Source organism: Mirounga leonina, unplaced genomic scaffold, assembly GCF_011800145.1.
Source record: "Mirounga leonina isolate KUSES-001 unplaced genomic scaffold, KU_Mleo_1.0 Mir_53, whole genome shotgun sequence".
NCBI classification, from domain to species: domain Eukaryota; kingdom Metazoa; phylum Chordata; class Mammalia; order Carnivora; family Phocidae; genus Mirounga; species Mirounga leonina.
The window spans coordinates 39,246,872-39,391,050 of NW_023270807.1; the positions used below are offsets into that span (position 1 = coordinate 39,246,872).

At 37.3% G+C, this 144,179-nt stretch overlaps 3 protein-coding genes and 1 pseudogene across 6 annotated transcripts; 3 read left to right on the forward strand and 1 right to left on the reverse strand.

The window, feature by feature from the left end:
• Positions 1-5,917: 5,917 nt before the first annotated feature.
• On the reverse strand, positions 5,918-37,480 carry ELOVL4 (ELOVL fatty acid elongase 4). Of its 2 annotated transcripts, XM_034990607.1 has the most exons (6): positions 37,060-37,159; positions 14,055-14,242; positions 12,774-12,854; positions 11,275-11,446; positions 9,563-9,690; positions 5,918-7,133 (listed from the first exon to the last, which is right to left on the reverse strand). In XM_034990607.1, the coding sequence occupies exons 1-6, from the start codon at positions 37,157-37,159 to the stop codon at positions 6,864-6,866; spliced, it is 939 nt and encodes a 312-aa protein (XP_034846498.1). In that variant the 3' UTR covers positions 5,918-6,863. The 2 variants fall into 2 exon arrangements, with proteins under 2 accessions (XP_034846498.1, XP_034846499.1); XM_034990608.1 differs by lacking the exon at positions 12,774-12,854 and having other exon boundaries at positions 37,060-37,480.
• On the forward strand, positions 20,174-20,904 carry LOC118000750 (enhancer of rudimentary homolog). Its single transcript, XM_034990609.1, has one exon. It carries the CDS (start codon positions 20,194-20,196, stop codon positions 20,506-20,508), a length of 315 nt encoding a protein of 104 aa, XP_034846500.1. The 5' UTR covers positions 20,174-20,193; the 3' UTR covers positions 20,509-20,904.
• A 290-nt stretch (positions 37,481-37,770) lies between the features above and the next one.
• On the forward strand, positions 37,771-115,755 carry TTK (TTK protein kinase). Of its 3 annotated transcripts, none has more exons than XM_034990603.1 (22): positions 37,771-37,842; positions 71,977-72,117; positions 76,208-76,430; positions 76,779-76,885; positions 79,101-79,244; positions 80,115-80,220; positions 80,382-80,454; positions 80,549-80,640; positions 82,056-82,143; positions 83,342-83,462; positions 87,428-87,576; positions 97,447-97,583; positions 98,939-99,065; positions 103,532-103,624; positions 107,873-108,030; positions 108,154-108,305; positions 109,316-109,440; positions 111,252-111,332; positions 112,869-113,045; positions 113,403-113,487; positions 113,804-113,901; positions 115,352-115,755. In XM_034990603.1, exons 2-22 carry the CDS (start codon positions 71,979-71,981, stop codon positions 115,421-115,423), a joined length of 2,547 nt encoding a protein of 848 aa, XP_034846494.1. In that variant the 5' UTR covers positions 37,771-37,842; positions 71,977-71,978; the 3' UTR covers positions 115,424-115,755. The 3 variants fall into 3 exon arrangements, with proteins under 3 accessions (XP_034846494.1, XP_034846495.1, XP_034846496.1); XM_034990604.1 differs by lacking the exon at positions 37,771-37,842 and adding an exon at positions 70,756-70,825; XM_034990605.1 differs by lacking the exon at positions 37,771-37,842 and adding an exon at positions 70,872-70,977.
• Positions 115,756-126,955: 11,200 nt separating this feature from the next.
• LOC118001038 lies at positions 126,956-128,217 on the forward strand (annotated as a pseudogene).
• The last annotated feature ends 15,962 nt before the right edge of the window (positions 128,218-144,179 follow it).

The following is a 144,179-nucleotide window of genomic DNA, read 5'->3' on the forward strand; positions in this document are numbered from 1 at the left end:
AAAGCTTTTGCAAAGCAAAGGAAACAGTCAACAAAACCAAAAGACAACCGAGAGAATGGGAGAAGATATTTGCAAATGACGTATCAGATAAAGGGCTAGTATCCAAAATCTATAAAGAACTCATCAAACTCAACACCCAAAGAACAAAGAATCCAATCAAGAAATGGGCAGAAGACATGAACAGACATTTTTCCAAAGAAGACATCCAAATGGCCAACAGACACATGAAAAAGTGCTCAATATCGCTCGGCATCAGGGAAATCCAAATCAAAACTTCAATGAGATACCACCTCACACCAGTCAGAATGGCTAAAATTAACAAGTCAGGAAACGACAGATGTTGGCGGGAATGCGGAGAAAGGGGAACCCTCCTACACTGTTGGTGGGAATGCAAGCTGGTGCAGCCACTCTGGAAAACAGTATGGAGGTTCCTCAAAAAGTTGAAAATAGAGCTACCATATGATCCAGCAATTGCACTACTGGGTATTTACCCCAAAGATACAAAAGTAGGGATCCGAAAGGGTATGTGCACCTGATGTTTATAGCAGCAATGTCCACAATAGTCAAACTGTGGCAAGAGCCAAGATGTCCATTGACAGATGAATGGATAAAGAAGAAGTGGTATATATATACAATGGAATATTATGCAGCCATCAAAAGGAATGAGATCTTGACATTTGCAACGACGTGGCTGGAACTGGAGGGTATTATGTTAAGCGAAATAAGTCAAATAGAGAAAGACATGTATCATATGATCTCACTGATATGAGGAATTCTTAATCGCAGGAAACAAACTGAGGGTTGCTGGAGTGGGGGCTGGGGTGGGAGGGATGGGGTAACTGGGTGATAGACACTGGGGAGGGTATGTGCTCTGGTAAGTGCTGTGAATTGTGCAAGACTGTTGAATCTCAGATCTGTACCTCTGAAACAAATAATGCAATATATGTTAAGAAAAAAAAAAAGAGAAGAAGAAGGTAGCAGGAGGTGAAGAATGAAGGGGGGGAAATCGGAGGGGTAGACGAACCATGAGAGACGATGGACTCTGAAAAACAAACTGAGGGTTCTAGAGGGGAGGGGGATGGGAGGATGGGTTAGCCTGGTGATGGGTATTAAAGAGGGCACGTTCTGCATGGAGCACTGGGTGTTATGCACAAACAATGAATCATGGAACACTACATCTAAAACTAATGATGTAATGTAGGGGATTAACATAAGAATAAAAAAAAAGATAGTGGATCATGTAATTCATCTGCTGCCAACACTTATGTCTGTAAGGAGCCCATTTATATAATTGAGTTACTACAGAAGGATGGCATCCACCTCCCTTATGCCTTCCAAAAATTTCACAAGTGCCTCATGTTGACAAAACCTAAATTTGTGAGGGAATCTGAGAAATGTAATTTTTAGTTCTTTAGACTCTGTAACACCGGTGGAGGGAAGAAGGGAGACATATTGAGGAGATAGAGATGGATTCATAGAACCAATAAACATCTAGCACGTTAATCTAAAGTTTGTGCTGGCTTTCTGAAGCAGTTAATATTTAGGGTAGACTCTAGTATGTAGACTCCAAATCTCAACTCTAATTATAAATTAGAAATGTGTTCCCCAAAGTCATCTGTCTATTCTTTTTGTCTCACAGGCTCCCATACTCCTTTTCTTTCTGGAAAAAACGACCAGACCCCCCTTTTACATGGGTCACCAGTAATAATTCAAGCATAATGAAAACACTTAAATGTTGGTGAATGAACACAGCTTTTAAGAGCAGCTATTCATTCTTTTGTGACCATGTAACATCTGTATTAAATTTTCACTATGAGGTCTGAACTAAAAAAATATTTAAAATCCAACTGTACGTGTACAGCTGATAAGCCGTAACTATATAATATGCTTATAAAAATGTAAATGTTGTATTTGATTTCCAGATTTATTAACAAAATTAGAACACAAGCCACTTTCAAAGGTGAGGTGTGAGTGTCACTAACATAATGCTACCTCCTGTGTGAGACGCATAATCTACCACCCTCTCATTACCAAATAGCTAGGTAATCAGTATTCTTGAAAGACTGGTTCTTAGGACAGCTTCCTCACAGGGAGGAGAAACTCAGTTTAAATATGATGCATCAGGGATGACAAGGAAGGAATTTCAACTGGGTGCTTTCCTCTTTCCCAAAGGCAAATTCAAAGAAAAATTTTAAAACTGAGGAAAAGAGCAACCTAACTAGCTTCTCTCAAATTGCAGAAAAAGGATCCAGGGATTCCTGGAGACTGACAGAGTATATGGAATATGCATGTGGACTGACAAATTCTCTTTACAACTCTCAGTCTTATATTTAAATTGGGAAATAACCCAATAATTTCCACACTCTTTAGAAATGGCTGTATTACTTAAACCTTCCAAGATTTTTTAGTGTTAGAATGGCTTTTAATTTGGACATATTCTTTGTGTAGATGTTCAATTACAATGTGACCTTCTGATAGCTGCATTAGATTATTATAATTAGGTAGATAGATATCAAGTGATGTGTTTCAGCATGTATTTATTCTCAAAGGAGATACTACTTTTAAGGACACAAGCCCTGGGAGAGCCTCACCTATGAGAGTAAGAAAAGGGGGCACCTGGGTGGCTCAGTTGTTAAGTGTCTGCCTTCGGCTCAGGTCATGATCCCAGGGTCCTGGGATCGAGTCCCACATCGGGCTCCCTGCTCCACGGGAAACCTGCTTCTCCCTCTCCCACTCCCCCTGCTTGTGTTCCTGCTCTCACTATGTCTCTCTCTCAAATAAATAAATAAAATCTTTAAAAAAAAAAAAAAAGAAAGAAAGAAAAAGAAAAGGAGAAAAAATTCTGTTGAATTTCTATTTAAGACAGGATGGATCTCCAAGGAATGAAAGTATGAAGGAAATCTGTTCACATGTGGACATGTAAACATGCCTTCTTGTGGTAAAATGAAAAATACAAAGAGAAAAGGAGACCTAAGTTCTAGGTCTTTTTTTCTTAACAGGTAGAAAAAAGTTTAGGGATGCCTGGGTGGCTCAGTAGGTTAAGCGTCAGCCTTGGGCTCAGGTCATGATCCTAGGGTCCTGGAATCGAGTCCTGCATCGGGCTCCCTGCCCAGCAGGGAGCCTGCTTCTCCCTCTGCCTGCTGCTCCCCTGCCTGTCCCTCCCCCTGCTTGTGCATACGCACTCTCTCTCTTGCAAATAAATAAATAAAATCTTTAAAAAAAAGGAAAGAAAAAGGTTTAATTTCTCAAAGGATACAGCAAAACCTAGAGCTATAAGTCTAAAAGAACACCAAGGTGTATCTCAGATCATCCCTTACAAACTTAAAATTCCTACTAATTAATCATCATCTAAAGACAGCTACTGACCACCTTCTTCGTAATTCACATGCTCTTTTAACAACATATTCTAGAATCTCAGTCTTCATCTGAGTGGCTCTATATGTCAATTATAATTCTTAACTTATACATCTGAATCCCCTTCAGGAATGTAGTCATGTTACATCCTCCTATTTTTAAAACTTGAAAAAAAAAATGTATGCCTTTCAATTCACAGCTGTGCCTTCCTTCCATAATTTAGGACGGAAATTAGGAAGTTCGGGAGAGAATTAGGAAAACCAACTTCTAATACTTACATGATTTTTTTGTGTTTTGAAACAATGAATCTGTTTATATTTCTCTGCCTCTTCATAACTGTTTTTCGGGTTCAGATGGCATCTGCCTAAAATACCTAAGATTAAGCATGGATTCTAGAATATACTATTAAGGACTTGCTTTCCAAGGTGACTTGTCAAAATTGCTTGCATGCTGAGAGGGCAAGTGACCAGTATCAGGAAGCAGGTGTTATGTTCCTGTGTGTGTAGCTCAGCACCTCAGCCCCGCAGCCCTACCATCCAGCAGGATTCCAAATCTACCTCAGTCAGGTCTGTACTTAGCACTCACTCCACTTGAGCTCCTACATAATCTGTGGCCATCTTTTTCTCAATAAGGACAGTGTCAGGAATTCAGCTGGCTGAGCTTTAGGCTAAGACAAGACATGAGCTGAGAGAGCAGGGCAGCTCAGCATGATGTCACATTCTCACAAAGGTCCCAATCATCAGTATGTATGTAATGCCTGGACTGTTGTATTATCAGATGGATAGGGCAGGAAAAATCACTTCCACCTCACTTCTCTTTCTTACTTAAAGGATAACTGACTTGCATATATGGAACAAATCTGTAAATTAAAACATTCCTAATAAACTACAAAACACTAGATTCTAGGTTCTAGAATGTGAATATAAAAATCCATATGAAAATATTTTTGAATACCCAAGAAGTGTGAGGAAAGAGAGAAAAAGAGAATGACTAAATTAATAATGCTAAAACTGAAACCAGTCATTAGTCAGTGTCCATCAGCGAAACAAAGTCAAGAGTAACACAGAAAAAAAAGAAGAGATACAGTCATTGATGATTCTACTGGAAAATGCACTGTACATGCCTAAGGTATTTCTAGCCATTGCAAATATTTAATAAATTCCTTGTTTTCTGTGTAAGAAAACATTTCTTTAGTTACTGACAAAGTTTTACCAAAAAAAGGATGCAGTCCTCCTTTTTAGGTATGAGGTATGCAACTTAGTGTGATGACTGAGAAATTATGAAAGCTACCAGAACAGGCTGCATATCACAGCTTAGAGTCATCTTAGATAAAGAACCTTAAAAATTGTAATAAGAGCTGAATGATCTAATGTAAGAACATAAGGGCTCCTCCACTTTATTTTTGGAACCAAAAAAACCCACAGCATTAAAAAATGTTAAAGCTTACATTTGAAATGACAAATGCAAGAGTAGTTTAGAAGAAAATTATATGTTTTATGTCTGGATCCAAAAGCTCTTCCAAAGGCAACTAATTTTTAAAGTAAAAATATGCCACCATAAAAAAAAAATAAGCTTTTCTCCAGGAATATTCTAGTTTCACTTTTTCTCTACAGTAGAAATTGGCAGCAGAAAAGAATTTTGAATATTAACAACTGAATCAAATAAACATCTAGCAGATAATTTACATAATAAATTGATTAACAAAAAAAATCATTTTTTCCCACAGCAGTTGTATATTTATTGTGCTGAAATCAGGTAGCAGGGAATGAATAGGTCTGGGGAAACAGTACAGAATGTTCACAAAGATTTACAAATCTCTAGTCATTACACACCGAGCAGCAAAGACAAAGGTGTTGAATCCTTTCAGGTCAAACCATTGTTAAGTGTTGCAAATAGTCTGTATATCTCATGACTGCATGCCTTCTGGGGGAAAAAGTGTGTAATTTTGATGCACAATAAATATTTTATAGTTTACAAAATATTCTAAAATAGTTTGTCTGCACAAACAGCATACATCCTGCACATGCAGTTTTGACATGTTGAGATACTTAGAAATATTCATGCTTTTTTTTTTTTTTTGGTCATATTTTCTCTTTCTGTAATGATCCCTGGTCAACATCCCTTAACAATTCAACCTATGCAATAAGACAATGTACAAGTTCTCTTTGCTAGTGTATTTCCAGTTGTTCATTTATATTACATGAAACACTTCACTTGTAAATAGTAAACTTCATTTTCTGGTTCTGACTACTCTTACTTTTATTCATTTTGTGTCTTAACAATGAACACCATGTAACAATCACACACTAAATTTAATGATCTTTAGCACCAAGGAGTCAAGAATATTGCACCAAAATGGGTTTACACTTCATATCTAGTTAATAAATAAGATCTTGCAACTTTGTCATAAGGAAAATATCACTCCAAAACTAAACATATTGAAAGAGAAGGATAGTTTCACAGAATAGTTGGGTGTATGCTATTTGTAAAAAAAAAAAAAAAAAAAGCAAAAAAATACTAGCCGATTCGAAAGTTAATATTAAAATTTACATTAGAGGACTCCTTGATTTTTTAATTAAAATTTATTTAATTTTAAATGTTCTTTCCAACAGAGGTAGGTATATTTCCACATATGAAAAATCGGTAACAGCCACAAATCAAAACAAGGAAAGCCTGATAAAAATCAACATACTCTCTTCTAACAGCACATAAATGTAGCTCTTTTATGATGTTACTAATAAAGACAAGTTGTTTCATGTTCCAATCAGACAATAATCTTAATTTTCATAATATATTTCTGATAGGAGTATTGAAAGGCTGCCTTTTCATCACAAAAATTGTTTCCCACAGTGATTTGTGCCGCAAGTCATGGTGACCTTTGGGTCGCTAAACAGGATTTTACTGTAATTCTTTCTTATTTTCACCAACACCATCATCATCAAGCCTCTAAGAGTCTACAGAGATCATTAGATTTTTTAAATTTAATTACAACCAAAAGGGTATATTCAAGACTAGAGGTGGAGAGATTCGACCATTCCAGTCAGCAAATGAATTCAAATGTGCAAATTTTAAAGTATCTACAGTTCCAGCTTTGGACCAGAAAATGTAAGGTAACTGATTGTAATCAGTAGGTAATACTAATTTAGCCAAAAAATTCATACTGTCTTTCTGTGATCATCTGACTGAAGAATGTATATAAGATACATGAAAAATCTCATGCTTTAGACAAATGGATGTGAACAGAGGGAGAGCCTCCAAAGTCACATAATGATTGCTTTGGTCTGGACAACATCAAGGCTAATAAAAAAAAATGTTTAAAATAAAACTTCATAAATAAAACATCCGGGCATTGTATTTAACACTTTACTCTATCTAAAGGTTACTAAGACATAGAGCACATTTGCCTTTTTCTCTCCACCTCCAAACCCTCATTTGCTTCTGTTTTCCCTGAAATTTTATATGAAATGGGAACTTCCTCACTGTCAACAACAGTTAAGGCCCAGTTCAATTTACTCTCCTTTTGCTTTTCCATTTTTCTGCTTTTTTCCATTTTCTAATTGTTTCTCTGATTTGCTCACACCATTTGCTGAAATACCATTCACAGCTGTTTTTCCAGTTTTTGCTTTCTTAGGCTCTTTGTATGTCCGAACATAGAAGTTAAGAAAGAGAAATATGAAGCTGATCGCATAGGCAATGAGGGCCCAGTGCATCCATTTTGGGAAGGGACAATCTGTGTAAAGAGACAGTGCTGTGTGTCCAATGGTCACATGGAACTGAACCTGAAAAACAAAACAACAATGTAGGAATCATAAGTAACTTCTGACAACATCAGAATCTTCTTTCTAGCTAAGATAGGCCCGAATCTTGCCACACTGTCCAAAGTTCAACAGACTCCAGCTCCCTCTCACCCATCAGGTGGCAGCTCAGATGTCATCCCCTCAGCAAGGGCTTTCTGCCAGCTAGGACAAAGGAACTCCATCCAGCTGGTGTTCTCAATCCCATTAATGAGGGCTTTTGTTTGGTGTGGGCTTTTTTCTTTATAACAAAACTATCTGGACTTCTTAACTTCTTGATTGTCCATCTTCCCACTAGTATATAACTTCAGAGGGTATGGCTCTGTGTTGCTCCATGAGGAGTCCTTGACAGAGGGTCTGGATTCAATGCGTATTTGTTGGATAATGTTGAATGATGTTATTAATGAGAGGGAATATCCATGGCCTAAGAGAATAAACTAATAGTACCATACACTCTTTTTGATATTTGTTTTCCTCCCACATTTTAGACTGACTTTTTTCCACAAAACTTATCAGCAGAATGGTACATATACTTTTAAAAATGAACCTATTGGAAGGGTTCATTATTTATTTCTTACAAAATAGCACACAGGTAATACTGTATTTGAATTAACACTATCCTTGGGGCACCTGGGAGGCTCAGTCAGTTAAGCATCCAACTCTTGATTTCAGCTCAGGTCATGATCTCATGGGTCATGGGACTGAGCCCTGTGAAGGGCTCCATGATCAGCGTAGAGTCTGCTTGAGATTCTCTCCCTCTCCTACCCTCCCACCCACCCCCTGACCCCATGTGCTCGCTCTCTCTCCCTCTCTAAATGAATTAACACTATCCTTTACAAATTAAGATTTTTTGTAAAATTCAGTAGATATCTGAGAACAAGTGCAAAAAGACTTTCAACTTTAAAAGTTTTTAAAAGAAGAAAAGCCAAAATTAAGATGCTTTGTAATTCAGATAAGGCAAATCAGTTGAAATTCCAATATATCAATAAATGAGTGGTTCTCAATATAAGGATTATGAATTCCACAGTGTTAACAAGGGTTAACTTTTTACAAGATTAACTTACATGATTAACTGTTGTGAGAACTTCTGGCTTAGAAATATTCAACTCTTCACGAAACTAACATCCTATTTGGAATGGGCAATTGTGTTTTTTCTTTTAAGCATAGCATTATCAATATTATTTATTATATTAAATATGATTAAATTCATTTATTCCATGTAAGCCCCAAATTTAGATCAGACTAAAAAACTTTAAATTTTCCATGGCAAAATCCAGATTTTAAGAACTTTTGATTTGACAATGGTTCTTAGAACCTAAGTCACCAAAAGGGTTATGTATGTATGTGTGATTAAGTATGGCATCACTCAAGGAGGCTCAAGTGAGGACTAGATATAAAGAGTTCAGATGACTTTTGTCATCTCTTCATTTTCTTGTGCCCATTTTCTAATTATGGAGAGAAATGAATTAACACCAACTATGTAAACAGCTTGCACAAAAACTGGAGGAAGTTTCCTGTAGCATTTTAGTTACAAATGAATCTTTCCCACCCAGCATTCCCCAAAAGTTGTGTTTCCTGTTCAGCCAGCCAGCTGTTTAGCAACTTAAAGCAGAGATGAATAGCATTTCCAAATGTGATCCCACTGATAAATTGTGCACATGCTATCATTACAGCAAATTATAATAAATTCCAAGGCTTGAAGAACAGCGACCAGGTTGGTGTGGATTTCCACTTTGATGACTGGGCTAGCACCTTGCTTGAATGTTTCACTGAGGTACCCAGATGCTACAAGAAGTCCCACGAGGGGTATGTGCTGAAAATTGTCTGCTCTAAAGGCTAGGATTTGAGAATACCTAGCTCTGTTCTCTAGGGCTGTGTGTTAGTTCTCTTGTCTTTCTTCCCTTCCTTTATCCCACCCTTTCCTTGGTTGTGTGCCTTCTCTTCAACTTTTATAACCTAAATGTATGGGATCTGTTAACAAGGCCTGAAAAATAGAATAGAAAACAAAATTCAAGCAAGAGCAGGATGAAGAGAGGTAATAATAACATTTTAAGTTAAAAAAAAAACCACCCGACAGAGAATTTACATTATTTTTTCTGGTCATATATGAGTCTATGTACTTTACGGTGTGCTTAGCTCTTGACTCATCCATTTTACAGATATTTTTAAAGAACATTTCTCTTAGACAAGAGTTGTGTTTAGTCTCTTAAGAACATTAAAAAAATTAGTGGCAGTGACAACTAGGTCAATGAACACGAAGCTCAGAGCCAAGCAAACTCGACTCCCACGGCTGGAGCACAGAGAGAGTCAACTTTGTAACAGGAAACTGTCGAGGTTAACTTAGCCCTTAAAATTAGTAAATTCAAATATTTGCGGTGTTTCGCCGGAAGCAACTTTAGAAGCATTTAACTCACCAGCTGCAACATGGTCAAGTACCGTTTCCACCAAAGATACTTCTGAATCCACGGGCCAAACGCCGCTAACCCGTAGTATGAGTACATGATCACATGGATGAAGGAATTCAGCTGTGCTCCAAAAAACGCTTCAGAGAAACAGAATTGTAAGGTCAGAAAACTTCAGTAGGCAGTAGCCATCTGGACATAAAGTAAATGAACCCACATTATTCTCTAACATTTAATCTTGAGCACAGATTGGGAATAAAAATTGTAAAGTAGTAATAATGGAAAAGACTTCTCTTCGGATCACACTAGGTATTTTTAAAACCTAGACTCAGGCTTTTGGCGTATAAACAAAAATGAGTGTTCTTCAAATGCAAGGGGCTTTCACAGTGGCAAGTTTCCAAATGGAGCACCCCAGGGACTTAAGTATGCCAAAACATAGAAACTATTGCCTGTATTATTTTCCATGCTATTATTCCTGGGGGAAAAGTCATGGTACATATAATTGTTTAAATAGATTTTTAACGGGGCACCTGGCTGGCTGAGTTGGAAGAGCATGGGACTCTTGATCTTGGTGGGAGTCGTAAGTTCAAGCCCCACGTCGGGTATAGAGATTACTTAAAAAAATAGTAATAAGGGGCGCCTGGGTGGCTCAGTCGGTTAAGCATCTACCTTCGGTTCAGGTCATGATCCTGGGGTCCTGGGATCGAGCCCTGCATTGGGCTCCCTGCTCAGTGGGGAGCCTGCTTCTCCCTCTGACCCTCCCCCCCTCACACTCTGTCTCTCTCTCTCTCTCTCCCAAATAAATAAAATCTTTAAAAAATAATAAAATAAAAAGGACCTTTTAAAAAATAGATTTTTAAAGCCTCATTATTGCCTTCAGATGGCATACCAACATATCAACATAAACATATCAACATACACATATCAACAACAAAATAGTACTTATTTCTTAGGTTTCTAAACAGTTTTAAATGAAAGTAGAAGGCAAACTGTACTACTATAATGACCTGTACCCTGGGTCCCCAACAGAGAAATAGTCTGTTTCCAGCTCAGTGATGTAAATAATCTTCAATTTACAGGCATCTGAAAAGCTGAAGACATATCTTGACCGTTTGTGAATTCAGATCCTCTTTAACAAGGCTATTTACAATTTCCTTTGAGTAAGAACCAACAGGTTCATTTAAGGCCCATTTTAGAGCAAGAGTGGGCTCTGGGCTTGGACTGGCGATGGAGGCTTCAAACTGAGAAGTTAAAGCTTAGTATCCTTTGTCTCTCTCTCTCTTTTTTTTTTTTTTTAAGTAGGCTCCACACCCAGTGTGGAACCCAATGCAGGGCTTGAACTCACGACCCTGAGATCAAGACCTGAGCTGAAATCAAGAGTCAGATGCTTAACTGAGTCACCCACCTGCCCCTAACTCAGTATCCTTTGAGTCAGAACCACTATAACTGTTCCCCATCAAAAATTATTTGCTACATTTAAGATTAGTTTATGCTTATCTCTGAGGCAAATCTTTAGGTATTTAAGAAGCCACAGATAAAAAGCCAAAACTTTGCTTTCTTCAAATTTCTTTTTTTTCTTCATATTTCTTTAAAATGAAATTAACACAGAAATAATTAACTATGCAAGCAAGTTAAAGACCAAGTCAAATTTCCGCTTCTCATTACTTTTCCACCCAACATATATACATAATTTAATATATGCAGATATGTCTCAAAATACTCACCTTGTCCCCCTGCGACCCATTTAATTCCAATCCACCACAATGTAAACATTGTACAGTGATGATACACATGAAGGAAAGAGACTTGGTTGTTTTTCTTCCTCAGGATAAAAAACACTGTGTCCAAATACTCAACCCCTTTAGATACAAAGTACCACCACAGAGCAGCAGCTATCTATAAAAAGAAAGGAAAAGCATGTTATAAATACCAGAGTGACACTATCATATGGTTTTCTATTTATTGTTAAGTTAGTCCTAAACAACCTTTATTGCACAAAATGTACAAGGCATGGAATCATTTTTGCCTAAGTAGGTACGAAACCTAGGCATCTATCCATGGGGAAAAAATGGGAAAGAAAGAGTCCAAATCTATATTTACCCAGTGGCAATGATTTAGAGAAAATTTTTAGTCTTTTACATAGATAGATGTCATGAAGTACCAAACTGCTGAACACAGAGCTATAAATACCTTCACACTGCTATATTTTTCAGTGTGGCAGAAAAATCGAGATATTTACTTTGTAAAGGTATTTCAGTTGTTCATGCTTAGCCTATACTATACCTCAGATATTCTTGCAAGTATGTTCGTGTAGCAACTGGTCTCTGTTAGCTTTGGTCTCTCACTTTAACATGTGCAACAAAATAAATACCTAACCACAGTACTTTGTATTAGGCAGTAAAATCTTTAAAGTGGTAAATTAAAACACACAAACAAAAATAACAAATATTTCCTAGGTCATAAATATAATCCTACTTACATGAATAAGTCCTTTCTTTTCCTAGGCTCTAATTAAGACACCAGATGGTACAGAAAGATTACGTTACATGCTGAGATTAAGGATCCAAGGATCCAGTGAGAGGTGACCTCTGTAAATGTTTTAAAATATTTTACAAGAACCCTACTATAAGAGTAACTTAAACTCAACATTTTTTATGTTACCTACTTTCTATGATGTGTGTCCTATGTACAAACAACAAAGATAGTATATAACTGAAATCTGTTTATAAATCTTTGTATGTCAAGGGTGACTAGAAAGTAAAATATAACATTATATTACCAATGGTTTATTTTTCTGCAAATATAATAAAAACTGAGTTTATACCTATACAAATTGTGCTATGCTTAACTAACTAAACATTACATAGTTTATCCAACATTTGTTTTTCCTCAGACTCTTAACAAATGAATTAGACTCTATGAGTTTCTATTCTTGACCCAAAACACAAAAATCCAAAATATCATCTTTACACTAAACATGGAAATTTTTTGTTCTTAAGTACTGCATTCTAGTAATCCAACACATATTCACTCTCACACAATCAAATAGGACACTATAGCTATGAAAACATTTTCAATTATGTACTTTTAAAGAAAAGCATAGCTTTACTGACTCAACACAATCCTATACACTTTTACCACTCTATGAAAGTATGTTTTTCAGAGTGGGGATTATAAAATTAAACCCACTTCTACTGATGAACGGTATTTTGAATGTACTTACCCTAACTTCATTAACATTATCAGAATAATCCACACTCTGGCAAATATAGCTGTATCCTGCATTATATGATCCCATGAATAACTGGAAAAAAGGGGAGTAATATTTAAAATAAAGTTTTAGTAGATATGGAATTTAAAAACACTAAATACAACATGCAACCTTTCAAATTATTTTAAAGAGCAATTTTATATAAAAAAATGAAATTCATTAAACATTTAATGTGTTGGGAGTTTCTAAAATTTGCTGTGTGTCAATTTATTCTAAAATTGAAATCTAAATTAAAAATCACATGTAACTCTTGGCTGAGACTTCAACTCTTATCTACTTTATTATATCAAGAGAAATTTTGATTAACCATGACTCAGATCCAACAGGTGCATTGATTTCTATTCTTGATCCAATGTGGTTTATAGCTAACAAATGAGGTCAAAGTATCCAAATAAATTAAAGTTTTTATGAAGTTGAGATTCTATAGACTAAGTTGTCAATTACAGATTTTTTTAAAGGAGAGTAGTGTTTATTTTCCTAGCATCACCAGCCCAGTTCTCTGGGTTCATACAGAATTTTAATGAGGAATCTCTTGGGAAACAAATTCCTTCCACTTGGGAAAAAAATTCCCTCCACTCCTACAACTTAAAAAAATGCCTATGTCAATCTAACCTTTAGGATTTCTTTTCAGAACGTCATGGAGAATTTGCTGGAGTCCAGAAAAGTACAAGATGATTAGCAGCAACAGTGTGTAACAGTTAACTCATTTTTGTTCCAACCCAAAATACAATGATATTATGTAATAGGATTTAACTTGAAATCAGTATTTTACATCTGCATATTTTGATCAAAATATGACCAAACCTAAAACTGCTGAGTAAGAATTATAAATAAAGAGCTACAACTATTTACTGACTACTTAATATGTGCCAAACACTATGAAAAAATTATTTCACTTATCTATGATCTAGAATGCAGGTGTTTATCCCCAGTTTACAGATGGGGAAAATAAGTCTCAGAAAAGTTAAATAACTTCTACTGTCAGTTAATAACGGTTATTTTGGAATCTAGTGTGTCTGCTTCAACATTCCATTTTAAACAACTGTCCTATACTTTCCACATGTTTCATATTTTTGTTATCCAAACATAAAAAATGTCAATAAAGTAAAATTTACTTTTAGAGTAGACAACAGTTATCTTGGGATACGATATACAATGATGGTTTTTACATATTCTAATTTCTTAATTTTCAATAACCCTGGGGAATAATAAGGTGACTTTAGTTAAACCTACCTCTCTGAAGATAAAAAGGTTAAGCAAAACCATTCCAAAATTATAGATAATGAGCACTAAACGCATCTGGAAAGGTTCTCGGTCCTTCATCCATTTTGGACCCAGCCACACGAACAGGAGATAAAGCGTACTTATACAAAGTGTAGGCCATGGAGACTGCATCAGAGGCCAATTCTCCACACGTTTATCTAGAGAGAACAAAATAACATTAAATTCGTTAAACAATAAATCTGTTTGGAATGAACGTGTTAGGAATTATAATATTTCAACTTAGCTTTTTTCCTAATTTGACCAAATGCAGGTCAGTTTTCTTTGAGTCATGACAAAAATACATGGCATTAAAACCAAAGATATGAGACCAATTCTTGTGAGTAGCTTTTGAAAATAATGTTTCATCACATACAGCACACATTAAGTTTTATAGAGACCTAAAGAACAAAGACCAGAAATAAACCTTGCTATAAATATAGGACAAGCTGGGCACGAAAAGTTGATGAAAGACTACATAGACAGAAAATAAATATTTTAAGGAGAAACTTGTCTTTCATATTAAACATGTGAAATATATCAGTACAGTTTGGAAGCTGTGCCCTCCTCGCCTAAAGCAGGAGAAGAATAGTAAACTGAAGAGGTAGAGCAATGGAAGCCATTCCCTGGAATATTTTTGGATACTGAGGACAAGAGTACAGTTATATTTGGGGTAAAAATTAGGGGGATTACAGTTCTATGATTTCTTTAAATGGAAATCATCACATTCAGGACATTTTTCTTTTTCTTTGATAGCAAGAGCCTATTAAGCCATGAATATAACCAACTTATGTGCTTTTCCCTAAAGCTATAAGCATTTACCTCATATGTGTGTAAATATTTCATTTAAAATGAGTCAACTGTCCTTAATATTCAAATATGCAACCTTGAATCAATTTTGTAATAAGAGTTCCACCACAAGTAACATTTCTAAGAGAAGAATGATAATGAAATATATATATAGGGTTAAAAAAAATTTTGTTTTCTAATACATTATAAAAAGGTACTGAAATTTATATTTCTGAAACTTAAACAGCATTTTATAGGTTATGAATCTAATGTCTAGTTTATGCTTGGTAATGCAAAAACACTTCTATGTTCTATGCTGAGGAAAAGAATGTATTTTTAAAACAGCAACAACAACAAAAAATCCTACCTTTCAGTCAGTTCCTAAGACCTAGCCTAAGTGAATTTAACTTAATTTCTCATTACAGTGTCCCACCATTTAAACTGTCAGCTTTACTAAAACTATATATGCAGAATAGCTCTGGATTAGATAATTCGGTTTCAAAATATCTTACTTAAAATTAGTCTGTTTCTATACACTATTGATAGAAAATAAGATAAAAGGAAGGAAACAGAAATGGAACAATGTTTAATCACACAGTCTCCAAAGTCAGGAAGTGACATTAACTATGTTTCTATAAAATAAGAGTTGTTAGAAAGATGTGCTAGTGACTTGGAAGAAAAACAAAAGCTGGTTTTATTTCAGAGTTTACAGGAGAGGCTTACTATCTATCTACTCATGGAAATTATGGTTCTGTCACTCAAATCAAAACATATTCCAGAGTTAAAAATAAACTAAAACACTTACATGACAAGAGAGAATAATCTTCTTATGAGAGGGTGTGGCTTAAAAGATGAGTGGCTGACTTTTGTTGAAGGCATTGTACCACTATGGTCCTATCACTGATTGTTTGCTGTTCTTTATTATTGTCATATTATCCTGCTATGTATCTATGACAGAGTCCACCTTAAAACATGGGGTATTTATCTACTTAGATATTTATTTTCTATAGGAAAAAAACTTAAGACAAACTCCTAAATCCTGAAGCCCTGCTCTACTCACTTCAGGAACTAGAGGAGTAGCTGCAGCTTCCTCTTCCTATCCAGAAACTAGAGGGTAGACAGTTTTTTCCATGCGTTTGATACAAAGAGCAAAAGGATTCTGTTATAAAATAATCCCATGTAACAAAGAAAGGAATATAAATTCATCAGTAAGGAGATTCTAATTTCTAATATCACAGATTATAACACACTCATTTTTTAAAAAAGATTCATCTAGAGAGAAAGGAGAGAGCCCGTGCGAGTGGGGGAGGGGCAGAGGGAGAGGCAGAGAGAGAATCCTCAAGCAGACTCCCCACTGAGCACGGAGCCCAATGTGGGGCTCGATCCCAGGACCCTGGGATCACGACCTGAGCCAAAATCAAGAGTCGGATGCTCAATCAACTGAGCCGCCCAGGCGCCCCAATTCTATCACTCTTAATCACACACAGAATTCCTGCTGACTTCAAAGTAAGTTCTGAGCAACAAGTTGAAAAAAATGAGAGAAACAGGTAAAAAATTATCCCAAAATCAAGAATAAATAAAAATGCTCATCCTTTTTGATGTATAGTGTGATTAGCCCATGCCATTCTCTCCTTCAACAGAGAAGTTTAAAGACAGAACTAAGAAAGACAGTGAGAGGAAGAGACAGGAGTAAGAAGCTGAAGATCTGACAATATGCAACACTAACAGAGGCCAACGGAAGAGTAAAAAGGTAGAGGGGAGTAGATAAGAAATAACAGAGATATTAGAAAAGACATTCTAGACTCTATCAGTAAACAGATGGGCTGAGTTTTAATATCAGCTCTGCTACTGTGCAGAGGACTTAAAGGGCACAATATGTCTTCATCCCTTCATCTATAAAACCTGCTGGAAAGAAGGGGAATGAGTTAGTGCTTCTCCAACTTGAATGAGAAAAAGAATCACAGGGGAGAGGGGCATAGTTAAAAGGTAGGTTCTGACTCAGTAGGTCTGGGGTGCAGCCCATTTTTAGGAAGATTCTGCATTTTCTAGGAAGCTCCACCTAATGCTATGTCAATATTCCATGGACCACCCTCTGAGTAGCAAGAAACTAGATAATCCTTTAGGTTTTTTTTTTTTAACTTCTGAAAATTGTTACTTTTAAAAATGATAATTAGGAGGAAGAATGGAATTGAAGGTGAGGAAAACTGGATCCAAAAAATGGGCAATTTTCATTGGTCAGGGGACCCACTGTGCATGCAAGTTCCTGCACATTTCTAAACCACTACAGCACTCATCACGCTGTCCTGTGACTTTCCTTGAAAATGTAATCTCCCTGAAGGCAGGGTCTGGGTTTCTCATTCGTGTACTGCAAGGCTTATCAGGGTGCTTAAACAACACTTATTTAATGAATAAATGATGAGTGGGTAATTTTTTTCATATTAGTCCTTTATTCTCTAACCCTTCAAATAAAATCCAACAGTACATTTACTGATATTCCAAGTTTCTTCGTAAAGCAACCTTTTCCTACAGCTCTTCCCAGATCCTCCTTTATGCTGGCATACAACTTGAACCTGATGTCAACACTTCAATCCAGTATTCAGGGGGTACATGTGTGCTCTCTCTATAAGGCGCGCAGTGTCTTTACTTCATTGCTTTCTCCAGGGAAAAAAGGCAGTGCCCCCATTTCTTTATCCAACAGTGCAAGTCATGCATTCAATCAGCATCTACTTAACAAAACCCTGTCTTCAGCCTATAAAAGGCCACAGTTCACACACCATCTCTTTCTCAAATTAGCACTTCAGCTCACCAGGGTCAGAACGCTCTTAAAAATTCTGCCTCCAATGAGCATTATGGAAGCTGTAGTAACTGTCAGCTACCTGAAGCACAGCATCACAATGCCATCCTATGATGATATTCACATGATATTTCTCCATGTCTTTGCAGTTATTTGTGTCTTTCTAAATTTGCATAAATTTTTCTTTAGAACTTCTGATAAGATTCAAATATCCATGCTTTTTACTTGTTCCCTTTTCCACGTAAAGGGAATGAGTGAGTCACAATAGTGTCATACAATGATATGAAAATTTACCGTTAATAACAGGTCCCCCCGCAAATCTTGACCCCAAAAAAAAGAAAAAAGAAAAAAGATGTGGAATTGTGGAATTAGAACAGTAAAGGAAAATCATGAATACTGAAGCTTTATATATTTTATATAAACTTAAAATAATGTATTATCCAGCCTTTCATGAACTCAAATGTTTCAATAACATATTTTTATATGTTGCCTTTCTTCAAGAAAGATGTGTGTATTTGCTTAGACTCCCCTCCCCCGTTTTATTGAGACATAATTGACAAAGTTCACTGTTTAAGTGTAAGGCATACAGCTTGCTGGTCTGATTTACACATAATGTGAATGAGTTCCACAATAGGTTCAGCTAACATCTATCTTCTTCATATAGATAAAACAGAAAGAAAAGAAAGAAGAAAAGAATAAAGGGAAAAAAATGTTTTCCTTGTAATGAGAACTCTTAGGATTTACTCTTAACAATGTTCCTGTGTATCATACAGCAGTGTTCTAGTCATCATGTTGTTCAGTATATCCCTAGTGCTCATTTAGTTTACAACTGGAAGACTGTACCTTTTGACCACCTTCCTCCAACACTCCCCACTCCCTTCCACCTCTAGTAAGGACAAATCTGATCTCTCTTTCTATGGGTTTTGTTTGTTTCAAATAACATATTTCAGGGGTAAATTAAATCTTCTTAATTTACTTAAATTTGAGTTAAACTGAATCCAAATATAGATTATGCACATTAGAGTAAAAAGAAGACATATTTCCAGTATACTGTCAGTATCTGAATTCTACACAGTTATTTTTTTAAAGATTATTTATTTATTTATTTTTGAGAGAGAGAGCATACAAGCAGTGGGGAGGGCAGAGGGAGAAGGAGACTCCCCACTGAGCAGGGAGCCTGACACGGGACTGGATCCCAGGACCGTGGGATCATGACCTGAGCCGAAGGTGGATGCTTAACCGACTGAGCCACCCAGGCGCCCTCTACACAGTTACGAATAGGATTCCATATCATGAATTTATTAGGGGAAAAAAGAGAGAGAGAAAACAGTTAATTGAAACCCTATGCTTCCTGCCACCACTGAAGTCTGTCATCAAGGAATACCAAAATTCAAATGGGTTTTATATAACATTCTTAGGAATTCTCTATTTGCAACGCTTTGGGGTGGGGGAGGGATCAATATGGCACAAATATAAATTAACTCTAGTTGATTTATTTGTCAAATTGTCCTATATTTTGTAACTATTACTATGTTTATTAACATATTTATGCCTTCATGTGTTAGTGATTTTGAGCTTATTAACAATTTTAAGCCATTACATGGAAACCTTTCCCTAAACTAGGGCTGTAGAATTTTAGATTTAGATTTAGATATGATCTCTTTATCTTTTTTTTTAAGATTTTATTTATTCATTTGAGACACAGAGATATATATAGAGACAGAGCATGAGCAGTGGGAGGAGCAGAGGGAGAGGGAGAAGCAGACTCCCCGCTGAGCCAGGAGCCCGATGTGGGGCTCGATCCAAGGACCCTGGGATCACGACCTGAGCCAAAAGCAGACGCCCAACCATCTGAGCCACCCAGGTGCCCCATGATCTCTTTAACTTAACAGTGAGATTCAGAGAGGTCAAGAGCCTCAGGTATCCCAGCAGCTATTCCAGTATCACTCAGTCTTCACATCCATTAATTTTAAGGGAGACAATTTCCATCAATTCCTTCCTCAATTATTGGTATAAGTGATATTTTAAGATAGAACTGTGACTATCAATCATGTCTCTTCAAGGAAAAGAAAATAAAAGAGACCTACAAAATTTCCCTTAGTAGAAAAAAGGACAAGAGATACACCAAGTCTCACACTTTCTTAGGTGCTGCATCTGACAGAGCTGGTCTAGGATCATGAATGCTTTGGAGGCCATGCCACAAAGAAAGGTGGGAAAAAACTAAGGATGTCTAGCCTGGAGAAAAGAAAGAGGCCTCATCAGTTGCTAAAAGACCTAAAGAGAGCTCAGATTTATTCTCTATTTCTAGAGTGTAGAATTAGAACCAATGAGAAGAAGTTTTAGGAAGCTGAATTACACCTAAATTCAGAAAATTTCTAAGCAGTTGGTCTTTCCATAAGTAGAAAGAGCTGTCTTCTTTGGCAATGAATTCCTTATCCTCCTTTTAAATTAAATTTAAGCAAACCTACAGCTAAGTATTATAGAAAATAAGTTCAGGAGCAAGAGGCTGCAGCGAGAGAGTTTGGCGCGATGTCTCACACCATTTTGCTGGTACAGCCTACCAAGAGGCCGGAAGGCAGAACTTATGCTGACTATATATCTGTGAATGAATGCATGGAAGGTGTTTGTAAAATGTATGAAGAACATCTGAAGAGAATGAATCCCAACAGCCCCTATATCACATATGATATCAGTCAGTTGTTTGATTTTATTGACGATCTGGCAGACCTCAGCTGCCTTGTTTACCGAGCTGATACCCAGACATACCAGCCCTATAACAAAGACTGGATTAAAGAGAAGATCTACGTGCTCCTTCATCGGCAGGCCCAACAGGCCGGGAAATAGTTGAGTTAGAAGCAGTAGGGGGATGGGGGTGGGCTTGGAACATAGGTGTGTACAGCGTGCTGTAGTGGAAGTTCTGTATTATAGTAATCCTGTTTCCATTTTGGTATACTCTAGCCAGGACTGAATGTATTAGATGAAATATGAGGATCTTGTTCAATCTGAAACCCCCATTGCCCCCTTCCCCTCCCTTTTTTTTTTTACTTAAAACATTTTTATGATAATTTAGATCGAAGTTGTTTGTCAGTTAATCTTGGTTCCAGTCCTTCAAACTGTTCATATCTGCTTTATAACATTCACTGTACTAACCCTTCTTCAGGTTGGAGTGGGGGGGTAGAGACAGTTTAGTTACATGCTCAAGATAAAGTCAGTGAAAAATGAATAAATGTTCTTTAGTTATAAAAAAAAAAGACTATATTTTAATAATAAGAATTACTAAGACACATTACCTTAACCCTTCTGGACCCTTAAGGGGTAACTTTTTCTCAAGAAATCGTTTCCATTTAGAACATTTTGATTATTTCATAATGCTCATGCCAAGTAGGATTGATTTATTTACAAACATTAGTTAGTTCACTAATCATACAAGTTTATCTGTATGATAAAGATCATGTAATAGTTACACAACTGTATGTGTTTGTCATATAATGGTTACACAACTGTATGTAATGGTCATGTAATTGTTGCATGGTTACATGGTTACAATACAGTTGTGTTTGTCAAAACTCACAACTGTTAACTAAAAAGAGTTAGTTTTATTATGTGTAAGTTATACCTTTATACAAGTGGGAGGAAAAATGGTATATCTGAAGTGCGGCTTCCTTCAAATACCCTCCACCAACAGGTTTTTATTTTTAACCTGATCTGTATCTTACAATCACACAGCATGATAGATAGATAGAACAGACTTTCAGGTCAGACTCTCCACCCCTTCTGAGCTAAGTGATTTGGGGGAGGTTATTTGGTTCTTGCTTCTCAAAACTCATTTACTAGAAAAAGGAGACAGACATAAAAAATCTATTGCTTTGCAGGATGATAAGTGTAAGTCTTAAGGACAAGGGGACAGTCTTAAGAACAGTGGTAGGGCAGGTGAGAGGGGACGAGATGGACTTCAAGAACAGACATTTGAATTGTTTCTTGAAGAAAAGGAAGAGGAATTTGCCAAACAGAGAGGAGGAAGGCCTTCTTGCAGAGAGAACCATATGTATAAATAGCCCCAAAGCAAGAAGTAACATATTTATTCTGGAAACTAAGCAGGCTTGAGGTAGCAGATACTTACAAAGAACGATGACTGGAGCCTTATGGGTCAGAGCAGACCTGGGAGAGCCTTACAAACTATGCCGAAGAGGCTAGAATCTGCCTGGTAGATAATGGGGAGATGCTTAATTGGTTAAAAATAGGGGATCACATTTAGCTTTTAAAAGATAATGGCAGAAACGATGGGAGATGGACTGAAGGGGAAGAGGAGACCTCAAGAGGCAGAGAAACCAGTTGGATCAGTGGTTCTCAAACATCTCTATATTGCTGGGCCACCCACATAAGAACAATCTGCTTGTTGAAAGTGTAGATTCGGGCGCCTGGGTGGCTCAGTTGGTTAAGCCACTGCCTTCGGCTCAGGTCATGATCCTGGAGTCCTGGGATCGAGTCCTGCATCAGATTCCCTGCTCAGCAGGGAGTCTGCTTCTCCCTCTGACCCTCCCCCTTCTCATGCTCTCTCTCTCTCTCATTCTCTCTCTCAAATAAATAAATAAATAATCTAAAAAAAAAAAAAAGAAAAGAAAGAAAGTGTAGATATCTTAGGCCCCACCCCAGATCTACTGAATCAAAATCTCTGTGGATAGGGCCCAGGACTGTGATCTCAAAGTTCCTCTGGTGATTCTGATGGGCAGCCAGCTTGGACACCACTATAATGCAGAAGTTATGGAAACCTGAATTTAGAGGGCTGCACTGGTGATGGTCAAGATAGGCAGATATGAAAGTAAAATCTACAGACTTGGTGACTGATATGGATGCAAGAGTTAAGAGTGAAAGAAGAGTTCAGGATTAGTCCTAGATTCTGGCATGGCTGGTGGCAGATGGTGAAGTCAGGATCCAGGACAGAGCCTAAAGGAAGAGGAACAGATCTGGAGAGATGACTGGGTGAAATTTTAAACATCCTGTGTCTGAAGTAGTTGTGGACACCTGCTGGGTGGAGGTATCCAGTAGGCTCTACTAGCACTGCAGACACATGGAGGAGTCACTGGTAATGAAAATCACATCAGAGTTTGAGGTCACAAGGGAAAGAGCACGTGGAAAATGAACAAGGATTGAACCCCGGGGGAACACTTAAGGGAAGAGTGGGAGAAATGGCAGCGAAGCAAGCAGAGAAAAAGAGAAAATAACATTGTGGGGAGCAAGAGAGTACAATGTCTTCAAAATGATGGGGTAAATGGAGAATCACCTGTTCTTTTCTTTTCAATGAGGAAATAACTACTTCACAGGGTTGATGTGTGATGATTAAATGTAAAAGTTGTAGCAGACAAGAATGCCACAAAGTTGTTCCTTCGCTGTACCCTATTCCATCCATGCCACATTTTCACACAGGTGTGTCTTATGTCAGGAATAATCTGAGCCCCTCCCATTAAAAGTCAAGTCCTTTGATGTCTTCTAGGCCTTTTCTTCCTGATCTAGAGAAGTTATCTAGGTTCCAAATATTGACTCTCCAGTCAGTCTACCAACATTAGAATCCTAGCTTTCTCATTTACTAGGTAAATACACTGAGTGAATTACATAAGTCTCTGGCTTTATGGATGATAACAGGGTTGCTGGGAGGAATAAGATATTGCTAAATGTAGGATGCCTGACACAGAATAAGAGCTCAATAAATGTTGGCACTGTCATTATCATTGATAATAATCAAACCATTAAATCCTCTTTTCCAAGAGTTTAACCAAATTAAAGGGAAAATACCATCCACAATTATAAGAGTTTAAACTGAGAAAACAGAACATTTTATAACATATACTGAGAAAAGAGCACATTCTATAATGTATTGCTCATACATAACAAGCCTAAATCTGAATTTTGAATTACTTAGAGAGGTGTTTAAAAAAAAAAAAAAAAAAAACAACACTCTTTTTTAAGAAAGTATAAACCAGATTTTAATAAACAATACTTGTAATCCAATAGTTTTGAAGTAATCCAAGTCCTTTAGAAACCTCTACTTATATACCAAAAGTTTAATTAATTCTTACAGCAAATTATCCCTATGTATATTAAAAGAACTTCCTTAAAAATCTCTAATAGGTTGGGGCACCTCAGTGGCTTGGTCGGTTGAGCACCCGACTCTTGATTTCAGCTCAGGTCATGATCTTGGGGTCCTGGGATCGAGCCCTGCGTCGGGCTCCATGCTCAATGGAGAGTCTGCTTGAGGTTTCTCTCTCCCTCTTCCTCTGTCCCCCCCCCCCCACTCACGCTTTCTTTCTCTGTCTCAAATTAAAAAAAAAAAAAAAACAAAACTCTCTAACAGACCTGTTTTTTGTTTTGGAAAGGCTGATTTTTCTTAAAGCTTTTTAAAATTCAGGGTGTTTGCCAGTCAGAACGAACTTTATCCCCTAAGTAGTCTAAGGTAGTTATCATCTCCCAAAAGAAAAATCAGTAAAATTTTTAATTTTTAGGACATCCAAATTCCTAGAATTAACAAGAGTAAGCACAAGACTAGGAAATAATCCTAGCCAGGTAATGACTTAAGAAGACACATGGAACGGAGGGAGTGTGGTAGAGGGGCAAGAGGCAGGAAGTGAATTAAGACCAACCAGATTCCAGGCCTCTCCGTCATGTGCTAGCCCCACGGCTTGGACCTGAAACTCCTGGAGCCACAATTCCTCCTGTGTAAAATGTGGGTAATAAGATTACCCAAAACACAGAGTTGCTTTGCGGTTTAAATTGCTAGCCCTCTGTAAGAAGCCCCTCCAACATTAACTCTGTTTTGCACTTAAACGTATTGAATATGTATTTCTTTTGAAACCTTCAAAGCACACTATGATTACCTCTATCATATCATGCAACTGTCCTTTTAGTCTGTTTAAGTGTGTCCCACACAGACTGGGCAGGGGCAGTGTTATTATTTCTATAGCCACAAAGGCTTGCAAGAGTAGATGTATCCAGCAAATGGCTGAGGATTAACAAACTGAATGAAGGCCACAAAGTATCTAGAAAATAAATATTATTATGGCAACTACTACTGTGAAAATAGATATTGAAGACATTTCTCAACTGCCCTTTTGATTCAGGTAAAATGAGCAAGAGTTATTGATCAATATTTTTCTAAAAGATATAGAAAATCTCTGTTGGGATAAAAAACAACTAAATGTTCTATAGAAATGCATGCCATTGTTTGGTTTTCTTAAATATATTTTTAAACCAATAGCTTAAGAACATTTTTAATTCTTCTTTTTCCATATTATACATAGTAGGAGATTATCAAAGAAATTAAGAATCCTTCATTCCCTTGCTATTCAAAATGCTGTACTCCAGCAGAAAAGTATCTCCCGGAAGCTTGCTAGAAATAAAGAATCTCAGGCCTCAATCCAGACTACTAAACCAGAATCTGTGTTTTAATAAGATTCCCAGGTGATTTACACATTAAAATCGCTTTTTTTTTCTTTTAACAATATCTACATCTATTTAACCTGCTATAAACAAAAGAAAAACACACGCCTAACAACCAACTAGAGATACTGAGTAGCTTCAGGAGTATATTCAAGACATGAAGAAGTATGTACTATATATTATTCTCCAAAATTATTCATCCTTCTTTGCTATGTTGGAACCAAAAGCTGCAAATCAACACCATGTTTTTATATCTCTCTACTAACCACTAATATACAAGTGATATTGTTAAAAATCCATTTCCATTTACTGACTACACAAAAATAACAGTCAATGTCACCTTGTACACTAGAGATTCCCCCAAAGGGAAACTGCAGTGTTTTTCTTAAGGAGGTATTCAATGCCTTCCTCCATTTATTATAAAGGTCATGAGGGCCAGAGCCACAGTCCTTATTCCTCAATGTATCTGTAACAATGTCTAGTATACAAGTACCCTCAAACATTGTTAGGAGAAATTTTTAATGAAAAATGTAGGTAACTGTTGTCAAGAAGAGTTTGAGAAGGATTTTATCTCTATAATAGGGATAAACCAAATGACACTATAAGGCCTCTTCTAGGTTCTAGTCTAAAATGTGATGTATAATGTATTTTCCACCCCAGGTAAGATCTTGGGTATCAGTGAGGTGAAAAAGGCAGAAGTAGAGGAGAAAGGGTCTTCACACAACTGGATACGATGGACAGGTAACGATCCGAGATATACTCTAGAACTGAAGCACAGATTCTGAAGGTGGTGGATGATTAAGAGTCCAGTCAGTTCCTACTGAGTCAGGGTGATGAGCAGGGAAAATTTCTGCTTTAACCTCCCCTACGTCCTCAGGAAAGAGGATGATGGTTTCAGCTGGAAAGACTGCCTGGATGAATGAAAGGAAAGGGCAGCCCTTACAGGGGGTGGACCAGTCAGAGGCTAGGCCAAAAAATGGCCAAGAGGTCAGTGAGTGATGGGCAGACAGGACAGAATGGAGGTCCTTTCCAGCAAGGCAAGGGTAAGCTGCAGCATCTGAGGGAATGAGGGGGGAAATGGCCTGAAAGCAGAACAAGAGGGCAAAAATGTTTTATGTAACTCAGTAGTAGTACAGTCACCTAAGAGCCTGAAAGAATGGATGGAGGAGTTCAAAAACAGAAAAAAGGAAAGAAACATTTTGGTTCCAAGTTTGCCTGAACAGAGATCATGATAAAGGCAGAAAGTGAGAGAAATGATAAAATTTCCCACAAAGAGCAGATAAATAGGGATGGACTCGGAAGTTGCAAAGGGGAAAAGACAGTAACACAGATGAGCTGAGTGAATCAATAAGTGTTACAAACTGAAGAGTGATTACTCTGAGTTTAATATGGGAGGGTTAGTACTAGATGGAGAAGATCCAAGAAAGTCAGTTCACTCACTTGGAAAAAGGGAATAATAGTATGCAGCCCAAAGGAGTATGAGGATCAAATGTGGTAATACATGCGAAGCATTAGATATAGTCCCTGGCACTTAGTAAGCATCCAATAAATGTTTGCTATTATTACTGGACAGTAAAACAGTATCCGTTGTATGAACAGGGAACCCGTCCTGCATTAGGAAAAGGTCACTGATGTGGGAAGGTGAAAGATCTGGATTAGGTCCCAGCTTCATTACTTTCCAGCTGTGTAGTTTTTAGTCTGTTTCTGCATCATGGAATGATTAAATAATACCTACTTTATGGGGATGCTATGAACATTAAATAAGGTGTATAAAATGCACACTACAGGATGTCATAGTCCATAAGGGTCCTGCACTAGAAGCTCAATAAATAACAGTGAGTTTCACCATGTGCAGATTATATCTAAATCCATCATTAAAAAAATATAAGGGATATATATATACATATTTTGGACCTTGAACAACATGGGTTTAAAATGCAGGGGGCCACTTAAATTCCTAAATTTTTTTCAATAAATACAATACTATAAATGTATTTTCCTTATGATTTTCTTAATAATATTTCTTTTCTCTAGCTTTATCATTAAGAATATAGTATATAATACTATAAGAAAGTATGTTAATTGACTATATGTTATGGTAAGGTTTCTGGTCAAAAGTAGGCTATTAGCAGTTAAATTTTGAGGGAGTCAAAGGTTATATGTGGATTTTTGACCATGCAGGGGATCAGCATTCCTTAATCCCTGCATTATTCAAGAGTCAGTTGTGTATTTTTCTCCCAGACCTTTTATTGCCCCAAATCCCCCCACCTTTTGGCATTTTTTTCCTTTTCCCTATGAACGGGATTTTATGATTATGTCATCATATAAATGTGTTTTTTTTTTTTTTAAGAAATACATTTTTTTTTAAAGATTTTATTTTTATTTGAGAGAGAGAGAATGAGAGAGAGCGAGTACATGAGAGGGGGGAGGGTCAGAGGGAGAAGCAGACTCCCTGCCGAGCAGGGAGCCCGATGCGGGACTCGATCCAGGGACTCCAGGATCATGACCTGAGCTGAAGGCAGTCGCTTAACCGACTGAGCCACACAGGCGCCCTAAATGTGTTTTTGATATAAAAGAATGATGCCTCACATCCTGGAAGCCAAGATAAAATGCAGATAAGTGGTTTCCTTCTCACCCCATTTTCACATTTTGTTTGACTTCTCAGAAAAAGCAGTCATAAAACTTCCTCCCTGTACTAATCTGGGAGTTCAAAGTCCAAACATCCCCCTTAGTGCCACTAATGATCTTAAGGATTTAAGAAAATTGAAATGGTGTTTCCTTTTAGCAAAAAAAAAAAAAAAAAAAGATTGCAGATACCATTGGAGCGTGTACATGTGTTTTTTTTTTTTTTTAAAGATTTTATTTATTTATTTGACAGACAGAGACATAGCAAGAGAGGGAACACAAGCGGGGGGGGGAGGTGGGAGAGGGAGAAGCAGGCTCTCCGCTGAGCAGGGAGCCCGATGCGGTGCTCTATCCCAGGACCCTGGGATCATGACCTGAGCCCAAGGCAGACGCTTAACGACTGAGCCACCCAGGTGCCCCAAGTGTGTATGTGTTTTAATGGGAACTGTGGCCATAATCTTCTTATGCTAACAGTTCCGTAAGCTGGAATATCCAATGGGTAAAATACTATTGGTCCTGAATTTATTCCTTTTCACCAATTACCAATAGTTTCAGATTCTTACACTGTGAAATTTGGCAAACATTTCCATAATTCTCTTTGAATATACTTTCTTTGTCCTAGCCACTCCATGATATAGAAGTCAACTTCATCTTCTCAGGCTAAATACCATTTCTTATACCTTACATATGTATATTCATATATATGATTTAAACATATAAATTTATATAAATAAATATCACTTTTTAGTTTAATCTCATACAACAGCCCTTACAGTACCTTTGAGTATTTCAGATGTTTTTCTTTAGATTACCTCTGGTGGTATTATGACTTTGTTCAGATTTAATATTCAAAAGTACTGATACTATATAGATAAGATAGCAGTATAAGATAAGATAAAGTCAGAGAAAATATATAGGTCAGAGAATTGATTATTGCTTTCCTGCTTGGCTAGTGTGATGGGGAGACAAGAGCACTGGGCTAAGAGACAAAACAACCTGTTAAGCCCATTTCCACTACAGTGTTCATCCACAAGTGACTTAATTTCTATGACTCTCAGAAACTTCTAAAGATCTGAAAATAACAATGCCTGCCAGGCCTATCTTCCAGGTTGTGAAGTTTTTGGTAAAATTGTAAAGCAAAAAACAAAGGCAAGTTTGTCTTCCTTGTTATTTGCTACTTTCTAGCCATTAGGTACTTTTTTAGGCAACAGCTATGCATTCTCCTTATAAAGCCATTTACTGTAAGCTGAAAAAACAATAAAAGAATTGTCAACAAAAATAAACTAGCCAGTTAGTTTACCAGCAAAATGAGTTTATGGGAGGATAGCAGAGGAACTGCAATTTTGGACATGCAAACCACGGTGAACTATAGGCAAGTCCTGAGAACAAATGAGGAAAGCATCCTTTTAATAGAGGGAAAAACAAGCTGGCAGGGGTTATTTAGAATGATCCACTGGAAGAGGGTGACAGTTCTGGGTTGTGGCAACTTTTAATTAGCTGGGTTGCTGCTGGGCCAGGAGAAAATCCTCCTCCTGCTGGGTGGGGTGTTAAGGTAAGCCTCTTCCTGAGGGTTGGAGTGTGTAAATAGGCTGTGACAAGTGGCACATGCCTGAGAGTTGCCCCTTCAGAACTTCCCAACTCCATTTTTTAAAATTTTATTTTTTTTTATTTTTAGTAATCTCTACACCCAATGTGGGGCTCGAACTTAAAATCCCGAGATCAAGAGTTGCATGCTTTTCTGCCTGAGCCAGCCAGGTGCCCCCCCCAAATCCATTCTCAATGAGCTTTTCCTTTACTCATTTTCACAGAATCAACTGTTTTACCAATGAACGAAAGATCATGTCTAGAGGTACTATATTAATTTTGTATGAAATGTTTAAAAAATTATGGTAAAAAGACATAACGTAAAATGTACTTAATCATTTCTAAGTGTACAGTTCAATGATGTTAAGTATATTCACATTGTTGTACAACCAATCTCCAGAACTTTCTCATCTTGCAAAACTGAAACTCTATACCAACTAAACAACTCGCCACAGACCCTGGCAATCAACACTCTACTTTCTGTTTCTATGAATTACACTACTTTAGAGTCCTTATATAAGTGGAGTCATCAAGGCTCATTCATGTTTTGGCATGTGTCAGAATTTCCTTCCTTTTTAAGGCTAAATAACATTCCATTGTATGTATACATGACATTTTGTTTATCCATTCATTCACCAATGGACATTTTCCACCTCTTGGCTCTTGTTAATAATGCTTCTATGAACATGGGTGTGTAAAACTATATGAAACTCTTTAACAATATATATCTGTGCTTAAGTTTTCATTTGATAAATAAAAATAAAAACAAAGCTTACTCCTTTGACTACTCCAGTTCAAAATTACAAATGCCTTTCTGTGATTGCACCTAACAGGGAGTAACTGATTCCTTCAGTGGATTAATACATTTGCCTTTCAAATTCCAAGACTTATATTCTAAGTAAAATGCAATCACAAAATATATTTAGAGGTATTTAAGAATGACTATATTCCATAAAGAAAGACACATGACAAAAACAAGATATTTTAAATTAACATCTGGTTAAGGAACATACTTATACCAAAATTATTTAATTTCTTTTGTTTTCCCCATAGTCTAAGACCTATATATTTGTAGCAATTTTATAAGAATTTTAAGCCATACTTCCAAATTTTAGAAATGCTCATAAAGTGCCTATAATTGAAAATCTTTTCTAAGTACATATGATAAAATTTTGCATTTTCTGTAGAAAAAAAATATAAAGTAAGATTAAGTTTAGACTATTTAAGCCACCACTTTAGGAGACATTATGAGGACTCAATAAAGTGGCCATAAGAGATGACAGAGTTTCAACTATCTCAGGGTACAGGTAGCAATATGAAACCCAAAGGATCATGAACAACTTGCCCCAAACCACATAACAAGCCATCCTCAGAAGCTGTATGTTACATAATAAATGTAATGTATAATTACGTATATTACATACATAATATATAATAATTTAAAGTTATTGCTATTATTTTTGACAAAATAGATAACTCTTGGTTATTCAAGAAATACCTAATTAAACAGGTACAGTATTATGGCAACAAACACAGTGCTATGTCAAAGTAGGTCCTTAAATATCTATATCCCTTTGTTTTTCTATTCCTTTACCTATTTCTATGGAGCAGATAAGAAAGTAAAAATGATTAAATGTGAATCTGTTATTTGCTCTATTTTAGCAACACTAATAATGGGTTTGTTGGAAAAGATTGGAATTATTGCAGAGTGAGGTTTTTAAATTACTGACCAATGTATGTTTATTTGAAGTTGCTTGACCTACTTAAAGAATTTTTTAAAATTTCATGTATATCCAGAATTTAACAGTCCAGTGAGACCTTACAGATTACCTAATTCAACTCTCTTAATTTACAGATGAAAAAAGTTTGGAAAAACAAAGGGACCTGTCCAAACTCTCAAAGCTAATTAGTGAAACTAAAGCCTAGGACTGAAGCCTAGGTCATCTAAATCCCAGTCTAGTGTTCCTTCCTTTCTTTATTTCAGGCTGCCCTCCTCACTTCCACACTCACCACAATACTTCTGCATTGACAGGGAAGAGAGAATTATATCTCATTTTATAACTCTTGAAAATAACTCTTTTGTGCTAATAAATGATTTAATGGTTTGATTCCTTCATTAAATAGAGTCAACATCAGTTGAATTTATTGCTAACTTATGATAAATATCATTAAAAAAAACTTCCTATAATTTGGTGTGGCACCAAACTTTATTAGTGTTTAGCAACCAGAATATATCACTATTTGAAATTATGCTTGATTAAGGGGGTTATCTCTTGATACATATCAAATCAACAAATCCAAGAGCACTCCCTAGTGTTGGGGATAAAAATACAAAGAGTAAAGGGGTAAATAATAAAAAAGGTTAAATAGGTCAAGACAATGGAGTTACAGAAGGAATGGCACAAGGAAGTGCACGAGCAATTGCTAAAGGGAATGGGATCAGATGAAGGAATGAACTGCTCCAGGGTACATGGCCAAGAAAAGCTTTGTGAAGGAGGGCTCCTGGAGAGATAGAGAGGAGAAAGGGCAGTGAAGGCACAGGGAACAGTGTGACAAGAAAAACAAAGATAGACATGTGCATGTTTTACTCAAGAGGGAGTTATCCAGCTGGCTGGAGCTAGAGGTCTATGGACAAGGATATACCAGAGGACCAGGTTAAAAAGGAAATTTGGAAACTTGGTTTTGAAAGGCCATGTGTTTCCTCCCTTCTCTTTTCTAAAAATCAAAACCCTGATGAGTTTTAAAAATGCATTTGAATTCATTCTCATTCCAAGGGAAAATAAAACAGTAACACCTTGGTTTTTAAAAGAAGAAACGTCCCGATCATGAAAAGGAAAAAAAGAGCCATCTACAGTGAGAAAAGACAGATTCTGTCACACAACACTTCTCTATGTTCTTAAATGTCTAATTTGAAATAATAAATGACTCGATAAATCCTAAAATAATACTTAGGTTACTAATATTAAATCACTCACTAATGACATTTATCATGTGACTTGAGAAAAAAACTAACAACTTCAATTTTAAAAAGATGACTACTTCTTTGCAGCTCACAAAGGTACAGTCTGATATAATCACCTACGTAATTCTTAAAACCTGTCCCCCTAAGCCAAAAAATCTAACTGTATAAAAGTGTCCTGGCACCAGTTTTAGAATTTGCATTGTTTTACCCTCCTGTAATTTCATCTGTGATTGGATGTTCTGTGATGAGGCTGCTGGGGAATAGACAAGAGTATCAGATGTTAAAGTCCAAGAGTCTGCCATCAAAAATAAGAACCAGACAAAAAAACAAAAAAACCCTAAAACGGTATGGACCTCCTAGAGGTTTCAGGGAGGTTATGAGACAGAAGGATAACTCTAGGACCTCACTGAAAACACTAGCTAAGGGAGATCCCATGTTAGGAGCTGATGTTCCACATATTTGTCTTTAATTAGCTGCCTAGAATTTAGTGTCTTTTCTCAAAGAAACATTAAAAATGATAATTAGGTTTCCAGGCTAGGCTAAATAAAAAAAAAATATTTTAGACAATAACAAAGATTAAAGACTATACATTGATTGTGACAAATAATAATACTAATGTAAATATACTGTAAGACACATGCTCCTCTGGGACCTAGAACTCCCTGGGACAGACCTTTTACCCCAGATTATTTGAGCTGAGTTAAATGTCCCTTCCCACAAGCCTCCAGTTTCAGCAAGCCAGGATGACTCACGGACTTATCTTAAAAACATTCCCAGTTTCCATGAATTTTTAGTCTTTGATGCCCTTTTTAGTCTACCTATCCAAATACTCTCTGAAAATATACACATCAACTCCACATGGTGACAGCCAAAATATTCTAAAAATAGAATCTTACAACTCAAGACTGTGGTGCAGGTAAAAGAAGTGAAGATAAGAATAGGAAGAAGGGCTTTTCTGACTTCCCTATGTGCCAGCTAGGCCTGATTCTGACAGATCACAGATCATGCCTTCAGACCATGATACCAAGCAAAGCGGCAGTGACCAAGTGCACTCATTCTCTCCCCAGAGCCCAGAACTATTCCTACACATAGTAAGCGATGAGAAAAGAATAAATGATTATATAAGCCTTGCTTCCAAATTTCATCATCATCTTACAGCGTCCTCCTTCTTCGTATACTACTCATCCCCTTTTCCCTTCTGCCCTCCAAAGTGAATTTAAGGCCAGCTAAGCTGGCCTTCTATGCTCTAAGTTCAAATCCCAAGAGAGCAATGCCAACCACCACCCCATACACACACACACACACACACACGCACATGTGTGTACATACTTCATGAACAATGGCTGTTTAAAAACATGTGGTCAAAAAGAAATAAGGCGGTATCAGGCCTTATTGTAGGCATGCTGGCTATTAACTTTGTAGGATGCTTCTATACTAATTTCAGTTAACACAAAAGGCTACTAATAAGGATTTATTAAAATAAATACAACAGATAATGTAGATAATTTGGGTATTTATAAATTGGAGAATATTAAGATTCATCAGTTTTTAAAAATTTACATACAACTTTGATTATATATATAATTTGAGCCTAGGATCCCAGTCCTAATAATTTTAATGTACTCATAAAGTAAAAGAATAGAAGAATAAAATACAATGACATCAGAGTTCCTACTCCCATGCCACCAACTAGTATAAAGTTCTACACCAGTCTATACTTTCCTATTAATATAAACTGAGATTAACTTACTTGTTCAAAATATCTAAAAATATAATATAGGGAAGTAGAAAATTATTTTTGTTCTTTTTCTAAAAGTACAGCTTTTTCAGTTTTAGTACCAATGTATAAAGTATTAACAATTACAGTAAAAGTAACATTTTCTGTGTTAATACTCTATGGGTCGTAGTCTGTATTTGCTAAGTATGTGCCTTTGAAAAGCCCAGTTTTTATACATTGCCTTGAACATTGCTTTATGTTTTATTAAATAGCACCATTTGATATGATAGCACAAAATGGTCTTTTCCTAGAAACTGTTTGCCCTGGGGCAGAAATCTCTTGAATCACCAAATATACTCTACAAATCTGTAACTATTCTTATTATGACAGTCCAAAGTAGATATACTCATTTATACTTAGGTAGAAATTTCAGTGGAGAGAAACAGTTAATGAACTAATAAAACAAAGGCAGAAGCATAGAACTACAGTCTAGGGATGAAAGCACTCAAGGGCACAGACCCTAGTTCACATCTTGCTCTCTCTGAATAATCTGTATCCTTTTTTTTTTTTTTTAAAGATTTTATTTATTTATTCATGAGAGAGAGAGAGAGAGAGGCAGAGGGAGAAGCAGACTTCCCACAGAGCGGGGAGCCCGATGCGGGACTCGATCCCAGGACTCCGGGACCATGACCTGAGCCGAAGGCAGACGCTTAATCATCTGAGCCACTCAGGCGCCCTAATCTGTATCCTTTTGCCACACTCACTAAGATTTCTCAAGACCATCTTTCTCTCCATCCACTTTATTTCCCCCTCTTTCCAAACATCTGACTCATCAACTTTTTATTCAACCTCATGTAATAAGCTACTCTTCTATTTCAAAACTCATTCACTCAGATTTTTGTGAAATTATAGCAACAGGAGATACTCGTGGAATCAGAGCAATGTGAATGAGTCAAAGAAAGGAAACATGGAGAGCTTGGGCTAAGGATGAAAGGAAATGGGAAACCATAGGGTTCAGGTCTATTCTGCCTGAATCTAAAAAATACTCCTCCTCACAGCAGCAAGGCAGAACAAAGTATATCCCACTAAGCCTCTAAGTTGGTTTAAGAAATGCCATCTACCTACACCAGGTAGCTCATTACAGAAAGCAAGGAAGCAGTCTCAAGTTTCGTAAGTGGATAGCCAGAGCATGGGTGAATACGTCCTTCCTTCTGACTTGCTAGTGAGAGGTCACTTGTGTTCCAGTGGCTACTCTCACTTCTCAGGCTTAGCCTACAATATTATTTTATATGCCCTTCACAGGGTAGTAGCAAGCTTTCACATGAAGCAACTGCATAAAATTTCCTATTTCATTCATGGTATTTTTTACACGAGCACCATTAGGAAGGAATGAACCAAGACAGAAAGGTCTATTCTACCTTTGTGCTCGGTTTGTCTTTCTGAGACTCAAGAGGCAGGGAAGCTCTGAGATGGGAAGGGAATGATAGACAGGAAGAAGAACTTCTGGGTGTGGCTCTGGCTGTATGGAGACTGGAGAACCTTGACAATGTCTGAACTCTGAAGTATGCAAAGTGCAATTATCTGCCAAAGCTGATGTTTAGCTCTGCACAATTGTGTAATGGGAAACCCTGATGCAATGTCTAAATAACCAAAGTCACAGAGATGAAGGGAAGGGTATATCCTTCCCAGTTTTTGTAGGTACAGCATAACCTCAGTGTAACAGCACATAGAAGAAAGACTTAAGGAAAAACTCCCTTAAAAGCTGCCTTTTAACCATTTTCAATCACAATGGCTTATTAAACAGCTTATTTCTCAGTGCCAAACTTGAGATTCCTACTAAAGAAGTTAAAGCCGCATCAATGTCAAAGAATCATTTTGTCACACACAGAAATAATTCCAGCACACATTTTCTCCACAAAACGTATCCCACGTATTGTAATCATGCTGTAACCACTGTCCCATTTACACTAACAACAAATATAAAACTACAGGAATATATTTTCATTTCTAGGTAAGGAAGGCAGAGAGTCACAACATGTAACGTTAGTCTCTTCCACTGCTGGGATTGCGGTGCAATACTGCAAAGGACTAGTTAATTTTAAATCGTAAGATCATTTCTAAAATCCTGTTGGGCTAATTTTTTTATTTCAAAAACCTTTAAATGCTTTAAAACTAAAAGCAAATGAAGCAAATTAAGAAAATAAATGGTAAAGTGTAAAAATAACATAATAATAGCACAACTACTTCCACTAGAGGAATCAACCAACTGAAGATCCCTGTCAAATACTCCAACCGCTAAAGGGAAAAGTTTGCTAATTTAAGAAAACCGTATATATGTAGGCTGCTGGGACAACCTCTAGGTGCTGCTGTAGAGACCCCTTTCCTAAAGACTTATTTCTTTCCCGGTATTTTAGTCTCCCCCTCCCCCTAACTGCACTGCACTGCGCAAAACACAATCACTTCAAACATATCTGCTGTTGAAAAAGCCTCAGAAACGGACCTTCTTCACGGTTCAAGAAGCCAAACAATGGCTTTTTACTTTTTATTCCAAATTACACTGTAGATGGATGAGCTAGACAAAATACTAGCAGGTTAGCAGGTTGTGTCAAAGCAATCAGGAGGCCGAAGAAGCAAAAACACAGCGACCACTGGAGCCCTCCTCCTTCCCCCAAGCCATCTCGCCAAATGGACTATTACTAAATGTTAAAATCAATCCTGTGCCTAAGCTAAAACGGTCAGATGAGATTGGGAGATGCGGGTGTAGGGTGGAGTGGTTCCTGCGTCGAGCCCTTAGCAGCACAGACTCCATCTGATTTGTCAGCTCCAGCATCCGAGAAGCTGAAGAGAGATGGAGGCTCAGAGGAAAACCGTGCGAGCGTCGGGGGCGGGGGGGGAGTGCGGAGGGAGAGGCCTTAACGTTCGGATCAGATTAACCAGTGCCCGACCGCGGTCCCCGCGCCCCGGCATCTCCTCGGATCCGCAGCATCCCAACAGCCACAGGGAGCAAGGGACTGCAGGGCCGAGGGCTGGTGTCTCCCGCAGGGCCGGGCGAAGACCGAGAAGCCAGCCGCTTTACCTGTGATGGACCAGGTCCAGCGGTAGAACTCCACGGTGTCGTTCAGCGCCGTGGACACCACGCTGAGGACACTGCCCGGCTCCGAGTCCAGGAGCCCCATCTCGGCGATAAGCGGGCGCCGGCGGCAGCGGGAGGAGAAAGCGGAGACACCGTGGGAGGGTTGACCTCCGAGGCGACGGCCGACGGAGCGAGCGGCAGCCGGGGACCCCTCCAACGGCGGCGGCCCAGCTGCGTTTTCTCCTTCTCCTCGGGGCGCCGCGGCGACAGGGATGCGGCGGCCGCGTCGACTAGCCGGGCGGAGTAAAGGTACCGTCCAGGCTCCTAGGAGAAAGAGGAGGAGGAGGAGATCTCCCGTAAGCGCCAGGCGCTTGCAGCAGTCTGCCGCCTCGCGCGGCCGCCGCTCCAATCTCCTCGTCCCGAGTCACGTGGCCGCGCGCGAGGCGGAGGGGCCGACGCCCCTCCTCCCGCCCGCGCGCTGGGACTCTTGCGCAGGGATGAGGCTGTCGTGGGACCGCGAGAGTCAGGTCCGCGCAGGCGCGCGCCGTCCCACACCTCTAGTGTCTCACACTTTTTCAGGTCGCGCGGGAGCAAGGCACCTGGGCGCCTCTTGACTACCTACCCCCGCGAGTCTCCCCACGCCTCCTCCGTCTCCGTCCTCAGGAGGAGGGTACGCCGCCCCTGCGGAGGAGCATGTCGCCTTCCCACGGGTGACCTCGCATCCATCCCTGATACATCTTAGGAAACAGGACGGGGAAGAATGGGCGTTTTGTGGGCAAGGATGAGGTAGGCGAGACCTTTGGTCCTTACCTGTCATTCACTTCTATTTACTTTGGCTTCCTTTTTTTTTTCACCCCCACCAGCACATGCCTGTCATGACAAGAGAAATGCACAAGTTATCCCAAGTTAGTCAAGTGATATTTGTCTTCCACGCTGCAGTGGTGGAGAATGGACTGTGGGGTCTACTGATTAACCAGTTGACAAATAATTTGAATGAATGCTTGCATGTGTTTTGTAAACTTTTTAATATACATGGAATAATCAAAGCAATATAGTTGTATTAAATAGGGTCGTTAGAGCTTCAGAGAAGGAGGAGGACCGAGAGGGAACTTACAGTTAGAGAACTCCTCTTGGACCTGAAGGAGTTGAGAGGAACATAAAAGGATCATTGCTCAGGAAACACAGGACAATCTAGGTGAAAGAAGAAAAGTATTTATTTTTAAAAAATGTTTAGATAATAAAGTGGGAGGCAACAGGATAATCTACCCCTGAAAAGTGAACCACCTGAAAAGTAGCAAATATCCACTACATACAGTTCTTAATTTGATAGTTTCTGACATCAAACAAGATCTTTGAGAATAGTTCGGTAAACTTCTCACCTACTTGTTACCTAAAGGCATGACCTACTCTTTGTTTAACCCTCTCTCCAATTGTTGGTTTAGGAAGTTCCATTTAGAGGCCACAGTCAGGTGTGTGATTGCGTCTGCTCTTTAACACTGTTAAAATAATGTGAATACTGTTTTTCATCATGTTTATTTGATTTATTTGTTTTCCAGTTGATTTGGCTGTATATTCTTTGACTTTATTTTATATTGGAAACATCATAGAGGATAAGAATTATTTTCGGTTCTTCACTGAAGACCTAACCCAGTGCTATAAATAATAATTAATATTTATGATGATGTCAAAATTATAATACTTATTTCAGAACTTGAAGACTATTATAAGTTACAGGAGCTTTACGATGAGAAAAGATATTTAAATGTAATTGATTTATTGCATCAAGCAACCACAGTCTTCTTTAATGTTCTGTTCCTGAAATTAACCAAAAAATGTAATTTATCAAATATATTTACCAGATTAAATTTTCTGGATTGAATTATGGTTTCTCAAGTCTCAACCCCAAGTTATGTGTATCATACTGATTCTAGTAGATATATATAGGTATAGATATAGAGGTATGTAAATATATCTCTATATGTATATACATACATTTTTTTTTAAAATCCGGTCAAGTTGTAATACCTGGAGAGTAGATAAAGATCAGTGCTCTACTCATGTACTTTGATGACCTAAGTTGATGAACCAAAGTTCAGATTAGTTTGGCCTTCATCTCGAAAATTGATTACTACTTTTATATTGTGAAATCCTGGATGCTTTTTAAGGAGAACAGATCCCCACCCTCACCTGCATTCACACATACAAAACATTAGCATCTTTTTTCCCCAAGTTTTTATTTAAATTCTAATAGTTAACATATATGATAAAATTGGTTTCAGGTGTAAAGAATTTAGTGATTCATCACTTACATATAACACCCAGTGATCATCAGGAGTGCACCCTCTATTCTCTATAGTTAAGAGTCTATTATGGTTTGCTTCCCTCTCTCTTTTACTTGTTTAATACAGTGTGAACTTGTTAAAACAGCTTCAGATATTTTTCTAGCCTCTTTGAATAGAGGCCAGTTTAAGTCCCTTTATTCACTAGGGGGCGCCTATCACATATAAGAAAATCCCAGACAAGTAATGACAAATCTAAGGGGTAACAGTTTCCTCCACACTCCCTGGAAGAGTAGTATGTTTATTTGCATTTATGAGCTGTCTAAATATACACTAAGAACAAGAACTCTAGAACTTACTCACTCAGGAACTCCATTACCCAGCATAGAGACTAACAGTCCAGTACATTCTCAATTCACAAGTGGTTTAGTGGTTTACAAATACTAGTGGCTGACTAAATCAAAGCCTACCTAATCTATGCAAAGGGAAGGAGACCTGCATATTTACTCACCTAGAGTGGCAGCCATCTAACCAAGATCTTGGTGGCATCATGACAGAACAAAATCAAATATAAGCATCCATAGTATCTGCAAAATTTTTTGGACTAGAGTTCTTTGTTATGGGTTAAATACAAGTAAGATAAAGTTATCTAAAAAACTGAGAGAGGATATGATTATAATAAAAATTGATTTTATCTAAAATAGCAAAATATTTTAACATTTCTTACAGCCCATACAGAGTTAACAACATAAATTAAGCTATCCATTGTTTCCCTAGTGTTTCTGCCTTTCCACATTGTCAATAGCATCAGCAACCTGTGCTTTCAAAAAAAAGTGAACCTAAAAATCTGTTGAATCAGAAGTGAAAGCAAGTAGCTTGATGAAGAATTATAGAAAGATCTTAAATCTTACAGGAGTAAATTGTAGATAATACAGAAAAGGGAGAAAATCATTGGTAATGTAGTTGACCCTTGAACAACACAGGTTTGAACTGTATGGGTCCACTTATACATGGATTTTTTCCGAATAAATATATTGAAAAATTTTTTTGGAGATTTACAACAATTTGAAAAAATTCACAGATGAACCACATAGTCTAGAAATATAAAAAAAAATAAAAAGTATGTCATGAATGCATAAAATATATATAGATACTAATCTATTTTATCATTTGCTACCATAAAATATATGCAGATCTATTACAAAAAATTAAAACTTACCAAAACTTACCCACACAAACATTTACAGATCATACATGGCACCATTAACAGTTGAGAGAAATGTAAACAAAGGTAAAGATAGAATATTAAGTCATAACTGCATGAAATTAACTAGTACATACTGTACCACTATAATAATTTCATAGCCCCTTCCTGTTGCTACTGTGGTGAGCTCAAGTGTTGCCAGTATCCGCTTAAAGCACTGTGTGATACTAATCATCTTTGTGTGAGTAGTTTGTCTCTCTAGTAAATTGCAAATCACAGTAAAAAGTGATCTCTCATCGTTCTCACATATTTTTCATCACAGTTAGTGCAATACTGTAAACCGTGAATAACAAGGTTATAACATGGGACCTATACAAAGTGTCGCTAGTGATGCTGGAAGTGCTCCCAAGAAGCAGAGAAAAGCATGACATTACGATAAAAAGGCGAATTGCTTGATATGTAGCATAGATTGAGGTCTGCAGGTGCAGTTGCCTGCTATATCAAGATGAATGAATCCAGTGTAAGGACCGTTGCTTTAAAAAAAAAAAGAAAGAAAGAAAAGAGAAGTCATGAAGCTGTTACTGCAGCTCTGCCAGCAGATGCATAAACCTTGCACTTTTTGCAAAATCCCTTTTATCTCATAATGAAAATGCAGCTTTTATGTGGTTTCAGGATTGCTATAAGAAGAGCATAGCTATAGACTCTAACATGATTTGAAAAAAAAGCAGTTACTGTATGAAAACTTAAAACAAAAGGAAGCTGAAGTATGTGATGTTGGAAAATTTAATGCCAGCAAAGGATGGTTTGATAATTTTAAAAAGAAGTTTGACTTTAAAAATGTCAAGGTAACAGGAAAAGCAGCTTCTGCCAACCAAGAAGCAGTAGATGAGTTCCCAGACACCATTAAGAAATTGAGGAGATAAAAAGAAAGAAAGAGAGAAATCATTAAGGAGAAAGGATATCTGCCTAAACAGGTTTATAATGCAGACAGAAGTGCCCTATTCTGGAATAAAATGCCACAAAAGACATTTATTAGTAAGGAAGGGAAGTGAGTACCAGGATTTAAGGCAAGAAGGGATAGGCTAACTGTACTGTTTTATGCAAATGCAGTCAGGTTTATGATCAGGACTGCTCTTATCTACAAAGCTGCTAACTCCTAAGCCTTGAAGGGAAAAGATAACACCAGCTGCCAGTCTTTTGGTTGTACAACAAGGCCTGGACAACAATAACCCTTTTTCTGGATTGGTCCCATTAATGCTTTGTCCCTGAAGTCAGAAAAGACCTTGTCCATAGGGGGTTGCCTTTTCTTTCTTTCTTTTTTTTTTTTTAAGATTTATTTATTTATTTGAGAGAGAGAGAGAGAGAGAGAGTGAGCAAGCAGGGGCAGGGGCAGAGGGAGATAGAGAATCCTAAAGCAGACTCCCCACTGAGCACAGAGCCTGACACAGGGCTCGATCCCAGGACCCTGAGATCATGACCTGAGCCGGCCACTTAACCAACTGAGCCACCCAGGCACCGCAGGGATTGCCTTTTAACGTTCTTTTGATGTTGGACAATACCTCTGGCCACCCAGAATCCTACGAGTTCAACAGCAAAGTTGTTGAAGTGGTCTATTTGCCCCCACACACAGTATCTCTAATTCAGCCTCTAGATCAGGGAGTCATAAGGACCTTTAAGGCTCATTACACATGGTACTCTGTGGAAAGGATTGTTAAACTATGGAAAAGAACGCTGATAGGGAGAACATCATAAAAGTAAGGAAGGATTACACCAATGAAGATACCATCACTATTATAGAAAAAGCTGTGGAAAAATATCAAGCCCAAAGCAATAAGTTCCTGCTGGAGAAAACTGTGTCCAGATTTTGTGCATGACTTCTTAGGATTTATGACAGAGCCAATCAAGGAAATCATGAGAGAGACTGTGGATATGGCAAAAAAAAAAAAGTGAGGGGTGAAGGGTTTCAAGATATGGATCTTAGAGAAATTCGAGAGCTAACAGACACCACATGACAAGAATTAACAGAAGACGACTTGATGGAGATGAGTGCTTTTGAACCAGTGCCAGATGATGAGGAAGAAGACATGGAAGAAGCAGCGCCAGAAAACAAATTGACATTAGACAATCTGACAGAAGTGTTCCGATTATTCAAGACTTCTTTTGACTTCTTTTATGACAGACCCTTCTATGATACATTTGCTTTATAATTAACAGTGGAAGAAAGATTTACCATATCAAAACATTTTAGAGAAAAAAAAAAAGCAAAAAAGTCAGATAGGAATTCCAGTGCATTTCTGTAAAGTTACAGAGACACCTAGTGTGTTTGCCTCTCCTGACTCCCCTTCCATGTCCTCCACCTCTTCTGCCTCCTGAGACAGCAAGACCAACTGTTCCTCTTTCTCCTCCTCAGCCTACTCAATGTGAAAATGTGGAGGATGAAGACCTTTGTGATAATCCACTTCCACTTAATGAATAATAATCATCATGACATACAGTTAACAAACTTATCTGTGTGTATGTGTGTGTGTCTTTGTGTGAAAATCTCATAACTGCAGCAAGAACTGTGAGTTGTTTTGTGTCATCATCATCATTGCTTAAGTATTCATTGTGTAAAACATGGTGTGTGGGGCTTGTACAGAGTTAAGAGAGCCTATCCTTACATAGGCATAAGGTGAGTAATATTTAATAATATCCTTGTATAACACTTTTGTTAACATGTCTAATTATTTTCTTAGCATAACTTTTTACAAGGAAAATTTCTGAGTCAGGGAGCTTTATTTATTTATTTGTTTATTTTTAGGGAGCTTTAATTTAAAAATTGTGGTACATGATTATCCTCCAGAAATGTTATATCAATTCACAGTGCCACCAAGATCTATGAAAGTGTGCTCATATCCCCACACCCCATTCTCCTCACTGAATTTAATATTAAATAATTAATTTAATTATGTTTTGTAATCATTACCAATCTGATAGGCAAATATTATTTCATTGTTACTTAGTGGTTTATTGTATTTATTGCCATTCTAGCTTCTTTCTTTTGAGAACTGCCTATCTACATTCTTTGCACACTATTAGTTGTGTCTATTTTTCTTATGGATTATAAGAGATTTTATGTAATAAATTTAACAAGTTTGCTATATATGTTGCAAGTGTATTTTCCCAGTTTATTTGTCTTTTACTGGATTTGTTATACTTTTCAACTGGGCATATTGGAGCCTGGAAATAAGTTAGACTCACCCACCGCCACCTCCAAAAGAATTATATATCAGAATGTCTTGTGATCATTTTCAAACTGTATAACCCTTGGAAGTTTTAATTCACACTTCTAGGAGCATATGCTACTCCCTTTCCAAGAATCTTTTTTTTTTTTTTTTCCAAGCTTTCCAAGTATCTTAACTGCAAATAGCTTACATTGGATAATCATCATTTTGGGGTCATCCACTATGTACACCCAGTCTATAGTCTTTCTCTTTTATGGTCATTGCCACTGGTCCAGTCTTCCTTCACATAGCCATCCTTTAAGGCCATGTAGCCACACTTCAAGTCATGCATTCCAGAACAGAGTGATAAATCTGCCAAACCATGGTATGTCTGCCAGCTCTTCCTGGCTTGGTTACATCAAGAAAAGTTCTGTCACTCTCAATTGAATATTTTCTGGGTTTCCAGTCCCTTCATTTACTACATCCGGTAACATATTCATCTTTACCAGTGATATAAACCTTGACCAAGAAATCTGATAATAAATGGAAAGTGTTAAGGAGAAGCCTCTTCACCCTGCTCTTGTCTTCCCATTACTAAAGTGAGTCTGGTTTCATTGTAGGAAAAGATAGACGGGCTCCTGAGGGGAAATTAATTCATCATCATAGAGGAAATAAATTGGCTATATTTCAAGGACTTAGTATAAAAATCTGATTCTTGGTTCCAGGCCAGTGTTTAGCTAATTCCAGAAGCCATCTTTCATGAACCATCCTGATACTCTGGGAATGCCTTAAGGAAAATTACTGTATGTGAATGAATTTAAAGAAATATCCTAGTAATTAGCTGCAATGTTTTGGGCCCAGCAACTGTGCAGTGGGACATACACACAAGATGAATAACTATACAAAAACGAATAATGTCCTCCAGACCTTGGAGAAACAACCTTTATTCCGAAGAATCCATACACAAAACTAGAAGACATCAATAGAGGGAAAGTATTGACTTTTATACCATCACTTATATATCTGGTCCCTTTTTCTTGTTTCTCACCAACTCCTCCTCTTCTTTCTGACCTTTGAATGTTAGAGTTCTTTCTGGTTGCTTTATAGTCTTCTCTTTTGTTTATAATTATACTTCCTGCCTAAATTATTTGATCCATTCTCATGGCATTAGTAGCCACCTGTTTATAACTCCAAAAAATGTGTATCTCCAGCTTAGAGCCTTCTTTCAAGCTCATATCTTATGCAATACTTTCTCTTTGATGTGACTTAAGCATCTGAAATTCAGTGTACTAGAACCTATTCCCCCCTACATCTGTTCTTTCATATTTCTCTATTTCCACACATGCCAAAAGTCATTACTGGCAGTTTATGCTCTCTTACCACTGACATCCAATCCATGACCAACTATCAGTTCTACATGCAAAATTTATCTTTGACTTCTTCCACTTACCTCAGCTCTACTACATATACTTAAACCTAAGCCTCCGTCATCTCCTGCATCTTAATCACCTCAGTCACCTCTTAACTGAAATCCCTGCATCCATTTCTTGCCTGCGACAATTTATTCTCACAACGGTTTAAGTACTTTTTAAAAATTGCACACCAGATCATGGTGCTTTTTGACTTAAAACTTCTTAATGCTCCCACTGCTCTCAGGAAGCTTCCAAGCTTCCACATATGCCACTGCCACTTCTGCCTTCATTCATTCTACAGTGAAGCTATTCTTAACTTCTTTCAGTTTCTTCAAAGAGCCAAGCTCCTCCTTGCGTCAAGGTTTGTGCACACAAATTTTCCCTTTTTTTTGGAATGCTCTTTTCATAACCTCCTCTATTAAAGCTAACTTCCACTTTACTATTAATATATCACTTCCATCAAGAAGCTCTTCCTGGGGCGCTTGGGTGGTTCAGTCCATTAAGCATCTGCCTTCGGCTCAGGTCATGATCTCAGGGTCCTGGGATCAAGGAGCCCCACATCGGGCTCCCTGCTCAGGGAGCCTGCTTCTCCCTCTCCCTCTGCTCCTCCCTGAAGCTTGTGCTCTCTATCTCAAATAAATAAATAAAATCTTAAAAAAAAAAAAAAAAAGAAGCTCTTCCTGATTTCCATGACTAGGTTCTGTATGCCTTCATTCTATCTTGTACTTTTCTATCATACTATTTATATCATTTAATATTATGTATGTATGTATTATAGAATAACTGCAAATAAGAGTGCTTAAAACATGACAGAATTTTTTCTTTTTATGACTTACCTGAAGTTTCTTTTTATGACTGAGGCTGACCAAGGCTAGTAGAGAGAAAAAGGTCAGTAAAAAGTAAGCATCTTTTAACAACTTCAAAATACATAAAATGATTTTTAGACTAAGGTAAAAACTAGACAAGTTCAAAATCATTGTCAGGGACTTTAATACCCATCTCTTACATTTGAATAAATGGACAAAAATATAAATTTGTATTACAAAGTAAATCACTTGACCTTACTGAGGCTTATGGGATCTTAAATCCAATTACGGCAGAATACACATTCTTTTTGGTACACACAGAACATTCACAAAGATCTAGGATTTTCTGGGTCCTCAAATAATTCTCAATAAGTTTCAAAGTATTGAAATAATATACCTATGTTCTCTAACCAGAAAGGAATTAAATTAGAAATTAGTAACAATAAAATACTAATAAAATTGCTAGCTATATATTAAGCAACATGATCTTTAATAACACATGGGGTAAAAAAGAATTCAAGATAGAAATTAGAAAATACCCCAAACTGAATAATAATTAAAACACAACATACTGAAATGTGAGGGATGTAGCTAAAGCAACTGTGAGAAGAAAAGAAATAAAACACTTTTATTAGACAAGAAAGATTTACAATCAATGCTCTAAGCTTCTAACTTAAAGAGCTGGGGGAAAAAGTAAAATCAAAGTAAAATCAAAACTAAGTAAAAGAAATAATAAAGAGAAGAAATAAAAGGAAATAGAAAATAGCCAGTTGAGAAAATCAGCAGAGCCAACAACAGTGTGAAAGCCAACCTTTGAAAATGTTAAGAAAATTGATAAACCCTGAGTTAAGATGGAAAAGAGAATGAAAGGGGAAGGATATTATCACAGAACCTGCAGGCATAAAAAGGATAATAAGGTAATATTATGAACAACTTTGTGCTAGAAGATTTGTTAAATTGGATAAAATGGGCTAGTTCCTCAGAAAATGTAACTTACAAAACCAAAACAAGAAGAAATGTGAAATCTGAATAGCCATAAACTATGAAATAAGTTTGTAATTTAAAAATATCCCAACAAAAAGTTCCAGACCTAGGTCGCATCATTGCAAATTCTATGAAACATTTAAGGAAGAAATAATGCCAATCTTACACATTTTTTTTAGAATATAGAGGAGAAGGTAACTCTTCCCAACTTATTTTATGATGTCAACATAATTCATATCAAATTCTAACAAGGATTTGTCAAGAAATGTAAAGTACAGTCTAACATTCTTCATGAGCATAGATGTAAAAATCCTTTTAAAATTTATCAAAGCAAATTCAACAGAATATAAAGAGGACAATACAGCTTTAATGTGTATGCACCAAATAACAGCATGTCAAGATACATAAGGCAAAAACTAATAGAACTGCAAGGAAAAGTTGAAAGCTCCATTATTATAATTGGAGACTTCAACACCCCTTTTTGAGTAATCGATGGGTGAAGCAGACAGAAAATCAGAAGGATATAATTGGCCTAAACAATACTATCAATCAACCTGATCTGATGTAAAATACTCTTAACAATAGTAACATATGCCTTCTTCTCAAGCTTATATGGAACATTTACCAAGGTAGGCTATATTCTAGGCCATAAACACACCTTAACAAATTGAAAAGAATAGAAGTCATATGAAGTATGTCCTCAGATCATAATACAATCAAACTAAAAATCAGTAACAGAAAAATAACTTGAAAAACCTCAAATATTTGGAGATTAAACAACATGTTTCTAAATAACACATGGGTCAAAGAAGAAATTTCAAGAAAAATTTTAAAACATTCTGAATTAAATTAAAATGAAAATATAACATTAAAACGTGTGTGATGCGGCAAAAGCAGTGCTTAGAAATTTTTTTACAGCAATTAAATGAATATATTAGAAAAAGAGATCTAAAATCATTAAGCTTTTACCTTAGGAAGTTAGAAAAAGAAGAGCAAGGTAAATTTAAAGCAAGCAGAAGAAAAGAAAATTAGAAGAGAAATTAATGAAATTGAAAACAAGAAAACAACAGGGAAAAATCAACAAAACCAAAAGCTACATCTTTGAAAACAATAAAATTGATAAAGGTCTAGTGAAGCCAAATAAGGTTTAAAATCAATAAGCCTCTAGCCAAACCATCCTTAGTAAAAAGGAAAGAAGACACAAACTATTAACAGAAATGAAAGAGTGGTCATCACTACTGGTTCCATGGACACTAAAAGGATAATAAATGAAGACTGAGCAAATCTATGTCCCACAAATTTGATAACTTAGATGAAACAGACCAAGTTCTTTAAAGACACAAACTACCAAATGCATAAAAGGAGAAATAGAAAATGTAAATGGAACTATATCTATTTTTTAAATGTAATTAATAATTCATAACCTTCCAAAAAAGAAAGTATGCAGGCCCAGATGGTTTCACTGGTAAATTCCACCAAACATTTAAGGAGAAAATGATACCAAATTCTCTACAATCTCTTCCAGAAAATAGAACCAGAGGGAACACTTTCTAACTCATTCTGTGAGGCCACGATTACCCCAATACCAAAACCAGATAAAGACGTTACAATAAAGGAAAAACTAGAGACCAAGATCTCTCATAAACATAGATGTAAAAATCCTCAAGAAAATATTACCAAATTAAATTTAACAGTGTATAAAAATAAGTAGACACCAAGATCAAGTGGGACTTATTCTAGTTATGTAAGGCTGGTTCAATGTTCAAAAATCAATGTAACCCATCATGTCAACAAGCTAAAGGAGAAATTCTTATTGGTCTTATCAACTAATACAGAAAAGGCATTTGATAAAATCCAGCATCTGTTCACAATAAAAACTCTCAGCAAACAAGAAATAAAAGGAATTTCCTCAACTTGGTAAAGAATCTCTACAAACAACCTACAGCTAACATCATATTTAAAATGAGAAAATGGGGACGCCTGAGTGGCTCAGTCGGTTAAGCGTCTGCCTTTGGCTCAGGTCATGATCCCAGGGTCCTGGGATTGAGTCCCACATCAGGCTCCTTGCTCAGTGACGAGCCTGCTTCTCCCTCTGCCTGCCTCTGTCTCTGTCTCTGATAAATGGATAAAATCTTAAATATATATATATTAAAAAAAATTTAAAAAAATAAAATAAAATGAGAAAATGGATACTTTCTCTTTAAAGTAGTGAAGAAGATGGGACACCTGGGTGGCTCAGTCGGTTAAGTGTCTGCCTTTGGCTCAACGCGTGATCCCAGGGTCCTGGGGTCAAGTCCCACATCAGGCTCCTTGCTAAGCAGGGAGCCTGCTTCTCCCTCTGCTTGCCACTCCCCCTGCTTGTGCTCTCTCTCTCTCTGACAAATAAATAAATAAAATCTTTAAAATAGTGAACAAGACAAGGATATCCTCTCTCACTACTCCTATTCAACATTGTACTGGAAGTCATAGCCAGTGCAATAAGAAAAGAAAAGTAAGTTTATACAGATTGGAAAACAAGATATAACACTGATTATCTATGTGGAAAATCCTAAAGAATCAACCACAACAAAAAATTTTTGGCACTAATAAGTAAATATAGGAAGTTCATAGGATGCAGAGATAATATACAGCAATCAATTGCTTTACCAGTAATGAACAGTTGGAATTTGAAATTTAAAAATAGTATCACTTATAATGGCATCTATGAAAATTAAATATTTAGGTATAAATCTAATTTAGGTATATATTTTAATTATATACAAGCTCTCTATATAGAAACTACAAAACCCTAGTGAAATAAATAAAAATATATATAAGTAAATGGAGAGAAATGATATTCCATGTTCACTGACTAGAAGACTAAGTGTTGTTCAGATGTCGGTTTTTCCCAATCTGATCTACACATTCAAGGCAATACCAATCAAAATCCCAGAAAACTGTTTTGTAACTATTAACATACTTACTGTAAAGTTTTTATGGAATGCAAAAGAATAGCAAACACAATACTGAAGAACAGAATCGGAGAACTTAACACTACTTGTTTTCAAGACTTGCTGTCAAGCCACAGTAACCAAGATAGTGTGGCATTGAATGAATGGACATATAGAATAATGGAAGAAACATGAAGTCCAGAAATAGACCCACACATATATAGTCAGCTGATCTTTGACAAAGGAACAAAGCCAATTAAATGGAAAAAAGATAGTGTTTTCAACAAATGGTGCTGGAAAAATTGTATATCCATATGCAAAACAAAAGAAAACACAAAAAAATTATAGACCATCTATCTTTTATGAAAATTAACTAAAATTGGTCACAGACCTAAATGTAAAATGTAAAATAATAAAACTTCCAGATGAAAAGATAGGATAAAGTCTAGGTGACTTTGGTTTTGGGGATGAGTTTTTAGATACAGCATAAAAACGTAATCCATGAAAAAAATTGATAAGGCATTAAAATAGAAACTCCTGCTCTGTGAAAGATGGTTTAGAGAATGAAAAAACAAGCCATAGATTTGGAGAAAATATTTGCAGAACGCTTATGTGACAAAGGACTTGTATTCCAAATATACAAAGTGTTCTTAAAACTCAACAGTAATAGGGGCACCTGGGTGGCTCAGTCGTTAAGCGTCTGCCTTCGGCTCAGGTCATGATCCTGAGGTCCTGGGATCGAGCCCCACATCGGGAGAAGCCTGCTTCTCCCTCTCCCACTCCCCCTGCTTGTGTTCCCTCTCTTGCTGTCTCTTTCTGTCAAATAAATAAAATCTTAAAAAAAAAACAAACTCAACAGTAATAAAACAACTCGATTTTTTTAAAAAAGCAAGAGATCTGGACACCTCACCAAAGAAAATATACAGATGGAGAATAAACAGGTGAGATGCTCATTTTGCTATTAGAGAACTGCAAGTTAGAACAACAATGATATACTACATGCCTATTAGAATGGCTAAGTTCCAAAGAAGCCTAACAAATGCCAATTGCTGGTAAAGTTACAGAGCAACAGGAACTCTCTATTCACTGATAGCAGAAATGCAAAAGAAAAAAAATGGTATAGCCATTTTTAAAGACAGTTTGGCAGTTTCTAAATATAATCTTACCATATAATCCAGAAATTGTGCTCCTGGGTATTTGCCCAAATAATTTGAAAACTTATGTCCAACAAAAAGTCGTACATTGATGTGTATAATAGCTTTATTTATAATCAGTAAAAACTGAAAGCAACCAAGCTGCTCTTTAATAGATGAATGGATACACAAATTGTGGTAGATTCATACAGTGAAATATTATTCATCAATAAAAGTAAATAAGCTATCAAGCCCTGGGAGACATAGATGAAACCTACATGTATATTGCTAGTTGAAAGAAACCAGTCTGAAAAGGCTATAGACTGTATGATTCCAATTGTTTGACATTTCTGAAAAGGCAAAACTATAGAAACAATAAAAAGACCTGTGGATTCCATGGGCTCAGGGAGATAGAAGGAAGTTGAATATGTCTAGTACAGGACATTTTGTAGGGCAGTGGAACTATTCTATATGATACTGTAATGGTAGATAAATAACACTGTGCATTTCTCACAACCCATAGAACTTTGCAGCAGAGAATGAGCCTTACCATATGAAAATTTTTCTTAATCATTTAGGAGGTTGGGGAATCCCAAGATGGAATACAGACTGTGACAAAAGAATCTAATTACATTACAAAATGTATAGTATGACCTCACTGAAAGGGGTCAGGGTAAAATTTGCAGATGTAAGTAAATTTGGACATGAGTAGAGTCTGTAAGACTAAAGGCAAAAGGAACTGCAGATAGTCAATGTACTCTAATTGATAAAGTGGGTTTCCCACAGGAGTACAGGTCAACAATTCTGATATTGCTATATGTGTACACTAGAATTGAACAATTAAGTAAATGCATGGCAAATGATGTGAGTCGAGTTTCTCACTGTTGGAAATGGAAGTTAATAGGTAAGCTAAGAGAGGAGGCTAAAATGGTCCATGTAGTAATAGATCAGAGTTGGAGACATCAATGTGTAAACTCATGTTTAGCTTGGTATGGATGCAGACGGTTACATATAGATGTATTTATCGATATGTGTATATACACAGGTTAGTATATGCATGTATTGTTTTTGCTTTATCAGCTGAGAGGGCTTAGAAGTGTTGATACCCTACTAGCAGTAAGCACACTTAGTACCCAGATTTTGGTTTGTAATACTATTCTCCAGTCAAAATAACCAGTGATCCTTGGAAAAATGACTGATTCTAAGACTAGGGCAGGAAATGTATATGATGATCTCAGAACATCTTTTAGTACTAGAAATTAAAAGAAATTAAAGGGGAAAAGTAGTTGGTGTAAGTGTGGCAAAAGAACACCAGAGACAACTGAAAGAGCTCCCATTGTCCAAAGCCTTGAGCAACAAAATAAAGTAGTATTGTATTATAGCCCAAAGTGTAAAATTAATATTTATGAGTATGTACCGATATAAACAAATGACTGGATAAATGGGGAGGAAGAGAGAAATATCTCTTGCAGAAGAATCCCAGATAATTACATAGATACTCCACCTTCAAGAAGGTGGAGCATAGGGACGCCTGGGTGGCTAAGTTGGTTAAGCGTCTGCTTTCAGCTTAGGTCATTTCCAGGGTCCTGGAATGGAATCCCACATCAGGCTCCTTGCTCAGTGGAGAGCCTGCTTCTCCTCAGCTCCTGCTGCTTGTACTTTCTCTCACTCTCTCTCTGTCAAATAAATAAATAAAATCTTTAAAAAAAGGAGGTGGAGCATAACACCCCATTCCTTAAGTAAGGGCTGCACATAGTGACTTCTTTCCAAAGAGTACAATATGGAAAGGGAAGAAAAAGAGCAACTTTATAGTGGATAAATCTGACAAACACTACCTCAGCCAGGTGATCAGGGTCAACATCAACAATAAGAAACATTGATAGTATATACCCTTGCTCTGATGTAATGAAAATGGTGCTTTACCTGTGTGGTCTTTATACCCCAAACCCATAACCCAAGTAGAATCATGTGGAAAACAAATAAATTCCAATTAAGGGACATTACATAAAATAACTAGTACTCCTTAAAAACTGTCAAGGTCATCAAAAGCAAAGAAAGTTTGAGAAACTGTCATCGCCAAGAGGAGCCTAAGGAGACGTGAAAACTAAAAGTAATGTATTATCCTGGATGAGATCCTGGAATAGAAAAATAACATTAGGTAAAAACTAAGGAAATCTGAGTAAAGTACTAACTCCGCATTAGTTCAATAATTGAGACAAATGTACCATACTAATGTAAGATGTTATTAATAAGGGAAACTGAATGTAGGGTATATGGGACTCTTTTTCAGTTTTTATTTAAACCTAAACTGCCTAAAAATTAAAGACTTTTTAAAATCATAAATAAAACATGAAAAAATAGTTTTAACCTTTTGCAGTAATTTCAGTTCTAGGAATGTATCTTAAAGAAATAACTACTATGTATCTTGTGGTAAAGTAGGTTTTACAGTAGTACCTGGAGCATAAGCATGTTGTGAAACTTAAATGAGGTCAGCCATACACAGTTGTATGAGCGCTCAATAAATATTGGTTGCTACTGTTTTTGTTATTATTCAAAGCTGACTCTGACTCAGGCACAGACCTCAAAGAACTGACAGCATAATAGAAAGATAAATAAATGAGCTTATCTATTGCCATGGCTTCCGGCACTCAATAAATATAGTAGTAATAATGGCATTAACCTTAACATTAATGAAAAATTTAAGACAGAAGTATGATGGAGTGCAATGGAAACAGGAGGATCTCCTAACTTAGACTGGAGATGTCAGTGGCTTTCTAGAAACGATAAATAGCTAAGACATGAGTCATGAATAAATGTTAACTAATTCATGTGTTTATTCAATGAACATTCACTGAATTACTACTATGTATATCAGGCACTATTCCATTGTTGTGAGAAATCAAATGTGATTTCCCCATGACATTGCTGCCTTCTATAAGTTGTACTTCTTCTTTAAAATAGTTGAAATCAGCCAGTATCATATCTGGGGCCAATGGGCATTCTTTGGAGAAAAATTTCTCTGTAAATTGGAAAGTGTTATCCTGGCTAGGGCATATGTAGAATTAAATTGCATGGGTTTGTCAGTGAATAGGACCTAAGTGATCAAAAAATTCTCCCCATTTATAAAGTCAAAATGGAAAGTGAAAAAAAAAAAACTATGCTTTCATGCTCTACTGAGATCATTAAACCAAGAAACTAAATTAAGTCTGTAAGTAATATGGTTTATCTGGTAGAGCTAACTTAACTGATCAGCAAAATCACAAATTATAATTGCCATAGACAAATTAGATTGAGCAACATTTCTTATATTACTGGTCAGATTTTGGTCTAGAATAATACAAAAGATTAGCAAGTAAAGGATGACATGTGAATTAGTGTTGGCCACAAAATTAACACAATTGTAAAATAATTAGTCTCTTGTAAATTTCTGGTAGTATGCATTCATTCTTTTCTGATCTAGGGTAGATAAGGATAAGACTGAAGAAAAGCAACACATTTTGAGCACATTTTATTAGAGTCACTAGCAGGTTCCTTATTTCCTTTGGCACTTTGTTTGCAACAGATAGTAGATATTAAGAGCAACTAGGAAGATAGTGTGTTATAATGGAAAGCATCCTGGATCAGGAATCAGGGAGACCTCAGTTCTGTTTTTATCTCTGGCTCTAAGGTGTGTGGGCATTGGGCAAGTCACATGTGTCATGAATAAATGTTAACTAATTCATGTGTCACTTTATGTTTCTCCTTATCTGATAAATAAAGATAATGTATTCTCTATCTACTTCATATAATTGTTGTATGGGTCAAATGAGATAATGAATATGAAAGTATATTTAAAACATTGCATTTTTACTACTGAAATTGTTACTAATAAACCTACTTAAAGAGAATAAGTTCTTCATGGGAAATTGAAAAGATTTTTTAAAAGATATTGTGATATATCTCTCTTCATTAGTAATTGAATTAAGTAACCATATATAATGTTGTAAAATTTACTTTGTACAAAAAGGAAATAAGCATCGATAACTATTTCTTTCCATGGGAAAAAAGTATAGCCCTTTAGGTATTCCATTATATTTTCTCATGTTGAAAAAACCTCCCCCAGTACCTTTAAAAGGATTATACAGATTTGGCCACCACAAATGTAATTTAGATAAGTTGGAATTGGGGTTTTTTTTTAAAGATTTTTTTATTTATTTGAGAGAGAGATGGCGAGAGAGAGAGAGCATGAGCAGGAGGTGGGCAGGGAGAGGGAGAAGCAGGCTCCCCGCTGAGCAAGGAGCCCGATGTGGCTCTCCATCCCAGGACCCCAGGATCATGACCTGAGCCAAATGCAGATGCTTTTGTACCTGAGCCACCCTGGTGCCCTAACTTGGAATTGTTCATTGTTTTTATTGTTCTTAAAAAGAATAACATGAGCTATATTCTCTAATCTTTGGTTAGGTATTATTTTCTCTCTCATAGTTATTGATGGATATATTGGAAAAGGAGAACTTAAGTATTCTTTAGAATTTTTATCTGTCCTCTCATGACAAATGCTTCTATCCCTTCTCCCTGCACAGTGATTTTTAGCTTCCTAGAAGCAGATGTGGATAACAGTCCTTAAAAGTAGCCTTGATCTGCACTAGCATTGAGGAGGGTAACAGCAGGTACCCACATTTTGGAGGAAATAACTGAGAAAAAAAAGAGAGAAGGTCTTAGAGGTGGATTGATTCCTGTACAGTAATGGAAGTTATTTAAGAGTAGGGACTGTGTCCTGTTCATCTCTATATCTGTGATGCTATGAACAGTGCAGCACCATGAATAGACGTGTAATATAGATGGCAAATGTTGAATGTGTGGAGGGATGGATGGATGATGGATGGATAAGTAGATATAATAGACTTATCTAGAAAATATAGACTTAAGGAATGTATCAAAATCTCTTTCAGTCCTGTTAACTAGGCAGGATTGAAGGTAGGGGTGGGAATAACAGCCAGGAACCTATGCATGCACACACCAGGCATTCTATCTCCTTGTCTAATTACTGGAGCCAGTCTCCACTCTCCTAATTATCATTTGGCAAAAATAAATAAGACCAAAGTACCATGAAGATTGTTATTTACAATGCAGTGAGCTTTACTAATTTGCTAGCTAGGAAATAGTAGATTATAGTGTGTGATGAATATTTATAAAAATCTCTATTCACTATAATTGATATTTAAGAATTTTATTCAAAATTTTGGAGCATTACAAATGTAAATGAGCAGACATTTCTTCTGAGTAAGAAGGGGCAAAAGAGTAAAGCTCAATAAAAAGAAAGTCAAAAAGAATAAGAAGGCAAAGAAACCCAAAACATTGTGACAACGAAACAGCTAGAACTAAGCAATGATTTCTTGTAATGTACACATTCTAAAATGTCCTTTCTATGCCCAGACTGAATATGAATTTACAGCATCTGTTCTCTTTGATATCATGCAGCAAAAATGGCATGTATCCTATAACACTGCTGGTGAGTGGTAAGAAAAGAAGAAGCTAAGGCCACCATATTCACTATTTTGGTATTTCCAACAAAGTACTTCCTATTCCATAGGCTTTTGATTAAATTATTAATAAATAAGATATGAATGGAAGTAGCTTATATCAGAGGTAGCAAAGTAAAATTCCTACAATTTCCATAAAACTAATATAAATGAGTGATATCTTTGTATCTTTTGACACAAATACTCACCAATAAATACAGAAGGAATGATAAAAAGTAGAAAAGTCTTGATTTTCCAACAGCTATAGTAATAGTTGATTCTGGCTAGAACTATTAATAGATGCTAAAATTACTGATTGGGGGATTGTTAAGGAACAGGATAATCACAAATTCTGAAACATCACTTCACACAGATCACATTAATTACAAAGGGGAGAAGAAAGTCTTACAATGAAAAATTGGCAGATAGTACCTTAACGAAATGATCAAGTTAATATGAGCAGTAATGGAAACTGATGTCATGTGTCTTCTGAGGTGAGGCCCTGCAAAGACTACCATGTATGTAATACTACATGATACCATTTTTCTAAAAGGGCAAGCAGAAAGCTCCTATGAAGCTCCTCTTCACAAGGCTTTCAGGGAAATTGTTAGGTTCAGTTATAAAATGAAACACAGGTGAGAGTTTTGGGAGTCAGTTTCAGCAAAATGTATTGGCAGCAAGTATTTCTGGGAGATTCTGTGTCCTCTCATGTATTTTCCCATATATATCTTTAAAAACGAAGTCATAAAAGCAATACAATATAATACTTCCCCCCTGGAGTTGCACATATTTGTGTGTGTATATGGTAAGGGATGTATCTGTGTGTTTGAGAGATGGGAGGTTGGTGAGGGAGGTTGGATCAGTCATTATTTGTTATGCACCTCTCAAAAGGTATCTCTCTCTCTTCCATCCTTGCTTTTTTCAAATTTAACCCTGATGTTGGAGCCAATGCATCAAAAAATACAGCAGAGGGGAAAATACATACCAGTGAACATCCTTATGCTGAACATTTCAGTAACTCAACACAGAGAAACTCATGTCGTCGTGGATTCACAGTCCCTGTCTAGCACAGGCCTCGGAGGCCTGGACTGTCTCCATCCCTTCCTATTCTGCGGTATCCCCAGGAAGCCCAGCTAGCTCTAGGCGTGCCATGACCCAGTACCTACCTCATACCAGGGCAAGAGCCCCTCACCTGAGCCCCAATTTTCACATGCACACCAACAAATACTTTTATTAACAAACACTGTTCAATCTTCATTACTCATCTAGTGCTCAGCATTACACAGTGTGATTTGTAACCCTAAACATCCACTCTTGTTCCTAACCCCATTCAAGCCCCAAGGAAATGCTTCTCCAAACCTTTTATCCTAGGGCCTCTAAAGCAAAAGGCACCTGCAGCCATGAAGGTTTGTGGGTTGTACCACTGCCAACAGTGGAGATGGACACTGCTTCAGAGCAGTTAGTGGTAGAAGTGCTTAGATAATAGAAAGACTAATTAACTTGTCAAGTTCTTCCTCTTAACGACATTCCCAGTAGTGTGGAACATCCATTTGCTTGCTTTTCTTTGTGTTTCAATGTATGGATCTGAAGGCCTTTACCAATTAATATGGTATTTGTAACAGTTTATGTGGCTGTCCAATATGGTAGCCTTAACGACATGTGGTTGTTGGGGCAACTGAAATGTAGCTAGTCTGATGGAGAAGTGCTGTAAGTGTAACATAGACATCAAATTTTTCACACTCAGTGTGAAAAAAAAGAATGTGAAAGACCTCATTAATTATTGTTATATAGATTACATGTTGGAACAATATTTTAATACTTTGCATTAAATAAAATATATTATTAAAATTAATTTCAATTATTTTAAATGTTTACTTTTTTTTTTTAAGACTTTATTTATTTGACAGAGAGAGACACAGCAAGAGAGGGAACACAAGCAGGGGGAGTGGGAGAGGGAGAAGCAGGCCTCCCGCAGAGCAGGGACCCCCGATGCGGGGCTTGACCCCAGGACCCCGGGACCACGACCTGAGCCGAAGGCAGACGCCCAGCCATCTGAGCCACCCAGGCACCCCCCCCTTAAATGTTTACTTTTTAATTCTAATGTAGAAAAGCTTTTAATGTAAAAAATTAAAAGTTATGCATGTGGCTTGTACTATATTTCTGTTGAACAGTGCCAATCTAGACATAATATTTATAAAATGTGATACTGATTCTTTATTAACAATTAAATGGACATGCAATTCTAGAATTGTGAACAGTTTTTTTTTAATTGAGATATAACTGACATATATTACTTTCAGGTGAACAACATAAGGATGTAATATTTGTATGTATTATGAAATGATCACCAGAATGTCTAGTTAACATCTGTCACCATACATAGTTACACTCTTTTCTCCTTATGATGAGAACTTTTAAGATCTACTCTTTTAGCAACTTTTAAGTATACAATACAGTATTATTAACTGGAGTCACTATGATGTACATGGCATCCCTAGGACTTATTTATTTTTTAATTGAAAGTTTTTACCTTTTGACCACCTTTACCTATTTTTTCCACCCCTCATCCCCCACCTCTGGCAACCACCAATCTGTTCTCTGTATCTGTGAGTTTGTTTGGGGTTTTTGTTTTGTTCTGTTTTAACATTTCACATATAAGTGAGATCATACAGCATTTATTTTTGTCTGTCTGACCTTTTTCATTTATCATGATGCCCTTAAGGTCCATGGGTGGATAGTTTTATTTTTATAAAAATGTCTACTAAGAATTAATTAAATGTTTAAAAATGATTTAGAAAATAAACTTTATTTAATAACTTTGATTAAGATTTTTCATATGCGGGCACCTGAGTGCCTCAATCGCTTAAGCATTGCCTTCAGCTCAGGGCATGATCCGAGGGTCCTGGGACTGAGTCCCACATTGGGCTCCCTGCTTCTCCCTCTCCCTCTGCCTGCCGCTCCCCCTGCTTATACTATCTCTCTCTCTCTCTGTCTGTCAAATAAATAAATAAAATCTTAAAAAAAATTTTTTTCATATGCATTGATTAGAATTTGTATTTTGACTTAATTTTAATATACATATAATTTGAAATTTTAGAAGAAAATGATTTCTGGAAAAATATATGTAAAATATCTTAATTTTTATGTTTTAATTTTTGCGGAAAATACATTCAAATTTTGTACTCTTAATATAGTTGCAATTATTTTTTAATCTTTTAGCTCTTTACTGTCAATAGAACACAAATAATGTAAAAATCTTAATTAGAATAATGTAATGAGTGATCTTTTTCTAATGAAAGTAAGAAAAATAAATTCATGGAATGAGTCAAATTATAAATAATTTATAAATTATAAAGTTTTATGTTATTATTAATATAAACATCTCTGGCCCATCAACAAAAAAATCCCTAAAACATAGAGTAATAATTAAATTAAAATGTCTTCTATGTTTTGCCAACTATCAGTAATAGCCAGCCACAGCTTTAAACACGTATTTTATTTTTGTTATTATGAATATACTGGTGTTTCAGTAGGAGAGAACACGTACTTCATCTTACAGCTTGTTAGCCTGACCTATAACATTTAAATATTTAGATATATGGTATGTGGACCTCTATTTGTACTCTTGCCATGGAGCTCACAAATGTTAGGAATGGACCTTTTCTGATCATAAAGGAGACCCAGGGTAACCCAAAATTTCTAAGTGAAATGGGATATCCTCCATGGAACCACATCATGTGGAGCTTCCATAGTTTCTGGGGAGCCTTCAGAGCTGACAACATTTGGGGCACCTGAAATGTATGGCCCTCTCGAGGTCTTTGTGACCCAACTAAAGTGTCCAGCCCCACTCATCTGCACATTTACACCTTGGTCTGGATGGAAAGGGGTGGATCTAAGAAATTGGTGGGGCAAGAGAATGAACCTAACAATCTGAAATAGCCTGGTTGGCAATTGCTAAGACAGGTTTAAAGCCAGCTCAGAATTTCTGAACTGAATGCAATATCATGGCTGTGGTGCCAGCTTTTAGTAGAAACTGGGTCAAAGGGTGGAGTGGGTAAGAAGTGATGCTCTTCCAATTGTACACTCAGCCATCTGCGAACTAAGCTGATTGAGGAGTCAGGCTCTTGAAGAACCCAAGGGAAAGTTGTGAGCGACTTGTTTATTAAGTTGATTCACATATTATTTAAACAGTCCATGAGACTGTTTACTCCATTCTGAAAATCAATGGCTATTTTCACTGACAAAAACTATAGAATTATGAAGGATCCTTATGGCAGAAATAAAAATGGACTTGGAAGCAAAAGTCCAGAATTCTCATCCTAGTTTTGCTATTTTCCAGACACATAACCCAGGGCAAGTCAGTAAACTGGTCTAGTCTTCAATCTCCTACCTGCAAAATGATAAAAAAAAAAATGTTATGCCTATTTCATAAACTAATAGGATCAAAATAAAGCACTTTGAAAATTATAAGGTTACTTACAAATAGAAAACATTACCATTTTCTGTTGTGCTCTTGATATTTCCTTCAGGAACTTATGACCAATTTCATATAATTGCTATTACCATAACATATTGATATGGGTTTATTTGATGTGATTATATTGTAAGATATATTTCTTTCCCAAATGACTACAATTCAGAACTCTAAATCAACAATTATTAAATATCCAAACCTTATTAAAGTACTATTGCAGAGAAATTTACTTTTTGTAAACCTCAGTTTCACTCACTAAGAGTGCTATATTTTCCCCCTGAATTCCTATTTCTCTTTCCCTCTCCTTTCATTTTTAAAACTCAGATGACTTATCTTCTATAAGATACTTATGTTGTCAAAAAAATTATCATTTGCCAATGTCTGCTTTTCTTCTGTCTCTCCTCCCTGCACTCATCTACAGTCGATAGGGAAGGTGCCTCTTAGTTTCCTCATCTGGACTGTTTTTACAGAAAGGGACTCTTGTTGCTCCCTTCTTCAACTCCAGAGCCATCTGTGGGTTCCAGTCCGACAGGAGGCTGTTGGACACTCCCTGTGCAACCTTGCCCTATCAGATAAATCAGGGAGTGAGCCTCTGACAGGTACTGCTGTCACTATCCTGGATGTCCATGGCGCAAGTGGCACTCTAATCAGACTGTGTGTACACATGGTTGTGCAAAAGGCTATGGGTGGATGACTTTTTCCCCGCCCCAGGTAAATGCCTTGCCCATCTGTGTGCTTAGAGTCAGTGAAATCCTTTCTTAAGATTTGAAATAAAAGAGAATAATATGAAAATATTAAGGCATTGCTCCCATTACTAAAAGTTGCACATTTAATTATGTAAGAAGAAAACTTCAGGTGCCTAAATATTAGGATAAAATAATGTATTAAATTCTTTTCCTAACTAACCGAGGAAAGGCATTGAGTTACTTTATGTATTGAGATAATAAGTTAATTCAGGCCCCTCCCAGGCAACACATTTAGAAGATAATTCTAAATAGGATAAATAAATAAATAGGAAAAGACTTTAACCACTCTGTGCCCTATATTTAATCTGCAGCTGTGTGTTACAAAGGTAATTGTATGTGTAATTGTATGTGTAAATTTAATCTTCACAGCTGTGTGTTACAAAGGTAATTGTATGTGTTTTAGTTGTTACAAATGTTCTCTAGGGATTCATGTTGATGGCTTTTTTGGAATTATCCATTCCAAACAGGTGACCAGTCCCTTAGTATTTCCTTGCCTCACAGGCAACAGGTGGCAAGACTCCTAGAGGAGCTTGCTTCTTTCTGGGGACACTCAGAACATTGTACCTTCAGTACAGATACTATCAGGCTTGCTGATGATTCCAGGACCCTAAATGTGGACCAAAGCAGCAGATTCCCTGGAAATGTCCCAACAGTTCTTCAGTAATCACTGTGAGCAAATGATTGATGACTGGAGCCCCCCAGAGTCTTAGTCAAACACAAGACCCAGGTACAGCCCTGGGTGGGTGGAGCTCCAATTATTACTGAATCTCCCACCAGCCTATAAGAATGGGGCATGGAGTTGGCTTTCAAGTGATTTATAGATTATAAACAAATAAATAAACTTTTGAATTTGTGAATTTGAATTATATTATGGCTTTCAATGTACACATTCACAAACTGGACAAGGGATTAGAGAGAATAAATTATTAATTCTTGGTTTGAACAAGAGGTTATTGTTGAGCTGATGATCTTAGAATAATAGTTAGGCTCACAGATATCTAACAGTAATCTTCACTTACTCCTTGGCCCTTTAATTGTGAAAACAGAGTAACAAAGTATAAAAACTAAAATTATTTTGAAAAAGCACCACAATTCCATCATCCAAATAAAGAAACTATTTTAATGCTGCATATATTTTTCCAGTCAATATATATTAACAAGTAATCTGTGTCTCCAATATGAGGAGTATCATGGAGGATTTCCAGCAGAATTATTGAAAGCCCAAATTCCTTCCAGTCCTTGATAGAATATCCTTTGGTGTGATTGTCTTCTGTGTTCCCTTTGGTGGCCTTTAAATTGCTCGTGCTGCCACCTCATGGCTTCTGTTGCTGCTGCCTGCTTTCTTACCAAGGGTGTGGGATGGCTTTATGTGATTTGAAAGCTTGTCACTGCTGAGTTCATTTGAAGATTTTCTTGTGCATCAGGATAACAAACCTGAGGTGCAGCTCCTGTAGGCTCATACCTGTCCAAACATGTCTGGGAAGTTTGTGACCAGCCTGTTTTCCTGGGGCCTAAAGAGCCTCTGGAAAAAGCCTGAGTTTTGTCTCCTGCTGGACTACTGGGCATTTGGTGTAAATTGTGAGATATTCTAATAGAAGTCAAATTGAGAGGGGGCTATTGAGAGTCTCCTGGAAAAGAATTCATCCTACGGGTAGAAGGAGGAAAACCTAATGAACTTCCCAGTATCAAACCCCTAGTCATCAGAGGAGAAAAGAGATTCTGAGTATACCTTTGTGACTGTCTGTTCTAAGCCCATACATTCTTGTCTGGGTCCTAGGTCAAATGAGGACGATAAGTAAAAATTGGAAGAACATTCACTGAACACTTCATGGAACATGAAGGCATACACACAGATATATTGCATTGTTTTTGACCCCTCAGATGGAATGTTACAAATTGGAGACAGATAACCCCAATTTGCCACAGATCACCAAGTTTTGGCTCTGTGAACTTTTGAGAACTGCAGCATGTGGTGACATCCTTTGGCCTCAGTGGAGTAGCAATAGGGTGAAGAATGAGATGCTTGGGGGAATAGGATCTGGGAAAGCTGTGGTGACTGTTGGGGGAGAAATGTGGTATCTAGTAAGGTATCTGTGTTTCTGATCACAAGTAAGACATCCCCTATGACTCTCAGAAATGCTAAAGGGACCATCTTTGGAGTTGAGGACCAGCTTTATGCAACTAAGGGTAATAAGATCTGAGTCATCTTCAAGTGACCCTGAATGCATCTACAGGCTGGTGAAGTCCCTTCAGAGCTAGATGCAGGCTCACAATAACCACAGATGGAAGATGCAGCTACGTTTAACTACTATCTGGTTAAAATGGCTTAGCCTCTTAGGTTTTTAATAGTTCCCTTTGACTTATTACTTCTCTTTCATTTCTTTCAGCACATAAGTACATCCTTTGTGCAGGGGGATAGAGTACATAGTGTGCAAACATATTTTAATCAATTCCTTAGAGACCTCGTAGCCTGGTGGGCAACACATATTCATTTATTTATTCATTCAACAATGTTATTAACTACCTACACTATGCTACATATCATTCAATGTTTTTGGCATAATAACGAACACGTAAGCAAGAAAGGATTTTAACTTCAAAATGCTTACTCGGTAGGAGTAGATAATAAACACAAGGATAATAAACACAAGGATCAATATAAGATAAATAACTACAGATAGGGTTAAGTACAGGGAAGGGAATAAGCATAGTGATATAATGACAAACAACTGAAAGGCCTCACTGAAGAGATAATATTTGAACAGGAACCTAAAAGATGGAAAAGAGCCAAACACCGGAGATCTGCAGATGAGTGTTCTAGGTAAAAGCAACAATAAAAGGCAGGGCCCTTAGGTGAGAAAAAATTCAGTGTGTTCAGGAACTGAGAGGAAGCCAGGGAGCTAGACCTTAGTGAGAGAGAAGAAAGTGTGATGAGATGAGCTTAGAGAATCAGGAAGGGCCAAATAATATAGGGCCTTAGACTTTGGCCAGGGAGCGTGGCTTCTTGCTTCAGTTACTAGGGAGACTATGGATGTTATAAGCAAGGGACAGTCATAGTTTTAGAAATTACAGTAACAGGTGCTGAGATTTTTCATTTCCATTTTCTAACAGTACTCTCCCTCAAGTCTCAAAAAACTTAAATTCTTAAGAGCTGGTCCTGAGAAAATGTCAACTGGCACTATTCAGTGACTTACCACCAAGCTTATTCTTCACACTAACGTGTGGTGTCTCTACATTGACTCAAATAGCTGAACTCCTGCTTACTCCCTTTGGGGGCCGTAAAATGGAACACTCCCTGAGACACCAGGGTGGCTTTGGTTTCCTCCTCTTCGCTGGAGGATTTCCATACCAAGACTAACTATCTAGCGACTGCCCCTCCCAGGAGATTCATGGCGGTGAAACTTTTATAGGCCTACCTTTCACATTAGAACAGCCCTATTTTGGGGGTACATCAGTGGCTCAGTCAGTTAAGTATCTGACTCTTGATATCAGCTTAGGTCTTGATCTCAGGGTTGTGAGTTCAAGCCCCAGCGTGGAGCCCACAAAAAAATTAAAACCAAACAAAAACAAAAACAAAACCAACACACACACACACAAACATCCCTATGTTGACGAATTAGGCAACATACACATAAAACTTATGATCTAAAAGTCTCAATAGGGGCGCCTGGGTGGCTCAGGCGTTAAGCGTCTGCCTTCGGCTCAGGTCATGATCCCGGGCTCCTGGAATTGAGCCCCGCATCGGGCTCCCTGCTCAGTGGGAAGCCTGCTTTTCCCTCTCCCACTCCTCCCGCTTGTGTTCCCTCTCTCTCTCTGTGTCTCTCTCTGTCAAATAAATATATAAAATCTTTAAAAAAAAAAAAAAAAGATTGTCAGTTTGAATGCTATTATCCATGATGGAGAAAAAAGAAAAATAGGAATCTTACTTATCTTCTGTCATTTGTTGACATGATCTGTTGCCTGAATAACTAAATAATACCTGGTATCCAAGTAGTAGTCCCAAACCATCACTGCTCTTTTCCTTGGTCAGAACATAATCTCAACTCTCATTGCCATTTCTCTTCATAATCCTGCAGTACTCTGTTGGCTGCCCTTGCAACCCCTCCCCTTTTTTTTCTTTTGGAAGAGGCTTTGTCCATTCTGTGGTATGTAGTTTTCCTGTTATTATTTTTACAGGCTCTCACCATTCTTATAGGTTCACACCATTCCTATATGCACCCAAATCAGGTATACTAATAAGTTTTTAATCCTAGAATAAATCACTGTGACTACGTTCTGTAAAAACCTATCATCCAAATATGGGAAACAGTTTCTGCAACCAAAGTTTGGGATTTAGTGAACTCATATAACAATGACTTCAATAATTGATTTTTTTTTTTTAAAAAAAGCAACCATACTAAAAGAAAATCATCAGATTAGCAAAAAAAGTGACATGATGATAATGGCAAAGTTACACGGTCCAAACTTTTGTGTAAAAAAATTTGAAGCTTTCCATCTTGAAGTCATAAACTCTTGGTTAATTATATTGTTTTGTGGAAAGCTTGACTGAAAGTAAACAAGTTTATTTACTGTCAGATGAAGTTGGTTTTAAGACAAACTAGTAATTGTGGTATATTATCTTCACTGGAACAACTTCATTTCCTTACTCATCTCTGGAGGTGGCTTCTCATTGGTCTATGATTCCAATGGCCTGAATGAACAACAATTAAAGATCAAAATCTATTTGGATAGGTGAGTCAGAAGCATTGATTCTGGGTAAAATAGGAGAGCCTTGGACACCCTCATATGTAGATGTCTAAACACTGCAGTGGAACTATTCATCCCAATATGGCACATTGTTACATATCTCCCATGAAAACAATCAATAAAGCATTTAGCCAAGAATGGTACCTACTTTTGTTTCTGAATAGCTTGTAATGATAACCTGTCAATAAATAGTTGCTGAGAATTGTGTAGAACACAGTAAAAAGGTTCTTCAAGCACTTATAGGAAGCTTACATGGTTAGTTTCCTGTCCTCAAGAAGTCTACAAATCTGTTAGAGGAAATAGGATTCTGAAATACTCCAATGGTTGCAAATGTTAGTAATTAGCTAACATTCACTGAGTGTCTACAAAGTACCAGATACCATTCTAAGCACTCAGGACACTGTAATGAACAAGTAGACAAAAATTCCTGTACTGGGGCACCTGGGTGGCTCAGTCGTTAAGCGTCTGCCTTCAGCTCAGGTCATGATCCCAAGGTCCTGGGATCGAGCCCTGCATTGGGCTCCCTGCTCCGTGGGGAAGCCTGCTTCTCCCTCTCCTACTCCCCCTGCTTGTGTTCCCTCTCTTGCTGTGTCTCTGTCAAATAAATAAATTAATTTAAAAAAATCTTAAAAAAAAATTCCTGTACTTATGGAGCTTACATTCTAGTGGGGGAGTGGGTAGAAAGTCAGAAAATAAATAAGATAAATAAGTAGGTCAGATAAGTAAAACTATAGGATTGTACCAAATCAAAACCTCAATGAGATACTACCTCATACCAGTCAGAATGGCTAAAATTAACAAGTCAGGAAATGACAGATGTTGGCAAGGATGCAGAGAAAGGGGAACCCTCCTACATTGTTGGTGGGAATGCAAGCTGGTGCAGCCACTCTGGAAAACAGTATGGAGGTTCCTCAGAAAGTTGAAAATAGAGCTACCCTACAACCCAGCAATTGCACTACTGAGTATTTACCCCAAAGATACAAATGTAGTGATCTGAAGGGAGAAGTGCACCCCAATGTTTATAGCAGCAATGTCCACAACAGCCAAACTATGGAAAGAGCCAAGATGTCCGTCAACAGATGAGTGGATAAAGAAGATGTGGTATACATATACAATGGAATATTATGCAGCCATCAAAAAAACCCCCAAATTTTGCCATTTGCAATGACGTGGATGGAACTAGAGGGTATTATGCTAAGCGAAATAAGTCAATCAGAGAAAGACATGTATTATATGATCTCACTGATAGGAGGAACTCTTAATCTCAGGAAACAAACTGAGGGTTCTGTTCATTTATTAATCACAAAGCATTATGCTAAGTGAAATAAGTCAAGCAGAGAAAGTCAATTATATGGTTTCACTTATTTGTGGAATGTAAGGAATAGCATGGAGGATATTAGGAGAAGGAAGGGAAAAATGAAGGGGGGGAAATCGGAGGGGGAGTTGAACCATGAGAGACTATAGACTCTGAGAAACAAACTGAGGGTTCTAGAGGGGAGGGGGTTGAGGGATGGGTTAGCCTGGTGATGGGTATTAAGGAGGGCACGTATTGAATGGAGCATTGGGTGTTATACGCAAACAATGAATCATGGAACACATCAAAAACTAATGATGTAATGTATGGTGATTAAAATAATAAAATTTAAAAGAAAAACCAAAAATCTATAGGATTTTATAGACACTGCTAGAAATACAATGCAAACCACATATGTAATTGTCAATTTTCCATTAGCCATATTAAAAAGTAAGAAGAAATAGGTGAAATTAAATCTCATTAAATTTTTTATTTTGGAATAATTCTTGGTTTACACAAAGGTTGCAAATGTAGTACAGAAAATTGGTGTATACTCTTCACTCAATTTCCCTATTTTTAAGGTCTTATATAACTGTCAAAATTAAGACACCAACACTGGTACATTACTATTAACTAAATCACATTTATTATTTGGATTTCATCATTTTGCCCATTAATGTCCACTTTCTGTTCCAGGATCCAATCCATGATACCATATTGCATTTAGTTGTCATGTCTCCTTAGTCTCCTCTGGTCTGTGACAGGGGATATTAATTTTAATAATATATCTTATTTAATACACTATATAAAAAATATTTCAAACTGTGATCAATATTTACATTATCCATAATATATTTTACATTATTTTTTCATACTAAGTCTTCAAAATCCAGTGTGTATTTATACTTAAAACATATAAGCACTTTCACAGAAAGTACTTAATCTGCATTTAGATCTCACAAGATTTACATTTGAAAAAGTAGATTCACATACTCAGGTTCTAAACATACTTAAAAGTTCCAATAATTGCCCAGAATGTCAGGTTTTAATGAACTTAATTAATTTAAAAATTCAGTTCTTCAAATGCACTAGCCACATTTCAAGTGCTCAATAGTCTACGTAGCTAATAATTACCATATTGAACAGTACAGCTCTAGACCATTCTAAGGACTTTTGGCTTTTATTCTGGGTGAGACAGGGAGCTCTGAAGGGTTTTGAGCAAAGGTGTGATGTGATGTGATTGATTTAAGAATACTCTGCTGTGCTGGAGAATAAGTTGAAGTGAGGCAAAGGCAGACACAAGGAGACCAGCCAGGAGGCTACTGCACTAATCTAAGCGAGTGATGAAGGACTAGGCTGGTACCAGTGAAAGTTGGGAAGTGATAGGATTCCAGGAATACTTTGCTGGACCTAACACAATCTGCTTATAGATTGTATGTGGTGTCATGGATGACACCAAAGGTTTTGGCCTAAAAATTAGAACGAGATTGTCTTTTACAGAAGTTTTTGTAAGAAGCAGGTTTGGGGGATAAGGGAGAAGAAGATCGGAGGCTGTTTTAGACATTTTCAATTTTTAGGTACCTATGAGACAGTTAAGTGGAGATGTTAAGTAGGCAGTGTATATATGATTCTGGAGTTCAGGGGGGAGAGCTCAGCTGGAAAAATAAATTTGGGGGTCATTAGCATATAGTTGATGTTTAAAAATTAAGACTGGAGATTACCAAAGGAATGAATATATAGAAAGAAGTGTTAGGGTGAGGTTATTCAGCAGCTGTATTTTTAGGAAGATTCAAGTTTTGAAATCAGGCCCCAAGAGATCAACAGAATTGGTGGAATAATAATTCCTTCCAAGTAAAAGCAGCGTTAGACGCAACGGTGTAAAGGTGGCGATCACCCAACCATAGTCTACGGCAGATGATTCTCTTCTGCTGAGGTAAAAATAATTAGCCAGTAGATATAGAAAGATGCAGTAAGTGAGGAAGGGCTTTCTTGCTGGCTAAGTAGCTAGCCAGAGCTGGGAATGCGAGGGTTCTAAGGACAGTTTTGGAGTTAACAAGTGACAGCTGTAATCCGTTTCCTACACATACAACCAGCCTGTTCTACCATACAGCATTATGTCCTAATGCTGGTACAACAAAGACATCTCTTCGATTGGCAGAGAAGAGAAAGTGTTGCCTTGAATCACAAAGCCACTTTAACAGCAGAGCTCAGCAAGGGTAGATTACTAGGGAGGTGCCCTTTCCCTGAGGGCACCTGGGCTCCTGAATGGGACAGATTCGGAGGGAGGGCGCTGATCAGGCGGGTTCGGGCCGCTGCAATCCAGACGGGCTTGTGAATTCTGCACAGAAGTCTGACAAAGGGGAGGGCCTTAGCTTGAAGACGAAGCGCGGAGTTATTTATTCTAGGAGAGCGGAAAGGCACAAATGGAAAGCTCAAGGACAAAAAACACTGAGATTCTTGCGCAGGCCGCAGAGTTGAAGGTAGCTCTGCGAACGAACCGTTCTTGCCATATCCTCCCTAAGCCGGGCAGTGGGGAGGGCGAAGGACAGACTCCGGGGGCAGTGCGGCGGGAAGGGCCGACTCAGAGGGCATCTTTTAGGTCCTGATGCTCGGGGCAACGGTCCCCATCACTATTTTCCTCTCACCAGGTAGCTCCGCCCAGAGGTGACTCCCTCCCCGGCAAAAAATTTGGCCTGGTCAAACGAGAAAGTGCAGTAAAACTGGCCTATTGACAGTCCGGGAACGCCCACCAAATACGAGCGCCTAGGTACCGCCGGTGGAGTCAGAGCGCACCAACCCCCTAAGGCGGAACTGGCGGATCGCAGGGAGCCGGGCGGTGCTGACGCACGCAAGCCAATTACGGCAGACGCTTCCACGTGACTAGAACTGACCAATAGGCAGTCGCGACGATAGCGGCGGGGAAATTCAAACGTGTTTGAGGAGAGGGGCCTGGATTCCATCTTTTCTTCCCTACTCCGCTTTCTGGCGGTGAGTTCTCCCTCGCGGGCACACCGAGGAACGGCGGCGGCCCGTGTGTGGGCTCTTTAGCCACAAGGGTCGGTGAGTGGTTAGGGCGCGGCGGGGAGGACTCAGAGCCTGGTAGAAGACGTAGGGCGCGGCTAAACGAACTGAAGGGGGAGAGGAGGTCTCGCTGCTTCCGGCAATCCAGCGGGTGGTGAGGGAGATTTTGTTGAGGACCCAGGAAACAAGAGGTGGGTGTGTACCTCGCTGAAGAGGGCCTGGAGGGCACCTGGGGAGAGTTTTGGGGCCATGAAATCGTCTCCCAAAAGACACGCCCTCTTGTCTGGTGTTTTAGAACAGGGAGAGGAGACAGTGACCCCGTTCTGACAGTTACCTTTTGAACCTGACTTCAAATAGTGGTTTCTAGCTGCCCACTTTATCGCCCCTTTTCATTGTCAAACTCGAGGTCAGGGGCGGCATTAATATCAGTTACCCTGGGCTACTGGGTTAATGTCTGAGAATCACAAACCTGAGATTGACAGGAAGAACGACTGCAGACACTTTGTAACATCACCACCGTGCAGATGAGCAAGTGCTGGTGCTATAAGAATGCAGTAGATTTTTGGTTTTAGAATGATTAAGATAGCAAATCATAATTCTGCCAGATAGGCATAAGAACAAGCCTTCTGATACCACTTTATCAATAAAAGGCAATAATGTGTATATATTCTGCTTTGAACGCACTTGCAATGTGCAGGCTTACTCGCATACAGCAGGTGAATAAAGGAATGGTTTTCATTATCAAAAATATTCATTATGTCTATATGTCACTACCAGAATCCAAGTAAACACTCCCTCACATTTTAAAAAATGACTAAATTTGCAGATGGCCCAGAGGAAATAATTCTGGAAAAAGAGTGAAAGGAAAGTGTGGGAGAAAAATGGAAAGTTTGAAAGCAAGGAGGGGCAGCAATTTCTGTGTTGTGCAATGACTTCACTGAAGTTCTGTTGTGAAGAAAAGGTGTATCTGGCCTATTGGAAACCTTGCTGGACAAATTACAAGGATGTGCTGTTGTTTTTATGCGCATAGTTTCACAAATACTACTCTGATAATACATGTGTTTAGATGTGTTCGTATAACTAATGCTTTCGTCTTCTGGGTTCTAAAAGGCTAGCTGAGACATATTTTCTTTAATGCTAGTAAAAAGGAATGATGACCAGTTCAAAATTTTTTTTTTTTTTTGCCTTAGAAATGGAGGCTGAGGAGTTAAGTGGCAGAGAATTGACAATTGATTCTATAATGAACAAAGTGAGAGATATTAAAAATAAATTTAAAAATGAAGACCTTACTGATGAGCTAAGCTTGAATAAAGTCTCTGCTGATACTACAGGTGAGTTCCTTTTCTTTGAGTGCCTGCTAAGGTAAAGGAATGAAGTGTTAACCACTTGTATTTCATAAATGTAATTTTCTCAGTAATTGTTACTTGCCAGTTAGTCTACAAACACTTTATATTTTAAACCTTCTGTGTGGAAATGTTCCACAATTTTCTGCTTAAAAACAGAAACTTATTACAGTATGCTCTTAACTCTTCCATTACTGTCAGCTGTTATTTCTGTTGATACGCCTGCCATCAGTAGATATGCCATCTTTTTCCATTCTTTTTTTGCTGCAAACAGAAAAACATCATGAATCTTAATGAAATTATGGTATAAACTTAAAGTCAAAACTCCATTTTTGATAGGGGAGAATCTTCCTATTACTCCCCCTTTAATTCTCTTCTCCTTTGCTTATTACTCTGTTCCAGCGACAGTGGCTTCCCTGCTATCTCCTATATTCTAGACCAGCTTATATCCCAATCCCTTTGTTCTTGCTCTCCGCCTTGAACACCACTCCCAAGATAATCTGCCAACTCTTAGCTTTTCCAGGTCTGTTCACAGGTCATCTCGGTAAGGCCTTTCCTAGCTCACTTAAAATAGCAACCTACTGGTATGAGCATGTGTATCCTTTCCCTGTATTATTTTTCTCCATAGCATTAATCACCTTATATCTAATTTACTCATGAATTTGTTTGTCTGTCTCCTCCACTAGAACATGAGCTCCATGAAGGCATGATTTTTATCTGTTTTGTTATATCTACAGGGCTTAGAATGTTGCCTGACATGTAGTGGATACTTACATTTTTATTGGATGATGAATCAGTAAAAGTGCCCAAAGTTTAATACCCTAGCTTTATGAACAGTTAGCTCAGAAGCCTAATTCTCTATTTCAGATTATTGAGGTTGTTTTGAAAAGTGACCTTTAGATAAATTTGTTATGTCTATACTGACCATTAAATGGATGAGGGATTAAGTGGAAGAACCTGAAATCTAGTCATGATGGTAGATCATATTCAATTGAAACAACCTAGAAAATGATCATTTTGGTGTTAAGCAAAATCTAAGTAGAATATTACCATACTTTATTATGTGTACTTAAATAATGTTAAACCTTGCACACCAAGATGAGTCCTTATTTAAAATTCTTAGCTCGGGGCACCTGGGTGGCTCAGTCAGTTTAGCGTCTGCCTTGGGCTCAGGTCATGATCCCAGCGTCCTGGGGTCAAGTCCCATATTGGGCTCCCTGCTTGTCAGGGAGCCTGCTTCTCCCTCCTCTGCCGCCCCACCCCCCTGCTTGTGCTCTCTCTTGCACTCTCCCTCTTTCAAATAAATAAATAAAATCTTAAATAAAATAAAATTCTTAGCTCACTCAAAACTGTGAATACTTAACATATATTGATAACTGGGATATAAGACATTATCATAAGTATTGAGGGAAATCCAAAGATTAAAACCATGGTTTCTAGGTGACAAAAATTTATGTAATCACTACACTGCACTGTGAAATATGTTTGGCATCAAATAAATACTAACACAATAAGGCACAATTTAAGTTCTGAGTAGAGGGAGAATGGAGTACTCAGAGACCTGAGGAGTTCATTTGCAAACACTGTTTTTGTTTTGTAAATTTTATTTAAATTAAATTAATTAACATATAATGTATTATTAGTTTCAGAGGTAAAGGTCAGTGATGCATCAGTCTTCTGTAACACCCAGTGCTCAGTACTTCACGTGCCCTCCTTAATGTCCATCACCCAGTTACCCCATCTCCCCACCCCCTTCTCCAGCAACCCTCAGTTTGTTTCCTATGATTAAGAGTCTCTTATGGTTTGTCTCCCTGAGTTGTCTTGTTTTATTTTTTCCTCTCTTCCCCTATGATCCCGTTTTTTTCCTTAAATTCCACCTATGAGTGAGATTGTATGATAATTGTCTTTCTCTGATTGACTTATTTTGCTTAGCATAATACCCTCTAGTTCCATCAGGTCATTGCAAATGGCAAGATTTCATTTTTTTGATGGCTGAGTAGTATTCCATTGTATATATATACACCACATCTTCTTTATCCATTCGTCTGTTGATGGACATCTGGGCTCTTTCCATAGTTAGGCTATTGTGGACATTGCTGCTATAAACATTGGGGTGCAGGTGCCCCTTCAGATCACTACATTTGTATCTCTGGGGTAATTACCAGTAGTGCAATTGCTGGGTCTTAGGGTAGCTCTATTTTCAACTTTTTGAGGAACCTCCATACTGTTTTCCAGAGTAGCTGCACCAGCTTGCATTCCCACCAACAGTGTAAGAGGGTTCCCCTTTCTCTACATCCTCACCAACATCTGTCATTTCCTGACTTGTTAATTTTAGCCATTCTGACTGGTGTGAGGTGGTATCTCATTGAGGTTTTGATTTGTATTTCCCAGATGCCCAGTGATGTGGAGCATTTTTTCATGTGTCTGTTGGCCATTTGGGTGTCTTCTTTGGAGAAATGTCTGTTCATGTCTTCTGCCCATTCCTTGATTGGATTATTTGTTCTTTGGGTGTTGAGTTGGATAAGTTCTTTATAGATACTGGATACTAGCCCTTTATCTGATATTTGCAAATATCTATGCTCATTCTGTCAGTTGTCTTTTAGTTTTGTTGACTGTTTCCTTTGCTGTGCAAAAGCTTTTTATCTTGATGAAGTCCCAGTAGTTCATTTTTGCCTTTGTTTCCCTTGCCTTCTAGCAAGAAGTTGCTGTGGCCAAGATCATAGAAGTTGGCTGCTTGTGTTCTCTTGGATTTTGATGGATTCATGTCTCACATTTAGGTCTTTCATCCACTTTGAGTCTATTTTTGTGTATGGTGTAAGGAAATGGTCCCCTTTCATTCTTCTGCATGTAGCTGTCCAATTTTCCCCAACATCATTTGTTGAAGAGACTGTCTTTTTTCCACTGGATATTCGTTCCTGCTTTGTCAAAGATTAGTTGACCATAGAGTTGAGGGTCCATTTCTGGGCTCTCTATTCTGTTCCATTGATCTATGTGTCTTTTTGTGCCAGTACCATACTGTCTTGATGATTACAGTTATGTAATAGAGCTTGAAGTCCGGAATTGTGATGCCACCAGCTTTGGTTTTCTTTTTCAATATTCCTTTGGCTATTCGGCATCTTTTCTCATTCCAACACAGTGGTTTTAGACCTCTTGCAGACTAAGTTCTTAGGAGCTCAATGGAAGGGAGGTAAAAAAATGGAAAATGAAATTAATATCAGGCCAGATTAAATTTAAAATAAAAAAGCAGAGTAATGAATATGTTATGTTTTAGTAAAAAGCAGAAACAGTAATTTTGTTTGTTAAAGCAAAGATTTGCCCTTTTTGAAGGCAACTGAAACTGATAGAAGGAATGATAGTTTCTTTGGGAAATCTGAATTTAATAATTTATTGTTTAGTAATGACTAAAATATCCTGAACAGGAGACTGACATTAATTCAATTTGTCCTTTTAAAACAATTGACAGTAAAGAAAGTAAAAAAAAATAAGTTACAACATGAAAATTATGGAGAAATATGGGTAACTTGCAGGGAGAAGAAAATAACCATACCAGTTACTTATCTTTTATAAATTGTTTTTAATTGGGTTAAAGGTAAGTTTGAGATATATGGAGATAATGTTGCATGGGTGAGGTTGTAAAGAAGGTTATGTTAGGAATGGGGCAATAAGTTTTAAAATTTTTAATGAATAAGTCATTGATGAGGAATTTTCTAACAGTTGTTACAAGTGGTGGTGGGAGAGACTTAGGTTTTCTTTGGATAGTTAGGGGGCTGAAATAGAATTATGTTGCTAGAGCATAAAATTTTCTTAGACTACATATGGCCTTTTAAAAGCTACTTATAAAAGAGCTTATTTCCAAAGTTTTTCTTTCCTTCAAAATATGTAACTTTAGGAATAAAATAAACTCTTATAAAGGCATACATGCAGTAAATAAGTTGCTCATATTTATAGGAATTGTTAAAGTTTTATAGTGTTTTAAGGAGCTTATGAACATTTATACTGAGAATATAAATTATTAACTAATTTGAAAGGAAAGTGCAATTTGGCATTTGTTTTGGTATATTTTGTTCCTCTTATTCAGATAACTCGGGAACTGTTAACCAAATTATGATGATGGCAAACAACCCAGAGGACTGGTTGAATTTGTTGCTCAAACTAGAGAAAAACAGTGTCCCCCTAAATGAAGCTCTTTTAAATAAATTGATTGGTCGTTACAGTCAAGCAATTGAAGCCCTTCCTCCAGATAAATATGGCCAAAATGAGAGTTTTGCTCAAATTCAAGTGAGATTTGCTGAATTAAAAGCGTAAGTATTCACTTATTAACTACATTAACTACATCACATTGCACATAACTACATTATAAAAGAAACATGTCAGGATTAATTATAAGAAAATTAATATTTTTTAACCAAATCCTTTTGTTTATAATTAACAAGTGAGTATTGTAAACTCTGTTTACTATGTACATATTTCTACAAAAGTTACATATTCTGGACTCTGCCTAAAAAGATTTTAAAAACTAACTGATTAGTATTTAATTTTACAAACAGAGAAAAACATGCCATGTCCCTTGGAAAATTGAATGAGGAGTTATCAAACTTAAGTAGCTATGTCCTTCTTCTTAAAATTTGACTCTATAATCTTTATTACAGTATTCAGGAGCCGGACGATGCCCGTGACTACTTTCAGATGGCCAGAGCAAACTGCAAGAAATTTGCTTTTGTGCATGTATCTTTTGCACAGTTTGAACTATCACAAGGTAATTTGAAAATGTCAAGTCCAAATTTTAAGTAATAGATAACTTCCTGCTGTAACTCAGACTGTAATGTTAAATCATACATATGAAGTAGAAATTTGAGGTGAAAGGCATGGAAGTTGATAAGATGAGAATATGGGGGAAGAATGCCACCAAAGTGTAAATGCAGAGAATATCTGTTATACTAGCTTTTCTACTTGTAAGGCATAATCCAGGGAAATAAGCATGAACATCGTATTTGTGCTATTAATTAGATTCAGGAAATGCCTAAGGAAAGTGGCTTTTTCACTGCATACTTGTGCAGTAGAAGGATATCAGATACTTAAGTTAGCACTTAGATAAACTTTCCTTATGCTGTGGTTTCATACTACAAAAATATATATCAAAATATAATTATAGCATTAATTGGTACTTCCCCCTTTTTAATTAAAAAGAAAAGCAAACTGCTGTAGAAGCTTTTATTTCTTGTTTTTTTTGATTCTTGAATAGTCTGGACTTTTTGGACTTTTGGATAGAACCATGGCAATCTCTTCCTCAGACATTTTTAGTCTACCTATTCTGTCTTTTCTTTTTCTCATTTTCTGGGACTTTTGGATCCATGCTCAGTCTGCCCTCTAGCCACATTCCTAATTTTCCCTCTGCTCCAGCCCTGATCCCATTTACTACCAGTGATACACATAACACTAACTGGTTTGGCTCAGCCAGAATCCCCATCATCGTGCCCATAGCAGGGCTCAGTCACTGGAGTTTATTTCCCAGGACTGAGGTTGGAGAAAAGCATTGTGAAAACTCAGGAAATGGTTTGAAAACCCTGGACTTTTACTTATTTATAATATTTCTGAGTCCTAGTTATCTGAATCATCTCTAATCTATCCTGTGTACTGTCAGGTGACTTAAAAAAAAATTCATTCCTTTTTTGCCTAGGAAAATTGATTACTCCTTGCTTATTAGAGTAAGTTTGGCCAGACCTTTAATACCCTCTCTCCATTTTACTTAAAACATTTGTTGAAGTATTATGGCCTATCAACAGCAACTATAAATTTTATATCTTTAGAACATATAAATATTGAAAATCTCAAATTTTGTTATCTGTAAAAAAGAAATAACCTTTATCACTGCGATGTAGTAGTGGCCTCAAGGTCAAAATTGTGATTATTTTGAACAAGGTTATGAATAGGCTCTCAGGAAATATACACATCTCTGAAATCCTATGTGTAGTTTGGTGTGTATGTATATTTTTGTAGTGTTGGAAGACAGTCCATAGTTTTTATCAGACTCTCGAAGGGGTCTGTGACCTTATTAAGCTCCCTAATACTAGTTCTTATCTAAGCCTGCCTTTCTTTTGCTGCCCTAAAATGCTCAAATCCTGAAATACCAGTACTCTGAATAAATGTATACTTAGCCACTATCAGATAGATTTATATTCTTAAAATTTGTAAACTGTCAGAAACCAGAGGCCGTCTCTTAATCATTTTTAAATCCGAAGTGCCAAGTGTGTAGCATAGCTGAGTGGCTCCCATAAATGCTAATAACACATTCCATATGATCCATGATGTATACATTTGATATTTAGCAATCAAATTCTAGACAAAATATATTAAGTTTGCATTTGAAAGGAAATTTGATGATTTATTTGTAGTCAGATAATTTTAGTAGTCTCAATTATTTTGCATTTTTGGGATAGTATAGCTAAGTCTGGTAGCTAAAGACTAATCTTTGTCATTACTTTTTAAAATATGAGTCCTTTTGAGAGAGAATTCCCTTTAGCAAAAGATGTCGACCTTAATAACTAAATGTTGTCATGAATGATAATTATTATACTGCACTGTAATAGATTGGTGTTCTTGGGACTATAGTAACATCTAGGGCTTAGTTTTCCCTTTTACTAAGTTCCTTAAGTTTCTGTTTTATTTGGTTTTTGCTACCCCCACTTTATACTGCTTTGTTATATTTCTTTTACTTTTGAAAATGGACAATGATGATAAAGCTAATGCATAATTATGTTAATTACATATTAAATAAGTAAACTATTTGACAGGAATTATTACCAAAAGAGAAACTGCTTTTATTTGCTTATGAAATAAGGTACATGAATCTTGGATCTTGGAATAAATATTTTTGCCTAAGCCTTTTAAATTTTTCCCTAGGTCCTGATGAATAAGTATCTGGGGAATGAAGATTACTGCATTAAAATGACATTTATTTTTTACTTTGTTAGGTAATTTCAAAAAAAGTAAACAACTTCTTCATAAAGCTGTAGAATGTGGAGCAGTACCACTGGAAATGCTGGAAATTGCCATTCGGAATTTGAACCTTCAAAAGAAGCAGCTGCTTTCAGAGGAGGAAAAGAAGAGTTTATTAGGTAAATGTATTAATGTGTGCTACTACTTTTCTGTGGTAGATTGTCTGTAAAAAAGAATACAGGGTAGTATTTTATTTATTTTTAGAGATTTTTTATTTATTTGAGAGAAAACATATGCACAAGTGAGGTGTGGAGGGAAGGGGGGAGCAGAGGGAGAGGGAGAAAACCCTGGACTTTTACTTATTTATAATATTTCTGAGTCCTAGTTATCTGAATCATCTCTAATCTATCCTGTGTACTGTCAGGTGACTTAAAAAAAAAATTCATTCCTTTTTTGCCTAGGAAAATTGATTACTCCTTGCTTATTAGAGTAAGTTTGGCCAGACCTTTAATACCCTCTCTCCATTTTACTTAAAACATTTGTTGAAGTATTATGGCCTATCAACAGCAGGGCTCCATCCCAGAACCCCAGGATCATGACCTGAGCTGAAGGCAGACGATTCACCAACTAAGCCACCCAAGTGTCCCCAGGATAATATTTTAAAGAAAATACCATCTTTGTAGAATGATCAAAATCTAAATTTTAGATGTAAAGGAGGTAGGACTTTTAGAAGTAACAAAATATTTATTAACCCTTTTGGAATTTTTTTTTCCCCTAATCAAACTCATTAGTAACACATTAAAAACAATCTAAGCAAGAGATTAGGGGTGCCTTTATTCTGGGGAAACAGGTATGTCATGAATCAGTTGTGAAGTATAGTTAGAGGATTATCTTCATAACATCTTCATGTCTGCATATCTTATTTGAGGACAAGTGTTTACCATAAATTATCTTTTTAAATATTCTTATTTCTGAGATTACTTTTTTTGTGTATTCCTTATATCTTTATGAATTTAATTACAATTTAAAAATGTTTACAACATCTACAGTATTGACTGCTCAAGAATCATTCCCCAGTTCACTTGGACACTTACAGAATAGGAACATCAGTTGTGATTCCAGAGGACAAACTACGAAAGCCAGGTTTTTGTATGGGTAAGGAAACTAAATCTGTTTTTTAAATGTTCATCATGTATTTACATTATTTATACACCTGCATATGTATTTTAATGTTATGGTAATAACATTAGCAATTAATAGAAATACATATGTTAATATTATTCTTTTAAAAATTGGGGTATTTTCTTTCTGTATAGAGAGAACATGCCCCCTCAAGATGCAGAGATAGGTCATCGAAATCCCTTGAAACAAACAAACAAAGCTAAACGAGTAAGTTATTTTTAATCTACCTTGATTAAAGTGATAGCAGTGAGGTATATGTTTATTTCCTAGTTGGTTACTTAATCTTTCAAAACATTTTTAGTCATGCCCATTTGGAAGAGTCCCAGTTAACCTTCTAAGTAGCCCGGATTATGGGAAGACAGATGGTTCAGTTGTACCAAGTTTTACAAAAAGGTATGTTTGAATTTTAATTTTTTGTTTTCAATACTTAAAGATTGGTGACAGAATGGTCACAAAGTCTTTTATTGCCTAATAGTAATTTTGATTAAATTTTTATTTAGTATTAAAGGTTACCGAGTCTCTAAATGCTATTAGGAAGAAAGGAATGACTTTATTTTACTTTTTCACTCATTAAAAATTAAAGGAATGGGAGTGCCTGGCTGGCTCAGTTGCTGGAACATGTGACTCTTGATCTTAGGGTTGTGAGTATGAGCCCCATGTTGGGTGTAGAGATTACTTAAAAATAAAATCTTAAAAAAAGAAATTGAATGATTAACAAATTAGGAAACACAGCAGAAAAAATACTAGGTCAATATTAAAAGTTTATGCAGATGTTCCTGGGGTAAAAACTCCTGTTTGGACATTTCTTGCTTATGGATAGCCTCTCTGGTAATAATCTCTTCCTCATGTGTATGAATGTCTTCATAGCAGGGGCAGGAACAATTTCTTTGCTAGCAGGTTCAAGGAAAAGAGCTGCTATCAATGGGAAAGATGATGAATTCACTCATTTGCTTCAGAGCCCAGGGTATCAAGAGGTGGAGAAGGGCAGGTAGAGATAAAATATTGTTCATCACATCCAGTGTGTTCTCCTTCCTTCAAGTTGAGTGTTTATCCCCTTAAAGGAAGTGGGAATCTAGTAATCCAGCTTAGCTAAGGAAATTTTTCTGTTCTGTTCTTATCTCTAATCATTCTTGATTTCTTATTTCTATTAGAAAAGGCTCCTTGGATTCCAGAGAATCGTTTTGCAAATAAACTTCAGAAGTACAACTGCTTGTTCTTAGTTGACATCCTCTTTAATTAAAATCCTGTCATGCTTAGGGCTTGACTAAAGATAGATATTAAGAGAGCATTTTGGTTGTCCAAAATCTTATGAGATGACTTGTCTTCTCCATTTCAAATACCTAGCTGAAGAATAAAGGAGACTTTCTCCCACTATAAAAAAATAAGAACAAAAACAAACCAGCCATTTTCTCGGTGCTTGTTATGTTAGACTATATGCTAACCACTGTGGAGGCCCATGGGAAGGCTTATACTCGAGTTCTTAAGCTGTTTGCAATCTGAAGTGTAGTTTCACCTACATACTGCTGTCCCATTCTCCTTTACTACAGTTATACTTAGCTGCAACTCTTACTTAATACATAATGAAGTACTACTTACCTCTATCCCTTTTGTCATTTCCCAGCTCCTAATTTAGTTATATTTGTACTATAATCATGCTATTTTTAAAAAAAAATTTTTTTTTCAAGTGATCTTTCCAATTAAGTGTACATCTTGCTAAAAAGTCAACTTTAAAATGGAAAAAAAAAAACCACACTGAAAAGATTAATTTCAAGGTAAGCATTAAAACTATTTTGTTTTGTGGGTAATAGACAGACCTCTGGATCAGAACGCCGAGATGTGATTGTGCCTGGATCTAAATCAACTGGAAATGATTCCAGTGAATTGAGACATTTAAAGGTATTTTAATTTTTAAATCTCTACATGGAGCAAGGGTTCCTGATCCAGGATTCATGAAGTTTTTTCTGGGAAAGGGGTCCAGTGGTGTTCCTGCAGTCCCGAGAGATACAGGACTACTAATGGAAAGTGATACAGAAGTCCTAAACTGTTCCTCCAAAACTGAGGTGGTAGCAAAATGATCAATGATCTCCTGGGATAACTTTGAAGTAACAATTATTATGCATATGTTTAAGCAGATTAGTTGGCCTGGATTTGGGAATAGGTTAGGGAGCCATTCCCCCCAATTTTTGTTTCTTGGTGTGTTTAATCATAGGATCTGACAAGGCATCTTATACAGCAAATGAGGGTAAATGTGATGTGTCTTTGTAAATTCAAAAGATACAATTTTATTAGTCTCTGATGCACTGATTTTTAGGGGTTATACTATTCTTATTGTACTTGAGTTCAACCACTGAACTCACAATGTGGGTCTTTTCAGTTTGTATTTTTTGTGATTCCTCTCTTTCATGGTCTATGCTTATTTTAACTAATCACAGCTATCTTAGAGTATAGAAGCATAATTATATCAAAAGTTTACTTTTTGGATTTAGAATAATTACTGTTTTAGACTTACACAAATCTTAATTTTCACTAATGTTATTTTTGGGATAAAATATAATCACAGTAACAAAATAATGAGGCATGTCTTATGTTGGATTCAAAATTTCAATCTCTCTTGGGGCGCCTGGGTGGCTCAGTCATTAAGCATCTGCCTTCCGCTCAGGTCATGATCCCAGGTTCGTGGAATCAAGCCCCGCATCGGGCTCTCTGCTCGGCAGGAAGCCTGCTTCTCCCTCTCTCACTCCCCCTGCTTGTGTTCCCTCTCGCTGCGTCTTTCTCTGTCAAAAAATAAATAAAATCTTAAAAAAAAAAAAAAAATTTCAATCTCTCTTTTTAATTGAATATATTTTAGCAGTTGATTATGTCCATTGAAAGCACATTGCCCAAATATATGGTTATATGGACATTCCCGATGCTCTAGTCAATAATTCAAGAAATTAATCTGTTCTCAGTTTGTGAGTCTACATCTGATAATAGTAGGTAATTTAGTTAGCAATCTTTTCACGTAGATGAGACTTCAGTATTTCGAACACTAAGACAAATTAGTGTTGTTGTTTATGAGACTTTATTTTTTTGATACCTTATTCTTTTTATGTAGTCTATTCAAAATATCCATTCCAAGGAACCTCTGATGTTAGATGAGAAGAGTTCTGAACTTATTACTGATTCAGTAACCTTGAAGAATAAAACGGAATCAGGTCTTCTAACAAAATTAGAAGGTAAGAGAAACAAGATAAGCTTCCTTAATTAAGAATACCACTTTAGGGACGCCTGGGTGGCTCAGTCGGTTAAGCGCCTGCCTTTGGCTCAGATCATGATCCCAGGGTCCTGGGATTGAGTCCTGCATGGGCTTCCTGCTCTGCAGGGAGCCTGCTTCTCCCTCCCCTTGCTTGTGCGTACTCTCTCTCTCTCTCTCTCAGATAAATAAATAAATAAAATCCTAAAAAAAGAAAGAACACCACTTTGTTGCTTGTGGAAGTTGACCAGACATCTAAGAATTACAATGTAAGACTGTATCTATATCCCTTTATCTTGGTGTCAGTTGAATTAAATAGAATGTATGAAAAAATATTGAATTCTGTAGCAACAGAAGTTTATTTGCCTACAAGGTGCCTAGAAAGAAGAGTGGAGGGAAAGTACAATGGGGCTGAGTTAGATTTCTCAGTTGGCTTGACAAATATTTCTGGAAAAAACAGAAGCTGTATTGCCTATAGGACAGTTCTCTTTTCTCTTTTATCAAACATTTGATTTTCCACCATATGAGTACTATGATAAATTTTCTAAGGGTATATAAATGAATGAGACAGGGTCCCAAGGAGATTGCCATCCAGCATGGAAGAGAGACTGATAAATATAATGCTGTGTAGAGTTTAGAGAGTGTTATGAGAACCACATAAATAAAATACTAAGAATTCAGAGGCGGGAGAAACCTGAAGAACCAATTGGTTTAGGATAAATAAGAAAATGTTTTGGGGAGGCAAAGAAACATGAAGAACTGTTTGGGTTTAAATAGGAAGAAATAGCAGTGATAGAGTATTTCAGATGGAGAGAATAGCAAAAGCAAAAGAATAAAACATTTTGGAACCAAAGACAGTCTAGTTACGTGAAAAAACTATAACAGGTCATGTAAAAGTGGGAGATAAGACTAGGTAGACTAAACACCAGGCTTAAAATTTTTTTTGTAAACATCAGAGTACCAATAACGATTTTTGAGCAAGATCACGAATTGGATGATTCTTGCCCAAACAGGTTGACAGATTGACTGTATTTTTTTCATTAACTGGACTGAGGAGGAAAACTGGGACAAACTAGGCTTGCCGAGACTCTTTGGTTTCCAAACTGAGACTTTCCTGGTGTTAGCCCTGGAAGTTCCATAAATCATCTTACCCTCAGTCCCTAACAAACTGGGACTGTTAATTGTCCTAGAATAGTCTTCTTTTGCCATTATTTTGACTCAGAATAGATTCCTATTTCTAGTATTTGGAGGAGATTTTCATGGCATCTGTTATAAATTGGTATTGTTGAAAAATCATTTTTACCAAATATGCTTGTTAATAGTACTAATCTGACACCTAATTTAATGTTTTTCAATAAAAGCCTGTTGAGTACCTACCTACACAGTGCCAGTAATACTTTATTATATAGTAAAACTTCCAGTCACAAAACTGCCCAAATCATAAGAGTATATAACCCAGTGAAATAGCATTTCAGGAGCACCTGGCTGGCTCAGTCGGTTAAGTGTCTGCCTTTGGCTCAGGTCATGATCCTGGGGTCCTCGGATCAAGTCACATGTTGGCTCCTTGCTCAGTGGGGAGCCTGCTTCTCCCTCTGCCTGCCGCTCCCCCTGCTTGTGCTCGTTCTCTCTCAAATAAATAAAATCTTAAAAAAAAAAAAAATAGCATTGTAGTCATACACATTTCTTCTGAGTGTATTCGAAGAGTGGGGTTGTAGGATCACAGGATGTGCATATGTTCAACTGTGGCGGATAGTGCCAAACAGTTTTCTAGAATGGTTGTACTTTTGACCAGCAGTAGTTTGCTCTTGCTCCATATTAGTCCCAATTGTTTTATTGTTGGTTTTTAATTTTAGACATTTGGATGCTGCTAAGTGATAGATAGCTCATTGTGGTTTTAATTTGTGCTTCTCTGATAGCTTACGATGTTGAACATCTTTTTCTATGTTTATTGGCCATTTGGATATCCTCTTGTGAAGTTCTTGTTTGAATCTCTGGCCAATTTTTCTATTGGGGTTTTCTTTTTTTTTCTCATTGATTCCTAGGAGATATTTATATCATCTAGATACATATCCTTTGTTGGATAGATGTGTTACAAGTAACTTTTCCCATTATGTAGTGAAGACTTTTTAGGAAAAGAATTCTTAAATATTGTGCATTTTAATTTATCAGTCTTTTCCTATGTGGTGTTTCCTGTCTTTAAACAAATCTGTTCCTATAATGATATTTCCATATATTTTAAATGATTTATCATCTTGCCTTTCACATTTAGATTTATATTCTATCTGAAATTAATATTTATGTATATGTAAGATGAAGTATCAAGATTCTGTTGGTTTTTTTCCCCATGTAGATATCCAGTCGGTCCAGCATCATTTATTGAAAAGACCCTCTTTTCCCTCAGAAAATTATAAATTAGATGATCCTATGTGTGATGTTTGGTTTTGGATTCTTTGTTTCATAGTTCTTTTTATCTGTCTTTGTGCCTGGGTTCTTAATTACTGCAATAAGTATATCTGTCAGTTGTAAAATCTTCCAACTTCATTCATCTTTGAGGCTATATCAGCTATTTAGGGCTTTAGGGTTTCTGTATAAATGTTAGAATCTATTTTGTAAAAAATGGGATTTTGACTGAGATCCTAACAGGACAGGTTGACATCTTAACAGGTAAGTTTTCTCCTCCACTAACCTGGCATATCCCTTCATTCATTTAAGTAGTATTTAAAATGTTATTGAGAATCATTTTCTGTGTTGAGACTTTTCTTATCTTTTGCTATAGTTATTCCTAGATATCTGACATATTTTTGATGCTGTGATGAATAGGATCTTTTTTTTTAAATTTTTTAAATTTTTTATCGTCTACTTCTTGTTGTTGGTATATAAAAATATAACTGGTTTTAGTTATTGATCTTAAATACAGTGATGTTTGCTAAATTTACAGAATAATTCTAATATTTTTCTATGGATTCTTTCATGCTGTTTGAAAATAACATTTTTTTCCTTCTAATTCTTTTAACCTTTTTTTTTTCTTGCTGTATTGCACTTAACACCATGATGAATAGAATGGATGATGAATAGATGAATAGAAAGGATGATAGGTGCCGATCTTAACTCATTCCCTGTTGTAGAGGGAAGCTTTCAATATTTTACCCTTTTATGATAATTGCTGTAGATTTTTGTGGCTATTGTTTATCAAATATCAGAACAGTGAATTTTACTTTATACTCAGAGTACTGTTAGGTTTTTTTTTTTGTGACTGAGTGTTGAATTTTATCAAATGCTTTTTCTGCATTTGAGTTGATCATATATTTTTCTTCTCTGTTGTGTTATGGCAAATTAAATTGATTTTAAAAGTTAATCAAACTTTGTATTTAGGAATAAACAACTTGGTCATCATTATCCCTTTTGTATATCAGTTACAAATATTTGTTTAGGATTTTTGCATTTATTATGGTAGGAATGAATATTGATAATCATAGGAGAGTAAATATATTGTTGAGGCTCTTTTGTTCAGAGACCATTAAGAAAATAAGATACAGTCAGTCTAGTTTAAGGTAAAATTTTTGGTAAAAAACTAGAGGTCTATGAAAAGTAGTGGATTAGCTTTTCTCTATTAGCAAGACCTTATGAGGTATATATATTTTTAAATTTTTACTTATTTGTTCGGTGTTTGCTGGTGAAGACCAGAAGTACTTAAATTCAGAATGGCTTCTGATAAAGCTCTAGGTAGCAACTTAGGAAGATGGCTGTGGCACCTAAGTAAAATTGATTTGCTAAAAACAAATTGTCAGCAGCTGGCTTAAAGTTTTTAGTTTCCTTTTTTTGTTTTGTTTTGTTTTTTAAGAGCAAAGTGCTAATACAGTTTGTAACATGTTCTGTAGTTCAGATTTAATCTTGTTATTATCAAATATTCTCTCCTTTTATTGATAATAACCACAAATGCAATTTCAGAAACTAAGGAACATCAAGAACCAAAGGTTCCAGAGAGTAACCAGAAACAGTGGCAGTCTATGAGAAAGCCAGAATGTGTAAACCAGAATCCTGCTGCATCTTCAAATCAGTGGCAGATTCCAGAGATATCCCGAAAAGTTGATACAGAGGTAACTTTCTTTTCCTCTCAAGTATAGCATTGCCATTGTTTGTAATGTGGATGATCATGTTAAATGTTTTCTTCTTTTATTTAATCCTTATGTACCATAGTTAGTGGAATAGTTTAAAGGTTTTTTTTATTATTATTATTCACAAAACAGTGATTACTAATAGTCACAGATTCAGTAGAAGTGTATGTTAAGCGGAAGTCTTTTATTTTCAGTGGTGTTTCTAGATTTCTGGTAAACTGGTGCAAGGGGTCAGCAAACTACAGCCTATGGGTCAAATCTAGTTCCCAGCCTGTCTGTAAAAAACGTTTTATTGGAACACAGCCATGCCCATTCATTACTGTCTATGGCTGCTTTTGAACTGTAAAAGCAGAGTTGAGTAGTTGAAATAGAAGCCACCTGTCTTAAAAAGCCTCAAATGATTACTTTCTTGCCCTTTACAGAACACGATATGCTGATTCCTGAACTAGTGCAATGCTGTACCAAAGCATTTGACAATTTCCTTTTGACATCCCCATGGATAAAATAGGATAATATAGACTAGACAATATATATGAATTTATAACAGGTTGAATGATCATTCCTAGTGGCCAGAGGTCATTTTAGAAGGAATAATCTGGTAGGCTACTAGAGAGCCATACCTATATAGTCCATGGCTATACTTTCCTCACTGTTTCTTTTCAGTTATATTCTAACCGAGTGGTTCACACATATTTTGGTCTCGGGGTCCTTCTTATACTCTTAATTATCAAGGCCCCTAAAGAGCTTTTATTTATGTAGGTTATATTTATCTGTATTTACTATATTAGAAAATAGAACTGAGACATTTTGACCCCCTTCACCCATTTCTTCTGCCAACCCATCCCCACCTCTGGCAACCATTAATTTGCTCTCCATATCTATGAGGTTGTTTTAGATTTCACATATAAATGATACTATGCAGTATTTGTCCATCTCTGTCTGGCTTATTTCACTTAACATAACGCCATCACTGTCCATCCATGTTGTCACAAATGGCAAGATTTCATTTTCTTTTATGGCTAATAATATTCTGTGTGTGTGTGTGTGTGTGTGTGCTTGACATTTTCTTTATCAATTCATTCATCCACTGAATTGACACTTAGGTTGTTACCATATCATGGCTATAGTAAATAATGCTGCAGTGAACATAGGGATGGGTGCATGTATCTTTTCAAGTTAGTGTTCTCATTTTCTTTGAATAAATACCTAGAAGAGGAATTGCTGGATCATATGATAGTTCTATTTTTAATTTTTTGAGGAACCTCCATACTGTTTTCAATCCGTGGCTGCACTGATTTGCATTCCCACCAGCAGTGCACAAGAATTCTCTTTTCTCTACATCCTTGCCAACACTTGTTATTTCTTGTCTTTCTGATAACAGTCATTGTAACAGGTGTGAGGTGGTTTTGATTTGTATTTCCCTGATGATTAGTGGTGTTGAACATCTTTTTATGTACCAATGGCCATCTATATGTCTTTGGAAAAATAGGTCTATTTACATCTTTGGCCCCTTTTCTGGTTGTATTGTTCGCTTTTACTGTTGAATTATAGGGGTTCATTATATATCTTGGATATTAACCCCTTATCAGGTATATGATTTGCATATAGTTTCTCCCATTCAGAGGGTTGTCTTTCATTTTGTTAATGATTTCCGTTGCTATGCAGAAGCTTATTAGTTCGATATTGTCCCACTTACTTATTTTTGCTTTTTTGGCCTTTGCTTTTGGTGTTAGATCCAAAGAAAATCCTTGCCAAGATGGACATCAGGGACCTTACTGCCTGTATTTTCTTCTGGAAGTTTTGTGGTTTCAGGTTTTACATACAAGCGTTCAATCCATTTTTTTTTTATTTTATTTTATTATGTTAATCACCATACATTACATCATTGGTTATTGATGTAGTGTTCCATGATTCATTGTTTGCGTATAACACCCAGTGTTCCATTCAATATGTGCCCTTTTTAATACCCATCACTAGGCTAAACCATCCCTCCAACCCCCTCCCCTCTAGAACCCTGAGTTTGTTTCTTAGAGTCCATAGTCTCTCATGGTTCGTCTCCTTCATTTTTCCCTTCCTACTATCTTCTCTCTCTCTCTTTTTTTTTTTTTTAAATATAAAGTATTATTTGTTTCAGAGGTACGGGTCTGTGATTCATCAATCTTACACAATTCACAACGCTCACCATAACACATACCCTCCACAATGTCTATCACCCAGCCACCCTATCCCTCTCACCCCTCACCACCCAGCAACCCTCAGTTTGTTTCCTGAGATTAAGAGTTCCTCATATCAGTGAGATCATATGATATATGTCTTTCTCTGATTGATTTATTTCGCTTGGCATAATACCCTCTAGTTCCATCCACGTCGCTGCAAATGGCAAGATTTCATTTTTTTTTTTGATGGCTGCATAATCCATGGTGTGTGTGTGTGTGTGTATATATATATATATATATATATATATATACACACCACATCTTCTTTATCCATTCATCTGTTGATGGACATCTGGGCTCTTTCCATAGTTTAGCTATTGTAGACATTGCTGCTATAAACATTGGGGTACAGGTGCCCCTTTGGATCACTACATTTGTATCTTTGGGGTAAATACTCAGTAGTGCAATTGCTGGGTCTTAGGGTAGCTCTATTTTCAACTTTTTGAGGAATCTCCATACTGTTTTCCAGAGTGGCTGCACCAGCTTGCATTCCCACCAACAGTGTAGGAGGGTTCCCCTTTCTCCGCATCCCCGCCAACATCTATCATTTCCTGACTTGTTAATTTTAGCCATTCTGACTGGTGTGAGGTGGTATCTCATTGACGTTTTGATTTGGATTTCCCTGATGCTGAGCGATGTGGAGCACTTTTTCATGTGTCTGTTGGCCATTTGGATGTCTTCTTGGGAAAAATGTCTGTTCGTGTCTTCTGCTCATTTCTTGATTGGATTATTTGTTCTTTGGCTGTTGAGTTTGATAAGTTCTTTATAGATTTTGGTTACTAGCCCTTTATCTGATATGTCATTTGCAAATATTTTCTCCCATTCTGTCAGTTGTCTTTTGGTTTTGTTGACTGTTTCCTTTGCTTTGCAAAAGCTTTTTATCTTGATGAAGTCCCAATAGTTCATTTTTGCCCTTGCTTCCCTTGCCTTTGGCGATATTTCTGGGAAGAAGTTGCTGTGGCTGAGGTCGAAGAGGTTGCTGCTTGTGTTCTCCTCTAGGATTTTGATGGACTCCTGTCTCACAGTTAGGTCTTTCATCCACTTTGAGTCTATTTTTGTGTATGCTGTAAGGAAATGGTCCAGTTTCATTCTTCTGCATGTAGCTGTCCAATTTTCCCCAACACCATTTGTTGAAGAGACTGTCTTTTTTCCATTGGACATTCTTTCCTGCTTTGTTGAAGATTAGTTGACCATAGAGTTGAGGGTCCATTACTGGGCTCTCTATTCTGTTCCATTGATCTATGTGTCAGTTTTTGTGCCAGTACCATACTGTCTTGATGATGACAGCTTTGTAATAGAGCTGGAAGTCCGGAATTGTGATGCCACCAGCTTTGCTTTTCTTTTTCAACATTCCTCTGGCTATTTGGGGCCTTTTCTGGTTCCATACAAATTTTAGGATTATTTGTTGCATTTCTTTGAAGTTGATGGTATTTTGATAGGGATTGCATTGAATGTGTAGATTGCTCTAGGTAGTATTGACATCTTCACAATATTTGTTCTTCCAATCCATGAGCATGGAATGTTTTTCCATTTCTTTGTGTCTTCCTCAATTTCTTTCAAGAGTATTTTATAGTTTTCTAAGTACAGATCCTTTGCCTCTTTGGTTAGATTTATGCCTAGGTATCTTATGGTTTTCGGTGCAATTGTAAATGGGATCAACTCCTTAATTTCTCTTTCTTCTGTCTTGTTGGTGTATAGGAATGCCACTGATTTCTGTGCATTGATTTTATATCCTGCCACTTTACTGAATTCCTGTATGAGTTCTAGCAGTTTTGGGGTGGAGTCTTTGGGGTTTTCCACATAAAGTATCATATCATCTGCAAAGAGTAAGAGTTTGACTTCTTCTTTGCCAATTTGGATGCCTTTTATTTCTTTTTGTTGTCTGATTGCTGTGGCTAGGACTTCTAATACTATGTTGAATAGCAGTGGTGATAGAGGACGTCGCTGCCGTGTTCCTGACCTTAGGGGGAAAGCTCTCAGTTTCTCCCCATTGAGAATGATATTCTTATAATTCTTTGTATTTCTTTGGTGTTGGTTGTGATCTCTCCTCTTTCATTCATGATTTTATTTATTTGGGTCATTTCTGTTTTCTTTTTGATAAGTCTGGCCAGGGGTTTATCAATCTTGTTAATTCTTTCAAAGAACCAGCTCCTAGTTTCGTTGATCTGTTCTACTGTTCTTTTAGTTTCTATTTCATTGATTTCGGCTCTGATCTTTATGATTTCTCTTCTCCTGCTGGGTTTAGGCTTTATTTGCTGTTCTTTCTCCAGCTCCTTTAGGTGTAGGGTTAGGTTGTGTATTTGAGACCTTTCTTGTTTCTTGAGAAAGGCTTGTATTGCTATATACTTTCCTCTTAGGACTGCCTTTGCTGCATCCCAAAGATTTTGAACAGTTGTGTTTTCATTTTCATTGGTTTCCATGAATTTTTTTAATTCTTCTTTAATTTCCTGGTTGACCCATTCATTCTTTAGTAGGATGCTCTTTAGCCTCTATGTACTTGAGTTCTTTCCGACTTTCCTCTTGTGATTGAGTTCTGGTTTCAAAGCATTGTGGTCTGAAAATAGGCAGGGAATGATCCCAATCTTTTGGTACCAGTTGAGACCTGATTTGTGACCTAGGATATGATCTATTCTGGAGAATGTTCCATGGGCACTAGAGAAGAATGTGTATTCCGTTGCTTTGGGATGGAATGTTCTGAATATGTCTGTGAAGTCCATTTGGTCCAGTGTGTCATTTAAAGTCTTTATTTCCTTGTTGATCTTTTGCTTAGATGATCTGTCCATTTCAGTGAGGGGGGTGTTAAAGTTCCCCACTCTTATTATATTGTTGTTGATGTGTTTCTTTGATTTTATTATTAATTGACTTATATAATTGGCAGCTCCCATGTTAGGGGCATAGATATTTATAATTGTTAGATTTTCTTGTTGAATAGACCCTCTAAGTAGAATATAGTGTCCTCCCTCATCTCTTATTTTACAGTCTTTGGTTTAAAATCTAATTTGTCTGATATAAGGATTGCCACCGCACCTTTCTTCTGGTGTCCATTAGCATGGTAAATGGTTTTCCACCCCCTCACTTTCAATCTGGGGGTGTCTTTGGGTCTAAAATGAGTCTCTTACAGACAGCATATCGATGGGTCTTGTTTTTTAATCCAATCTGATAGCCTGTGTCTTTTGATTGGGGCATTTAGCCCATTTACATTCAGGGTAACTATTGAAAGATAGGAATTTAGTGCCATTGTATTGCCTGTAAAGTGACTGTTACTGTATATTGTCTGTGTTCCTTTCTGGTCTATGTTACTTTTGGCTCTCTCTTTGCTTAGAGGACCCCTTTCAATATTTCTTGTAGGGCTGGTTTCATGTTTGCAAATTCCTTTAGTTTTTGTTTGTCCTGGAAGCTTTTTATCTCTCCTATTTTCAATGACAGCCTACCTGGATATAGTATTCTTGGCTGCATATTTTTCTCATTTAGTGCTCTGAAGATATCATGCCAGTCTTTTCTGGCCTGCCAGGTCTCTGTGGATAGATCTGTTGCCTGTTGCCAATCTAATGTTTCTACCATTGTAGGTTACATATCTCTTCTCCCGAGCTGCTTTCAGGATTTTCTCTTTGTCTCTGAGACTCAAAGTTTTACTATTAGATGTCAGGGTGTTGACCTATTTTTATTGATTTTGAGGGGGGTGGTCTGTGCCTCCTGGATTTTGATGCCTGTTTCCTTCCCCAAATTAGGGAAGTACTCTGCTATAATTTGCTCCAATATACCTTCTGCCCCTCTCTCTCTTTCTTCGTCTTCTGGGATGCCAATTATTCTCATGTTGTTTCGTCTTATGGTATTGCTTATCTCTCGAATTCTGCCCTCGTGACCCAGTAGTTGTTTATCTCTCTTTTTCTCAGCTTCTTTATTTTCCATCATTTGGTCTTCTATATCACTAATTCTCTCTTCTGCCTCATTTATCCTAGCAGTTAGAGCCTCCATTTTGGATTGCACCTCATTAATAGCCTTTTTGATTTCGACTTGCTTAGATTTTAGTTCTTTTAAGGGTTTCTCTAATATCTTCCATGCTTTTTTCAAGCCCAGCTAGTATATTTAAATTCGTCATTCTTCACTCTAGTTCCCACATTTTACTAATGTCCGAATTGATTAGGTCCCTGGCAGTCAGTACCGCCTCTTGTTCTTTTTTTTGAGGTGATTTTTTTGGTTTTGTCATTTTGTCCAGAGGAGAATAGATGAATGAGAGAACAAAATGCTAACAGGGTAACAACGACCCCAGAAAAATATACACTAAACAAATCAGGAGAGACCTGAAACCAGGGGAAAAGAAAGGGAAAGAAAGAAAAAAGAAAAAGAAAAAAAAAAGAATATGATCAAATATGATCAGGCTGGTGTATAGATCAGTGCCACACACTAGATTTTGGGCATATTTTGGTCTGTTAGAAGAAACTGCCTCCCAAAATTTTAAAGAAAGAAAAACGCATATATCTATAAAAATAAGGGTAAATATGATGAAGCAATGGAATATGACTGTAAAGATGAAAATTTTAAAAGATTTTATAAAAGGAATTGATAAGAAGTTTGTTGAGAAAAGAAAGAAAAAAAATTTTTTTTTAAAGGGGGAGAGAATATGATCAGGCAGGAGACTAGAACAAAGCCATACACTAGAGATTAAGGTATATTTTGGTCTGTTAGAAGAAACTCTATCCCAAAAATTTAAAGAAAGAACAACTTTTATATATATATATATATATATATATATATATATATATATCAAAAATAAGGTTAACTACAATGAAAGGATAGAATATGACTCTAAAAATGAAAACTAGAAGAGATTTTTTAAAAAGGGATAGATAAGATGTTGGTTGAAAAAAGGAAAAAGAAAAATTTTAAAAAAATAGAAAGTTAAAAAAATTAACTTTGAAAGACTAAAGAATCATGGGAAAAAAGGCATGAATTCTATGTGCAGTATTCCCCTAGTGCTGGAGTTCTGCCGTTTTCATTGATCGGTAAACTTGGTCTTGGCCGGCTGTTCTTGCTGATATTCTGGGGGAGGGGCCTGTTGCCGTGGTTCCCAAATGTCTTTGCCGGAGGTGGAATTGCCCCCGCCCTTGCCTGTCTGGGCTAAGTAATCTGCTCGGGTTTGCTCTCGGGAGCTTATGTTCCCTGAAAGCTTTCTGTACAGCTTTGGAGGACGAGAGTGCAAATGGAGGCCTCCCAATCTCCGCCCGGAGGAGCTGAGAACTCAGGGCCCCACTCCTCAGTGTGCCCCCAGAGAAAAGCAGTCAATCACTCCTATCTCCCAGTCTCCGGCCGCACTCCGTGCTCACCTGGCCTCTGACCGAGTGTTTCTATCTCTGGCACGTGACCCCATGTGGAGTCTCCAAACCCAGCAGATCCCTGTGGTGCATTCCTGCGCTGCTCCTCCCAGGGGAGGAAAGGGAGTCTCCCCAGATCTGACACTTATTGGGTCCCTGCTGGAAGAGCAGTGGCCCGACTGTGCCGGGCATCAGGGTTTATGGCAACCCCAAGCTGAGAGCTCGCTCCTCGGCTCCGTCTCTGCAGCCGGCTTCCCCACTTGGATACCTGGGAGCTCTGCCGCACTCAGGTACCCCCGGTCTTTCTGTGACCCCGAGGGTCTTGAGACCACACTGTCCTAGCAACAGTTCCACCCCCTGCTTAGCCACTGGAGCGACGTCCCTCAGTTGAGCCGACTTCTCAAAGTTTCGATTTTGTGCTGCGCTGCTCTATCACTTGCCAGAAGCGGCTGATGGAGGCTCCCTCTCCCACAGTCTTATCTTCCCGAATATTGCCTCGGATTCTTCTCTGCACGTCCTACCTTCCAGAAAGTGGTCACTTTTCTGTTCAGAGAGTTGCTGCTATTCTTTTCTTTGATCTCCTGTTGAGTTCGTAGGTGTTCAGAATGGTTTGATACCTATCTAGCTAAATTCCTGGGACCAGACAAAATTTAGGTCTCCTACTCCTCTGCCATCTTGCTCCTCCTCTGTTCAATCCATTTTGAATTAATTTTTGTATATGGTGCAAGAAAGTGGTTGTTTCATTCTTTTGCTTGTTGCTGTCCAGTTTTCCCAATACCATTTATTGAAGAGACTTTATCTTATTTTATTAAAGATCTAAGTAATGAAGTAGATAATGTTAGATGGAAAAAATCATGACAGTTTAAATCATGGATCATATGAAACAACACCTATTCTTTCTTTTTGAAGCTTGAAAGTCAATAGCATGGTAAAAGGACTTGAGCCATTTATTTGTCATTAGGGAAATTTAATCAAAACCACAATGAGATACCACCTCATACCCACTAAGATCAAACACTATTGGTGAGAATGTAAAATGGTGTAAAAACTTGGAAAATGGCATGGCAGTTTCTCAAAAGGCTAAACATAGCGTTGCCATATGATCTAGCAATTCTACTTCTAAGTGTATACTCAAGAAAACTGTAAATCTATATCTACACAAAAACTTGTACATGAATATTCATAGCAACATTATTCATATTTGCCCAGTGTGGAAATAACCCCAAATATCCATTGACTGGTGAGTGAATAAACAAAATGTGGTACTCTAAATTCATTATTTCATTTTATTATTCAACAATGAAAAATAATGAAGTAATAATAAATGCTACAACATGGATAAACTTTAAAAACATGCTAAGTAAAAGAAACACAATCACAAAAGACCATGTATTGAGTGATCCCATTTATAAGAAATGTCCAGAATAAGCAAATCCGTAGAGGCAGAAAGTAGATTAGTAGTTGCCAGGGACTGGGAAGAGCGGGGAATGGAGGGTGACCACTAGTGGATATGGAATTTCTTAGGATGATGAAAATGTTCTATAATTAAATAATGCTAATGATCGTGTACTTTTGTGAACATACTAAAAACCACTGAAGAGCACACTTAGGAAAAGAAGCAAAAGAAACTAAATAGTTTCCTGAGGTCCCTGCTTCTCCAGCAGCCCTCTCAAGTATAGTGTTTTTGTCTCACATCTCACCTTATAGCTAGGAAAGTCCCTGTAGTTATGTCCAGACAATTTCTTCTCTTGCAGAGCCCTGGCCTTGTGAGGCTTCTGCTTTCTGGATATACCATCCTGTTCCTTGCTCATTACTATCATCTCTGAACATCTTAGTGACTCCCCATCATTCCTGGAAGATATTAGCCTCTGGATCACTTCCATCTGCTTCAAATTAATAACTCCTTCCTCTCTCGTGACCATTTCCTTAATTTCACCTCGGCTACCCATTCCCATATACTGAGGTTTTATTGATTAAAGAAAGACTAGTTTTCAGAAGTACAGAGTACTTATTTAGATGATAAAAGTTCAATAATGGTTACAGTAGCCCTGTTGGCAGAGGATATTAGATCCTGTTTTGTTAAACTATACTGTGTGCCTTCCCTCCACTTGTAATCCCTTTGAGGAAAATATAATAGATTTGGAATTTAGAGTGAGAGAGCTATACTAAAAAGTTATTGGAAGTCTGGAATACATGTTTTACTTATTTTTAGTATCCTTGTGTATTTCGTATTTTTATTTTTTCTTTTAGAGGTTATAATGTTTGTAAAACGATTGAACAGGTGACTAAAAACTAAGTTGTGATGTTTTTTTATTTTGGTTTAGCAGAAACAAACCACTCTTGAGCAGCCTGCCTTTTCAGTTTCAAAGCAGTCACCACCAATATCAGCACCTAAGAGGATTGATCCAAAATCTATTTGTAAAACACCCAGTAGCAGTGCCTTGGATGATTACATGAGCTGGTAATTACTTTTGGTGTTTAGTTTGGCAAAATAGAAATAATATGGGCTTCAGGGACAAATAGATCTATAGTTAAATCCTGCTATGTTACTTTAAAGAGTTTCCAAACTTCTGTTATTTTTCTGAGCATCAGTTTTTTCATCAGTAAAAGAGGAGGGGAAGGTGACTACAATACATTTTTAAGGATTGTTTTGAAAGTCTCTGTTATATTATAATCTGTACCTATAACCTATAAATACTCCAAATACTTAAAACTTCTTGATAATTATACATTGTCACATGAATATCTTTCTGTAACTGAGAGAGATATTTTAAAGTTTAGCATTCTTAGACTGGATAAAGTAGGTACATTTTATAGCAAAGGAGGTGTTAATTGGAATGTAATAGTTTCTGAAAGAGGTTGGTTGTATAGGTCACATTGTTCTGGGAGTATTCAAAAGTAAAAGACTTGAGTGGATGGGAATGAGGGATGGGTGAAGAAATTGGATGGTCAGTGCTGATTGACAGGAAATAAGGGTATTGCAAAAGCAAATTAATGATATTTCAAAGAAAGGAAATAAAGGAATGTGGCACATCATATCATTCAACTAGTGGCTATATTTTTAATGTCTTAGAGAATAACTTAAGTCCATGATGCCTTTTGCTTTTCATTTTCATAATGTACTCTTTGATCTTAATTAGAACTGGCCTTATAAAAGAGGTTTTATAACCTGGTCTCTTAACCAATTTAATACAGTTTTGCTATATATTACCTCATTTTATTATATGTTGGAATATTTTAAAGAATGGTTGCTAACTAGAATCGTGATGTAGTTATTTTTGTGAAGTTGTGTTATTTATTGTCTACAAATATTTGTAGAATTCCTTTGTGCCAAGCACCATTCTAGGTGTTGAAGATGTGATAGTGAATAAAACAAGCAAAGCACAGCTTTAAGCTCAAAAGCCAAACTCCTCTGATGTAATTAATTGGCTTTCAGATATTTCTAGCAGGCTATTGTAGAACATACTTATTAAAAAGCGCTCATAAGCTCTATGACCAGCCGTAGGCTAATGTTTGCCTTGGCTAAATTCTCATAAAATAACCCCAACTCCATATTTTAATGCCATCTTATTAATTTTACTAGTAAGAATTTCTTGTCTAGGAGTAAAAAATTACTTTCAGAAAGAACTGCCCCCAAATGAAATTTCTGGTGATGGTGTATCTAGAATAATTTAACTATATTATGAAAACTGACTTGGATTCTGTTTGATGTAATACATTTAAGTTTATATGCATCTTTTAAAATCACACAAAAACTGAATCAGAATCTTGTTTTTACAATTTTAATGTTTTAAACTAAAACCATATCTTTCCTAGTTTTAGAACTCCTGTTGTAAAGAATGACTTCCCACCTGCTTGTCAGTTGTCAACACCTTATAGCCAACTTGCCTATTTCCAGCAGCAACGGCAGCAAATACCTGTTACTCCACTTCAAACTTTACAGGTTTGATAAGCTTTATTTATGATGGTATATGATTTAGGTATAATCAAATCCTAAGATTTTATTTTCACAGCAGCTAGTTGTTAGGAATGGCCTTAAGAACTTGTCCATTTTTAGTTCTATGAGGCAAAACTCTTTTCTAATATCTTCCTAAGGGTACTTTGTGACTTTGAGAGGTTAGTTATTAAAGAAGTGAATGAAGTTTTTCTCACTAACTAGGCCAAAAGATCCAGTTTGAATAGCTAGACAAAATTTCTCTTGTAATTTAGGTTACTTTTTATTCGATTTTACTATTTAAGTCTGCTATTACTGAGCAGCCTCATTTCATTGGCTGATTAATATGAGATGCTACTAAAATATATACAATGGAATATTATGCAGCCATCAAAAGGAACGAAATCTTGCCATTTGCAACAATGTGGATGGAACTAGAGGGTATTATGCTGAGTGAAATAAGTCAATCAGAGAAAGACATGTATCATATGATCTCACTGATATGAGGAATTCTTAATCTCAGGAAACAAACTGAGGGTTGTTGGAGTGGTGAGGAGTGGGAGGGATGGGGTGGCTGGGTGAGAGACACTGGGGAGGGTATGTGCTATGGTGAGTACTGTAAATTGTGTAAGATTGATGAATCACAGACCTGTACCTCTGAAACAAATAATACATTATCTGTTAAAAAAAAAGAAGAAGATAGTAGGAAGGGAAAAATGAAGGGGGGGAAATCGGAGGAGGAGACAAACCATGAGAGACTATGGATTCTGAGAAACAAACTGAGGGTTCTAGAGGGGAGGGGGGTGGGGGGATGGGTTAGCCTGGTGATGGGTATTAAAGAGGGCATGTACTGTATGGAGCACTGGGTGTTATACACAATGAATCATGGAACACTACATCAAAAACTAATGATGTAATGTATGGTGATTAACATAATAAAAAATAAGAGAAAAATTTTTGCTGGTGAAGCAATTGTACTGCCATCTAGAGAAAAAAACACTCTCCTGATATCAGTACTAAAATTAGTTTCTAATAACTATCTGAGAGGCAGCTTAATAGTGATAGAAAGCATGAACTCTGAAGGGAGATTTTCTGGCCATGAATCTTGGCCTCACTACTTACCAGCTGTTGACCTTTTGTAAGTTACTTAAATTTTCCGTGGCCATTTCATCACCTATAAAATGGGAATAACAGGCGTCTGGGTCCTCAGTCGTTAAGCGTCTGCCTTCGGCTCAGGTCATGATCCCAGGGTCCTGGGATCGAGCCCCGCATCGGGCTCCCTGCTCTGCGGGAAGCCTGCTTCTCCCTCTCCCACTCCCCCTGCTTGTGTTCCCTCTCTCGCTGTGTCTCTGTCAAATAAATAAATAAAATCTTTAAAAAAAAAAAAATGGGAATAACAAAGCTACCTACCCTATAGGATAATTGTGAAGATTGAATTAACTAATATATATATATATATATATATATGTAACTTTTACAAAAGGGTCTGCTACTTAGTAAGTTATAAAAGTTAGTAGCAATTGTTATTTAAATAAACAGCCAAAAAGAACAACAACCAAAAAAACCATACAGGTAATTAGCTATTTCAAATTAAGAGAAAAAATTTAGCTGACAGAAAGAACAATGGTTATCAGTGTCTAGAGAGAGGCAGGAATGGGGAGTTACTTACTGTTTAATGGGTGTAGAGTTTCAATATGAGATGATGGATGATGGTAATGTTTGCACAACAGTGTGAATGTACTTTATCTTAATGCCACTGAGTTGTGTACTTAAAAATGGTTAAAATGCAAATTTTTTGTTATGTGTATTTTACAATTAAAAAAGAACAAAAAAGGGGCACTTGGGTGGCTCAGTTGGTTAAACGTCCAACTCTTGGTTTCTGCTCAGGTCATGATCTCAGGTTCCTGAGATCAAGGCCCATGTTGGGCTCCATGGTCAGCAGGGAGTCTGTTTCTCTCCATCTTTCTCCCTCACCTCCCCTTGCTCGCTCTCTTTCTTTCTAAAATAAGTATCGCTTTTAAAAAATAAAAAAAGGACAAGAAAGCTGACAATATTCTATGGAAAGAGGAATAGTTTGTTTGTTTTTAAGATTTTATTTATTTATTCATGAGAGACAGAAAGAGGCAGAGGCAGAGGGAGAAGCAGGCTCCCCGCAGAACAGGGAGCCTGATGTGGAACTTGATCCCAGGACCCTGGGATCATGACTTGAGCCGAAGGCAGACATTTAACCGACTGAGTCACCCAGGCACCCCAAGAAGAATAGTCTTCTGAGGATTGAAGCAGAATAATAAATTACAAAGGAGAGAAAGATGATCAGGTTTGCCTACATACATTGATTCAAAACACATTTATTGAGCTATTACTCATGTCAGACCCTGTTTGAGTTGATATCTATAAGTCAAGTCATGACCAAGTGAAGTAGCCAGGAGCTTTCTAGAAAAGGCCAGTGTCAGGAAACTGAAAAGGGGCTAGAGTGTGGCTAGAGCTCAGGCAGGGGCTAGGTGATCCTTAGGGTTCTGCTGGACCCTTTTTATTTATTTATTTATGTATGTATGTATGTATGTATGTGTGTGTGTGTGTGTATGTAAATGAGTAGGCTCCTCGCCCAGTGTGGAGTCCAACCTGGGGCTCAAACTCAAACCCCTGAGATCAAGAGTCTGATGCTTAACCAACTGAGCCACCCAGGTATCCCTCTGCTGGGCCCTTTAAATTTTAACCTGAGAGGGATGAGAAGCTGTGCAACAGCCGGTAGCAGGGAAGTGAAGTGATCTTATTTGCATTTTGAAAAAATTACTCTGGCCACAGTGAGGAGGATGGACCAAGGGAGATGTGGAATGACCTGTGTAGGAAACTGAGCTTCACACTGGTATTGAATCAAGTAAGTCAGAATTACTTTACTCTAAAAACTGTCAGCAGGGGGCGCCTGGGTGGCTCAGTCCTTAAGCCTCTGCCTTCGACTCAGGTCATCATCCCAGGGTCCTAGGATTGAGTCCCACATCGGTCTCCTTGCTCAGTGGGGAGCCTGCTTCTCCCTCTGCCGGCAGCTCCCCCTGCTTGTGCACTCTCTCTGACAAGTAAATAAATAAAATCTTAAAAAAAAAAAAGAAAGAAAGAAAGGAAAAGAAAACATACTTCATGACTCAACCGTGTTTTTCAACCCTAGAAGTTAAAGAAATTAGCATCTTTTTATATTATGTAAAAGGAGATTACAAGAGAGTTCTACCATTTGGAATCTAAAGCAGGACTTGGTTAAATTGAGGTTTATTCAGACCTTGTTTCAACTTAATCAGCTAATAAGATGCTCTTTGTGTCTTCAGCTTCTTTGTCAGCTTGGAATGACTCTTTTCACTGCACTCCATCCATGCAAAGCATTTATAGGTCCACAGAGAGCTCTAGCATAAGGGGAGGGAAGAAGGGGCACATTGCAGTAGGACATCAGCTAGAAGTTTGCTGAGGTGGATGCTGAAGTTCAGATTAACATGTTGAAGAGCACCCAGCAGAAAAGGGGCATTGCTGAAATTTGCATTTGTCTGATTGACTCTGGAGCTCTAAGCACCTTAGCACACTGCTTTCTTTATAATGTAATGCTAAATGAGGAGAAAGAATATAGATATAATTGTCTATATATGTAAGTGTAAAGAGGTTTATATAAGAAAAAAGAATAAATAAGGTGAAAAGTAATAGCTCGTGAGTTTGTATATTGGAAGAGTTCTTAAATCTCCTATTTATTGATTGATTTTTTTTTTTTTAAGATTTTATTTATTTATTTGACAGGGAGAGACACAGAGAGAGAGGGAACACAAGCAGGGGGAGTGGGAGAGGGAGAAGCAGGCTCTCCATGGAGCAGGGAGCCCGATGTGAGGCTCGATCCCAGAACCCTGGGATCATGACCTGAGCTGAAGGCAGACACTTAACCGACTGAGCAACCCAGGTGCCCCAATCTTCTATTTATTTTATGTTTCTAAAAAGTACAGGTGAACTAATGTAACATTGTATGTCAACTATACTTAAATTCAAAACAATTAAAAAAAAAAAGAATTAGGGGCACTTGGGTGGCACAGTCAATTGAGCGTCCAACTCTTGGTTTCAGTTCAGGTCATGATCCTAGAGTCCTGGGATCAAGCCCCGCGTTGGTCTCCCCGCTCAGTGGGGAGCCTGCTTCTCCCTCTCCCTCTGCAGCTCCCCCTGCTTCTACACGCACACGCTCTCTGTCAAATAAATAAATCTTTTTAAATTAATAAATAAATTTAAGAAGTAAAGGCAAGTTAGAGGGGGATACCTTGGAAGTTTATATATTAAATTTATTTCTTTGACTAAAATAGAGTAAAATTCCTCTTTAAAATATTGTCTGACATCTAATTACTTAAAATTTAAGATAATTTCAAAATTGGAAGCATTTCACTGTACTAAATACAAGCTAATTTCTCATGCATATTCTTTGCACCTTTGAATCTTTATATTTTTTAATTATTTAGATTTCAGCATCCTCTTCAACAAATGAATGCATTTCAGTTAAAGGAAGAATCTATTCTATATTGAAGCAGATAGGAAGTGGAGGCTCAAGTAAGGTAAGTATCTTAAATATTTAAGAGAGAAAAATATTTGTCTTTTTACCTTTGTCTTTTTACCTTTTGGGGCTCTTTTTTCTTAGCACCTGGGGGGCCTGTATTGCTTTTGAGCCAAAAAGTCCTTCTCATCCCCTGCTCCCATTCCCTCTCTCCAACAAATGACATATCTCTTTAGGCCTATCTCTTAATTTCAATTCTCTGTTCTTCCCTCTGATGTCCTGTGCTTCCAAATTTCTTCTCTAAATGACATTAGTATTGACTTCAGGATGGCAAATGAAGCTGTGTATTATCACAAGCAATCTTGTGTAAGTAATATTTTGGGATGATTCAGCAAGATATTTGACTAATATTTTTAGTTTTTTGAGTTTTTCTTTTCAAAAACAGAGTTTAGTAATGTGAATTTCTGGAATTGGAATGGATCATTTCCTAAATTTATCTGAGTTCTAAATTTATACAGTTCTACTTTTCTGGGTGGAAGGCATCTCAAAAGAGTTGTCTACACTTAACCATCTTCAGTTCTCCTCACTGTTCTCTTAAATCCACTTAAGTCATATTTTTATCTTCATCATTCACCAAAACAGTTGTTATCAGGATCACCAGTGATCTCCATATTTTTGCCAAATCTAATTTTAGCTTTAATTGTGGGTTACTCAGCATTTGGGACAGTTGATTGTTCTTCCCTTGTTGAAACTTTTTTTTGCCCCCATTTGGCCTCTCTCAGTTTTCCTGTTCTCCAACTGGCCATTCCTTTCCAGTCTTCTTCATGTCCCTTATCTTAATGGCACAGTGCTCCAGGTCTCAGTCCTTGATCTCTTCTCTTTCTAAACTCACTTCACTCTTTTGGTGTTGTCCATTCTTGTGGTTATAAATACCATGTATATGCTGATAATTCCCAAACATATTTGTAGCTCAGACCTCTCCCTTGAATTCCAGACTTTATACTCAGTCTGACTGCTCTGTTTCTCTTCTTGGCTGTCTACTAGGTATTTAAAACTTAATATATCCCAAACATAACTCTGGCTCCAGAGTCTTTCCCAGTTCAGTAAATGGTAACTTCGTTCTTCCACTAGCTAGGCCAAAAACTCTGGAATCATTGACTTCACTTTCTTTCTCACATACATCCAGCCAATCAGCAAATCTTGTTGGTTCTACCTCAAGAGTATATCCAGCATCTGACTATTTCTCACCACCTCCACTGTTATCACTTTGGTCAAAGCAACGGCCATCTTTTCACCTGGTTGATTATAATAGCCTTCTAACTAGTCTCATTGATTCAATCCTTGCTCTCCTGGTGTATTTTCTTATAAGAGTCAGTTTTCCTCCAGATATCCTCACGTCTTTGCTCAAACATCTTCTCAATCAGGCCTTCCTTGACCACACTCTTTAATACCAGAACTCCCACCTTCTACTTGCTGGTGAGCTCCATTTCCTTCTTTATTTTTCTCTGTAGCTCATCTTCTAGTGTGCTCTGTAATTTACTTATTTGGTTTGTTGTTTGTCTTCCTGCACTTGAATGTGAGTTCCATCAAGGTAGGGATGTTTGTCTGATTTGCTCAACAATATTTGCTCCGTAATCTGGAATAGTGCCTAGAACATAACAGAGTGAAGTAATTTGTTGGATGAGTGTTCCTACTCAGCTGTTTTGCTGTTATAAATTGTTAAGGATGATCTATGAAGCAAAACCTGTTAGGTTTAAGTTTTACTGTATTCTCTAAGCCAGCTAACAATAACTAGATTTAAGACTGTCTTGTTAACTTATTATAAATAAGGTATGTACATTATAATTTGTAGCAATTGTTCAATGATATTAGTTTCTTTTTTGTGTACATTTTCTTCTTTCCGTTGCCTCAAATTTCAGGCATAAGAACAAAGGGACAATACAATTGATTTTTATCGATATATTGGAATTACCTAATTTAGTTGCTTTAATAGAAATTCTTTGGTTAATATTTATTATTCTTTATATTTGAATAGTGTCAAGGTGCAATATTTAGTGGTATGTTTTCAGAGGATGTAAAATAATCTTGCTGATGTTTTAAACATTTTTTCCTTGGAGCATAATGATGGTGCTAGCTTAAGTCAAGAGCCAGGTGATAAGGCCATGACTGGCCCACATTTTTTTTTTAGTATGATTACATTATATTATTATTATGGTGGAGTTGACAAAATCAACACACCTCAGAGAAAGAGGGTAACATGCTTTATGAAACTGTTTATGTTCTGTCTATTCTAGAGTTTAGACAGTGACCAATTTATACTGTATTAAGAGCATTTAGAAAGGTCATGGGGGCAATTAGGAATGGTCATGACACTGGCCTTTCTAGTTCTTTCATTAACTTTCCATGAAACTGAACATTATAATTGATACTATCTATGAAATAGAAATAAGGGCTACCTAATCATCAGTTACTGCAAGAGTTTTGGCAGAGCAGGGGCAATACGGGAGTGAAAGCACATACATGCAAAAAGTTGATTTAAAAGTTTTCATTTCCTCCAAAACTTTGAGATCTTATTGTATAGTTTTAATATCTTGCAAATCCTTTTTTCTGATATACCTGACAACTTTAATAGGTTCTAAAATGTCCACTTCAGGGGCGCCTGGGTGGCTTAGTCGTTAAGCGTCTGCCTTCGGCTCAAGTCATGATCCCAGGGTCCTGGGATCGAGCCCCGAGTTGGGCTCCTTGCTCAGCGGGAAGCCTGCTTCTCCCTCTCCCACTCCCCCTGCTTGTGTTCCCTCTCTCACTGTGTCTCTCTCTGTCAAATAAATAAATAAAATCTTTAAAAAAAAATAAAATGTCCACTTTATTCTGTCCTAATTGTCCTTAAAGATAGTAGCTAACTTTGCTGCACTCCAAACACATCATCTCGGTCATCCTTCCAACCCTGCATGGTAGGTACTACTAACAACATTTTAATTGTATTAGAGTAGTAGATACTCTCAATTCTCTGAGGTTTGTAAGGCTGTTTACCTTATACAAAGTGGCTTTATATGTTTTAAAATTCCTTTTATCTCTTCCCTTGCTATTTTCTGTTGTCTCTTGCCCTATCACTGTTTTAATGCCTATCCCTGTCTAATTTGCTATGTGTGCAAGTAAAACCAGTAATACTTTGTTAGAGTTTTGTATTTAAAATTTTAAAGTAACTAAGCTTATTAGTGCATTTGCAATGCATGAATCTCATATACACTTCTGTTCTTTTCTCATTCTTTGCCCCGACCTGTTGGGTAGTCAAGGTTAAATGGCTTTTGAGTAAATGATATTTTACTTCAGCGTGTCCAAAGGGATAAATGAATGTAATTTTTCTTGCTTACCCTGGCATTTGTATTTGTATTCATGCATTTCAGAAGCCTCATCCCTGTTGCATGTTTGCTGAAAGTTGGGCACCTTAACAGTGTTTTCTATTTTTCAAGATGTATTATCTGCCCCATCAAAATTGCTTAGAAGTTGACTGTCATTATAGTCAGAGCAGTTTGACCTGGACCTCAGAGATCCTGACAGTGGGCTTATAGGAACATTTTGTTCCTGTCAACTTGACTTTGAAAATTAGACCTAATCCACTTTTCACAACTGAATATACAGATAGCTTACAATTATTACATTTTTAAAAAATACTCTCTACCACATGAATAAAATGTCAGTTCCAGGCACAACGGAAAAAAACACCATCTGTGAAATGAATTGACTATGACAGCACTTAGAGATGTTCTTAACATTTTTTTTTTAAGATTTTATTTATTTATTTGACAGAGAGAAAGGGAACACAAGTAGGGGGAGTGGGAGAGGGAGAAGAAGGCTTCCTGCCGAGCATGGAGCCCGATGGGGGGCTCGATCCCAGGACCCTGGGATCATGACCTGAGCCGAAGGCAGCCGCTTAACCGACTGAGCCACCCAGGCGCCCCGATGTTCTTAACATTTTTGACTGTTTTCTTCTTTAGGTTATTTTCCAGGTTAAGGCATCCAACAGAGTGTTATGAATACATATGAAATTTAAATTATCTTTTTTACATGTTAATATAAAAACTTTTTACGTTTACCCCTTTGCATTATTGAATGCCCATTGTCATAGGTAGCTGAGAATGGTCTTTTAACTCTCCTAACATATTTTTTCCCTTCAGTACTCAAAATAAGTCCAGACATATTTAATTATTCATATCAGTATTCTTTAACCTAAAATTCTAATAAATTTAGAAGTATTATGATAATGTAAAAGTAGTGCATTCTAAACTTTATCCTTTGTTCTACTATATAGGTATTCCAGGTATTGAATGAAAAGAAACAGATACATGCCATAAAATACGTGAACTTAGAAGAAGCAGATAATCAAACAATTGAGAGTTACCGGAATGAAATCGCTTACTTGAATAAACTACAACAACACAGTGATAAGATCATCCGACTTTATGATTAGTAAGAATTTTTTTTAATTTGAAAGGAAAACTATTTTTGCTATAATTCTTTAGACTTAATAAATCTTAATAGTATAACCTAACCATGTATTGCTTTGTTTTTTTTATTTGTTTTTAATGGCAGTGAAATCACGGACCAATACATTTACATGGTAATGGAGTGTGGAAATATAGACCTAAATAGTTGGCTTAAAAAGAAAAAATCCATCAATCCATGGGAACGCAAAAGTTACTGGAAAAATATGTTGGAGGCAGTTTACACAATTCACCAACATGGTATTTTAAAATCTCTTTATATGCAGAGTTATAATAATCATTAATAATGTCATCTTAGAGAAATACACCATTAATTTTTAGGTATTTGTTATTGGCACCTTTAGATAAATATTTGGAAGCTCATTTAAAGATGAAAGGACAAAAAAACCATTTCCCTAAAGCACTGTTTACCAAAGGGTATAGTGCATGCATCCATAATGCAAAATGTACCCATATCTTTATTAGTATTAACATAGTCCATTATCCTGGGTCTCCAAATAGTTCAGTTATAGCAGATCTGAGACTTTGCGGTTCAGGCATCTCAAAAATCTGAGATGTTTATTTCTCATTCTCCTGGTCATTTTGTATTGTGTGCCCTGTCTGGGAGTTGGTTTTATTCTTTTTCAATTGTTAGCCCTAAGTTGTTTTTTTACTTTACTTGGACTTGGTTCTTTTTAGGGCTTCTCTGCCTTTGCTGTATCCTTTTTTTAAAAACAACTGTTAACCTAAATAATTGTAATTTTTTTCCCCTCATGTCTCCTATAAGTTAAAAGATAATTCACCAGAGATTAAGATCAGGGTTGTAGGGATAGAGGTGTCAGGGGCATTAGGGTCTTAACCACTTGGCAGTATAATTTATGATGTTATGTAGTGGGTGGTGAATCAGTGGTTTTAAGATCATTAACTCTCAAGCCAGATTGCCAGGGTCAAGTCATAGCCCTGTCACTTAGGCTATATGATCTTGAACAAATTACTTAAACTCTTTGCCTTAGTTTCCTCTCTTAAAAGTGGGGATAATAATAGTACAGTACTTAACCCAGTGCTGGTATGAGAATTAAGTGATTCAATCTAAGCAGCAAACTTAGAAAGTGTCTGGCACATAGCAGGTGCTGTATCTTTTTAGAAAATATTAAAAATGAGCATTTAATTTGATTGACTAAAGGAATCAACTCAGCCAGTAGGTTGTGAAATTTTTTTGTACTTAGAATATTTTACATTGTCTAATATTACAATGGATTTTTATTTTGAAGGCATCGTTCACAGTGATCTGAAACCTGCTAACTTTCTGATAGTTGATGGAATGCTAAAGCTAATTGACTTTGGGATTGCAAACCAAATGCAACCAGATACAACAAGTATTGTTAAAGACTCTCAGGTAAGACGTAATGAATGGTTGGCTTCCACACACTACAGTTCAGTTCCTTTTCACCTGTACTTTGCTAACGGGGATTTTATTTTTTCCTACTTCATTCTTCAAAGGATTTGAAACCTTTGTATAAGAATAAATACTATAAGAATCAGAACCATATTTAATACACTTTAGTATAAAAAGTCAAGATTAGGTAGAAATAAATTGCGCAATTTTGGATGATTTTCCTATAGCTGAGGTAGGGAAGCAGTAATACCTGTCTTGGAGATCATCTTGGTCATGATCTTGAGTTCACCTGAAACTTTGTCTCAGAAATACCTGGTAACAACCAAAGAGGAAATTGAAATTACATGTTTTTCATTGTCCATGAGGTAAGATTATTTCATTCTTCTGGAGAAGTAAAGCTTTTCCTATCACTTGCATTTGAAAAAATTCTTTTTTTTAAATAACTTTTTAAAAAAGATTTATTTACTTATTTTAGAGAGAGAGCGAGCAAGCACAAGTGAGGGGAGGGGCAGAGGGAGAGAATCCTCAAGTAAATTCCCCACTGAGTGGGAAGCCCAAGGTGGGGCTTGATCCCAGAACCCTGAGATCGTGACCTGAGCCAAAATCAAGAGCAGGCTGCTTAACTGACTGAGCCAGTCAGGCGCCACTGAAAAAAATTTCTCAAGTGGGCCTTCATATTGGAAACACCATAATGAATACTGTACTCAACTGCATTTTTCTAATAGGGTATGTAATCACAAACTTAATAAATTTGTCCCCATAAAAACTAAGGTGATGACACCAAAGAATAACTAAAAGTAATCCTGCTTGGAGCCAAGATGATGTGTTCCACGTATGCAGATTTTTGATGGGGATCTGCCATCCTAGAAGTAAAGCTAGATCATTTTTAGGAGGAACAGATGGACGGCATGCCCTTGAAACAATTCTATTTGACAGTGACTTCTCTTTGTATCATAAATATGGCTGAACATTGGGGCTTCTGGGTGGCTTAGTTGGTTAAGTGTCCGACTCTTGATTTTAGCTCAGGTTGTGATCTCAGGGTCATGGGATGGAGCCCCGGGTCAGGCTCCCTGCTCGGCGGGGAGTCTGCTGCTCTCCATCTCCCTCTGCTCCCTGCCCCTGTCCCTGCTCATACCCTCACGTGCAAATGCTCTCTCTCTCTCAAATAAATAAATGGTAAAAAAAAAAAAAAAAAAAAATACGGCTGAATATTTAGTTGTAAATCAGTTTGAAGATACCCTCTATGGCAAGGTCCTAAAGTACAGGTATTCTGTGTTTGAAAACAGAACCATTTGTTTTAAAATAAAATAAATGCCTCATAAAGTTGGCATAATCCGACTGTGGAAGCTCTTGCATGATTTACATACCTGCCCCATCTCACTCTGGACATAGGCCCAGGGAATACTTGGAGACATAGCTAGAGTTTTGATTGGTTGGTTGGTTGATTTTTTTTTTTTAAGCATTCTAGGTCTATTCCAGCACAGAAATGAGTGATTGATATCAATTCCTTCAAAGCTTATGGCTTTTAGTATAACTTTAGTCTCGACTAAAGTTTTATGGTAGTTGTTCTCCATCATCATAGAAAAAGCTCAGCATTCTGAATGGAATAATTTACTGATTATGAATCTAATTTGCTGGAGTTGTGAAGAAATTTATGTCCTAATATTGTTGTCAGTTACTTGAGTTTTTTAAAAAATTACTGCAATATGTAATTATTCAAGTTTCCAAGAGTCTGACATTTGTGTTTTAAAAAAGCTAAGGCAAAATAAGGTATTTTCATTGATTTGTGTTTTCTGTGATTTGGCATACAGGTTGGTACAGTTAATTATATGCCACCAGAAGCAATCAAAGATATGTCTTCCTCAAGAGAGAATGGGAAATCCAAGTCAAAGGTACTGTGAAGGTTATTTACATCCCATTTATTGGGCATCAATAGGGAATGGGCTATTCTCTGATTAAACTTAACAGCCAACTCAAAGTTGCTCAAGGTCTAAAACTTTTTAGGTCATTATAGAGACCTTGCTTTCTTAAGCAAATTATCATGGGATTCAATTTTACTGTTATTTATTGATTTGAGACTGTTCTTTTAATATTGTGCTTTTAATATGGTGGTGTCTCAACAGTGTGCTCCACTAAGAAATGTTCCCAGGATACTTTTAAGTTTTAAAATTAAAGGTAGAAATTAAGACTAAATTATCTCTGATTTGGAGCCCTTAAATGGTATTGAACTGATAACCTTTGAAGTCTTTTGTTTCTTCTTTGATTCTTACGTTTTATCTCTTACCATTTATTCATTTGCGAATTCTGCATTTCCAAGTATAATTCTAGTCTGTAATTTTTTCCCAGCCTGCCACAGGCTACTTTCCCACTTACCTTATTTCACCACCTCAGTGAGCTTTGTGTTAGCCTCATTGGTGTTCTTGTTGGGGTCCTTTTGCCTGCCAGGATGCCTCTGGCTTCCGAACTAACCCTTCTTGCTCTGGAGCAGTGTCACAAAGTGCATGCAAGCACACATTGTTGTACAGGGACCTGCATTCAAGCAATAGATCTGCCTCTTCGTTAACAACTGTCTTTGTGACTTGACTTGCCTACTTTCTTTTTCTATAAATTAGGTTTACAAACAGTACCTATTAAAAAGTAATTGAGGGGCGCCTGGGTGGCTCAGTTGGTTAAGCGTCGGACTCTTGATTTTGGCTCGGGTCATGATCTCAGTGGTGAGATCAAGCCCCGCATCAGGCTCCGTGCTTAGCACAGAGTCTGCTTGGGATACTCTATCTCTTTCTCTCCTCTCTCTCTCTGCCTCTTCTCCTCCCCCTGCTCTCACCTACGTGTTCTCTCTCTCCCCAATAAATAAAATCTTAAAAAATATTTATTGTAGGGGCACCTGGGTGGCTCAGTCGTTAAGCGTCTGCCTTCGGCTCAGGTCATGATCCCAGGGTCCTGGGATCGAGCCCCGCATCGGGCTCCCTGCTCCGCGGGAAGCCTGCTTCTCCCTCTCCCACTCCCCCTGCTTGTGTTCCCTCTCTCACTGTGTCTCTCTCTGTCAAATAAATAAAAAAACTTTAAAAAAAAATTTATTGTAATCCAATAATTTTGGAGAAAACAAGTAAATTTAAAACTTGCAGTTTTTTAGTTTTTATATTTTCAGAAACTGCAAGAACATAATATACGTTTCAGTTGAAATATTTTAATTATAAGTTTGTTGAGAGACTTAAAGCTCATCTCTTGATAAAATAACGAAATATAACAAAAACTAGAAAAATATTTTCATGTAAACCTAATCTAGTATCTGCCCATTCATTGAGCTTTAGTTATGATTTTAAATGTTAGGGATTATATGTGTAAGTGTGTGTGTATAAAATATTCTTACATTTACTTTTATGTTAAGATTATGGTAACTTACTATTCTTTTTTTTTTTTCTAATTAGATAAGCCCCAAAAGTGATGTTTGGTCCTTAGGCTGCATTTTGTACTATATGACTTATGGGAAGACACCATTTCAGCATATAATTAATCAGATTTCTAAATTACATGCCATAATTGACCCTAATCATGAAATCGAATTTCCTGATATTCCAGAGAAAGATCTTCAAGATGTGTTAAAGGTAACATTAATAGTATATGGATATAGAAGAACAATATTTCATGTACTTAAATTGTTTGCTTAGAAGAAATAGTTGAACTCACTGGAATTATGTAACTGGCTTCAGTAGATATATCTGGTCTATTGGAAGGAATTGCTGAATGAATTAGCTTTTTAAGTCATGTTAAGTTCACTTTGAAGGTGTTTGAAAACTTATGAATACTTGGGGATTTTGCAAAAATGACTTGTGAAGTAATCTTGTTACTTCTGGGTAGGCTATCTGGAAAGCAACTTCTGTAGTATGATACAATCTTGAAAGACACTTTATATCAATATTACATAAGAAAACTTGATTTTTTTTAAATTCTTATTTGTATAGTGTTGTTTAATAAGGGACCCTAAGCAGAGGATATCCATTCCTGAGCTTCTGGCACATCCATATGTTCAAATTCAAACTCATCCAGGTACTTCTTTGAAAATCAGTTTATTAGTAACTACTAATCCAAACAGATGTATAGCTGTAACAGAAAACAATATGAATCGGCTTCTCTTTTCCAGCCTGCTTCCTTCTGTAAGGAAGTTCCTTTTATGCTAAAATCCTAAAGTAAATGAAATTACTTTTTAACTTGCTGGCATTCATATTTACTTACTCTAGGTAAATGGCTATGATTAGTGATAAATTACAAGAAGCCAGTTATTGTGCTGTTAAACAGAATGTATTTGTATGTGATTTTATATTTTTTATTGGTACGGCATTTTATTGATTATATTTTTTGGTAGGTAACCAGATGGCTAAGGGCACCACTGAAGAAATGAAATATGTTCTGGGCCAGCTCGTTGGTCTGAATTCTCCTAACTCCATTTTGAAAGCTGCTAAAGTAAGAATGTCTATTCTCTTTCTACATTACTTTTAAATGTGTTCTGTAGTTTAGTGAATAGACACTTAAGCAGGTAATCCAAAGAAAAGTTGGTCCAATCATCAGATCAACTATGAAGTATATTTCTACATTTAGATACTTAATGAGTGCTTTTTGACAAATATAGACTTAGTTGATTTACATTCTTATTCTGCAGATAATTGAAAGTATATTATCATATTAGGTGCATTCCTAAAATTGCTGTCAGGTCTCGATTGGAATAAATTTCAAAAGGAATTTGTCGTTTAAATCAACGACATTCTTAACATAGCTTTTGAATTCATTTCTTCTAGCCATTTTTTTTTTTCAGAAGCCATCTTGGAGAAATCTCAGTATTTGTTACATGTAATGACTTGAAGCTATGTACAGCAGTCAGAACATTTCTCAAAGCAAATGTCTTAGACCTACCTTTCAGCCTCCCAGTGTTTATTTCTACCTATACCACCATTTTTTGATCTTGTTGCCGTCAAACCCCTAGTCATTTCTAGAACCCTATGTATGCTTATTGACCAACTGGGTTAGTTACCAAGCAGTTACTAATTATTTATTTCAGTAATAATGTTATTATAAAATTATGGGAGCTTAAATTAAAGATACTCTTAGCTCTCTGGGTAGGGTAAAGCCAATCTAAGATGTCAAGAACTTGGATACATTCTGCAGGAATTTACTATATATTCGCTATTATATTTGCATTCATGACATAAAGGTAAATTTTTTTCTTAAATTTTCTTAAGTGCTCGTGGTTAAATCAATGGCTTTAGGAATTCAAATTGGACAAAATTTGTTTTATAATTTTACTGTATTTCATATCTCCATGTTTTAAATTTCTACCAGTATATTGTTTAGAGCCTTTTATAAATAAAATTGAGATGAATTAGTTACCTTGACTACTAAGGTTATGTAAGTTCCTTAATGATAGAGATGTCTGTTATCTTTATAAATTAAATGTTGGCTTAGCCTTAAATCTTTTAAAATATGTAGATTGTAATATAGCTAATTGTGTTTATTTATATAACAATTTGTATTTTTTTAGTGTAATCTGTTTATTAGTTGAAATATCATCTGAAACTATATTTCCTGATGAGTATATTTTAAAGTGTAGCAATTTATCTAAGACTGGCTTAATTAAAGAAAAATATGGGAGAGCAAGAAGGCCTTTAAGATATATATATATATATTTATTAATGGCTATGTTACATTTCTTTTATACAATGATGGAGCTGTATCTCATGATAGTAGATTTTTAGGCCAAGCTAGGTGCTTACTATTCTTAATTATCTTCAATAGTTTATAATTTTCTAGTTATAATAACAAGAGAGAAATTCATTACATTTTTTGTAGTTATCTTTATTCGTCTGATAATACATTGACTTTTAGAAGTTACAAAACAGGTGTGTGTTTTTCATTTCAGACTTTATATGACCGCTATAGTAGTGGTGAAAGTCATGATTCCTCGTCCTCCAAGACTTTTGAGAAAAAATGATTTGCAGCTACTCATAAATTGTCAGATATCACCTGTAAAATATATTGGACTGTTATACTCTTGATTCTCTGTGGAAATCTGCTCTTAAAGACAACTTCACCCTGAAATTATCAATGGCAGCAAAATTCAGTGGATTATCCTCAGAAGAAAACTGTAAAAATAATAACCACTAATGATACTGTATATATTAAGTTGTAGAATTGTTTTCTCTCTTTTATGCTTTTCTGTAAAGCTACTCTATTTGGTACCATTTCACACTTAGAATAGTGGGTGAACAACTGAAATATACCCTGAAGAACTATGTAAATAAAGCTTTGTAGCATAAAATGACACTAAAATGTAAAAATAGTATAATTATTTTCTTTAAGCAAATGTACTGCTGGTGTGGCAGCATAATTCTCAATAAAAACTGAATTAAGGGAAGACACAAGAGTAGATCTTAGTAAATGAACGTCAGGAAGAAAATTCCAAACGGTTTGAATTCTAAAATAGATTTCCTAATTGGTTTATGGTACTGATAGAGTCCAGAGTTTTAGGGCTGTACTTTGTTCTTTTAATTCCCTCTGATTCTTCGTAATATCTATTGCTTGGTGTTTAGAGTATCATGCTGGCTTCTGAGGTATAAGTTGTATAGGGCATGCCCTCACTGTGTGACTTGCTTGGTAATTGGTAATTACAAATGTATAGTCTTAGAGTCTTCCGGACTGAATCTACTAGACTCTTCCCCCCGCCCCTCTTCTTTTCTTTTTTTAGATTTCAATAGACTTTTTTTTTTATTATTAAGATTCTTTTTTAGATCAGGTTTAGGTTCACAGTAAAATTGAGGGGAACGTACAGAGATTTCCCATATAGCCCTTGCTCTCACACATGCAGTCTCCCTCATTATCAACATCCCCCCCCAGATTGGTACATTTGTTAAAAGTAATGAGCCTACATTGACACACCATAATAATCACCCAAAGTCCATAGTTCACATACAGTTCACTCTTGGTGATGTACATTCTATAGGTTTGGACAAATATATAATGACAAGTATCCATCATAATACTATCATATAGAGTATTTTCATTGCCCTAAAAATCTTCTGTGCTCCTCCTGTTCATCTGTCCCCTACCCCATAATCCCTGGCAATCACTGATCTTCTTTTTTTTTTTTTTTTAAGATTTTATTTATTTGACAGAGAGAGAGACAGCGAGAGAGGGAACACAAGCAGGGGGAGTGGGAGAGGGAGAAGCAGGTTTCCCGCGGAGCGGGGAGCCCAATGTGGGGCTCGACCCCAGGACCCTGGGATCATGACCTGAGCCGAAGGCAGATGCTCAACCACTGAGCCACCCAGGCGCCCCAACCACTGATCTTCTAATTGTCTCAACAGTGTTGCCTTTTCCAGAACATTATATAGTTGGAGTTATACAGTAGGTAGACTTTTCAGATTAGTTTCTTTCACTTAGAAAAATTCCTCTAGTTCTTTTCAGTGCCTAGTAATATTCCATTGTATGGATGCACCACAGTATCCATCCACCTACTGTATGTCATCGTGATTGCTTCCAGATTTTGGCAGTTACGAATAAAGCTGCTATGATCTGTGTGCAGGTTTTTGTGTGGACGTAAGTTTTCAACTGCCCGAGGAGCAGGTTTGATGGATTGATGGTAAGAGTATATTGAGTTTTGTAAGAAACTGCCAAACTGTCTTCCAAAGAGGCTGTACCATTTTACATTCCCTTCAGCAGTGAATGAAAGTTGCTCTACATCCTTGCCAGCATTTGGAGTTGTCAGTGTTCCAGATTTTGGCCATTCTAATAGGTATGTAGTAGTATGTAATTGTTCCTTTAATTTGCATTTCTGTGATGACACGTGATGTGGAGTATCTTTTCATATACTTCCTTGCCAGTTGATACTATCTTTGGTGAGATGTCTTTGGCTTATTTTTTAAATTGTGTTGTTTTCTTTTTCTTTTTTTTTTTTTAAGATTTTTTTATTTATTCATTTGAGACACAGAGATAGAGAGTGAGAGCATGAGCAGGGAGAGAGGGAGAGGGAGAAGCAGGCTCCCCACTGAGCCAGGAGCCTGATGTGGGGCTTAATCCCAGGACCCTGGGATCTTGACCTGAGCCAAAGGCAGACGCTTAATCATCTGAGCCACCCAGGCATCCCGGGTTGTTTGTTTTCTTAAGGTTTAAGTTAGTTTTAAGAATTTTTCACATATTTTGGATAGTAGTCCTTTATCAGATGTCTTTAGCAAATATTTTTTCTCAGTCTGTGGCTTGTCTTATCATTTTCTTGATACTGTCTTTCATAGTGCAGAAGTTTTTAATCTTAATGTGCTCCAGCTTTTCAATTGTTTCTTTCATGGATTGGGTCTTTGATGTTGTGGCCGAAAAGTCATCACCATATACCCAAGGTCATCTATTTCCTGCTGTTATGTTCTAGAGTATTACAGTTTGTTTTTTTTTTTCTTTTTCTTTTTCTTTTTTTTTTTTTAAAGATTTTATTTATTTATTTGAGAGACAGAGAATGAGAGACAGCATGAGAGGGAGGAGGGTCAGAGGGAGAAGCAGACTCCCCGCTGAGCAGGGAGCCTGATGCGGGACTCGATCCCAGAACTCCAGGATCATGACCTGAGCCGAAGGCAGTCGCTTAACCAACTGAGCCACCCAGGCGCCCCTAGAGTATTACAGTTTTGCAGTTTATGTTACATTTAGGTTTGTGATCCACTATGAGTTAATTTTTGTGAAGAATGTAAAATCTGTCTCTAGATTCATTGTTTTGTATGTGGATGTCTAGTTATTGAAGAGACTGTCTTCTTTCCATTGTATTGCTTTTGCTCCTTTGTCAAAGATCAATTAACTATACATATATGGACGTCTATTTCTGGGCTCTGTTCTCTTTCACTCATCTGTCTATTCCCTCACCTATACCACACTGTCTTGGGTGCTGTCACTGTATAGTAAGTCTTGAGGTTGGCTAGTGGCAGGCCTCCAACTTTGTTCTTCTCCTTAAATATTGTGTTGACTGTTCTGGATTTTTTTGCCTTTCCATATAAACTTGAGGATTGGTTTGTCACTATCCATAAGAAAACGTGCTGGGATTTTGATTGGCATTGCATTCAATTTGTAGATCAAATTGGGAAGAACTGACATTTTGACAATATTGAGTCTTCCTATCCATGAATGGAATATTTCTCCATTTATTCATCTTTGATTTTGTTCATCAGGGTTTTGTAGTTTGTTTCATATAGACCTTGTATATATAATATGAGATTTATTCCCAAGTATTTAATTTTTGAGTGTCCTAATGTAAATGGTATTGTTTTTAATTTCAAATTCCACTTGTTCATTGCTATATATAGGAAAATGATTGACTTTTGTATATTAACCTTGTATCCTGCAACCTTTCTTTTTTTTTTTTTTTAATTTATTTATTTGACAGAGAGATAGCACAAGTAGGCAGAGCGGCAGGCAGAGGGAAAGGGAGAAGCAGGCTCTCTGCTGAGCAGGGAGCCTGATGCGGGGCTCTATCCCAGGACCCTGGGATCATGACCTGAGCTGAAGGCAGCCGCTTAACCGACTGAGCCACCCAGGCGCCCCTATAATTGTTTATTAGTTCCAGGAGCTCTTTTGTGTCTTCTACATAGATGATCATGTCATCTGCAAACAAGACAGTTTATTTCTTCCCTCCCAATCTGCGTACCTTTTGTTTCTTCCTGTCTTTTTTTTTCCCCTAAATAATCTCTATACCCAATGTAGGGCTCCAACTCGCAACTCCAAGATTGGGTTGCATGCTCTGAGCCATCCAGGCTCCCCTTTTCTTGTCTTCTTACATTAGCTAGCACTTTCACTATGCTGTTGAAAGAAGTGTCGAGGGGACTTCCTTGCCTTGTTGCTGATCATAGTGAAAAAGCTTCAAGTTTCTCTCATTAAATATGCTAACTGTTTTTTTTTTTTAATTTATTTATTTGAGAGAAAGGGGAGAAAGAAACTAAGCGGACTCCATACTGAGTGTGGAACCCCAACGCAGGCCCAATCTTAGGACCCTGAGATCATGACCTGAGCTGAAACTATGAGTCAGACAGACGGTCAACCTGCTGTGCCACCCAGGTGCCTTGCTGTATGTTTTTTTATAGATACTCTTTATTAAGTTGAGGAAGTTCCCCTTTATTCTTAGTTTCCTGAGAGTTTTTATCATGAATAGATGTTAGATTTTGTCAGTTGCTTTCTCTGCATCTATTAATAATGGTCATGTGAGTTTTCTTTAGTAGCCTGTTGATGTGATTGGTTACATTAATTGATTTTTGAATGTTGGACCAGCCTTGACTACTTGGTATAAAGCCCACTTAGTTGTGGTGTACAATTCCTTTAATACATTGTTGAATTTGATTTGCTAATATTTTACTGAAGATTTTTGCATCTATATTCATGAGACATATTGTTCTATAGTTTTCCTGTAATGTCTTTGGTTTTGGTATTAGGGTAATGCTGGCCTCATAACATGAGTTAGGAAGTATTCCCTCTGCTTCTATCCTCTGAAAGAGCTTGTGGAGAATTCATATAATTTCTTCCTTAAATATTTGGTAGAGTTTACCAGTGAACCCCTCTGGGCCTGGGAACCCATCTGGAAGGTAATGAATTATTGATTCAATTTCTTTAATAGATAGAAACCTATTCAGGTAGTTTATTTATTTATTTTTTTAAAGATTTTTCTTAATTTATTAGAGAGAGAGAGCACGAGCAGGGGGAGGAGTAGAAGGAAAAGCAGACTCCGCACTGAGCAGGGAGCCCAAGGTGGGGCTCAATCCCAGGATACTGGGATCATGACCTGAGCCAAAGGCAGATGCTTAACAGACTAAGCCACCCAGGAGCCCTGTTTATTCTTGTGAGTTTTGGCAAATTGTGTTTTTTAAGAAATTGGTCCATTTCATCTAGTTTATCAAATTCATGAGCATAGAGTTGTTCACAGTAGTTCTTTAGTATCCTTTTAATGGCTATAGAATCTATAGTTACGTCCTTTTTTTTTTTTCCTTAGGCTGACTAGAGGCTTATTGGTTTTTTTTTTTTTAAAGATTTTATTTATTTATTTGACAGAGAGAGACACAGCGAGAGAGGAAACACAAGCAGGGAGAGTGGGAGAGGGAGAAGCAGGCTTCCCGCTGAGCAGGGAGCCCGACGCGGGGCTCGAGGGGCCCCTGACACGGGGCTCGAGGGGCCCCCGAGGCTTATTGATTTTATTTATCTTTTCAGAGTCAGCTTTTGGTTTCAGTGATTTTTCTCTATTGATTAACTGTTTTCAATTTCAACTATTTCTGCTCTAATTCTATTATTCCTTTCCTCTTTGGATTCAGTTTGCTTTTCTTTTTTTAGTTTCCTAAAGTAGAAACTTAGATCATTGATTGTAGAACTTTCTTCTTTTCTAATACATGCATTCAGTGCTATAAATTTTTCTCTATGTTCCACTTTGCTGCATCCCACAAATTTAGATAAGTTGTGTTTTCATTTTCATTTATTCAAAATAATTTTTAATTTCTCCTGAGGGTGTGACCATCAGAAGGCAGAAATCATCATGGTCCATCTTTGAGGCTCCCTATCACTAAATGTTAGCTCTTTTTATGATTATTTTTTTCCAATTTTTAAAAGTTTGGCCTTAGGAGGGTTGCTCTAAATTACCTTTCCTTTGTTCTTTAAAAATAATTTTATCACATATGTATATATTCTTGAACAATATTTGTTCTTGTCTTGTATTTAATCTGTTTTAAAAAAATCAGATATTCTGTGCAAAGATAATTCCTAACCAGGAGCCTATTTTCTATTACTGTTAAGTGGAAAAATTACAATTTATTACATGTTTCCTAGAACAATAAAATACTCTTAAATAAGGGACAAGCTATCAAGTTAGCATGACAATATATAAATATGTTTAAAATACCACCTTTTGGTTGCTAAATTATGTTTATTTTTGCCTTATATATTTTGAGGCTATTTCACTAGGTACATGCAAACTTAGAATTTTTTTATCTTCCTGGTTAAGTATCATGTTTACCATTTCATAAGGATCTTCTTAATTTCTAAATATGTATTTATTTCTTCTAAATGTGGCGTTTTCTGATTTCTCTTGGTTAATAGTTCCCTGGTGTGTGAGTGTAATTAAAATTCAACTTTTTTTTAATTCCAATGATTTTTTTTTTCTTTCTTTTTTTTTTTTGGATTTTATTTATTTGAGAGACAGTGAGATCTAGAGAGATAGGGCATACGCACAGAGGGAGAGGGAGAGAGAGAAGCAGACTCCCCACTGAGCAGGGAGCCCGATGCGGGGCTTGATCCCAGGACCCTGGGATCATGACCCAAGCCCAAGACAGACGCTTAACCCACTGAGCCACCCAGGTGCCCCTATAATTCAACTTTTCTGTGGCCTTTTAGGAATATCCCTTGTAAATAACATACCTGAATTTTACTTTATATCCAATCACTGGTAATTTGTCTCTTTTACCTGACAAGTTTAATCTATTAATATTTGTTATGATTATAGTAAATTTGTTTCTACCCTCCTATATTTGCATTTCTACTTAATCCACTTGTATTCTTCCTTTATTCTTTGCTTGCTCCTCCCCTCTTTTTTTTTTTTTTTTTTTTTTTTAGTTTTGTGTTTGTTTTTCTTTTCTATAATTTTCCCTCTGATGGCTTAAAAGGTTTAGCGTTCTGGGGGTTTTTTGTTTGTTTTTAGTAATTATTCTTAAATTTTACCGAGTTATTTAACTTGACAAAGAATCAAGTTAAACAAATATCTCAACCAAAGATTTTAATATATTTTAACTACATTAGTACAACTTGTATGACAATTATGGTGTATTTTAGTTTTATCCTATTATAATCCCACAGATTACTATTATCATTTTATACAGAAGTACTTATTTAGATTCACAGAAACATTTGCCATTTTATAAATTCCTTGTATCTCAAATTAACTTTTGAGAGGATTTCCTCTCTTTGAAGTATGCTTTTTGGAAAATTTCCTTTAGCAAAGATCCATTGACAGTGAAAATCTTGCTTATTTGAAAAATCACTCATTTTCATGAGATTGTTTTTTCAGGGTCTGTCCATCTTTTATTTCTATATAAGTGATCTGTCTTTTTCCTCTGACTACTTTTTTTTTTTTTTTTTAAGATTTTATTTATTTATTTGAGAGAGAGAGAATGAGAGACAGCACATGAGAGGGGGGAGGGTCAGAGGGAGAAGCAGACTCCATGCCAAGCAGGGAGCCCGATGCGGGACTCGATCCAGGGACTCCAGGATCATGACCTGAGCCGAAGGCAGTCGCCTAACCAACTGAGCCACCCAGGCGCCCTCTGACTACTTTTAAGATCTGAAGCTCTGTGATCTGCTATTTCACCAAAATATGTCTTATCATTGATTTTGTTTTGTTTTTAATCCTCTTTGGTATATAATATGCTTTCCAAGTCAATGGAATCATATATCTTCTTGATTCTGAAAAATTCTCAGCTATTATCTTTAAATTTTTTCATTTTTAGAAATTTCATTTGGTTGTTTTTCAAACCTACCTGTTCTTCCTTGGTGGTTATTTTCTTCCTCAAATGTGTGATTTTATCATTTATCTCTTTAGTCATTTTACATGGAGTAATTTTGTATTCCATATTTGCAATTCCAGTACTTGAAATTTTTTAATTGAAATCTCTTTTTGTTTTCTCTTCTGACCCTGCCATTGGTTTCTTACCGTGTTGGAGGTCTCTAAGACCACCCCCCAAGTTTGATGATTAGCTAGGAGAATTCAGAGGATTCAGTTACACTCGTGGTGATGATTTATTATCAGTGAAAGGATGTAAAGCAAAATCAGCAAAGGGAAAAAGGTGCCTGAAGCAAAGTCTGCAGGAAACAAGCCACAAGCTTCCAAGTGTCCTTTCCCAGTGACTCACAAAGGATGCACTTAATTTCCTAGCAGGAAGTTGTGATGATACCCACAAAATGTTGTCTACCACAGAAGCTCATTAGAGACTTGTCACTCTGGATGTTTTGGGGTGCTGGTCATGTACTCACCCTTTACCTAACATGTACCCAAATTTTAGGCTCCCAGAAGGAAAGCAGGTATTTATCTTAAACCACAATGTTTGTACTCCAGTGCACTGGAAGCCACTCATTATTTAGGAAATGCTGGGAATCCTCCAGAAATCTGAGTTCCTAGACTCTGGCCAAAGGAAATCTTCCAAGCAGACCTTTTTAAGGATATCAGTCTCAGGCTTGCAATGTTTACTCTTTACACTTCTTGTGAATTTGTTAGTCTTTGTTTATGATCTCTGATTTGTTTGGTCTCAATTATTGGAAATTCCAGAGGAAGCCAGCGTTAACCTTAAAAAATAAAACTGCTGGTTATTTTACTAGCAAAAGCTGGGTTTATTTGGGAATAGCAGAGAATTGCAATCTGGAACAAGCAAGCTACTGCAGAACTGGAGGCAAGTCACAGAACAAAGCAGAGGAACACTTAAAGATTAGGAAAGGGGAACATTAGGAAGTCTGATATAAATGAAAATTCCATTGTATTAAAGTGGCAGTTTGAAGTATAGTGGATTTTCATTGGCTGAGCTGTTGCCCGGCAAAGCTTTTCTTCCTTCTACTGAGATAGCAAAATAGTGTCCAAGGGCAAGGTCCATCTCTTCCTGTTGGATCTGTAATTGACATGTTAGGGCATAAGAGCTCCCACTGGGAACCTCCTGACTCCATTCTAAATGAGATTTCCTTTTAACTTTCACACCAGCATTTGCTATTACCTTAAACCAGTATTAGTACCAATCAGGTTAGGTTTTGCCAAAGTAACAAGTAACCCTGAAAGATATCAGTAGTTTTAAATAATGAAAATTTGTTTTGTTTTTTAAAGATTTTTTTATTTATTTGTCATAGAGAGCGAGCATGCACAAGCAGGGGGAGAGCAGGCTCCCCACTGAGCAAGGAGCCCCATGTGGGACTTGATCCCAGGACTCTGGGATAAGAAAGAATTAGGCTCTGAAATATGTACCTGTTATTTTTCATAAAATAAGTTACAATTTCATCAAGGTTTTTCATTACCTGCTCCTGCCCCACATCCTTTTGGAAGATCCTCTCACACTTAAACTGAAAATTTCTGAGAGGGAAAAAAGCATTTCAAAGTCTCTTCCCCCTAACTGCTGACAGTTTTTAGAGTAAAGTAATTCTGACTTACTTGATTCAATACCAGTGTGAAGCTCAGTTTCCTACACAGGTCATTCCACATCCCCCTTGGTCCATCCTCCTCACTGTGGCCAGAGTAATTTTTTCAAAATGCAAATAAGATCACTTCACTTCCCTGCTACCGGCTGTTGCACAGCTTCTTACCCCTCTCAGGGTAAAATTTAAAGGGTTCCTAGGACTACTAGGTGTTGAGTGACCCAGGGAATAAAAGTATTCTGTTTATTCCTGCCAAGACATTTTGGAGGATTTTTAATTGATGCTATTTTCCCAGAGTAGTTACATATAACTTTGGGATGCTCTCCATGGTTCTTCACCCTTCCTCTTCTTATTTTCTTCCTTTCTTCCTCTCTGCTCTACCCCTTTTACTGCCAGAAAGAGAGTATATTGTATTGAAGAGAGAAGTGTATTAGTAATTACATTACTTAGTTTTTTTAGTAAAGTAATAATGTATATTGGCTGTTTGTAGAGGCATATATATCTATATATGGAATTAATTTTTATGCTGTTATTAGAAATCTACTAAATTAGCACATTTGAGAGAATAAGGTCAGAAAGCCCCTGTAGTCACAGGTGAAATGAGGTGGTTGTGGATGGTTGTTCACATTCTTGCTACTACAAGAGGCAAGAACACAGTTGGCTTTCCATCAAGTGGAGCAGAGGATCCAACAGAAACTCTGTTCCAGTCTCCATTTAGTTTAAGGATATTATAATATCTTTTTTAAAAACATATGCAAATGAGGAAAATGATAATTAGTCATGATGGACTAGCTAGCTCTACTCTGGAGAAAAATCTAATAGGAGTTTGGTGGTGGAGAATGGGGTGATGTGCAGAGACACCTTTGGAGAAGGGTTAGGGATGCTGGGGCAGCATATTTGTGGAGACTCTAGCATGTTGCCTCTCTCGCCTTCAGTGGGACTCTGATCAGCCTCAATAAACCTAGCACATTGCCTCCTCCATTTCATCTTGTTGGATAAATGGAAAGCAACCATAGATGAATCTTGCCATAGTGTTTTTTTTTAAATGTTACTATCAAAGGAAAATAATAGTCTCACCTTAATCTATTTGAAAAGTACAATAGAAAGAAGCATAAATAACTCCCAATCCCATTAACATCAGTTAATTACTATTATCATTTGGCATATTTGTATAATTGAGATAATATATTTATAACTTTGTACTCTTATTTTTCCACCTACCTTTCTCAAGCATTTTCCTAAGTCATTTAAACCCTTTATAAATACAGTTTTGATTCCTTTGTAATATCCTATGATGTGAATGCACAAGGATATTTCCCTATTTTTTATTTTGTGTATAATTCAGAATTAATGGAAATGGAAGTTAATATTTGTCCTAAAATGTAGCTAATAACATAAATCCACAGATAAATAGAGATCATACCATCATGAAATTTTTTTTTTTAATTATCAGCAATTTGATATTAGATTTGGCGATTGAAATTTGGGTTTACATTTAAGCTATCCCTAATGTGTGGTGGCCAACCAAGTATCTTTGTGAATAGATTTAATTAAGCAATATTTTAAGGAGGAGACTAAGACTATCTAACCAGAAAATTCTGTTGAATCCTCTTTCAAGAGATATCTAGAATTCAGTCCACACCACCAACACATACATCACCTTGGGTCATTGCAATCATTTCCTCACTGTTCTCTCTGCTTCCACTCTTGTCCCTACATATTCTGTTCTTTATAGGACACCCAGAGTGATTTGTTCCAATATGAGGGCACTTTTCTCCTCTGCTCGATAACTTCCAACTGACACCCTTCTAATTCAGAGTAAATGCCTAAGTCTTTGAAGGGTAGGTCTCCTGCTGTATGTAGCCATATCTTGAAGATAGTAGGTACAGTCCTGCCTTATGGCCCTTGGGCTGCCGTTCCTTCTTCTAGAATGCTTTCTCCTCAGTAGTCGCTAGGCTTGTTTCCTCATCTTCTTGTGTTTATTCAAATGTCATTTTTCCTAATGAGGTCTTCCTTAAGTAACATATTTAAAATCATAATCCCCCTGCCCCTCTACATCATAATCCTCTTCCTTGCTGCTTAATTGTTTTTTGTAGGGTTCATCCTTCTAACATTCTCTATAATTGATTTGTGTGTGTTTTTGTTTTGTTTTGTTTACTACTTATCTCCCTCTCCCCCCATTATAATACCAGCTGCCAGAATGCAAAGCTTTTTATTAGTTTTGTTCACTGCTATATTCCCAGTGCCTAATATAATGCCTGGTCCATAGCTGACCCTTGATAAATATTGTTTGAATGCATGAATAAAAGTTTTCTTCCTGGAAAGAAAGAATTATGTTTCTTATAGAGAAACAATGTTAGCTATATCAGCAAACTGGCTAGCCCAGTGGACTGCTGTAACCCCTAGAGTGGTAGACAAAATAAAATGTCCTTTATGGAGACCCCCGACCCCAGATGCAGTCCTGTGAGTCATATCGGGGAGCTCCGTCTCCACCTCCACCTCCACCTCCAGCAGGAAGTCATTATGTGACTAATACATTTTCATCAGATTTCCTCTGATTTATCTGAAGTATATGTGTGAGAATAATGTGCACTGCCAAGAACTGGAATTAGGTTCCAGCCTCCAGCTATTTTCTTAATCTATGACAATGAAATGAAGGGGAAAGTTGCCAATGCCTCATGCCAGTCTGAAAATTTCAGTTTTCAGATTGCAACAGAGCTGCTGAAAAATTAAAGAATCATCCATGACACAAGAATTACCTTGAACAAGTGTCCCTGAGGCAGCTAGAGAAGTTATTCAGGTTTTTTATGAGGTTACTTTTGGGGGCAAAGTTTAGTTGGGAAAATGGAACAAATTTCAACAGGAGGGCGCCTGGGTGGCTCAGTCGTTAAGCGTCTGCCTTCGGCTCAGGTCATGATCCCGGGGTCCTGGGATCGAGTCCCACATCGGACTCCCTCCTCGGGGGGAAGCCTGCTTCTCCCTCTCCCCCTTACACTGCTTGTGTTCCTGCTCTCGCTATCTCTGTCTCTGTCAAATAAATAAATAAAATCTTTAAAAAAAAAAAAAATTTCAACAGGAAACAGCAATTGATCCTGAGGAAGACCTGAACAAACTAGATGAAAAGAAACTTGCTAAAAGAAAGAGCATCATGGATGAACTTTTTGAGAAAAATCAGAAGAAGAAAGATGATCTGAATTTTGTTTATGACATCAAAGTTGAGTTCCCTCAGGATGAACAACTGCAGTCTTGTGGCTGGGACACAGAGTCAGCTGATGAGTTCTGATATCAAAATCTCACAAGAATTGATTGTGCTAGCAGAAAATCCATGTTTATTCAAAGGATGTATGAACATGGTTCTAGAAAAATCTGTAAAGAACACTAAATGTACATGTTGGGTCAAGTTTGGATTGACCAGGTTACTTTTCAAAACCAGGACATGCAGAGTATCTACTGTGTAGATGTGTGAGGAATATACGAAAACCAGAATATAGGAATCTGCCTTTAAGGAGCTTACAATCTAATTGGAAGATAACTCAAAAACTTGTGAAAAGCTAATTAACAGAATTAGGCAGCAAAAAGATTAGAGCCAAATGCCTGATGAAAGTTAAAGAGGGTCAGAGCCTAGATGACCATAGGGTAGAATAGTCAGGGAAGACTGTGTCCTTTAGTAGAGAGATAGGGCTTTGGCTGCTCCTCGAAATGATAGTGTTTGGATAGAAATTCCTTATATAGAATTCCAGATGAGAGAAACTGGGAGAAAAAAAGGGAGGAGGGTAGTGGTAAAGAGATAGGGATTAGAACATTTTATTTGGGGAACAGTAAGCAAATTATAGTTTGGTAAGATTGGAGGGCGTGTATGGTTACCAGAGGATTATCCTGTGTGCAATGTGTCTTTATACGTATTTAACTCTGGAGTGGGAGAGTAGCCCTACTGAATACCCTGCAGCTGCAAGTGGATGTCATTTGATGGACAGCAGGGGAAGGCTGCCACTCCAGGATCAGGAAACCTGTACTAAAGATATTCTGAAACCCTGAAGCTCTTCCCATAAATAAAGAGGTTTGTTTGTAAAATGGGAAATGTAGCCATAACGAACGAATAATAGGCATTTCCAGTTTAGGTCTATTCATGAGTTTGGATCTACAAAGAGAAGATCTTTGTTGAACCAGGTTATATGTGTACAGATACATCTTTCTTCTTATTAGAATATTGTTTAATTGGCAGATATTCTATGTTTTCTTCAGGGAGATTAATATTAAACTGAAAATTATTCACTCTTTCAAAAAAAAAAAAGTCCTTTATGGCTACTACCCATTCCAAGTGACCTACTTTGCAACACTTGGATTTTAGGAATGAAGAATGTTCACAGAGGCAGACTTTCCAGACATGCCCTTGACTGACAGGATTTTTTTTTTTTTAAGATTTTATTTATTTATTTGAGAAAGAATGAGTGGAGGGGAGAGGCAGAGGGAGGGGGAGAAGCAGACTCCCCACTGAGCGGGGAGCCTGACTAGCTTGATCCCAGGATCCCGGGATCATGACCTGAGCTGAAGGCAGACACTTAACCGACTGAGCCACCCAGGCGGCCCTGACAGAGGATTTCATACAGAATTAGGGGTTTGCCTTTCCACAGAGGCATCACATGATACATGGTCCTAGATGAAGTATGTCTATGTTCAAATAAATGTAAACTGAAATCCCTGTCCTTCAGGTGCTTATTTCTGTTTCTCCTCTCCTGTGAAATGAGGAGGAATAATTTTTTTTTGGCTGTAGCCCAGATGACCTAGCATTGACTTTCTAGTTCTCATTGATAACCATGGTAGAGCAAGTACATGGAAGTGTTGACAGAACACAAGGGGCAAGCAGTGTGCCCATGTGCGCCCAGGCTCTGGGAGGCTGGTGAGGGCAGGATGCAGAGTGCTGCCCTCTCTTCCCACTCTGTTGCTATCTCTGAGGGGATCCCTGGCTCCCCTGTCTGGTGAGGACTCCCCATGGGCTGACTGTCATAACCAGATATTCTCCCCACCCCAGGCTGGAGGCTCCTTCCTCTTCATACCCTGAGGCTGGTCCAGATTCTCTGTAGGGCTGGAAAGGGCCCCTTGTGGTAAGGACAAAAGATAGGGAGAGTGCTGCCCATCCCTGAAGTTGGGAGTGGCCTAGTGAGTCAAGGTTCACAGCCCCCAGGTAGGTGTGGAGTGATGCTGACAACAGTTGTTCTGGTCCTAAGCAGGATTTTCTGGTTTAGGTGGAAGTTTGCATAAATGACTGATTTGAGACAATGCTACAGGGCTCAGCCAGGGACAGACTTGATAACTGGGTCAGGTCAGGTTGGAATACATTGTCAACCACTGATTACCCAATTTATCCCGTGAGTGCCCAGAGCACTTTCCTTGTAGTCTTACCAATCTTGGCGTTGACTTTGTCCTCACCAGCTGGTATGATCAGGGGCAACATGCAACAAAGCAAGAAGGATTCAACCCAAGCAGCAACTCTGTTATGACAGACTGAACTCTTCATCTTCTTCCTATAATCCAATATTCTTTTCTTTTGCTTGCTATTTGGGGTACATAAATTTTAACTCTAAATAATTTTATCTCCCTTTTTTTCTGCTCTACCTATGTGTACCTATTCTCACCACACACCAGTTTCTTTCATAATGTCTTCCTCTTCTTTCCTATTTTAAGACCACCCCCCTTGTCTTGGCACTCAGCCATCCCCACCTCTTTATTGTGCTAATCTGTCTTTGGAGTCATGGTTCTCACTGTGTGGTTCCTGGACTAGTAGCATCAGTATTTCTTGGAAGCATTTTAGAAATGCAAACTCTCAGTCTTCATTCCCAGACCCCCTGGATCAGAAACTTTGGGGTGAGGTGGGGCTGGGCCCTCCAGGTGAGAACCTCTGAACCACTGATGAACATGATAACCAGATTCACCTGCTAAAACATTGTCATTCACCTGCTAAAACAACTGAACAGGTTTCACTTAAATCAGACTATCCACTTGCACTATTTTCCTGTCATTCCCCTTCCCAATCTGCTCCCAACCCCACTGCTATCTCCTGGTGTCTGAACCCCATTCACCTTCCTTGATTGTTTTTCTTCAACCCCCTTTACAGATTTAGGCATTCAGCAAGAACTTATCAAGTGCTCACAGGGGATATCTAACAAGGGCTCTTTTCCTCTCTGTTTGGTTCTTTTAATCAAAAAGTCACCTTCTTGTGAAAAAAAAAAAAAAGTCACCTTCTTTTTAAAAAAAAACAAACAAAATGTGAGCATCTGCTGTTTATAGCCATCTTTCCCAAACATGCTTCATGTTGGGAAATAGTTGGGTACTTATTCCAATTATTGATCTGTAGGACCACTTGCTACAGTTGCCCCCTAGCTCAGACATCTTGAATGGTTCCCCATTCCCTACAGGATTCAGTTTGAATTTATCAATTGCTATCTTCTGCATTTCCTTTGCTCCAGTTGGACTCCCATCTCCATGTTCTGACATTTCTGCTATTCCATGCACTCCTCTCTCCATACTCTCCATACTGAATCATATCCTTTTTGTCTTCAGCAGCATACCCCAAGTCTGTCTGCTGAGCCCAGCCCAGAACTCTCTCCTCCCTCTGGATTTATTCTGGTCTTACACACTTTTATGGTCTAACGCACTTATTTATCCCACCTTGTATTGACAACCATTATTTTATGTTTATGGATCTAGTTTCCCCAAATAGATTATAAGCTTCCCAAGGTTTTATAATATTAAACTTTTTTTTTAAAGATTTTATTTATTTATTTATTTATTTGACAGAGAGAGACACAGTGAGAGAGGGAACACAAGCAGGGGGAGTGGGAGAGGGAGAAGCAGGCTTCCTGCTGAACAGGGAGCCCGATGTGGGGCTCGATCCCAGGGCCCTGGGATCATAACCTGAGCCGAAGGCAGACACTTAACAACATTAAACTTTTTAACATCACACTCACAATGCCTGATTCCTTTCTTCTACTTCATATGAGTCTTTCTAAAACTGGCCTGATAATAAGAACACCTGGTGTTATTTGTGAAAAACATAGATTCTCAAAGCCCCACCGTAGATCTTCTGAACTAGATTCTTCAGGGGAAGGTCCTACAGATCAATAATTGGAATAAGTACCCAACTATTTCCCAACATGAAGCATGTTTGGGAAAGATGGCTATAAACAGCAGATGCTCACATTTTTTTTTTTTTTTAAAAAGAAGGTGACTTTTTGATTAAAAGAACCAAACAGAGAGGAAAAGAGCCCTTGTTAGATATCCCCTGTGAGCACTTGATAAGTTCTTGCTGAATGCCTAAATCTGTAAAGGGGGTTGAAGAAAAACAATCAAGGAAGGTGAATGGGGTTCAGACACCAGGAGATAGCAGTGGGGTTGGGAGCAGATTGGGAAGGGGAATGACAGGAAAATAGTGCAAGTGGATAGTCTGATTTAAGTGAAACCTGTTCTTCCTGGAAGGGGCATGCCGCCCTCATGACAGCTGTTGAGTAGGAATCCCAATAGTAAGGTGGGCATGTGAGTAGGACTCAAGGGAGAGGATGATGAAGTAAAACTCCCTTTTATTGTGTCTCACTCTGTGAGCTGAGTGATTTTGACACTCATGAGCCACCAGGAGCCAGGAAACTGCTTTCTCCCTAAATCATACATTGCAGAAATCCCTAAAAGGACTGTCTTGTTTTTAAAACAATCATTCAGGTCAACCTGTGCCACTTCTTACATGAAGAACAGTCCAGAAATCAACTTGCCCAAAAATGCACTGCTGTTCATTTTCAGAGGAGACTGGAATCTAGGTCTTCTTCTTTTTTTTTTTTTTTAAAGATTTACTTATTTGACAGAGACACAGCGAGAGAGGAAACACAAGCAGGGGGAGTGGGAGAGGGAGAAGCAGGCTTCCCGTGGGGCAGGGAGCCCGATGCGGGGCTCGATCCCAGGACCCTGGGATCATGACCTGAGCCAAAGGCAGACGCTTAACGACTGAGCCACCCAGGCGCCCTGGAATCTAGGTCTTCTGACTCAACCATCCTCGGGCTCTCTCTCTCTCTCTCTTTTTTTTTTAAAATCTTTACAGCTTTTTAAAAAAAATAATTGTATATTTTTTAAGAGTCTGTATTTTATGAATCTTTAGACAAGAATAATTAATACCTAACCTGATCCCAAATTTTCAGAAGTGAGACCTAATCCTAGAAAAATATTAATAATGGAGGTGAAGTGAAATGATGAAAAGTCCCTATCACAGTGACTGGCACATACTTGGCCTTTAATGTCTGTGTATTCTTTGGTCTTTGAATGCTAATTCACCTCACTGGCAAGCTCATTTCCACTGTTTACGTAAGTAAGGGTATTGGCTTTGGAGGTATTCAGATCTGAATTTGAATCCTGGCTCTGTCATGCATTGTGTAATTTTGTATATAATTGCTTACTCTCTCTAACCTTGGTTTCTCTACCTACAAAATGGGAATAATAATACCTTGCATAATTGCTCTGAAGAGTAAATATTAGATGCTTGAAAGTGCTTAGCACAATGCCAGACATTTAAGAAGTACTTAATAAATATGCATTGTTTTTATTATTGATTTGTGGCAAAACTTTAGTCCGATTAGTACCTTCTCATAAAGAGGCAATCACGGAAAGAGAATGATGTCTGAGCCAAATACCAGTTTGAATCTTGGACCCACCACTTACTACTTGTGTGATCTTGGAAATGTCATTTAACTGTTCCATGCCTTAGTTATCCCCATTTTACAGATGAAGACTGTACCTTCTCTGTGGGGTCATTGTGGGGAATGAATGAGTTAATATATGAAAAGTACTTAGTATAGTGCTTGGTACAACATAGATACTCAATAAATATTTGCTGTCATTAATATATTTCTTCCTGTACTTACTGGCCTTGAGATTTTGTTGAGTTTGAAGAGATCTCTTCCCTTGGCAAGACTAAACTTGGAAAACTCTTTTGTTTTTGTCTATTTCTATATTAGAGTTTATACCTGATGGCCTATTCCTCCAGGTCTGTCATTTCATCCCTTCATTTCTGCCTCTTCAGGTTGGAGGAGCCCTTTGCCTGATGGTCAGAAAATAATCAACCATGCATGAAAGGCATAGTCAACAGTAAAGGAACAAGAAAAATGCTGGAAATATATCAGATGTTTAGAACAATTTTGAAAATGAAAAAACTAGGCACAATTTTAAGGAATATTAAAAAATGAGCTGATCCAGACAGAATAGAAACTGTGCTGAAATCCCGGGCGCCTGGGTGGCTCAGTTGGTTAAGCGACTGCCTTCGGCTCAGGTCATGATCCTGGAGTCCCGGGATCGAGTCCCGCATCGGGCTCCCTGCTCGGCAGGGAGCCTGCTTCTCTGCCTCTGACCCTCCCCCCTCTCATGTGCTCTCTCTCTCTCATTCTCTCTGTCTCAAATAAATAAATAAATAAATAAATAAATCTTAAAAAAAGAAACTGTGCTGAAATCCCTTGAAATTAACCCCATTTTCCTGGCACGTGAAGGAGATAATATAGCATCTTTCCGTTTGCCCAAAGATAAGTTCTTTTATCTGTTCCTTTCTTCTTTTGGTATTTTCAACAAGTAGTCCCGAAAATACTCATTCTGACCTATTGATCCAGCCCTGTCCCCGTTAGGACTCTGTGAAGCCCTTTCTATAGTGAACTTTCCAGAGCATTGGCATCTCCTTATCTTTGTGTAAGGTTGTCACACTAATTACCTGCTCCTTATGGCTCCCCCACCTTCTGCCTAAAGGCGGGACTGTGGTTCTCTAGAGGTGTCCGCCCCTCCTCCAGAAGTTCAGAGGAGTGGCTCTGTTCTCAATTCTAGGGGTTAATCTTGATTGGCTTAAGTCCAACTTGGTAGTCTCATTGTTTTGTCAGTGATTGGTTTAGGCCTCAGTGTCTATCTTCTTGCAAATGAAACATGAAGGGAAGTCTGCTCTGCTGGGGGACGCTAGGAAATATGTCTTTGGTCTTAGAAATAAATTCACGGGAAGAAGCAGTACCTGTGTTTCTTCTGGATGCAGTTATGTCTGCATTTAATTTCAAGCAGCAGCTTTCTTGCAACCATGAGGAAAACTAAGAGTAAAAGGGCAGACGATGTGGGTGGAAAAATCATGGTTCCTTGATGATTAGAGCATAAGGTTAATCCAGAAGTCATCTTACTTTGGGAGTTCTTGTTATATGAGATAAATTTTCCTTAATATTTAAGCCACGCTGAGTTGTATATTATTACACAAGCCCTTGTTCTGCTTATTAGACAAAGACATTTTCTCTAAGCTCCATAACTTTAAGTTCTTTTAACTCTGTGAAGCTGCCCAGAAAGTCCCAGCCCAAAATAGCAGTCCTCTCCTCTGAACTTTATTCATCTCTCTTTCCATTTCTTATAATGCAAGATCCTATGATAACTTTTTGGAATTCTTAATTTCTGGTACACCACCTGAAAAACACAAACACTTTAACATATCTTTTTTTTTAAGTTTATTTTTTAAATAATCTCTGCACCCCATGTGGGGCTCAAACTCATGAGCCCAAGATCAAGAGTTGTGTGCTCCTCCTACTGAGCCAGCCAGGCGCCCCTAACATATCTTTGGTGGTATTTAGAATAGAATGAGAGTAATTTTGGCCTTTACAGTCTACACATTGGTTTGCACTAATTTGCATGATTGGCAGTATGTTTTAATGTAAAGAGTGTAGCTGGGGGTTGACCCACTTGACTCCAAGCTCCATCACTTACTAACTGCATGTTCTCAAGCAACTTGCTTAATCTCTCTAAATTTGTTTCCTCTTATATAAAATTTGGTTAATAATACCTCACAACATTATTTTTTGTGTGTGTGTGTCTATCAGTATTTATTTTTTTATTAACATGATGTATTATTTGTTTCAGAGGTACAGGTCTGTGATTCATCAGTCTTGCACAATTCACAGCGCTCACCATAGCACACACCCTCCCCAGTGTCTATCACCCAGCCACCCCATCCCTCTCACCCCCCTCCACTCCAGCAACCCTCAGTTTGTTTCCTATGCTTAAGAGTCTCTTATGGTTTATCCCCCTCTCTGTTTTCATCTTGTTTCATTTTTCCCTCCCTTCCCCTATGATCCTCTGTCTTGTTTCTCAAATTCCTCATATCAGTGAGATCATATGATACTTGTCTTTCTCTGATTGACTTATTTCGCTTAGCATAATACCCCCCAGTTCCATCCACGTCGTTGCAAATGGCAAGATTTCATTTTTTTCATGGCTGCATAATATTCCATTGTATATATATACCACATCTTATTTATCCATTCATCTGTTGATGGACATCTGGGCTCTTTCCATAGTTTGGCTATTGTGGACATTGCTGCGATAAACATTGGGGTGCAGGTGCCCCTTCAGATCACTACATTTGTATCTTTGGGGTAAATACCTAGTAGTACAATTGCTGGGTCATATGGTAGCTCTATTTTCAACTTTTTGAGGAACCTCCATACTGTTTTCCAGAGTGGCTGCACCAGCTTGCATTCCCCCCAACAGTATAAGAGGATTCCCCTTTCTCTGCATCCTCTCCAACATTTGTTGTTTCCTGACTTGTTAATTTTAGCCATTCTGACTGGTGTGAGGTGGTATCTCATTGACGTTTTGATTTGGATTTCCCTGATGCCGAGCGATGTTGAGCACTTTTTCATGTGTCTGTTGGCCATTTGGATGTCTTCTTTGGAGAAATGTCTGTTCATATCTTCTGCCCATTTCTTGACTGGATTATTCTCTGGGTGTTCAGATTGATAAGTTCTTTATAGATTTTGGATACCAGCCCTTTATCTGATATGTCATTTGCAAATATCTTCCCCCATTCTGTCAGTTGTCTTGGTTTTGTTAACTGTTTCCCTTGCCTCACAACATTATTTTGAGATTTAAATAGAACAATTAATGTAAAATTCCCAGGACACAATGGACAGTCAATGATGCCATGTATAGCACTTATCCAAGTGTATCCAGATACACTTTTTCTTAATTTATTTGTGATTGCTGAAAAAGAAAGCTCACCTAAAGAGGGCTGTTAGGAGTGGGCAGTGGGAGAAGTGGAGAATGAGAAGATATTTAGACATCATCTCACTAAAATTCTCATTGTCCAAATGAGGTAAAGGAGGTCTAGAAAGGTCCTAAGATTTACCCCAAGTCTTACTGCTCTTTGGTGCATTTTAATGACACAAATGAACTTCTTGCCCCAACACATGTGGTTTTGGTAACTAAGATACATCTGTTCCCACTTTTTCCCTTTTGCTTGCATTTAGACTTGGATCAGGCAACAAAGAGGGAGATGTAAATGTGAAACACTTTCAAGGCCAGGCCTAATGGAATTGGGTAAGAGAGTACCTGCCAAAAAAATTACCAAAATATTACATTATCCTACTGCAGAGACACAAAATAAAAATTGGGAATATGAACAATTTACTTACCAAAGCAAAGAATAAGGGAAATGAGGATTGTCTCTATTCTAATCTTGATATTAGGATAGATGTTACAATCTCAGCAATCAATTAATCTTATTTTTCTCATCTATAAATGCCTTTGCTCCCTAAAACATACTTTTTCCTTGTTATTTGAAAAATCACAATAAATAGGGGAGGAAGAGTGGAAGCAAGGAAAATAAGAATGTGGATTGCCTTGGTAACAACTAAGTTCACCTTGAATCAGACATCAACATCTCACAGGACTCTTGACTTGCTCAAACTCATCACATTATTGAAATTTTCTCAGGGGACATTCAGTCCTCTTTTCCAATCCAGGTATACAAGGATTTGTGGATAAGACAATAATTAGATTTTAGTTGTATGTTTGCTTGCATATTTAGTGGTGCAGGTGTCCCTGGATGAGGAGATTGAATATGTTTCCAAATTCAGAAGCCATAACATAAACATTATGTCCTGAGGCATAATAGGCACTGGTAGAGTGGGAAAGGGAAAGAAAGCCCAAGTAGATCTTGGGTTCTCAGAGCAGAAGTAGAGAAGGCTTGACAGTTAATGTGCCTAGATACAAAAGAATGGAATGGCTGTTGCTATAGCATAAGTGAGCATGATACACAATGATATGGGTAAGCAACATGCATGATGTAATGAGACTGTATTTACATTTAAGTTAAGAAATCAGTTCCAGAAGTTAACCATGGATCTTGCCAATCTTTTGTCTTCCTTCCCACTACACATACCCTGGAAATATCAAGAGGGAAATGGGTAATCCCTATAACTTAGCCAGTTTTCCACATACTCTTTCCTGTCTTATACTCTCCAGACTCTGTTGGTTTGCAAACTAGCTCTCACACACACAGGGGAAAAAGAGACGGAGAGAAGAAGCAGACTACTCCAGATTTGTGAGCACATTTAGTAAACAAGGGAACTTTGAGGTTTGTCTTAGGCAGCCACAAGATGGGTAGATCTCTGCAACCATCCACCAAATCTTAAAAAATTTATGGAGAGGCCTTAACTGGTTTTAGTCATGTAAACTGTCCAGATGGTTTCAACAACACATTGCTCTCTCAATGCTATATCCTTGAAAACAGCTCCCACTGTGGGAATGGTAGGGAGAGCATACCTTCCAAGCATAGGGGAAAGGGTGAGGAGCCTCTGATTGCTCGGGTCCAGTTCCAGGGTCAACTGGATGTAATGGCTTGTCAATTTTCTCCAACAGACTCACATCTATATTGATGATTCTTATTTTCCTTCTATAAAATGTAATTTTTTCATTTTAAACTCAATCATTTAAATTCTTTATTTCATTTTTCTTTACTCCCTTCTTCCTCTCTTAGATGGTAGAGACCATACTTTGTCTATTTTAATACAATGGATATTTCTCATATAAGTTGTTCCTCAAAATTTTAATTAAAAGGATACCTGGGTCGCTCAGTTGGTTAAGTGTCTGCCTTTGGCTCAGGTCATGATCCCAGGGTCCTGGGGTTGAGGCCCACATCATACTCCGTGTTCAGGGGGGGAGCTTGCTTCTCCCTCTCGCTTTGCCCCTCCCCCCACTCATGTTCTCACTCGCTCTGCTCTCTCTCTCAAATAAATAAAAAATATTAAAAAAAAAGAAATGTTAAAAAAAAATTTTAATTAGAGTCATTAAAGCTTATTAAACTAAACAAACATTCACATAGAAACATTCAACAATGTTATGACAACGCATTTATGAGCAAGGAAATGGAGGTAATCTGGGAGTCTGTTATGGGGGATATGAGGAAGTCAAAGTGGGGAATACTGTCAGCAGTAGACTAAATGTCCATGGGCCACCATGCGTATATCTTTAAAACAGTGCTGAGAAAGTAGGAAGGAGAATGAACTCTAGAGCACAATAGCATTTAAGTTAATTAAAATAAGGGCACCCAGGAAAAAATATATTTTACAAGGAAATATGCAAATAAAATGATACATATCAAATATTAAATTGTGTGCTTATATTAAGGAAGGCAATGATAGTGGATATGGGGGGAAATGAATAAACTGACATAAAAGTCAAGAGAAGATATTTGCATGTGTTAGCAGTAATAATGTGCCATAAATGAGACAATGTGATGAATATGGATTAAGCCAATGCTCTGCTCTCTTGAGGTTCCAAATAAATATGTAAATAAAGAGCTAAGAAGGGGATTATATATAATAGGAGAGTGGAGAGATGTTTTTGACTGCACTGATAGGAATCAGAGATCTGTTTCTCTAAAGAGGCAGGCTTGATGTGTCCCAGGAATTACACTATCTAAAGCCAGGCAAATGACAGTCCTGTGGGATGATGGTGTTTGATTTACTTGGTAAATTGATATAAATGTCAACATGATTATCATGCTGTCAGGGATGATTACTAAGAGCCATTCAGTTTGCATCATTGGAGATAGATAGCAAATATTCCTAAGGCAACTTTTTCAGCATTCTGTTACAAATAATACCTTAAATGTGTATGACATTTTATATCATTCAAAGTACTTCTGTGTTATAATTTCAGTTGATTCTCCTGAAAGAGACTAAGTAAAATACTATTATACATTTCATAGATGAGAACCCTGAAACACAGAGTGACTCAGTTACTGTTCCAAGGTCACACAAATTAGGGAAGACCTGGTGTAGGCCCCATGTCTCCTGATCAACTGGTGTACTTTGTTCTTTCTCCTGGTGAGAACACATAGCTGACTGGGGCATACCCCTTTTTGCTTTGGTTTCCAGGAAGCTCAGAGTTAGATTTGAAACCCTAATGAAAGAGTTGTACTTGTTCTTATCATCTGTATATTTCTGTTCTTTTTTTCTTGGTCTTGAACTTTTTTTTCCCTATTTGTCCTGGTCATAATTCTTTATTTCTACTTATATTTTATCCTTATTTTATACTATAGCCACTATAGACTACATGAAATCATTTGTAGAAGTGGTAGGAGTATAAATAAATGCATTAATGTTAAAAGGAGAAAGAAGCCCAAAACACTAAAATAAAGCATATTTTCCTGGAAAGAAGATCAAATAGCTAACTCTAATGAGCCTGGCCACATTCAGAAAATCCTTGTGTTTGGATTATATAGGATTTGACTAGCATTTTAAAAACCATGGTTAGTAAGAGGACAACACCTACAACACTGAATAAAAAGCGTGATTCTAGATTTTGAAACTTAATAAATTAAAATGACCCTAGCGAAGTATTCCCTATTGCTTCATGGATAAAGAACAGCCATCTGACGAAATCACCCGCTCTGGAGTGTTCTGGTTTCTGAGCATGAGATTAGGATACTGCCTTTGTGACTTCTGTCCTCCATTGATTATTTAGATTGTCCTTAACACTGGATCATCTGTCCTCCACCTACTTGTCCAGCTTCATTTCCTTTAATTACCACCCCCACCTCCCATCTGGCACCTTATATTCCATGGATTCACAAACTTCCTTGCCAATATTCACACTGGGTCCTCTGATGGATAACCCTTCACTATTTTCCCTTAAAGCCCAGTTCATGTTACCTCCCTTAGAAAACTTTCCTTGATTTTGCCTCCTTCTTGGTCCCATCACTCAAGCTCCTTCTTCATGTTTAATAGCATCTTAAATATACCACCATATTATAATAATTAATGGCTTGTTTGTCTCTCCTGCTAGATTGTGAATTCAAGTCAAGATCTGTTTTGTGGTCATCTAGACCTTTCTGTCACCCAGTATGATGCTTGGCACATAGAAAGGACTCAGTTTAGCTTTGATAATGAGTGCACCTGCTTGAAATGATGTCTAATGAATTGAAACATAGATCAACAAGACATTCTACCAGGTCATAGCTACACCTTGTTCAGGTGCGGTTTTCTTTGGCCTGATCTCTATTCCTTGGGCCTCCAATCACGACACCTCCTCACCTTTGTGCTTTATTTTTTTTTCTTGGTCTTACTTTGGCCCTCTTTATTCTCAATTTTCCTAATTTTTATTTGTCACTATTTAACCAAAAACATCTCATTTTTTACCTGGCAAAAAGATACAAATGTCAATATGTTTATTGTGCTAAATGATAAGTCTTTAGGAAACAGATACAACCTAAAAGATAGACTTCTGGGAAATAAAAATATTTATGTTCTATGGAATATTCTTGTGTGTATACATATTTACAGATACCTATATACACATATCTGTACATATATATAAATATGGTTTCTATGATCAGTTTCTAAGTGTCCAAATTGAACTTTAGCTGACTTTGAAGTTTTAGTCTTATAATCTAAAATAAATGAAAGGGGCGCCTGGGTGGCTCAGTCGTTAAGCGTCTGCCTTCGGCTCAGGTCATGATCCCAGCGTCCTGGGATCGAGCCCTGCATTGGGCTTCCTGCTCAGTGGGAAGTCTGCTTCTCCCTCTCCCTTTCCCCCTGCTTGTGTTCCCTCTCTCACTGTATCTCTCTGTCAAATAAAAAAAAAACTGTAAAATAAATGAGAAATTCATAGAAAATTTAGAGCTAAAAACTATCTTTTTAAAGTTCATGCTTGTTGGGCGCCTGGGTGGCTCAGTTGGTTAAGCGACTGCCTTCGGCTCAGGTCATGATCCTGGAGTCCCTGGATCGAGTCCCGCATCGGGCTCCCTGCTCAGCAGGGAGTCTGCTTCTCCCTCTGACCCTCCCCCCTCTCATGTGCTCTCTCTCATTCTCTCTCTCTCAAATAAATAAAATCTTAAAAAAAAAAAATCTTTAAAGTTCATGCTTGTTATTATGCATGCAGGCATTCCTTTATTATGAGAACATTTATCAAATCCTGGAGTGTGATAAGTGCTGGGGATGCAAAAATAAATAAGACCCTTCCTATCCCCATAAAGCTGGTAGGGGCACAGCTGGAAGTGGAGTGGGGAGTAGGGCCAGATGGGAAGGATTGTGTGCACCATGCTAAGGAGTTGATTTTTTTCCTGCCACTAACCAGGAATCACGAAAGGCTCTCAAACAGGATAGAGACCAATTCTGTCTCCATTTGCACTTTAAAATGTCTCTTTAATTTTTTGAGAAGAATAGAATGGTGAGGACATAAGCAAATAGATTATTGCTAAAGGCTAGGAGTGAGAGAGTGAGAGCTTAAACCCAGACACTGGATTAGGGATGAGGAGAGGAGGATGGATCGGTAAATAAGAGGTAAAATCAATGAGATGGTCACTCTACCTGGGGAAAGTGGAAAAAGAAAAGGGTAATTGTAGGCTTCCAGCTTGGGCAGTGTGGGATGCCATTTATGGGAAAAGGAACATGGAAGACCAAAATAAAATAAGAATCCATATATAAAAGTAACTACCTCTCTGAAATACTTACATTTGAAAGGAGAAGTAAAGTCACTTTAATGGTTATTTAAGGGTCAAGATCCTGAAAACAACACTTTCAACTGTACTTCTGACTGAACTGTAAGAGAGTGTATCATGTATCTTTGGTCAGGCTATGTTTAGTCTTCCCTACAGATAAAGGTGAACCAAGTTCTGGTGAAATGCTAGGAAGCATTTCTTTTCTCTCTTTGCAGCCTTTGCTTTCTATTTACTACTCTTCAGTATTGAACCCTCCCTTTCCCCTCAGCTTCCTTACCCCCGCCTTTAGAGAGGGGGGCAGAGGGAGAGGGAAAGAGAGAATCTTAAGCAGGCTCCAACATGGAGCCAAATGTGGGGCTCAATCTCACAATCCTGAGATCATGACCTGAGTCCGACAAGAGTTGGAGGCTCAACTGCCTGAGCCGCCCAGGCACCACCAGCTTCCTTCTTCTTACAGTTTTTGGAGCTCTCCTTCAATTCAAAGACCTGAGACCATCATTTACACTTAACACGCATTCATATAAGCATGTGAATTCTCCCAGGTTTTGGCATCTTAAGCCCTTTATTCTCCATTCTTAAAGACATTTCAGGGAATATGGGCAGGTGTGGTAGGTAATTTTGTAAGTGTAGGCATGTGCATTGCATGGAATCACACTGTAGTAGCATTTAGGACTCTTCCAGGAAAAGGTTCAGAAGAGACGGCACATGTTCAACTACCTCTCTATGGCGCTTCCATTTCTTCACCCAAGATTCCTATTCCAGTCTTTCTGTGCCCTTGAACCTCCTTTATGTCCTGTAACTACAGGCCAAAATAGGCTGCTCTCAGCCTTAAGAGACAGAATCACGGAGAAATTTAAAGGACTGCCTTTGAGCAAAAGTGTAATTTTTCCTGTGAATGCTAAAAAACAAAAACAAAACAAAACACCCCAAAAAGCAAAAGACATGCCAAGGCTAGCACCTACTTTAATCTACTTTCAGGTTGAGTTGGTCAGCTGCTACTGGGCAGATACCTGTCATTTCTGGGCTTTCCTGGCCTTAAAATGATGAGTGTCTACAAAGGCTCGCTCCTTGTCCCATGGTGCAAGAGACACCAACTAGCCAGGTTTCCTCAAGTCCAAGGCAATAACTGGGACTGAGAAGTTTGCCAGGATGTGACACTTCCAGTGCTAAGACCAAGAAAGACTTTGGCAAACCAGGACTATCGGTCAACCAAACTATACTTCATGCCCAGTGGGCTCCAAGGGAGGTCACAGCAGCCAGAAATCAGATTTCAGAGTAAGGGCCTGAGAGCACTTTCCATGATCCAGAGTTATAATTCATGGGGTATTTAGTTTATCAGAACTTATGCCTGCCCTCCTCCTGCCTCACTGTGAATGGATCGAAGAAACAGATCCATGACCTTTATACGTATGGTGGGCCCTGGAATGATTCAGGAGTGAACGGAGTGGGTCTGCTTATATGCAGATTTTTTTGTCAATAAATGCAGTACAATGCCGTAAATGTATTTTCTCTTCTTTATGATTTTCTTAGCATTTTCTTTTTTCTAGCTTATTTTACTGCAAAGATACCGTCTATAATACATGTTAATATGCGAATTGGCTGTTTAGGTTATTGATAAGGCTTCTGGTCAGCAGTAGACTATTAGTAGTTAAGTTTTGCGAAAGTCAAAACAGTCGTATGTGGGTTTTCGACTGTGCGGGGTCCTGCACCCCTAACCCCCGTTGTTTGAGGGTCAACTGTTATATTTTCACCATGTTAAAAAGAGCTCAGAAAAGAAGTGGAGTGGGTTTCAACATCATTAGTGACT

Coding starts and splice junctions, on each gene's coding strand:
- TTK (XM_034990603.1), top strand. CDS start 71,979: ATGGAGGCTGAGGAGTTAAGTGGCAGAGAATTGACAATTGATTCTATA. Junction 80,641..82,055: donor GTACCAAGTTTTACAAAAAG/GTATGTTTGAAT, acceptor TGTGGGTAATAG/ACAGACCTCTGGATCAGAAC. Junction 113,046..113,402: donor ATCTTCAAGATGTGTTAAAG/GTAACATTAATA, acceptor TTATTTGTATAG/TGTTGTTTAATAAGGGACCC.
- ELOVL4 (XM_034990607.1), bottom strand. CDS start 37,159: ATGGGGCTCCTGGACTCGGAGCCGGGCAGTGTCCTCAGCGTGGTGTCC. Junction 12,855..14,054: donor ACCTTTTTATCTTCAGAGAG/GTAGGTTTAACT, acceptor CCTTTTTTCCAG/TTATTCATGGGATCATATAA. Junction 7,134..9,562: donor ACTTGACCATGTTGCAGCTG/GTGAGTTAAATG, acceptor TTTGTTTTTCAG/GTTCAGTTCCATGTGACCAT.
- LOC118000750 (XM_034990609.1), top strand. CDS start 20,194: ATGTCTCACACCATTTTGCTGGTACAGCCTACCAAGAGGCCGGAAGGC.